General features: G+C 40.8%; 1 long non-coding RNA gene across 1 annotated transcript; it reads right to left on the bottom strand.

The window, feature by feature from the left end:
• Positions 1-33,596: 33,596 nt before the first annotated feature.
• LOC124723231 lies at positions 33,597-96,287 on the bottom strand. Its single transcript, XR_007006550.1, has 4 exons — positions 96,208-96,287; positions 91,607-91,704; positions 34,249-34,295; positions 33,597-33,892 (listed from the first exon to the last, which is right to left on the bottom strand). It is a non-coding gene; the product is annotated as an uncharacterized LOC124723231 (long non-coding RNA).
• Positions 96,288-144,179: the final 47,892 nt, after the last annotated feature.

Raw genomic sequence — 144,179 nt, 5'->3', positions numbered from 1 at the left:
CCTTTGTATTTATAGTTGAGCACTTCACCACTTATCCATCAAGTCAAACTATTTGTGTTTATAGCTCACATATTATAACTTTACAGAACAAAGAGATTTTTCCACAGTATTCTAATTTAGTAGTTTTGCATTAATCATCAGACCATTACCCTTAATGATTGCATGTATGTTAGTTAGCAGTCCTATAAAACATGTGCTAAAAGCAAAAGTTTGAGACCAAGATGCTCAACTGAATGATTCCTTAGGATGTCCTGCCCATTATCATCAAGTTTGATCGATACTGTAAGCTCAAATAAAGATGAAGAAGTTGAAAAGTTGTTCCTCTTTCGCCCAGTGTTTGTTACCTTGACCCAGTTACCATGATCTTTTTCTCCCTTCAACCAACCTTGTACAAATTTGGCCTGTTCTAATTCAGTCTGAACAACACAAACCTTTGCATCATTTGAGCATTGCCCTTTTGATAGTAATTAATTTTGATATTACAAAGGATACACCAACAGCTGATCTCAAGATGGCATTCAATGTCTATGAATGTGAACACTGTTAACAGGACTGCCATTTATAATGACTGCAAACTGAATGTGGAAAATCTTTAATGTGTTGCTACTAAAGGAGAATAAGACGGCAAGTTCTCAGTCTGTTCCAAAGATGGTATTGGTACCATGTAATTTAGTTTTTGTTATGTTGATACATCTTTTTCATAAATATATCACAATGTGAACTTCATTAGAGAAGTAATTTTGCCTTTGTAGATTGTGTATACCTTTCAAATTGGTTAACAAGTATACTACATCATGATGAAAGTCTAGAATTTTGTTTGCACAATTTATCACCAGATAAATTCATAAAACATTGCTGAAACCTTATAAGAAATCTGCTACTTTACTTTCAATGTTTGAGAAGTAGGCAGCTGAATTCAAGAATGGCTGTACTTCTCTGGAAGATGACCCACAGGATAGACATCCAAAAACTGTAACCACTAATAAAAATCTCAAGAAGTATGTGACATGATACTTGACACTGATGTTTGAATACATCATGCCATGGATGTGATATATGGGTGCCACATTTCTTCAGCACTGACCAAGGGGAAAAGGAAAAACAGTTAATCTTCTATACTGTAACTGCTTTGAAAAGAATCAAACTGTTATTGTAACCAGATTTACTACTGGTGATGAGATACGAAAAGCACGACTTCATGCCAGAAACAAAACACCATTTAAACAAATGTGTAAATGCCAGTTGATTTACTTTATAAATCGCGAAATAGAATTCGCCTAACAAAAAAGGTGAGCTTTTTGTGGCATTCAAAAGAGTGTCCGCTTATTGATTACTCTGTAAACAACAAAATTTAAACTGGCATATACTACACAAGTCGTCTGGATCAACTGGATGAAGAACTACATGACAGTGGGCATGTCTTGTAGAAGATAAAGCTTATCTTTCAACATGGCACTCTACTCTCTTCCAAACATACTTTGGCAATAGTAAATTGGGAGATTTTAAGTACGAATTGTTTAGCCAACTTTTGAGAGCAGAGCGTGGCTGCAAGTAGGGAATATTTAATTTTAACTGATTTATTCACTGAAGAAACATCAAGAACACGCTATATATGAAACACATAACAACATACAAAAGTATTCACTCAGAGTAGAACACGTCAAAGGCTATTTATCATCACAGATTAATATACGTCAATGAGATCACAAGGAGTTCGATACAGAACTGCTATTCCTTCACCCCACCTCAATTCTGTATGAAGCTAGTCTGCAACGTTATGTATTCCCAACATTTTTTATAGGCACAACGATTTTGCAAAAATGTCAGCTAACTTATTTTCTGACAGATTATGCTTGGCATCTATTTTCCTTTTGAGACATAAGTTTTTAACAAACTGATACTTAACATCTATATGTTTTAATCTTTCATAGTCCCACTTCCAAAAGGGAGACACTAAAATACTGATTATCTTAATAAAGTATAAGTTTTCCAACTCAAAACGGTTCCATCCCTCCTGCTATCTATATTAATTCCCAAGAACAGTTTCAAATCCCCCAAATCTTACATTTCGAATTTGCTTCTTAAAGCTAATTTCAATTTTTCAGTTTCATCTTTTCATAAACTAAAATGATAAAGTCATCCACATACATTGTTCAGTCATATTAATGTGAGGACCTGTCAGAAGCCTGAATAACCACACTTTGCAGTGTGGATAACTGCAAGATATGCAGAAAGAGAGTCGATGAGATTATGGAATGTATTGACAAGGGTGTGGAGTCATGCTGTCTCCAGTGCCTTGGCCAGCTGTGCTAAGAATCTCAGTTGACGATACATGGTGCGATCAGTCTAATCAAGGTGGTCCCACAGATTCTCCATTGTGTTTGGTGGCTGGAGGAGTACAGTGAACTCATCCTGGTGCTCTTCAAATCATGGAAATATGGTATGAGCTGTGTGACATATTGCATTTTCCTGCTGGTAGATGTCATCGTGCCAAAGAAAAACACACGGTCCCCAGGGATAGATACGTACTCATGTTGATACACTGTGCCTTCCGCAATGATGAGATCACCCAGGGAATTTCATGAAAACGTTCCCCAGACCTTAACTCTCCCTCTACCAGTCTGGACTCTCCCGCCAACTGTTGCAGTGTGATCGCTTTCAGTCTGATAAAGCATAAAACGTGACTCATCTGCATGCTGCCGTAGTTCAAGTGTACTGTGCATGCCATTGCGCCATGCACAGTATATCTGAACCTCAGCAGCATGCAAACAGTTTACAAACTTAGCCATCAGGGTAGGTGGTGGCCTCTTAAATTTATGTGTTGTAATTTCTGCACCTCTGTAAAATTATGATAGTATTTTGAAACTTGGTACAACTTCATTATTTTATATACTAAATGTACTTCTGTCATCTTGGCTTAATAGCTTATTAACAAATGTTATTCAGTCTAACGCTTTCAACAAATTTTATGTACAAAAATTTATTTTTTCTTAATAATTCAAAAAGTAAATTAGGTAACTTCGTGAAAGCTTGTACCATAAGTTTTTATTATAAACAGCATCTAAATCTGGTGGTAGAAATCTCTAACTTTAATAATATTGTCACGTAGAAGAAGGTGTAATTAGATGAAAGACGAACAGTAACTTCACTTAACGAAGGTTTATTCAGCACTTGCACATACAATATCACAGAGCGAACTGCCTCCGGCCAGAACACATACGATATATATACAGTTACAGAACATTCGAGTACAATGATTCCTGACATTTGTGGATACTTCTAGAATGTACTCGAACCGAATATATAAATTAAAATTTTACAGTCAAGGTGAACTTTGAACTCACAACCCTCCATGCTAGTACCATAACCACTATACCACGGTGACTGTGCTATTCCGCTTTTTCTGCGACATTGCTCCCTTCTTAAGAGAACAGCGCCTCAGTGTTACGTCGTCCAAGTCCGGGAACGAGTCATCTGTCCTGCATACTTAGAACTTACTGTGCCGCTACGCTCTTCGTCACATTTCTACTTGTTGCATATCGCTGGAGCTTCGAATTTACCGTGGGTTGCAGGCTCCTTATAGGGCTTCATTCGAATGAAGTGGACCGTATCCCTGATCTTTCGTCGTCTTGTGTCGGGGTCGAAATCTTCAACTTCATAAGTAACATAAGACAACTGTCTCAGAACCTTATAAGGTCCAAAGTAGCGCATAAGGAGTTTCTCAGAGAGACCAACCTTCTGAACAGGAGTGAAGATCCAGACGAGGTCAACAGGCTGGTAGACAACAGGGAGGTTGCTCGCGTCATACCTTCGGCTATCGTTTTCTTGAGCCTGCAGCGTGTCGAGTCGAGCTAACTGCCGAGCTTCCTCAGCTCTGATTAACACATGGCCGATGTAGTCGTCGTCCACGTCATCAGGATGTAACGGCAACACAGTGTCCATAGTCGTAGTCTCCCCACGCCCATGCACCAGGAAAAATGATGTGGTGTCTTGTTTGGCGTTGTTGTAGGCAAACGTCACGAAAGGTAGCAACTCATCCGAGTTGCTCTGCTCAACACTGACGAACATGTCGCCCAAGGTCTTATTAAGGCGTTCAGTAAGCCTATTAGTTTGCGGATGGTAGGCAGTCGTCATGTGATGAGTATTAGTAATGTTGCACCGACGGTTTATCTCTGTCGCAAGATTCGACTGAAAAACTTTCCCACGAACCGTAATTAACGACCTGGGGGCGCCGTGTTTTAATACAATGTCTTCCACTATGAATCTGACTACCTGGAATGTTTCGGCTGTTTTCACGGCTTTTGTAATGGCATAACGTGTCAGATAATCAGTGCAAATAATAATCATCTATTGCCACTAGCAGACGTTGGAAATCGTCCGAGGAGGTCAATCCCATCACACTGGAAAAGCGTTTCGGCTGGTGGAATTGGTATGAGTCGGCCAGGTGGTTTCTGAGGAACTGCTTTTCTCCTCTGGCACCCTCGCTAGTGCGACACATAGTGACACTCCTAAATAAACCTGGCCAGAAAAATCTCTTGCGGATCCTATCGTATGTCTTAATAAATCCTAAATATCCGGCCTCAGGTGTGTCATGGAATTTTTGTAGAACATCTAAGCGCATGTGTTTAGGAACCACTGATAGCCACCTCTTTCCAAACGGATCAAAATTTTTCTTGCAAAGTAATCCATTAACTACCTTAAATTGTCCTTTCACATCCTCTGACCGATTTAACGCAAATATAATTTGAGATATCTTGGCGTCCTCCTGTTCAGCAGAGAGATCCTGGAGTGCAGCGAGACCGTCACTATCTTCGTCAAAGTCTTGATGGTCTTGCACAGGGTTTTTTGAGAGACAGTCGGCATCTTGGTGTTCTCTTCCACTTCGGTACACTATGGTAATGTTATACTCTTGAAGACGTAGTGCACACTTGGTGAGTCGTCCTGTTGGATCCTTGAGACCTGTCAGCCAAGAATGTGAGTAATGGTCTGTAACAACTGTGAATGGCCTTCCATAGAGATACCGTCGAAATCTCCACATGGCCCAGATCACAGCAAGACATTCCCTTTCTTTAGTTGAGTAATTTCTCTTGGCTTCTGTAAGTGTCCTAGAAGCATAGGCTATAACCTTCTCTTTTCCATCTGAAATTTGCACCAGAACGGCATCGATCCCATACCCACCGGCATCTGTGTGTAGTTCTGTAGGTGCTCTCTCTTCGTACTGAACTAGTACAGGGCCAGTCGTTACAGCTTTTCGCAGCACATCGAAAGAATCTTGTTGAGCACCACCCCAGATAAATTTTGCAACAGCTTTTAACAACTCTTGGAGTGGCCTGGCCTTGATACAAAAGTCTTTGATAATATGACGGTAATAAGAACATAATCCGAGGAAGCTTCTCACGTCTCTAATGCTTTTAGGAATAGAAAATTTCGTTATAAATCTCACCTTTTCTGTGACTGGCCGCGCACCTTCGATGGCACAAGGTGTCCAAGTGTTTTGATTTCTTTTGCTCCGAACAGACACTTTCTTGATTTAAGTTTCAGTCCGCCTTGTTGGAGACACTTAAGAACGGCCCTCAGTCTTTTTATGTGTTAATCATATGTATCTGAGAACACTATAATGTCATCTAAATAACAAAGACACACCGTCCACTTCAGATGCCTTAGAAGATTATCCATCATAGGCCCTCAGGGGTGATGAATGCAGTTTTCTCACTATCAGCCCCCATCAACTTCGATTTGCCAGTATCCCGAGTACATGTCCATGATTGAGAAAAACTTAGCCCCCTTTCAGACAATCTAGTGTATCGTCAATTCGTGGAAGAGGATAAACGTCCTTTTTAGTTATCTTATTGAGCTTCCTGTAATCAACACAAAAGGGCCAACTGCCATCCTTCTTCCTGAAGAGAACCACTGGTGATGACCGTGGGCTCTGCGAAGGCTGAATGATGTCATTCTTCATAATTTTCTCTATCTCGTCGCGAATTATTCGACATTACGTTGCTGACACACGATATGCTCTCTGCCTTATTGGTTGATGGTCTCCAATGCTAATCCTGTGCTTCACCATCAATTTGTCTAATTTGCTCTTCACCTGTGGACTGAAGCATTGAGAGAACTCTTTAAGAATGGCAAGTAGCTTCTTCTGTTGTTCCTTAGTGAGATCTGGTGATAGTCGAGGTAGAAGATCTTGTCTCGTAATGGTAGCGCTAATTTCCCCCACAGACTCGAAATGGGAGGTTTCTATGATGCTCAGCCGTTCTGCAATTCACGTCTCAGCGTTTGCTATGCACATGCAGCTTGGAAGGATCTGTGGTTCTTGGTGACAGTTACCTATCCACAATTCACCGAATCCGTTCTTAAACGAAACGACAGAGGCTGGGGTGACCAAGTTATTCTTCAGTGCTATGCTTCTCTTACATTCCACTACAGGATCCATGGGTTGATTCATGCTATGACACATGACAGTTACCTTTCTAGCGCTGACTGCTGGAATGATCACTTTATCCAGCACACATAGTCTCCACACTCAGGAATGCGCATCTTCCTGTCCACAGTATCTGTCTCGCCTAGCATAATCTTCAAGCGACCACAATCTATAATTGTTCTGCGATAATATGCACTACTAAACTTTGGAAAAATAGAATAATTCAAAAAGTAAAGAGGTAGCTTCCTGAAAACTTCTACTGTGGTTGTTATGACAAACTGAACCTAACTCCAGAAGTAGAATGCTCTAAGTTTAATATTACGTAGTTCTTAAATTTTGAAGAAAGTGGAATAGCTAAAAAAGTAAGAGGTAGCTTCCTGAAAAGGTATACCACATGCTCTTTTCCTTACGACAGAGATCATATCAATGTGTAAGAGCTGCAGTGAGACCTGCCAAATCGACCTACCCAACACTTCTATTTCCAAACCTGGCACAGTACCCCATAAGAGACTGGGTCACCTGTGAAAATAGCCATGTCATATACAAGGTCTTCTGAAATCGTTGTACAGCTCATTATATTGGTATGACCATCAAGTAGCTGTCTGCCAGGATGAATGGCCACCACCAAACTGTGGCCAAGGGTGAAGTTGACCACACTGTGGCACAATATGGAACTGAATATAAAATGCTTGATTTCAATAGCTGCTTCACAACCCAGGCCATGTAGGTCCTCACGTCCACCACCAGCGTTTCTGAACCATACAGATTGGAGTTATCCTTACAACGCTTTCTCTGCTCCCAAAATCACCCTGGCCTCAACCTACGGTAATATAGCATCTCTGCATGAGTCGTCCACAGTTTCTGCCCCCTCTGTTCTATCCCCTACTCCCAATTCACGTCCCCTCACCCTCACTGGCCGCCACTCTCTGTCACTGCATCCACTACTCTTTTCCCCTTCTTTGTTCCTCTCCTTTGCTGCTCCCCATTTTCCCCCTCCCTCCCACACATCCTCCTAATGCTGGGCCTGACAGCCTTGTCATGACACATAGTTCCTGCATGCTCTGCTAGGCAGTCCTGACTCCTTTAATACCCCACCTGTACTTTGTTACCCCTCCCCCTTACCTGCTCCACTCTGGATTTCTGCTTCCACTCGATTTGATACAGTTGCATTGTGGCTGGAGAGGCCAGAGACAGGAATCATGGGTGCATGAGTGTACTTCATTGTGTGAATGTCTGTGTGTTTTTCTTTTTCCATCTCAAGAAGGCTTTGCCTGAAAGCTCAATGTAACAGTCTTTCTGATGTGTCTGTCTGCAACTCAACATGTCATCTTTATGGTGAGTAACAATCTATCCTTTTCATGATATTGTTGATATACCAACTTAGACTTTCCATTGTTTGATTATGTTTTGTTAAAATAGACTTTTCTTGTAATGTTGCAGTGATAAGTTGTAATTCATTAAATAGCGTTCTGAATTAGTTTATTAAACACAACAGTAAGCATAATCATCGAATATATATTCTTTTACATTATCTAAAACAGTCTGACAATGTTTATGTAGTTTACCAATACCACATCTATAGAAAGATAGTATGAACTGTATTTTCGTCTGGAAAGGAATTTTCTTGGTGGTTGTTCGATAAGGAGTGGGAATGGTAAATATCTGAGTGCATAAGATCAGAAGAACATGTGTGTAAGAGATGACTCTTGGAATCGCTTTGTTTGTGCAATCAACAAAGTGATTATTGTGTAATAACAGCACATGATGTAGTTTTGTCGAATGTTGTCGTACATAGCGACCGAATGGTGTCTTACTTGTTGGCAAAAAATACCAGCTGCAGTGGACACAATCCTGGGAAGGAGATCATAGCGCACAACACACATTTTGAACTATCAGATATAAAATATTTTGTTCACACTAGCCTTTGCTCGAATACATATCTTTTATCTGGGCTCAGCCGTTAATTTATTCTTAAGAAATTAATTTCTTCTTAACAAATTAATATAAATGCATCATAATTCATCACCAGTAACAAAGTTGCATAGGAATGCTCAGTGAGCAAACTGATGATGTTCAAGAAATATGCAATAGTATTCACCACTTTAGTTTTAATTGCCTTGAATTAGAGCATGTAGTTTCCTAAACTAGATTTCTGAATGTTGCCTGTTGATTGAAAATCTTGCATGGCAGTTAAAAATTGTCACAGTTCATCATATTTATCAGGTATTGATACTTACTGAATGTTGAAAATCATTCCTACCAGAACGATTTTTCTCGAAACTTGAAAATCCTTTTCTGACGTGTTTAGCCGGAAAGCACTGGCTCCACAGTCAGTACAAAGGATTCGAGGGACCACCCCTATCTTCACCCCTCTATTAAACTAAAAGCGAAACATATGTCACATAAATTAGACTTTTTTCCACTTCGACTCTATTTTACGACACTTAAACAACGTTAAACAGATTCAAGTACGCAAAATCCAACATTTTACTGAAAGATACATACTAGAACTTCAAACTAGATAGTGGCGGTCACGCCACGGTCACCTGGTCGGACAGCTCTTGATGTGAGGCAGTGGGTGGCGTGTGGCTGGTAGCCAGTGGCGGCAGTATGGCGAGGAAACACTCGAGCATAAGCTGTTCTGATGTTGATGCAGCCATGAGCTGTTTTGAGTAATTGTTTCCGGAAGTTTTTGCTATTACTGTCGTTTTACAAAGCTAGGCTTTTTATCTTTGAGATAACATCAGACTGCAAACTTTATCAGACAACCGAAATGCTGTTTAAAAAATAAGGTGAAGTGTGCACTCAAACTCGTGACTTTGTGTCTACATTGCATGGTGTTCATCACCAGGCCACAAGATGATAAAGGAGATAACACTTTCTCTAGCACTTTCACATCCATTGGCATTGCCAGATAATGCATAAAACCAGACTTAGAATTCTGAGGGACAGCTGGTTTTATTGGCTGTCTTAAGTGAACGACTCAGACATAGTCTCTCTGGTGGCTGGCAGTAAGGTTCAATGTCTTAAGACTTTGCATATTTAATTGAAGTGTCAGTGTGTTGTCCAGGCCAGCATAGCTACCAATCAACCAAATCTTGCCTACACCTTCTAAATGAAATCCCTTTGTCTACCTTGTAATATTGCTAACGTTTTCCTTTCCTCTTTTTGCCTAAATAACTCTTCACTAATTTTCAAAAAATGGTTCAAATGGCTCTGAGCACTATGCGACTTAACTTCTGAGGTCATCAGTCGCCTAGAACTTAGAACTAATTAAACCTAACTAACCTAAGGACATCACACACATCCATGCCTGAGGCAGGATTCGAACCTGCGACTGCAGCGGTCACGCGGTTCCAGACTGAAGCGCCTTTAACCGCACGGCCACACCGGCCGGCACTAATTTTCAGTTCTCATCTTATTTTAGTTACTTCCAGTAATGTTACAGAAGTTCAAAACTTATTCTTCATCTTTTATTTCTTTATAATTTTGAATGCCCTTTCTACCTCTCTATTATTGTTTTATAAATCGCCCCCCATAAATACTCTTGAAAGAGCATCAACAATGACACTATCCTTTCTTTGAATGTATTTAATGACATAGTCAAACTGTTACAGACATACAATCTATGTACTTTTTACATTGTCGTACAATGTACATTTCGTAAGTAACATAATACTTTGTGATTAGAGTAAACAATTACTTTGTGAGCCAGAAGAACTTTTTAAGACTTGTTTACCGTCCAAGAGGTTGCTAGGAGTTCTTTTTCAGTTAATGTGCTACATTTCTCATGTTTTTACAACAACCTGCTTGCAGATGGTATGGATCTCTCTTCGGTTTCCCCCTATTTCCTTTCCTAAAATAAATGTTCACTAGCCCAGTATTACAGCCATCTGTCGTAATACAAAATGGGCGAGACATATCTGGTCTGTACAAAATCTGACTTTAGCACAGTTTCACCATATATAACAAACATTTGGTAATTCTTACAAAAAGAGTCAGAAGTGTTGTGCAGCTGTTTTAATGATGACGTCGCCTGCTAACATCAGAAATTAACCCTTTTTTTGCTGTATTAACTTTTTTTTATAGTAATGGACTTCATGTTTTTGTTTCTTCTTAATATATGTTTTATTACTGTATTTTGTTTTCGTTGAAAATTGCGATGTTACATGACGATCTGGATTTTTTTCCTTTGACTGTTCTTCAACAAGCCAGGTCAGATGCCAGAAAGCGAAAAATTGTTTAGATTTTACAATAACAGTACAGAGCTGGCACCCACACTGTGTATAAACAAGAAAATAAGTTTATGAATCAATTTTCATTAAATAACATTTTAATTGAAAACATTAGCGCCAATAAAGAGAACAACACAGTTGTTTATGACGTTATTAGTTACATAAGAAAAAACATAAAAAGTGGGCATTATTTATTCCCTTATAAATATTTTTGATGTGTTTGTAGGTATATATTTTCTCTGGCAAACAAATGTTGATGTTTTGAAAAGGTGTTTCACTTCATATCGGTTTTCCACACAAAATCGATCAAGAACATACATTACATATTTTGCTTTGGCCATTAGTAAATTTCATTACTGTTAATTCTTCAATTCCGACTGTGCACTCTGACTTTTCGAATCATGGATGGTATCTCATAACCTCACTCTCATCATTCGGTACTAGGCAAGGCAAAATTATGTGACCTGATGTGATGGACAATGTGAATCCACCCAGATGATGTGACAAAATGTGACAGCCATTGTGAACTGACATTTAATAGTCCTGCTGGTTGTTACACCGATAGTACCAATAAAGTACCCAAAGACAGAAAGAAGTAAGCAGAAGAAAAATTTCTGAGAGTCAGAAGCTGTAGATTGACTGTATAACAGTCGTCTTTTATAGAAAAATGACATGAGGCAATTTGCGTGACAAATGAAGTCTTTTCTCTCCTAATACATAAATTAATAACAAACCTGGACCTTATAAGCTCCTCTGTGCTCTTACACTGATTATGACTAAAACTGGAAGACATGATCTGCAGACAATAGCAAAAGTCCCATCTGTGTGGTATACAAAATCTTACACCACACAGCAAATGGGTATTAATGGCCTAATATGAGAGATAATTTTATACTTTTCAGCATTAATGATGGTGTTGTTTGAATATTTCCACTGAATATGACAACACTACTCTGAGACCATTGGGGTGTTTCCATAAAATACAACCTATAAACAGAAAGTGTGGACTAATATTTTCTGCTATTGAAGTACTGTCACTTTATGGACATTATAAACAACACAAACATCAGAGTGAGAAGAAACCAGGTTGGCATTTTCTACTCCAATGTAATTGTCAAGAGTGGAGTTTTCAGTTTGCCTCAGACTGTTCTAGCCCAATAGAGATAGCTCAGAAAAAAGGGTTTCGTTATACAAGTTGGAGTACTACAGATTTTTCAAGTATGTTATATGTATTAGCCCTCTCATGAAAAATCGAAGTTTTAGACCTTCTCCTCTTTGTGCATTCTCCGCCATCTCGAAAAAAATCCGCTAAGAAATGGCACGTTTTTCAAATTTTTCTAAGTAACACTCTTGCAGTGCATTTGAGGTAAAATATGCAATTATCAATAAAGAGTGTTAAATTTTCTACAAGTTTAATATATAACATATTAGAAATCTCAGAACAGCTATAGAGATATGATGCAGTGAAAATGCACAAAAATGTCAAGAAATCGCAATAAGTTAGATATTTCAGTTGTTCCCCTTAATAACTTCCTCTAGTGCAGTTTTGTGCACGACGTGTTATATGCATTGCAGCTCAGGAATTAATTTCCTTCCACATTCATACAAAATATTTGTGATTGCGTGCTGAGAAATGTTGCATTAGTAGTTTTATTAAAAGTGGACTCAAAAGTGAAAATATCATCCTCAGTCAAACATAGTATTCATGAATCTAACACAGTCTTTAAGAGAGTATGTATGCAATATGTATGTGTAGTTCGTGAGATTCATGTAATGTCTAGGAATAACTACTCCTGAGAAAGAAAAACACAAATTTTCAATACTTTTACATATACTTATATTTCAACAAAATACAGTTTAAAATTATTTCTCAAATTTTATTTTAATGATATACACAATAGTTTAAGTTAAGAATTCATGAATTTTTTGTATAAATGTGGTTGATTTGTATAATTCATCACTTCGATCAATAGGCAGTGGATCACCTAACTCATCCTATTCCATGTTGAATACAACATCTAGTGCATTACTGTATGATTCTAATCTACAATGAATGAGTACAATGGAGCATCAAAGTCCTGCTTTTTTGCAACTGCATATATTGGCACAAGTCTTTTGGAATTGGTATGAAAACATGTTCAGCGGTGCCTGTGGACCTGGTTCTTTATTCATTGGCTCTGGTGTTAGATCACCAGCATCCTTCTTCCAGCCCCAATTGAGAGCATCCTTTTTCACCCCCCCCCCTCCCCAGTCTATGTTTGAACTTGACAGGAAAGTTCTGTATGCATGATATTGAACTGCATGCATTGATGGAGGTAGGTGTGCTGAATCGAATTTGATGAGTGTAGCAGCTTTAGAAAAGTGAAGATATCACAACTCTATAACAGTGTTCGACACACCTCCATATAGTGCCACAAGGAAATTTTCAGTTGCTTCCATGATCTTCTCTTTTTATGCAGCTGGATGTTTGAAGATAGTAACATTTTTACTGTGGGAAGCATCAGTCTCAAGTGTGGTACAAAATTCAGTTTTTCCGTATTCAGACATGGCAGAGGTGGTATCACCACCACTTATCACATGGAGAATTAGGATGTTTTACACAGTGTCTTTACATTCAAAGGTTGTGTTAGAGTGCAGTGTAACTCCTATGTTAGCCTTTCAAAATTTACAAAAGAATACATTGTCTGGCACTAAAGCCATAATCAAAGTAATAAAAGATCAATGTCTTCTCTAATAACAACAACAAAATTGTGTTCGATAGACACAAAAATGGCTATTTTCACAGATAGCGCATCTGCATGTTCTATTACCAGCTTGATGACTATTAATTAATTTTAATTAACCAAAACATCGATTTAAATGATAGAATAACTACAAAATATACCTATACTTCACTTTATGGCCTAGATGCTTTCTGTAAAACTTTGTCATGAACCAAAAAGCTGTATAGCACATCAACAATTTTGATACAATTTCATATAAATGTAATTGGATCTGCTCCAATACATCTACATCTACAACTACATCCATACTCCGCAAGCCACCTGACTGTGTGTGGCGGAGGGTACCCTGAGTACCTCTATCGGTTCTCCCTTCTATTCCAGTCTCGTATTGTTCGTGGAAAGAAGGATTGTCGGTATGCTACTGTGTGGGCTCTAATCTCTCTGATTTTATCCTCATGGTCTATTTGCAAGATATACGTAGGAGGGAGCAATATACTGCTTGACTCTTCGGTGAAGGTATGTTCTCAAAACTTTAACAAAAGCCCCTACCGAGCTACTGAGCGTCTCTCCTGCAGAGTCTTCCACTGGAGTTTATCTATCATCTCCGTAACGCTTTCGCGATTACTAAATAATCCTCTAACGAAGCGCGCTGCTGTCTGTTGGATCTTCTCTCTTTCTTCTATCAAGCCTATCTGGTACGGATCCCACACTGCTGAGCAGTATTCAAGCAGTGGGCGAACAAGCGTACTGTAACTCACTTCCTTTGTTTTCGGATTGCATTTCCTTAGGATTCTCCCAATGAATCTCAGTCTGGCATCTGCTTTACCGACGATCAACTATATATGATCATTCCATTTTAAATCACTCCTCATGTGTACTCCCAGATAATTTATGGAATTAACTGCTTCCAGTTGCTGACCTGCTATTTTGTAGCTAAATGATAAGGGATCTATCTTTCTATGTATTCGCAGCACATTACACTTGTCTACATTGAGATCAATTGCCATTCCCTGCACCATGCGTCAATTCGCTGCAGATCCTCCTGCATTTCAGTACAATTTTCCATTGTTACAACCTCTCGATACACCACAGCATCATCTGCAAAGAGCCTCAGTGAACTTCCGATGTCATCCACAAGGTCATTTATGTATATTGTGAATAGCAACGGTCCTATGACACTCCCCTGCGGCACACCTGAAATCACTCTTACTTCGGAAGTCTTCTCTCCGTTGAGGAACTCTTCAATCCAATCACACAATTGGTCTGATAGTCCATATGCTCTTACTTTGTTCATTAAACGACTGTGGGGAACTGTATCGAACACCTTGCGGGAGTCAAGAAACACCGCATCTACCTGTGAACCCGTGTCTATGGCCCCCTGAGTCTCGTGGCTGAATAGCGCTAGCTGGGTTTCACACGGCCGTCTTTTTCGAAACCCATGCTGATTCCTACAGAGTAGATTTCTAGTCTCCAGAAAAGTCATTATACTCGAACATAATACGTGTTCCAAAATTCTACAACTGATCGACGTTAGAGATATAGGTCTATAGTTCTGCACATCTGTTCGACGTCCCTTCTTGAAAACGGGGATGACCTGTGCCCTTTTCCAATCCTTTGGAACGCTACGCTCTTCTAGAGACCTACGGTACACCGCTGCAATAAGGGGGGCAAGTTCCTTCGCATACTCTGTGTAAAATCGAACTGGTATCCCATTCAGGTCCAGCGGCCTTTCCTCTTTTAAGCGATTTTAATTGTTTCTCTATCCCTCTGTCGTCTATTTCGAAATCTACCATTTTGTCATCTGTGCGACAATCTAGAGAAGGAACTACAGTGCAGTCTTCCTCTGTGAAACAGCTTTGGAAAAAGACATTTAGTATTTCGGCCTTCAGTCTGTCATCCTCTGTTTCAGTACCATTTTGGTCACAGAGTGTCTGGACATTTTGTTTTGATCCACCTACCGCTTTGACATAAGACCAAAATTTCTTAGGATTTTCTGCCAAGTCAGTACATAGAATTTTACTTTCGAATTCATTGAGCGCCTCTCGCATAGCCCTCCTCACACTACATTTCGCTTCATGTAATTTTTGTTTGTCTGCAAGGCTTTAGCTATGTTTAATGTTTATGTTTGCTGTGAAGTTCCGTTTGCTTACGCAGCAGTTTCCTAACTCGGTTGTTGTACCATGGTGGCTCTTTTCCATCTCTTACGATCTTGCTTGGCACATACTCATCTAACGCATATTGTATGATGGTTCTGAACTTTGTCCACTGATCCTCAACACTATCTGTGCTTGAGGCAAAACTTTTGTGTTGAGCCATCAGGTACTCTGTAATCTGCTTTTTGTCACTTTTGCTAAACAGAAAAATCTTCCTACCTTTTTTAATATTTCTATTTATGGCTGAAATCATTGATGCCGTAACTGCTTTATGATCGCTGATTCTCTGTTCTGTGTTAACTGTTTCAAATAGTTCGGGTCTGTTTGTCACCAGAAGGTCTAATGTGTTATCGCCACGAGTCGGTTCTCTGTTTAACTGCTCAAGGTAGTTTTCAGATAAAGCACTTAAAAAAATTTCACTGGATTCTTTTTCCCTGCCACCCGTTATGAATGTTTGAGTCTCCCAGTCTATATCCGGCAAATTAAAATCTCCACCCAGAACTATAACATAGTGGGGAAAACTACACGAAATATTTTCCAAATTATCCTCCAGGTACTCAGCCACAACAGCTGCTGAGCCAGGGGGCCTATAGAGACATCCAATTACCATGCCTGAGCCTGCTTTAACCATGACCTTCAACCAAATTATTTCACATTTCGTATCTCTGTCAATTTCCTTCGATTTTATAAAATTTTATAATCTTTAGTTTCTAAAGCATTCCATTATTTTTACTTTTTGATAAAAATGCTTACATAAAAATGAAAGTACTAAATAATGTAATAATAAAAAGATATCAAAAATTAAATATATTAATTAAAAACCAAATGAAATCATATGCACTTACTTTTATGTAAAATAAAAGTGTTAGAAACTGTTTTAATGTAATGGCGAACATTAACACAAAGAACCATACTCAACTGTATCCTGCCATTTTCACTCTTTGCTTTTGTGAATTGACCAAGTGTGAAATATTGGTGCAAAACTGTCTACTTCACCTTACTTTCTATCTCGTTTAGTAGCGTTTTGTAACTGGTAATGGTTGAATTTACTCCATGACACACTTTAGTGCTTTGTGATTCATTGGAATTTCAACAAGAATGTTCATTCTCTGTTCAGAATAAGAAAGCTCATTCGACAAGTTCTTTGTAGTTTACTGTTGGCACACAGCAGGCACTGTCTCTGGTTCTTCATCATGTGCTCATGCTGTTTCTAATTGCATGAGTTTCTCTTTTAATAGAGGTTCTTTGTCAGCATCTAGAAAGTAAATCAAATCACCTTCTTCAAACTTCTCAATACCAAGATAGCTTCCTAAGTTTACTACGTCTCGTCGTATTTTGGAAACAGAATTAACTTAAGGTTCATTAGTTTATATGCATTTTGGTCAGGTTTTTCCCAAACTTTATTGTGGTTAATTTTAATTCCTTCCACTATTCGCTAAACTTGTTTACAGCATCTCTAACATATTTCCTCCAAAACAGTTTTATTGAAGATTCACCATCAATGTTGTGCATAAGTTTACAAAGTCGTGTGTAAATAGCAAGACTTAAAATTGACTATTGCACCATGATCCATTGGCTGGAGCAGCGCTGTTGTATTTTTGGGAAAATACTCAATCTCAACATCAAATGAGAAATACGTCAACTTGAAAGAATCATTTATTGACATAAGACTAACAGTCTTGATTTTGCCATGGGCTTCGTCAATATATCTGCTAACTGTTCTTTAGCTGAAATATGTTGAATGCCTAATTCTCCTTCCAATACCTTAGGTCAGATGAAAAAATATTTCGCCTTTATATGTTTTGTGCGATGATGGAATTTAACAGCTTCTGTTGCAGCTCCCATTTCTGCTTCGGTTGTAGGTGTGGCAGCCATTGCTTGTCTTTGGCTGAGACAGGAGAAAGCTCAGCCTGCATGTGTAATAAGTACATCAGATATCAATTGCCCAGTTTTGGTGCACCCTCCAAAGTCCGCATCACTAAAACGATCTAATATGTCACTGCATAAATTTGGTCCATAGTAGTGCCTAGGTCACATATGCCTGCTACATAGCACAGTACTTGCTTTACACAGAGGTGACAAGTAATTGGATAACGATATGCAAATATAGAAATGGCGGTAGTATCTCCTACAGAAAGTATAAAAGAGCAATGCATTGGCGGATCTGTCATCTGTACTACTCAGGTGATTTATGTGAAAAGCTTCCGACGCAACTATGGCCATATGACAGTAATTAAAGTGACAATGAATGTGGAATAGTACTTGCACCTAGATACATAGGCCATTCCATTCCGGAAATCGTTAGCGAATTCAATATTCTGAGATCCAGAGTCTCAGGGGTACGCTGAAAATACCAAATTTAGGGCATTACCTCTCACCAAGGACAACACAGTTGTTTATGGCCTTCACTTAACCACTTAGAGCAGTGGCGTTTGCGTAGAGTTGTCAGTGCTGACAGACAAGCAACACTGCATGAAATAACCGCAGAAATCAATGTGGGACGTACAACGAACGTGTCCGTTAGCCCAATCTGGAGAAATGTGGTGTTAATGGGCTATGGCAGCCGACCCTGATGGCAGGAAAACTGTGGCTTGGTCAGATGAGTCCGAGTTCAGGTTTTAAGAACTAATGCTAGGATTCGAGTGTGGCGCAGACCTCATGAAGCCATGGACCCAAGTTGTCAACGAGACACTGTGCAAGCTGGTGGTGGCTCCATAACGGTGTGTGCTATATTTACATGAATGGACTGGGTACTCTGGTCCAATTGAACCGATCATTGACTGGAAATGGTTATTTTCAGCTACTTGGAGCTCATCTGCAGCCTTACATGGACCTTATGTTCCCAAACAACGAGGGAATTTTTATGGATGACAATGCACCATGTCATCAGACTATACTTGCTCGCAATTAGTTTGAAGGGCATTCTGGGCAGTTCAAGCAAATAGCTTGGCCCACCAATCGCCCAACATGAATCTCATAAAACATTTGTGAGAGGTCTGTTCATTCACAAAATTCTGCACTGGTAACACTTCCGCAGTTATGGATGACTATAGAGGCAGTATGACTCACTATTGCTGCAGGGGACTTCCAACGACTTGTTGAGCACATGCCATGTCTAGCTGCTGCACTGCTTAGCTGGGCAAAAGGAGGTCTGACAAGGTATCAAGAGGTATCCCATGGGTTTTCTCACCCAAGTGTAGTCTTACTACATATTCTGTTGATGCCAAGACAAAAGTTTAAGACAGGAATCTCACCCTGTTAAGCCTGGTCAGGTCTCATCCCAAGCGTCAGGTACATCAGTGCTCCAACTGCTTTTCAATAGGGAAAGTCGCACTTCTCTGCAGTCTGCTTGCAATTTATCTGTTTCCTTTACAACTGGTGTTGAGATACGTTTACATTCTTGAAAACTGAAATGCTCCAGAATCTTCTTTGCATAGGCTTGCTGACTTATCTTGACTGCACTGTCATCAAAGCATTTTATCTCTGAGGAAATACAATGCTCAGTGATCTTTAATTCAACGTCCAACTCACTAAAAAAATTTCTGGCATCTGTTGATCACTTATCATAACTAACCCATTGTCTACATAAAGAGCGACTAATAGTTTCTTGTCACCTTCTGTAATATGTAAGCCAAGATCTGGATCACTTGCTTTGAAACCTGATGAAAAGAGAAATGCTCCAAAACGCTTACCCCAACATACTGGAGACTGTTTAAGTCCATACAAATTTCGCTTTAATTTGCGAACTCTCTCTGTGCCATCATTGTATCCTTCTAGCTGTTGCATAAGTATTACTTCTTCTAGTTCTCTGTTCAACAACGCTGCAGACACATCAAACTGTATGAAATGTGTCTTCTCAGCACAGCAATTATCATTGAACGAATAGTGCTCAGCTTAGCTACTGGGCTGAAGAGTTCACCCTAGTCAACACAATAACACTGATGAAACTCTTTGACGATAAGTCTTGCTTTATATTTTTAAATACTTCAATCAAGATTAGTCCTAACATGAGCATCCCACTTACATACAGAGTCCGCCAGAAAAATGTATACACACTTTAAGGAACGAAAAGTATTACTTATGTGTTTATTTTAGGTTTAATAATTGATCACACATGTTGTACAACCTTCAGTTTAGCGCATGGTTACTTTAAATGTTCGAAATATTCACCGTTGGCGGCTATACACATAACACAATGACGAGCGGTCACCGTAACTGTGTCAATCAACATTACACTGGAGATCGCTGCACATGTCACTGTAATCGCCTGGCGAAGTTCCTCCAGCGTGCGTGGCATACGTCGATAGACATTATCTTTCACAGTTCGCCACAAGTAAAAGTCCATAGTTGTTTGATCTGGCGACTGTGGAGGAAATTCAATGGGTCCTCTTCGTCCAATCCATTGCTCCAGAAAATTGTCAGCCAAGAAAGCTTGTATGGCTAGGTGGTAGTGTGGTGGCACCCCATCTTGTTTGTAGAAGAGCTCTTCATCAGCTCCATAAAGCGCACGTATACCTGGTAAGTGTCCTACTAAGCCCCTAGATGGTAGTCCACAACACACATGAACCCCTGGTTGATTGGCCGCTTTATCCACGTAAACATGCGGAATTTCTGGTGCACAGTACACACTGTTATGCTGATTCACGGTTCCATTGAGTTTAAATTGTGCCTCATCACTCCGCACTACCTTCGTCACAAATTGTTCGTCATCAGTTACCATTTGCTGATACCATTCGCAAAATTTCATTCGGTGAAAAGGATCATCATCATTAATCGGATGCAGTAATCATGGAAAGTAAACTTTCCGCTTTGCTGCTTCCAGAATTCTTCGTACACTTCTACTGCTAACCCCTACTTCACATGCACATCGCATAACAAATTTCTGTGAAGAAGTAACAAACGTTTCCAACATGACAGCCGACGAAGCAGGACTTGTAGCTATACGCTGTCTTCCTGACCTTCCTTTGTGAACATCACAAATCGTTCCATGCAATTCAAACTTGTCAATGACAGATTTAATTTTCAGGTGGGTTGCCGGTTCTGTCTCAGAGTCCTGCCTTTACTGACGTTCAACAGCATTATCAAACTTGAAAAAGCACTTCACAATACATTTTTGTTGCTGGGATGTCAAGTGTGCTCCAGCCATCTTGCTTTCTCAATACCAAGATGAAAGTACTAACATTTGTTGAGCCAATGACCATACTACAACACACTCGAAAATCAAATCGAACGTCAATATCGATATCTCGATAGAGCCTGACAAAGTGTGTATACATTTTTCTGGCTGACTCTATAGTATAGCTCATGCTCCTTTTGGTAGAGTATTCAGTTCCCATGTCTGAATCTTTTGTAGTGACTCAGTTTCTTTTTCCATAGTTTGCTTCCTGTGAACACTTTGTGCTCTATTTACATGTTCTTGGTATGACTCTGGTTCTTCATTTGCTTCATTACTCTTCTCTTCAGTGTGCGTTACAAAGTAATTGAGCCATGAAGATTTTACTATCGTAGAATGATTTCGCAGCAGTTGATCGTGTTGGATAAAGAGTTCCTCTTCTCTGGTATCAGCACTGTCCTCTTGAGTCTCTACTTTTCCAGACTCTTCTTTGGTGGAATTTGTCCACCTTCTTCTTCAGCTGCGTACTTTCCTTGATTACTTTTCTCAAAATACTGAAACAGTGATCTGACTCGATCTTCACAATTTGCTGGCCTTTCATGGATGATTGCATCTCCACTGAGAATGACTTTGTTTTCTTCCTTCACCGCAATTCTGTAATGCTCATCTGCATCATACCCCATCAGATAACCATCGACAGTTTCAATGTCCACTTTATGTCTTCTTTGGATCAGAATTTGGGTATAGCATTTAGAGCCTATTATATGTGAATGTTTTATCTTATGCTTCTTACGCAATGACAACCCAAAAGGACTTATTCCTTCCATATATGATTTTGCAGTTTGATTTAGAATGTAGACTGATGCTTCAACTAATTCTGCCTGCATGGCTGCTGAGTAATTAACTTCTTATTTGAGTACCTGAAGGTTATTGTCATTTCAGCTATAGTCCACATCCCACTCCCACTTCCACCATGTGTTGTGGTGTATAGAGAGCTGTCAGCCTCTGAATAACACTTGATGCATTCAGTATGTCCTGAACTCCATTGCTGTCGAATTATCCGACCATGATCAAAAGATACATAGACATCAGCTCATATCAGTTCATCTGGCTTGGTTCTTTTCTCTTTTCCTCTATCTGACCAAATGGCAAGTGACGTGGTTTGCCAAAAATGCATGGCTCACAAAATGCCTTTTCCAAGGGGCGTTTAGGCTCATTTTCCTTTCTAACATTCCTTTGATATAGGGTTCATCCTGATTTCCCCATCTCTCATGGAACAGCTGCAGCGATGAAGTCTCTTCAGTAGCATTTACTACAGCAATTTCCTTGGGCAAAGTTGGTTGAATGTCTGCCTTGTACAAGGTTACAAAGGGCTCTCAGGTTCCATGCTACACTACTTTGTCATCAATTATAAGCCAAAACTCCCTTGTTAGTGACTTAAACTCACTGTTAAGATTCTGATTCTGAGCATCTAATTCTGAAAAACAAGTTTCTAGATAGCTGTGGAACATACCACACAAACAACAGAATCGTATTCTACCCATCAGTCAGAAACTACAATTAAATATTGCCTTTTCCCACTTCCATTAGCGTTTCTTTTCCTGCTGTCTTTACATCACACAAACTGTCAAATTGTGGAAAGTCTATAAAATACTGTGAGCAATTCGTTACACACCTTATAGCTCCACTGTCAACCCACCATGTTGCTGAACCTGCTCCAACTCAATAGGGCTCTTCATAGACAGACAACAGCACAGCACTAGCAGACATCACTGTACCACTGATACCACACTACCCAATGACAAACGAGTCATTTCAGCAAGCTGTCGTGTCGTCACACATCTGTCATTTTCGATGATTTGATAAATGGTCTCCTTATTCAAATCACTCACTGCCGTCGATGGTCTAGTGCATCGTGGATTGTCCAGTAGAGAGAAATCACCTTCTTTAAACCTCTGCAACCATCGCTGGATACTGCTGCGATCCCCTGTGTCCTCCCCATAAACAGGGAGCAACTTCCTGTGTATCGATGTGGCAGAATCATCGCCGATCTTGAAGAGGAACTCCATCACCGACCGTTCTCACAACCTGACATCTACTTCACGGCCCATTATGGCTCACCTGTAAATAAAAGAAAATACTTTTATACACCAAGTCATAGATAAATTTTCCAAGTATGTTCACAAAAAAATTTCATTCTCTTCCTGCAAAAAATAAACAAATTAGAAATGACTGTGCAAAACTTTTTTAACGCCCTTTGTATCTCCATGTTCACCCAGTTCATTCAATACAGTATAAACACGATTTGCATGCCAGTCTTACTATGAATTGGCCTCCAGTGTCATTTGAAATTGTACAAACGCTAATTTGATTGATAAGACACATTGTAATTGTGACATACGATGTGGCTGATGCCACAGAAAGCCTATAAGTGTTTTAATGAGGTCTTTTATGAACTTCATCTAAATGAAGAGAGAGTTACAGTATCTAAAATGATTCTGTAAGTGTTTAAGGTGGACAACTGAGCTGAATCATCCTGAGTCACTTCAATTTTTATGTCTATAGGCTCATAATGTATTAACCAATACAATATTTGTTGCAATGATTTTAAATCTAGACAACATTAGAAGAAGAATACTAGCAACAAATAATAAAATGGCCAGATTGATTCTTATAAAGAAACGTATGTCAAATAATACCTAAAGCTGAGTTACCTAGTTAATGAAGGAAGCAAGATTAGAGTTTAATATCCTGTCAGCAACACTGTCATTGGAGATGGAGCAGAAGTTCAGATTGGTTAAGGATAGGCTAGAAAACTGCACATCGCCTTTCAAAGGAAGCATCCTAGCATTTGCCCTAAGAAATTTAGGGAAATCATGAAAAACCTTAATCCTTGTGGCTGAACATGGATTTGAACCATCATCCCCCTGAATGCGAGTCGAGTGTACTAGCCAAAAAGTATCCATTCAATATGCAAGTTCACCTCTATTTGTCAGACTGTTGATTTCTAGTTCATTAATTCGTGAGTAACATATAATAAAGATGTCTTGTTATATTTTGTTTTACTACTGCTTTGTATTTTCTAGAACAACTGTGCTATATATCTGCCTTCTGAATCACAATAATAGATTGTGAATTGCATTACATAACTCCTGCAGAATATAAGCCGTTTTTTATTTTTTATTTACCTGTATATCAGAGACGCCATTTTTAGAAAGTGTTTCTAAATTTTTATTTCAGGTTGGAATCTCACTGAGATCAGTTGCAATGAAAGGGAAACACTACTGCTGAACAAGGACTTAGCACATATTAAAAGTCAACATGCCTCACAACATCAAACTGATTCACTGGTAGCACATTCAGTATCAACTACAGATGGGGCTCCTCTAACTACTACTAATAGGAATGATGCAGCCGTTGTTCTTAATAAAATTATTCACAATAGTATGGTGTCTCCAGCACCTCACAATAAAAGTAATCAGAAAAAAAAATTTGATAAGAATATTACTGTGTGTAGTATTAACAAAAAATTGGTGGAACATAATTCTATTATAGTGAGTGCTGATAAAGGTAAAGTAGCTGTCATTTTTAAAGAAGATGTCTCTAATGCTAAGGTACAGGAGATCTTTGCTGAGAATGGAATATCCACATGGATTTGATCCTACACCTAAGAATGTGCCATGTTTGAATAAACATCTGGAAACCACTAAAGTTTTCCTCAAGGTTTTTAATAAACCTACTCTCATCTCTATAAACCCTTCTGCATCTAAACTAGAGATAATTTTCCCATCTGTCTGATTGTGAATGCATGTAATGGTGTTGGTTACGAGTCAGAAAGACTGTTGGCTGTGTATATTACTACATACTTCCAGCATCCATTTCAGACCACAATCTGAAATAGAGAGCACTTAACTTCTGAAATTTCACAGATAAATATACCAAAAGACACCAGCATGAAGTCGATTGATGTTCAAATGGTTCAAATGGCTCTGAGCACTATGGGACTCAACTGCTGAGGTCATTAGTCCCCTAGAACTTAGAACTAGTTAAACCTAACTAACCTAAGGACATCACAAACATCCATGCCCGAGGCAGGATTCGAACCTGCGACCGTAGCGGTCTTGCGGTTCCAGACTGCAGCGCCTTTAACCGCATGGCCACTTCGGCCGGCGTTCGATTGATGTCAGGAATCTGTATTCGAACATACCTACAAAACGTGTTCAGGTGTCGATTGATGTCAGGAATCTGTACTAGAACATACCTACAAAACGTGTTCAGGAAATTGTACAAAGGAATTTATGGACATTTAGTGGACGTCCAGAAGATGAGCTTGAAGAGGTTTTACAGCTCTTAGACATTGTTTTGAAATTCAATTATGTTGAGTTTGGAGATTGTACGCACACACAGGAGAGTGGACTTGCAATGGGTTTCCCTTTGTCTGTTTTGCCAATATCTACATGGCACACTTCGAGCATCGATATGTTCACCAATCCCCAGAGCACAATGATAGGAGTATTTTATGACTGCGATATGTAGATGATGTATTTATGCTATACCAAGGTTCAAACAATGATTGTAACCAGTTTGTAAATCGTCTGAACTCTCTGTAGGATGAAATTCAATTTTCAGCAGAACATAGTGTAAATAACTCCATGCCGTATGTGAACCTGCGTGTAACTGTGGAAGGTGCTACTTTCTGTTTTGATGTTTTTCGGAAGCCTACTACTACTACTAGCACGACTATTCATCCATCATCAAATCATCCCATGGAGTACAAAACGTCAGCTTACAGGGCACTGTTATACCGATTTCATAGCATACCGCTTAAAAAGGGACAGCTTCATCGAGAATACCGCGCTATTCAGTATACTGTATAGCGCCATCGGTTACAATAGCGTATTGTGGAGAACATCAATAAAGAAGTCCTGAGTAAGAGAAAGTCCACTCGCTTTCTCATTTTGGCAAACACTACTAGTCCGACCACAACATTAATTCCATTTGATCAAAACTATACTGTGTTGTATCGTATTGGTCTTCTTTGATCATTTTTGTGCAAGGTACAAAAAGATATGTGACAAGTCATTTGTGAAGGGATATGAAGGATCATATCTTTTAATGACATTCCGGCTACATATTTTTCTGTTATATAATATGCAACATTTTACAGTTTCAGTAAATAATGTCGGAAAAACCAGTTCATGTTAACATCAGACTTACAAAAGAAGGAACAGAACTAAATGATCCATATGAAATATGTGACATTTTTATCAGTACTACGTAGATATAGTGATTGGGTTGGTAAAAAAACATCAAAATAGTAAATAACATAAAACGCTCCAAAAAGATAACAGGCTGATTATTCCTAACACCTACAGATGAATCAGAAATCATAAATATAATTAGATCCTTAAAAAATAAAAATTCAGAGGGACTGGATTGCATGCCTCCAAAAATAATTAAATATATTAGTAAACACTTAACAAAGCCTCTCACATTTCTTATAAGTCTAACACTAGAGGAAGAAATATTTACAAATTGCCTAAAGAAAAGCACTCTAAATGCATATACATATTTCGCAAACCACCTTACGCTACACGGCGGAGGGTACCTTGTACTACTACCAGTCATTTCCTCGCAGATACAAAGAGGGAAAAACGACTGTCTAGAAGCCTCCGTACGACTCGTAATTTCTCGCATCTTATCTTCATCGCCCTAAACACGAAATTTACGTTGGCGGCAGTAGAATCGTTCTGCAGGGGACCTCAAATGCAGGTTCTTTAAATCTGCGTAATAGTTCCTTACAGAAAGAGCATCATCTTCCAGCCAGGAATTCCCATTTGAATTCACGAAGCATCTCCGTAATACTAGTGTGCCGACTGAATCTACCGGTAACAGATCTAACAAAACACCTCTGAATTGCTTCGATGTCTTCTTTTAATCCGACCTGGTGGGTAGCCCAAACACTTGATCAGTACTCAAGAATGGGTGGCACTAGCGTTCAATACGCCGTCTCCTTTCCCAAAATTCTCCCAATAAAAGGAAGACGGGCATTCACCTTCCCTACTACCAATCTGACGTGCTTATGCCATTTCATATCGCTTTTCATCATTGTGCCTAGATATTTAATCGAGGTGAAACGTTACAGGGCTATTTCCCCTACTCATGTGTAGTATCTTAGATTTTTCTACTTTTAAAGGAAGCTGTCATTCATCAAAACAACTAGAAATTTTGTCCAAGTTATGTTGTATATTCCTACAGCCACTCAACGAGGACACGTTCCCTTACACCACAGCGTCACCAGATAACAGCCGTAAATTGCTACTAATCCTGTCCGTCATGTTGTTTACGTGTATAGAAAATAAAAGCAGTCTTATCATGCTTACCTGGGGCTTTCCTCACAATACCCTTGTTTATGACAAAAAATGGCTATAGAGGACCACCTGGGAACCAAAACCGTGTATTCGGACCTTCATCAACATTCTGCAGCAGGGCACCGTGTCAAATGCTTTCTGGAAATCTAGGAATATGAAGCTGCCTGTTGCTCTCCAACCATGGTTTGTAGGATGCTTTCTTTCTAAATCGATGCTGATTTGTGGATAGAAGCCTTTCTGTCTCTAGGAAATTTATTATATTCGAACTCTAGAATGTGTTCAAGAATTCTGCACCAAACCGATATTAAGGAAATTGGCCTGTAATTATGCAGGTCGGTTGCTTTACAATTCTTATATACAGGAGTCACCTGCATTTTTTCCATTAGCATAGGATTTTTAGCTGGGCGAGAGATTCGCGATAGATGCAAGCTAACAAGGGATCCTCCCCATCGCACCCCCGTCAGATTTAGCTATAAGTTGGCACAGTGGATAGGCCTTGAAAAACTGAACACAGATCAGTCGAGAAGACAGGAAGAAGTTGTGTGGAACTATGAAAAAAATAAGCAAAATATACAAACTGAGTAGTCCATGCGCAGGATATGCAACATCAAGGAGAGTATGAGCTCAGGAGCGCTGTGGTCCCGCGGTTAGCCAGAGCAGCTGCGGAGCAGGAGGTCCTTGGTTCAAGTCTTCCCTCGAGTGAAAAGTTTACTTACTTTATTTTCGCAAAGTTATGATCTGTCCGTTAGTTTATTGACGTCTCTGTTCACTGTAATAAGTTTAGTGTCTGTGTTTTGCGACCGCACCGCAAAACCTTGCGATTAGTAGACGAAAGGACGTACCTCTCCAATGGGAACTAAAAACATTTGATCGCAAGGTCATAGGTCAACCGATTCCTCCACAGGAAAACACGTCTGATACATTCTATATTACACTGGTGACGGCATGTGCGTCACATGACAGGAATATGTTGTCGACCCACCTAAATTGTACACTTGGAAACTGGGTAAAAAGATTCTTCTACCTTGCCCGATTTAGGTTTTCTTGTGGATGTGAAAATTACCCCCAAAAAAGTGATGAAAACATAAGAGTAACTCACATAAACTGCAATAAATGAATGCAGCAGTTTCACAGTCGCACAGTTTTCCCTGTGCTCTGTCAAAACATATGTTTTTAACGTTTTCAAATTTCTCCGTGTGTAGACTGTCAAATCCTGCACATGTCCAAGCAAATCTGAACATATCCTGGAATTTTGGAGAGCGAAGTTTATGTGTGAGTGCCTGAACTTTGATAATTGTCCGAAAATAAAAAATTAAACTTTTCACTCGAGGGAAGACTTGAACCAAGGACCTCTCTTTCCGCAGCTGCTCACTCTAACCACGGGACCACGGTGCTCCTGAGTACAGAAAACCGTGGATCTTGCGTATCCTGCTCATGGACTACTCAGTTTGTATATTTTTCTTATTTTTATCATAGTTCCACACAACTTCTTCCTGTTTTCTCGATTGACCTGTGTTCAGTTTTTCAAGGCCTATCCAATGTGCCAACTTATAACTAAATCTGAGGGGGGTGCGATGGGGAGGTTCCCTTGTAAGTAACGGCCGGGTGCCGCAGAGTATCCGGACCTGGCTATTATTTTTCAGATATTTCAGTTGCTTCTCTATGCCACCGATGCCAGTTTCTATGTCCTCCGTGCGTGCGTCTTTACTACAACCAAACGATGGTTTCTTAAAAGTAAAACTTAAAGCTCCAGCATTCCTTTTGCTGTCTTCTATTGCCACCACAGATTGGTCGACGAGTGACTGGATAGAAGCCTTCGACCAGCTTAGTGATTTGACGAATGAGCTGATTTTTTTCGGGTTCTCGGCAAGATCTTTTGCTAAGGTATGACGGTGGAAGTTGTACGCTTCGCGCATTGCTCTTCTTACGGACATTCGCGAGCTCTTTTTTGAACTGAGAATGCAAGAATCTCTGTTTCCTCACCGCTTTCCAACTTTGATTATTAAACTGCCAAAGGTTCTTGCCATCCCTAATCCACTTACCTGTCACATACGTCTCCAAAGTGCGATTTACAATCAATCTGAACTTTGTCCATAATCCTTCTCTGTCCGCCATACAGGAGCTAAATGATGTTCATTCATTGGCCATGTGTGCTTATCTGGTTCTTGTAGGATATGCACTCTTCTGACCCTCTTGATCATTTATTAACTTTAGTAATCATCGTCGCTATGATAACATCATCATCAATAATCACTGTTACTATACTGACACTGTCGAGAAGGTCAGGTCTGTTTGTAGCTACAGGGTTTTAAATATTTCCGTTGGGTGTGGGTTGTCTAGCTAGCTGTACAAGGGAGTTTTTGGAAATCGTGTTCAGGAGTGCTTCACGAGACTGTCTATCGATACCACCTGCAGTGAACCAATAGATGCTTCAGTCTGTTATCGGTAGCTTTAAGTCACTTCCTACTATTATTGCATGATCTGCGTATATCTACGATACTGATCGTAGACCTCTCTTGATTGATTCTAAAACTGTCACAACGGAATCGGGTGACCGGTAAAAACATCCAACACCTGGTCAAATCACGCAATATGCAAATTTGTGGGGCATTTGCATGTGTTAATGTTAGACTGAATGGGAAAGTGAGGGGGCACACTCGTCGTCAACCTTCCAGTGTACCACATCTCAATACCACATAGGAGGATCACCCTATTGTACACCACTGTAACACCTCACATTTGCGCCTGTCATCCAGGCAAAAGTAATGGACTCCTTTCTCGCACCATTGCTGGGAGAGTAGTAGGAGCAGGACTAGGGAATTACCGCCCCGTACGTAAGCTGCCATTAAAACCACAAGACCAACGGCTGAATTTGGTGTGGTCCCGTGACCAGGACCCACGAACTGCTGATAAATGTCGTCATAATGTGTTCAGTGATGAATTTCGGTGTTGCATTAACCCAGGTAACCACCATTCCAATGTTTTAGAGAGACACAGCAATGTCACTCCTGGTGTCGAGGTGTAGGGAGCCATCAGGTATGACTTCAGGTCACAACTTGTAGTGCCTGTGACTGTTCAGTCGGTTTAACCATATAACACAGTCACCCTGCGTCCTCATGTGTTACCTTTTAAGCAACAGTATAGTGGTCGCATTTTTCCACAGGACAATACTTATCCACACATGGTACATGTCTCTATGAATTTCTACGTGTCTGAGGTACTTTCATGGCCAGCAAACACCACTACATCTGTATCCAATAGAAAGAGTATGGGACCAGTTCGGGGAAGTCTACCCCAGCCCATTGCCAGTAATCAGTATATCAATCACTAGTTACGACAGTTGCAGGCCAGTTTACCTCAGAAGAGGATACAACGTCTTTATGCACCCTTCCCAATCGAATCAATGCATGAATCTAGGCCAGAAGGAGCGCAAAGTCATACTGATAAGTGGAATAATACTGCCAAGTTTTTTATAAGTCTTACTCGATTTTGTAAGTTAGTAATTTTTTTGCCAGGTAGTGAATTTTATGAGTGGTTCTATTACAGATTTCTTGAAGGCACTGGTACATGTGTCTGTTGTCATGGTGCTGTGATAATAAACTGTGGTAGGCGTCCTGGAAGATGAAATCAAGTAGCATCTCATTCACTGGTTTTTCAATCATTCACTTATGGAGTGAGACAAGAATGATTGCTTAAATGCCTCTGTGCATGTATTTATTAGGCAAATCTTATCTTTGTGGTCTCTATGAGAGTGATACGTGGAGGGCTAAAGAAAATATTTAGATTCTTCACCTAATATTCGTTCCTGAAACTTCATAAGAATGCTTTCTCTGGATAATTGATGTCGCTCTACAAGAGACTGCTAATTCAGGTTTTTCGTAATTTTGGTGGCCCTCTTCCACAATTCAAAAAAACCTGTGACAATTCGTGCTAGCCTTCTTTGTATATGTTCAGTACTGCCATTAGTAATATCTGGTATGGATCACACACTTTTGAGCAGTACTGTAAAAGGGGATTCACAAGAGTCTTGTATGCAGTCTGTTTTGTAGACACCTTCATTAATTGTTTTTGGAACATGCTGCTTTACATTGTGGATTTGCTTCCTTTTCGATTTGAATGTTCTGTTTTCGGAGAGATACACTGTTTCATCACAGCCTCTATTCCATAGTATCCAGGTGTTAATGGAAATGATTCAATCTGTTGTTGTTATTGAATGTGTATCCGCAAATTGGACACAGTTTAATTCTTTCACAGCTCTTGGCCGTCTACTGCATCAAAGAAAATTTGGCGCTTCAATGGGCACATGCTTGAAAACTTGTGAGTCTTTCAACACTTCTCACTTAGCTACGAAATCCATTCTTGAACATTGTGGCTATAAAGAATTACGGTAGTTTTTTTTTCTCCCGACTTCTGACTAACTTATCGAGTTTAACGTCGATTACATACCATTGTGTACCTTGCAATTTTTGTCATAAAGAGGAAAAGCATCACAATATGCTTGCACACAGTACCAGCCGACTATTTTGATGAGATAATCAGATCGTATGTACTCTCAAAAGTGTTAAAACGCAATTGGATGTGTCACTTAGAAATATATTATTTTTATCATACATTCCATTTATTATTAGAATCTTTAGGGACAAAGGCAGGAACATGATAAACACAGCTAATCATTATTTTATTTTAGTCTGTCAATCCTTCTCATTTTTAAAACAACACAATGCATCTTGAACGTAACTATTACAGTGATTTTACACCTGATGATCTTATAAGGTTATTGCTACTGAAAGGACGGTAACATTTATTTACTTGTATTACTGCTAACAAATTTTTATTTTGTTTCAAGGCATTGGTCAACCATGTACAAACGAAAGAAATTGCTGTTCGTAGTTATACAGCAAAAATGTGTAGATATGTGAAGTTGGATGGATGTCGATTATATAATTTGGAAGTATACCATAACTTTTGACAAGGAAATTCGGAAGTCATCATATGGCTAAATGTCACCAAAAGGAAAAACATCTGTATCACATTCATATTTACACTATTTAGCACACAAATAAAACCACTAATATTTCTCCCTATTTATGGAGTCTTCTGTCACTTTGTGTTAGAAAAGTTCCATATTTACAGTTGAATAACAAGTAAACTGTTTTTGTTCTACTGTTTTTTGTTTATTTCTAACTATATTTCGGCCTATTTCTTGAAGATGGCCCAGTAAGCCGGAATTTAGATAGAAGTAAGTGAAAATCAGTAGAACAAAACACTTTATTTGTTATTTAATCTTAAATTTGTGCATATAGTTACAGATTAATAATGTACATGAGTCTAGTATTTGAATTAGTTAAGACGCTGGTGTTATGGATTTTTACTGCACCTAGCTCATATGAGTATTGCGGAAAAACACTGGATCTAACTTCCGATTTATTTCTGATTTAGTGAGAACCATACTGGATGACTATGCGTCTTTTGAGTAAAACACTAAGACAATTACAACAGCATACAGTGTATTTAGATAAGTTTTGAATGGAGCTTGTTAACTAAGAAGAGACGAATATTGAGCTGAGATGTCTATAATAAACATTTCAATTCCACCATCAACATCGAAACATATACAAAACAATGAATGACATTTTAAAAAATGATAAAAGTAATGTTCGTAGTGAACTACATCAAACGTTTCTCAATTCGCTTAAAACCGAATATCCCATGATATTCTGAAAATTTGACTTCGATGATTTCATCCACATTGCATTTTAAGTAAGTTAAACGATTTTATAATCCAGAAGTCCACCACATCGCGACCACAATGCAGAAATCATGTGAAAGTTCACAAAATTCCCCAACCCCTGCAGTTTCACGTTTATCTTTCGTCCAACAAATTCTGAACAACAACCATAAAATCTTAAATACCCCTAAAATTGTGGTAAATTCCACAATTTCATCTCCTACAATCAGTCCCGCACGATCTTTTGAAGAATGCGCAGCAAGCCAGGCTCCTTTTGCGACCGACTATTTGGAGTACACATTTCCAGATTGTCTTTTGATAAGACATGGAAGGTGTGCAGCTTTTCTTAAGTTTCTACCACGGTGTTATGAGATCATTTGGAATGAATATTATTTTCTACATGGTTGCTCTTATTTGATACACATGTATGTCAGACCTTGGGTAATCTTCTGAATCAACGAAAGCGTCGGTCAAACCAGCCATATTATTTGATAACACAGTATCTAAAGAAAGCACTGTAACTGATTTCCCATACACTCTTTCTCTGAAATCAGTTCACAGCACCTGATTGCGTGATACATCATTAGGTGTTTTCGTCACAGACAAAATAAAGACAACATTGTAATGACAATTAGCATTCTCACAGAACTAAAGTAGTGCAGAACGGTTTCAAAATGTAATCTTTTGGTCATAAAGAAAATAATATCTAACAGGTTATGGCTCCAGGCTGCATATAAATAGCTGCTAAGCTTTCGTTTTACCTGCAAAGTTTTGGTTTGTAAATAAAGCAACCAGCCACAAATACATTTAAAATACTTTATTTCAGTGCCACAACTGGTTCCGGGCTACCGTGACCATCTTCAGATGGCTAAGGTTTTCGATTAGATTAATGTTTTCTTCAGCAGTATGTCGTCCATTCCTGCAGTGTGTTCCAGAGGATAGCTCTTTGTCATGTTATGTATGTTTTTCTAGGACAATGCGTAAGCTGTTGTTGCAGTGTGTTAAAAATTCTCGTCGGTAATTCAATTTCTTTTCCTTGTTTTACAGCGCAGCTCCAGGATTTTATCCTGGATTGCAGACGGGAGGACGACGAGACCGGAACACAGTGAACTCTCCCTGTCGGGATCCAGCCTCCTGTGGAAAGCCTGCGAATAGAGCTGCCATGTGAGTATTAAAAAATTTCATTTTACTAGTAGTGTAATTTGTTTTTATATTGTTGGTTTATTTCTTATTTCATACTTGTACTTGTTATAGCTCACATGGTGAAAATGCAGCTCGAGCTGGTGTCAATGCTGGAGGCTGAAAAAAATACACCAGCCACATGCTGTGGAACAGCCTCCAGCAGTGAATACACAGCGCCAAAATTCGTGTAAGTATAGTAAAAAAAGAAATATCTATGTAGTAGTAGCTATGTAATTTAGAAAAATTAATGTTTCGTCTTGTTACAGCAACAATGCAAGATAGGTCAGACCTCCTAGACGGGCAGCTTGAGGCTATTTACCTACTGCAGCAACAGTCTCCAGCACCCAATGAGACAGCAGGGCAGTCCTGTAAGTAGAAAAAAAAGAATTCTAATTTTTGTTTGTTTGTTTGTGTCTGTAGTATAGAAGATTTTTTCTTCTTCTCTAACAAATCTGTATATGTATCTTTTTCTGTTGTTGTAGACGAGATGGAACAGAGGCACCATATCGTTTCTGATGAGAATGAAATACCTTAGTGGGTCAGGGAAATGGCCCTAGATGAGGAGCTACAAAGGCAGCGTGACGTGGCCCTTTTAGAGGATGAGTTTCCTGAAGGGGCTGCGCGACCTGATAATGTAGACCCGGAGTGTGAAGTTACACTCACTCTGCTTACAAATAGTTAGTGTTCTTTCTTTCTTTGCAGCAGCAGCAGCAGCAAACAATGTCTAGAACGTTGTTCTTAATTGTGTTTGTTGTTCTTACTCTCTCCTACAGAGGCTACATCTCCGCAATCGCAGCACACTGTGGCGGGGGTACCGGTGACGGCAAGCCTGTAACGTCAAGGCGGGGTCATGTGTGGCACGCTTCACCAACAAGGGCACCGCTAGTCGCTGCGCGAGAGGCCGCAACCGACACTGCAGACATCACAGACGCCACAGCACCACGTCCCTGGATCGAGAGTGGAGCTACCACCTCTCAGACTAGCAGGTCAGGCCTACAGCAGCAGCAGCATTGGGAGCCGTCGGCACAGCCAGGCTGTTCCCACTGGACTGACCCGATTGCGCCGCCTCATACTTCTTCTCAGCCTTGTCAGAATCATCACTGGCAATGAAAGATACATGTGCCTTGGTACACGCAACACAACAACAGGATGGACCTCAAAATCCTCTAACAGTAGTACTGTTAGTAATAGAGATGATCCTGTGGCTAGTGGCATTTCCCTCAACCGTCCTTTTAGTGAAGGCCATCAGGTCAGTGACACCATACTGCAGTTAAAATACTCGGTGATTGCAAACACCTTGCAGGAGTGAATCTCCTTCAACAGGATCAAGAATCCAGCAAGAGAGTACTGCGACCCTGTCGGGTTTCTAAGAGCATCCCTTCCTGTCATGGAAACGGAGCTCCTCATATTAGTCAGTGATCTGCAGTATCTCGACATTAAATGCAGTGTGGTCCTGTGCATCGAGCTGTCATCCCCCCCCCCCAACTCCCCCCCACTCCTCCCCCAGTTGATTCTGGTATTGAAAAGACAAGTGTTCATCATCTTTGGGGGGGGGGGGGGGAGGGAGTAATAACTTTAATAACTTGGAGCATGTCAATTACCAAGTTATCCGAGATGGAAGTATGAGGGTCAGCTAAAGCACTCTAGCTGAATACTACATCTGAACACCCATACACATGTCTGTGATCTGGTAAATGGAGGGTCCAGCTGTATCAAGCTTCCTAAGAATATAGCTAATAAGCAGTCATGTATTAATGGCTGAAATAGAAAGGATCGGGCTTGTTTTGCATCGTCATTTAGATTTTAGGGATCATCCTGAGCATCCCGGTACACACCATATAGATGATAATATTCATGTGTGTTATAACTCTGGTGGTTCCTATCAATATCCAGGGCACAACTAAATCAAAGGTGTAGAATACCGGAATATTGGTTCATGTTTATGGCCTGGGGAAGAAAAGCAAGTCCGATAAACAGGACATTCATATAGTCGTCGGCCCCTTCCATTTCTTAAAATTTGCCAGTGAGTGTAAGATGCATCTAAACACGCTCTTCTTCTCCAGTGAGAAAAGTAAGGAGTTAGGCACTTATCATTACATTTGGATCCGCCCAACTGAGTAAGTGTAAGTGTAAAAAGCATATTTGCTCAAGGTGCCTCAATGCCTTTTCCTCGGACAAGTTAATAGAAGCGCATCTAATAGACTGCACTTCCAAGGACCCAGTACGTGTTATTATGTCTACTGAAGAAAACAAATTCATAAAGTTTAGAAATGCTCACTACCAGGAGCGGTGCCCATTTGTAGTGTATGCCGACTTTGAATGCCTCCTCGCTCCTCTGACCCGTTGCGAAGGTGATCCTGCGACCTCACATACCACCTTTACAGAAAAACACGTACCATATGCAGCAGCGTACCAAGTTGTATCGTCCTGTGATTCGAGTCTTAACCGCTACAAATCTTATGACGGAGGTAAACCTGTGATCTGGCTGCTCACTGAGCGAAAAATTTTCATGAGATGTTTATAGGCTTCACAGCGACAATGTCCCGATGATCAGATGGAAGGAGAATGGATATTTGTACAATAATTCGATTGACTATAATATTGGTGGGCTGCCGTTAAATAGAAAAGCGCAAACTCCTCGTAGGGACCACTGTCAACTTGCGGGGAAATTCCGTGTTATTATGTCTACTGTGCAATATGAAGTACCAGCTACCAAGGCACATGCCCGTTTTTTTCCATGATTTAAGTGGGTATGACGCTTACTTTCTTGTTAAGCACTTGGCTGATTCCGTTTGGGAGAAAAATAGGATCCGTGTACTACTTGGGAGCGTCGAGAAATACATTTAATTCTTGAAACGAATGTCGCCAAGTATTACACTCCGCTTACTTGACACGCTACGTTTTATGCAGGCGCCACTCCAGAAACTCGTTGAAACTCTACCCTGGGGGAACGCGCATATCATTCGAGCTGCATTTCCCGACGAGGAAAAATTTCAACTTGTGACTAGGAAGGGTGTTTTCCCATATGAGTATCTGGACAGCTTGGCAAAACTCAACGAAACCAGGCTATTCGACATAACTGTATTCTCCAACAACCGTACAAGCGATGCCGTAACTGATGCAGAGTATGAACATGCTGTGAATTTCTGGCAGGAATTCAACATCCCCATTTTAGAACAGTAAGCACGGCTTTACATTGACACAGACATGTGCTTGCTCGAGGATGTTTTCCAGAAATTCAGGATTCTATGTATGACCACGTATTCTCTGGTTCAAATGGCTCTGAGCACTATGAGACTTAACATCTGAGGTCATCAGTTCCCTAGAACTTAGAACTACTTAAACCTAACTAACCTAAGGACATCACACACATCCATGCCCGAGGCAAGATTCGAACCTGCGACCGCAGCGGTCGCGCGGTTCCAGACTGAAGCGCCTACAACCGCTCGGCCACCCCGGCCGGCCGTATTCTCTGGATCCCACCTCTAATAACATGGCACCTGGCTTGTCTTTGCACGCAATGCTCAAGAAACGAAGTGGAGCATCGAATTATTGACCGATGTTGACATGCTTCTTTTCTTTGAGCAAGGGATACATGGGGGACTTTGCCAATGTGTCCATAGGTTTGTGAAGGCAAATAACCAACGAATGAGTGACACGTTCAATGCATCCCTTGATTCAAGTTACATAATGTACTTGGATGTAAATAACCTATACGGGCACGCCATGCAAAAATCACTGCCGATTGGTGAGTTTCAACTGGTGCCTGAAGATGAATACAAGGGATTAGGTAGAAAAATCATGGAGTGTATGGCAGCTGATTCTGATGTAGGGTATGTGGTTGAGGCAGAACTCACAAACCTTATTAGTTCGCAAGATGCAGATTTGCTGCTGCGTCCGAGCAACTAGTTCTGCAAGGAGACTCCACCCCAAAACTGCTGACAATGCTGGGTAATAAGCAGAGATACATTATTCACTATCGTAATCTCCAGCAGTGTCTCAGCTTGGGGATTCAGCTGGTTAGAATCATCCAGGCTATTTCCTTCAAGCAGTCCCCTGGTTGAAGTAGTATACTGATTTGGATACCAGACTGACAGCTTCCGCTACGTTTGGCTTTGAGAAAGATTTTTTATAAATTAATGAATAATTCGATTTTCGGCAAAACAATGGAAAATTTGAGGGAACAAGGTGAAATTTTTGTTAGAACCGAATGGGATGGGCTTTATGGCGCAATAAAATGTGTCTCAAGACCAAATTTTGAGTTCAATAAGAACTTGGTTGCTGTGGAGATGGCGAAGACTGTAGCAGAGTTTACGAAACTTATTTATGTGGGGATGTGCATACTAGACCTATCCAAACTCCACATGTGCGACTTTCATTATGAGTTTGCGAAAACTCATTTCGCATATCCTAAATGACTTTATATGGCTACAAAAAGCCTCATTGTTGGATGGAGACCTGCGATCCATATGAAGTAATGAGGTAATACAGTAATGAATTCGACACTTTGTCACATACAGCTGATGATACTTATGATACTGTTCCACAGAACAATAAGGTTATCGGCCTTATGAAAGAGGAGATGACTGGATTGCAGATTGTGGAGTGTGTAGGCTGCAATAAAAAATATATGTATATCACACATTGGAAGGTGCGACCCAGAGGTGGGCTAAGTGTGTGCGCCATATGGCATTGACAGCCCTCTCTATTGAAAATTATTTGTGGTGCCTGTACAGCGGTGTTCGTGGTGCTGCACTGTGGCCGTCGCATGTGGTACGGCAAACTAGTATTCGATCGAGAGGACACAAGGTGTGTACTGTGCTACAGTCTAAAATCGACCTGTCACCTCATGTCAATGAAAAAGACATTTGCGATGATCGGTTTGAAACTCTCACGTAAAACACTACTCACTTGTAGAGAGAGAAGGGGTGGGAAGACCCTGAGTGAGAGGAAGAGAATGAGTGAGAGAGAAAAAAAATTGTTCATATGGCTCTGAGCACTATGGGACCTCTAAGGTCATCAGTCCCCTAGAACTTAGAACTATTTAAACCTAACTAACCTAAGGACATCACACACATCCATGCCCGAGGCAGGATTCGAACCTGCGACCGCAGCGGTCGCGCGGTTCCAGACTGAAGCGCCTACAACCGCTCGGCCACCCCGGCCGGCCGTATTCTCTGGATCCCACCCCTAATAACATGGCACCTGGCTTGTCTTTGCACGCAATGCTCAAGAAACGAAGTGGAGCATCGAATTGTTGACCGATGTTGACATGCTTCTTTTCTTTGAGCAAGGGATACATGGGGGACTTTGCCAATGTGTCCATAGGTTGCTTTTGAAGTTGCTCGTTGATATTTTATAAAGTTTTAGTTTTCAGTGACTTATTTTAAAGTTTATTTGTGTTAATATTTTCTGTAAAAGTAACTTATTAGTGGATTTTCATTCATCTCAGTCTTTCTTTCTGTGTTATTTCTGTGTTATTGATTCGAGTAGTCTGTTATTCGTGAGTGTGCTTACATCGTTCATCCAAGTCTCACGCCTCAGCAGTGTGTTTACATTTCGCGACGTGCGGTTGCAGCTGTAGCGGTTATAAAGCTCCGTACTGTCAAAGTTGTTTGTGCACTGTATTCGAATATTAAATTTAGTAGTTTTCAGTCGTTCATCCAAATATTAGCAGTGTGTTTAAATTTCGTGACTAACGGTTTAATAAGCTTTTGGAAACGTTCGCTTACTGTGTTCTTTAGAGTTTTCTATGCGCTAAAGTCATTTATTAAATTTCGTGCTGTAGTTTTCAGCTGACGTTTCGTAATGTTTCTAGTGAAATACTTCATTAAAATTTTCATTCGCTGTTTTAACTTCGTTGAGTGTTCCAGTGGCCGCTTGAATTTTTGGTTTTAGCTAATAAATTGTGTAAAGGTTTGTTGGTATTGGCATTTGTTGCGGTTTAGTAGTAGTAATAAAAGTTGTTGTTTTGTTAAAAGAGAGAGAATCTGGAGACCACTATTGTTAGTTCTGTATATAGTTCTACTGGTGTAATTGAACTTAGGTAACGTAGACGTTTAGTTTTTTTTCAGTAACTGTAAAATTTTACCATGAGTGAGAAGTGTGGACTTTGTCGTGGGTTTGAGAGTGGTGGGTTACAGTGTGGGATTTCTTCAAACTATTTTCATTGGGAGATTGCAGTGGAGAAGCCAGTGGGCATTCTAGCGAGATACTCTCCTGGGAATGCAGAATCTGTAGTAGAAATAAGTTTATACAGGAGTAGAAACGTAAGATCTGTTCCCTCAGGTGCAGTTACAACGCGCAAAGGAGGGACTAGATAGGATTAGGAGAGTGAAGGGTGCTGGGGAATGGGAACTGGCAGTTGGCAAGAAGGCAGCTAAGAGGAGAAGGTATTCAGACAGTTGTACTTTGATTATGTGCAACAGATTTGACCAACTGTCAGAGTTGAGTGGAGAGGAGCCTCTTGTAGCTCTAGGTGTAGGAAACATGCAGCAGTCCTCAGCAGTTAGGAGCCTAAGTCAGTTGCAAAGACGGTTCTGCTGCTAGGCAGTTCGCACGGTATAGGTGTGGGCCAGCAGTTGCAGGAAGTGTTGCGGAGTGAACACCAGGTCACCAACATTGTGAAGCCTAGTGCAGGGTTGGTTCAGGTGGCTGACAGCATAGGGGAGTTATGTAGGAATTTTGCGAAAGAAGATCATGTAGTGATTACAGGTGGAGCAGGGAATAGTCTTGATAGGGACTGGTAATGATAGCTACTCAAACTTATCAGAAGGGGAGGCTGACAAAGCTTGTAAGTTGACAGTGTAGTGGGTGGTGGTGGGATCACTCATACAAAAATTCCTGTAGTAGTTGGTGTTAGACCTGCACCATTTTTAAATTGAAGTCAGCTGATAGGTATACCAGCTTAAAGGAAGTCCCTCAACCTAAGGAATCGCCTTCAGAGGAGGTCAGGTATCCAAGTAGAGAAGAAATTAGTATATTTCATCAAAATATAAGAGGTATTAGAGACAAAATTAGTGAACTGCTTAGAGATGTTGACTCTGACATTATTGGTATATCGGAGCACTACAGATTAGCTGGCTATTTTTCAATGAGTTCCTTGTGGAGTGGGGGAGTGGCCATATATGTAAAAACAGTATTTCATTTCATTCCATAGATGTATCATGGCATTGCACTGAATAGATATTTTAATGTTGTGCAGGGGCAGCTGAATTTAGTGAAACTCAACTTCAATTTTTATTGTTTATAGGTCCCCTAACTCTGAACTCAGAGCATTTCTGTTCAAGCTAGGGAGGGTTCTTGGTTCACTTTATAGGAAGTACCAAAAATTAGTTATATGTGGTGACTTTAGTATTAATTTTGTATATGATTTTGCAAGAAAAAGGATGCTGGTAGATATCCTAAACTCACATGATCTGATGTAGAGTGTGTTTTTTCCAACTATGGTGCAGGCGAACTGTAGAACAGCCATAGATAATATTTTTATTCATTCTTCATTACTAGATGGGCATTCTGTTAGTAAAAGGGTGAACAGCCTTTCAGGCCAAGATGCACAAATTTTAACACTAAAAGACTTTTGTACTCAAACAAATATCACACATAATTACCTACTATGTAGGAAACATAATCCAACGACAATGGAGAATTTTTTAAATCTCGTTAAGGAAAAAAAGTAGCAGGACGCTTATAGTATCGATGACAAAGATGACAAATATAATGCTTTCCTTAACACATTTCTCATGCTCTTTGAGAGTTGCTTTACATTAGAACGATCTAAACGGGGTACTAGCAGTAAAAAGGCAGCCTGGGTAGCTGACTGGTGGGACAAGAATATCGTGCAGAACAAATCAGCAATTATATCAAAAAATGTTAGAAGTAGTTACAGTCAAGCTACAGTAGCCCATTACCAACAGTATCGTAACGTGCTCAAAAATATTATTGGGGAGTCAAAGGATACGTGGTACACAAATAGAATACCTAATACACAGGATAAAATTAAAACCATATGGTTAGTTGTGAATGAAGTGTCTGGTCAGCAGCACAAGGTCGAGACAAAGTCAATTTGTAGTAAAAATATTTCTGTTACTGATAAGTCAGATGTATGTGCGATATTTAACAGTCATTTTTGAGCATTGCTGGTGAATTAAATAAAAACTTAATTCTTACAGGGAATAATATAACTCTCTTTGAAAATGCCTTTCCCAGACTGATGTCTGAAATACTGCTGTGTGATACTGACACGGAGGGAGATTGAGTCAATAATTAAATCACTGAAGACTAAGGACTCTCATGGATATTATGGAGTGCCTAGCAGACTATTAAAGTACTGTGCTGCACATGTTAGTCCTTTACTTAGCCATATTTGTATTTTTTCCCTTAAGAATGGTCAGTTTCCTGAACGAATATTCAGTAGTAAAGCTGCTTTATAAAAAGAGAGAAAGGGATAATGTAGACAATTTTAGACTTATTTCTATGCCATCCGTGTTTCCTAAAGTTATTCGAAAGGCTATGTATGTAAGGATAATTTATCATTTTATATCACATAATTTGCTATCAAATGTACAGTTCGGTTTTAGAAGTCGTTTAACAACTGAAAATGCTGTATTCTCTCTGTGAGGCACTGGATGAATTAAACAAAAGGTTTCGAACGCTAGGCATAGTTTTTGACTTAACTAACTTAGTCCTTTACTTAGCCATAGTTGTATTTTTTCCCTTAAGAATGGTCAGTTTCCTGAACGAATATTCAGTAGTAAAGCTATTCAGTAGTAAAGCTGCTTTATAAAAAGGGAGAAAGGGATAATGTAGACAATTTTAGACTTATTTCTGTGCCATCCGTGTTTCCTAAAGTACAAAGTTTTGTGTTGATCACAAAATATTGCTCCAGAAGTTGGACCATTACAGAATACGCGGAGTAGCTCACAATTGGTTCACCTCTTCCTTTAGCAACAGGCAGCAGAAGGTATTATTCACAATGTTGATAATGGCTGTGATGCGGGGTCTGAGTGGGGTATGGCCAAATGGGGAGTGCCCCAGGGATCAGTGTTGGGGCCACTCCTGTTCCTTATTTATAGAAATGATATGCCCTCCAGTATTATGGGTAATTCTAAAATATTTCTGTTTGCTGATGACACTAGCTTGGTAGTAAAATGATGTTGTGTGCAACATTGGCTCTGTTTCAAATAGTTCAGTTCATGACATAAGTTCATGGCTTGCAGAAAATAAACTAACGCTAAATCACGGTAAGACTCATTTTTTACAGTTTCTAACACACAATTCAACAAAGTGTGATGTTTTAATTTCACAGAATGGGCATATGATTAGTGAAACGGAACAGTTCAAATTTCTAGGTTTTCAGATAGATAGTAAACTGTCGTGGAAAGCCCACATTCAGGACCTTGTTGAAAGACTTAATGCTGCCATTTTTACTATTCGAACAGTCTCTGTAGTAAGTGATCGTTCAACACAAAAATTAGTCTACTTTGCTTATTTTATTCGCTTATTTCGTATGGCGTTATGTTTTGGAGTAACTCTCCCCATTATAAAAGATATTTCTGGCTCAGAAACGAGCAGTTTGGCCAGTAAGTGGTGTAAGCTCATGAACCTCTTGCCGACCCATATCCACTAGCCTGGGTATTTTGACATTGGCCTCTCAATCTATACATTCTTCGCTGTCATTTTTTCTTACCAATATCAGCTTATTCCCAATAATTAGCAGTTTTCACTCTGTGTGTTAATACTCAGCAGAAGCTCAGTTTGTATTTGGATCGCATTTCCTTAACTCTTGTGCAGAAAGGTGTGCAGTATACTGCTGCATCCATTTTCAATAAGCTACCACAAGAGTTCAAAAATCTAAGCAGTAATCGACGTGCTTTCAAATTGAAAGTGAAGGGTTTCCTCATGGGTTACTCCTTCTACTCTGCTGAGGAGTTCCTTGAAAAATTAAGCTGCTTCTTATGTTACATGGTTGAACTTCATTTACTTAAACTTATGGCTTGACTTTTTTGGGTTCATAAATATTTTATTTATCTCTTGTAACTTTTATGTTGTAATTTCATGTACTGACATGTTCCTTGACCATGGAGATTTGCTCCTCAGTTTGGTCCTACGGAACTAGACATGTAAATAAATCATAAATAAATTGATTTTTAAGTGAAAATATCTATACAGCTCACAGGCCATCAAAATTATTGTAAAAACCTTTGCTGTTGGAGCTGTGGAAATTATTCGTAATAATAAAAAAGTATCTCCTTCTTAGTATTTAGCATAGCTTTATATATCTGGAAAAATTGTAAACATTTTCGTCCAGTGCTACTGAAAAAAAAGTCCAAAATGATCCCAACCTGTGTTACTGTTGTAGCATGTAGATTAAAAGCATCTCTGCATTGGAACAGCAGTGTCAAATTGTATCCCAAGAACTATACCGTACCTCAAGAACTGCACTGTACCTCAAGAACTGAATTGTAATCTCAAGAATTGAGTTGTAATCTTAAGAACTATATTTTATTTGTGTGAACCGAATAAACGAAAAAAAGTCGTTACTATACGTCTTTGTTTTTGTTATTTACTAAAAAACTATCCCCTGTTGCATTGTGTGTATACATAAAGTATGTGCATGATACAAATGACATTAGTTTTTCTGAAGATGAGTGCTGTTAAGGAGATGAAGTTTAAGATGATAGATGACAAAATATGTAGAATGGTTGCATGGAATTACACGTATTATACAGCACGAATTGGCTTATGGGAGCAGGAGGCACATAACCACATTCCCTTCCAAAGACATGTAGCAAACATGTCTAAAATTATATCTCCTGCGCTTGAAGAAAACCACAGATGTAATATCTGGACGAAAGTGTATACTATCAAAGTGGGAACAGGGTGTGGCGAAATCATACACATATTATGAGGTAAAAATTCATTTGTTTCTGATCCAACTTAAAAGTAATGTTACGTTTTCGTAAGCAAACACAGCAACACTATTGTCACAGATTTTCTTCTTGAGTCGATGGAGAGCAGGACACCCATAGAATTCCAGGTCTTGAATAGCAGCAAACTTGAAGATTCGACACATCCATGCGATCTTCTCCTTCACGTAGATGATGGTCGAATAATCCAAGCGACATCACAATATCTTTATAGCGTATGCCAGGATCATTCCAGTGATTTCCATGGTAGAAATGTGTTAACCAATTTGCACTCTTCCGTGTTTTAGCGCACTTAAGATACTTGAAAGACCGCAGTGATGAAATGTTTGCTGAGAACGTCTCTATTATTCCGGCATCTTCCGTGTGTGCTACGAATGCATCATCTTTAAATATGAGCTATCTACGCTCATCATCATAGAAACCCTGAGCGACTGCAATGATGTTGACACCATGCGATACCACTGTGGAATGCTCCTGGTATGGTGCAGCACCTGTTCCTTTCTACAGCTCGTTGCACAACACTGGTGAGCAGGCAGCAGTTAATCACATTCATGTAGAACTAGAGCATACGCTGCAGTGTGTTCCATGAAATTTGCTGAAAATTCAAATTCATTTCTTACATCAATAGGTCCGGACTTAATTATCTCATTCTGTTTTCAGCATTCTGTTACGATGATAGTTCCTTGAATTCCCGTGGACTGAGTAGACACCCCCTCCTTCTTCTTCAGCACTTTCATAGTAAGAAGCAGGGAACCTCACATACATGTCATATGCTAGACTGTATACATTTTCATCGCACTGCAGACGTAAATTGTCACATGGGTAGAATTCTGAATCCAGAGAGACTCTGGCATTAGTTAACTTGCAGTTGTTAAATACAGTGGACTCATTTGCTATATTCTCTCTTCTATCAGTCTGAAATGCTAGGATGATGAATCGGGGCTTCTCCCGTTTAGAATTGGTTTTAATAGCCCATGTTTGTCTGCTTGTAGCCGGTAGAACTGCGTACTTGAAAACCTCCCTAGAGCGGAATGTTGGTGATAGAAATGTACAGGAATTCACAACTTTTAAAAACTTCAAACGCTCGTCGTCTGATGCACTGATTGAGGCATTTTTCGTATTATCTTGCTGACTGTGATCATATTCTTCTCTTGAGCTACTTGACTGTATGAGTTATTATCTGTAGCACTCCGTACCAAAATGAGTTCCTGTTTAGCATTCATAATAATCTGCTTCATGTCCCCTATGTAGCCCACAAGCATTTTTATAGGTATGCATGCAGTAAATCGTTTGTACTAACGGTCTATGCACCATCCTGTATTCTGTAAACCATTCAAATCCGTGGATGATGCAGGGACGTATGTTTTAAGGGTTGATGTTATGCCAACATTGCGTGTACGGTCGAACTCAGACCCACTGAGATCATAGCGTATCTCTTGAAACAGCAATGCTAAAGCGTTACGTGTAAGGTTGGATCCCCCTGTAGCGCTGCCGTCGGTATTTTTGGCGCTGGATGATAATGCTAATTTCATCATTCTTCTTAAATGTGGTTGAAGCGTAAGATTAATGCCAGAAGTATTCCTGACGTGTAATTCGCTCATCACGCTCTACTGGACTTGTACTGAGTGAGAACGTCATTGTGAGATTTCAAGCCAACTGATTTAAGAAACTCGTAGTTCGCACGTGTTATCACTTTGCGTTTCAGCAGCGAAGTGACGCGATGTGGATTGCGTGCACTGGTTTTACACTGCACGCCCATCCTACCTTAGATATAATCTTACAATTATTTCTTCAGCGCGAAAGTCAGAAAGTTGATTATTCTGGTCCTCAATACGCAACTCCAAATAGTCCAATGTCTGAACTGTCAGTGGAAGGTATATTGCATTGGTGGGAGACTCAACAATCTTATACCCTGTTGCAACTGAGGGGAAAAAAATCTGTAAATAGTATGAATCAGACAGCTGTAGAGCTATGAGTTCGTCGCAGTGTTACACTCTACTCGGATTGTGCTGACAGCTAGCATGTCCACAGTCTGAGCTGACTTGTAAAATTTACTAAGATCCTTCTTCAAAACATGTCCTTTTGTGTAACCCAGTAGGAGCCCTGCTCAACCTTTCTGGTTAAAGTCAGTCGTTGCATTCAGTCCTTATTTCAGATTTAAGTGTACTGAAATTTGCACGTAGCTCAATACCTTTACCAGACTGTTTCAAGATTTCATTTCAATCGTCGATATCGTATGCACCAGGTTATATTCCCACAATTTCTTTTTCACCATTAGTATCCAGATGCAGTTTATTGTTAGCCTCGGTGGTTTTTGGGATGCTATTGTACGTCTCCAGTCCAGTCAGTGCAATACTCCATTCACCAACGCTCAGATCAATTGGTGCGAAGTAATTTGCACGTAATACAGACCATCGTTCTTCTAAAGTCAAATGTACGACATTACATCTGAACCTCAACTGATGAAGAAATGTTTAATCTCTTCCTTATATATTCCTCTTCTTCTGTTTCACTGTAAATGTCAAGAGAAACATGATGCATAGGGGTCCGCAGAGGTGTGTTTTAAAGTCCTGACAGCGCCGAAAATTGTAGAACACACTTCTCCTGCGAGTGAAGTATCGTTGTAATTCTTCTGACGGTTGCAGGTCACACAATGGGTCGAAAAAATAGACAGTATTTGCATTTTTCATAACATATGACACCCTGTGGATGCCGGGACCTCCAGCAACATCTAAATCCACAATACCACATTCACCAGTTTTCTACATAGTCTGGTGATGTATCCCGCATAAGCACGCCTCGGAATCTTCGAATATTAATTTTTTTCTAACAAACTTAAGAAGATCAGAATTTGTGAGGGACCGATTTGGTAGGACTGCTAATAGGCCTTTTTTTTTAAATTTATGACTAGACCAAGCCCTCCCCTATACGGTTTAAAGTATAGTCCTTTCCCGATGGCTGCGGCTTCCTTCATGTGGTTATGTCTTCTTGTTTCTTCTAACTGCGCTTGGGAGTTTTTGCTGTAACTGATCCCCTTCTTCTTCCCACATCCTGCTCCAGAACATTTTTAGCAGCATACGTCGCTGCCAGCATACAGTTCTTCAAGCATCTTTGCTTCCCACTCTTCTTCGTCTTCTTCTTCTTCTTCTTCTTCTTCTTCTTCTTTAGTGCACAATGTGCAGCATTCATAACTCATTCATTCCTAAACGCAACTTAATTCTTCTACGCATGGTTTTATCAACTGTAAGTGCAGCAGTGCGTTTACCTATACCAGTATCCTTTCTTCTGCTTATCGCCTTAACCTTATCCTGCCTGCAGTGTGACGACTTTGGAGATTTTTATTTATAGAGTATGCAATGTCGAGCAGATTAATCCGCTTATCACCGCGTGCCAAGCGTTTTCGGAGCACTGTTCCAGGTCCGCGGTACTTATTTCCATAATGTGTAATTCCACTGGCAATTTGTCTAGAATACCACCACATCCTCTAATGTGTCTCTTAGCACATATGTTATGCTACTGCCGTGGTTGTGGATTGCGCACCCCATTATTTAACAAATTGTTGGCATCAATTCAACTATTTTGTGCTGCAGGAAAACCAAGTCATTTGACTAACGCTTTAAATCCCCGACGTCTTATACCTCTCTCCACGAGTAACACATTCGGATCCGAACTTTCCTGCAACTCTTCGGTGCAGAAGTAGCCTGCAGTTTTTTTCACCTTAACTGTCCTAGGATTCGCTCTTTGCACCTCTGAAACTGTAAATATCTCAGTTGACCAGTTTGGAGATATGATTTCTCAGATGCTGTCTTGTGTTTCGAGATACATACCAAATCACCTACATTAAATTTCTGTTTGCGTGGACCCAGCATTTTAATGCGATAGTACACCATATCCATGAGTCCACTATCATAAACATCAATTTATCGCATTTTTATTATGTTATGTTTGGTTCGATTATATCGTGCAATTATTTCTGGGAGGATAAGTGTCGATTTGTATGAGCCGCGAAGATTAAAACACATCCACATCTGGGCTTTTATTGCTCTGTTTAAACGTTCCACGATACTCACCTTCAGGTGAGTGAATGTTGAGTAGTGATGTATTCCATACCGCTGCGTCACTGTATTTACATACCTATTGTAAAACTCCCCACCGTGATCGGTTTAGAGGTTGTCTGGGCATCGATTTGTCCTTGTCTGCAACAAACGCTCAAACACATGACAACATTTCTCCACGTTTTTGTTTTAACAGGTAATGCTCATGAAAATTTGGAGTACGTATCAATAACCATTAAAACATATTTGAATCCATTATTCTCAAGCGAATATTCCATTATATCTACAAGATCAGTCTGACATAAGACATCCAGACCATTAATCATAACCTGCCTAGAAGGTATGTTCTGCGTGCTGGTTTGTACAGATCTTGAACTACTGTCTCCATACTTATTCGGTGATACCTCTCTCTCTAAGCTTGGAGATTATTGAAACAATCTCATTCGAATGAGTTGTATTACTTGCAGCAGCTGATGCCACGAGCAGACGTAGTCGATGTATTAGCTCGTTGGGATTGTCATAATATATATACTATGGGTTCCGATTTTTCGCTGCTTTATGCTCAGTGTCAATACCATCACCACTGCTACTGTTCTTGTTTTCACCATCAAGTATCGGATTTATAATGGTTTCATATTTCTTGTTGCTCTGCCTTTTTGCGATCTTCTGTACATCAGTCAAATGCACTATTTCACGGTCCATTTCCCTATCATTAACTGAAAATTTTTTCAGTTTTTTCATGGGTCTTAGGAAAATAAGATTCGTTAAGCCAGATGTTTTCTCAAACCACCTGTCACAAATGTGTATTGTGTCATCAGTTACATTTACAGGCTGTGTGCACAACATGTACGGCCTTCTCCTACTAACGTTGAATGTCCTATCTGGCCAGGGGCGTGACAGATAACGAATTCCTCAATGGCAACACCATCGTTATCATGTGGTTCTGTTTTCACTGAAAGCTGCCTGAGAGATTCAGTAACCAGCTTAAAGTTATCTCTTAGTGTTTGCTGTCGATCCATATGCCCTAACCTTAGCAAACATAATTTCTCTTGAACGGCTTACCGCGCCTGAATGACTTTCTACTTCGTTGCCATATCGGTGTATACGAATCTTGTCTATTAAAAACGCAGCCGTAAGCACGCATATCCGCTCTCCTATGCGCATACAGTACGCTATGTTCCAAAAATGTGTTTACAAATTTGATGAAGTATATTTTAGAAATGGGAATAGGTAGAAAAGTCCGGTTTACGACACAGTGTTCACACATACCTAAAGCTGATTTTTCTTATTTTCCCATGTTAGTTATTGACTGACTACCCTCCTGAAGTTGGCACAGTGTGTGGAATGGTTTGTACAGACCAGATCTGACACCCGCGTCCTGAGGAACCCCATTACATTTTTTTCTTCGGGTGGGACTTGCAAGAACTGTGAGCACGCATCAGAGCATCAATAGTACACTTTAATGAGGACATCGTAGGCAGCACACGGAACTGGAATATCGCTTAGAGAACATGTGTGCTACAGATCCGGCACGCATTTAAGGCGACCATCCGTCCCTGGTCCCCCCTTTTTCCGTGACAGTTACTATTTTTCTAGCTCTGTCTCGAAATTTTTCAAAAGTAATTCGGGACACCTATTTGTACCAAATTCAACATTATGAAGCGATTTATCCCGAAATGTATGTTCATTTCACCTGTATCAGTATGCTGTTACTGAAAATGCGTGTCCCTAAATGAATAATGTATGGATCAGTGACCAAACACACTTTGTTGTAGAAACTACAAAAGCATTGTTAGTGACTAGAGTGAATTATTGTGAAACTCGAGTTGAATGTTTTCATAAGGCTGTTGAACAATATAGACATGCCGAAGAAAATTTACAGCACTGATAAATTTTGTATATCTGCTCGCACTCCTGGGTCTTAGAAGGTACTAATAAAATGTAAATTAATGTACAAGTTAATGTGATAGTGTGCATTTGCTACGTTAAATTCAGACATTTTTTGTAATAGCAGTTTTTCAATGTGTCCTGAGTGTGGCTCAAGAAAAAACGGTCACCTTAACGCACTGAACTCTGTTAAACAGCTGCTAGAACCTTAGGTGTATATGAACATTATGCCGCAAACCGCGCTTTTATACCTATCCCCATTTCTGAAATATATGTGATCAAAGTTGTAAAGACAATTTTGGAACACACCATATTCTCTATATTCTCCTTACTTGTTTATTGAGACAATGAGAAGCCCCGCAATCGCATACACCGCGACGCTGCCCCGCCCGCCAGACAACTGAATGCCTTGAATGTCATTTCCCTTTACCTATTGAGTTGTATAAAACTGATTTCACTTACGTTCATTTTCCTTCCTGCAGATTAGTACTACGTCTGAATATGAAAGTCTCTATAATGCACTTTCAAAAATCCTTGTTACTGTCATGTATAATTTATATCTGTTGATGCGTAGGAGGCGCGCGACCATTGGCATTGTTGGCACTGAAACGCTCTCCACGGAACATTGTGGCTATCGGCCAAATTATCGTCTACGGACTGTTTGTGTCCGGGAAAATAATCAATACAATTTGAGCCACATGTTCGGGGTTTTTCGATGTTCTTGTTTGATGTCGGCAATTTAAGTGACGGCAGTCCTACCCGAGTGATACGTCACGTTAATTAGTTACCCGTTTACGGGACCTCGAACAATTTAATCTATAACAACATCTGCATAAGTTTTAAATGATGAAAAGAAAAATTAATCCATTTAGTTCATAATTACATGAACATGTATACCACTCCAGAATGAGATTTTCACTCTGCAGCGGAGTGTGTGCTGATACGAAACTTCCTGGCTGATTAATAGTGTGAGCCAGACCGAGACTCGAACTCGGGACTTTTGCCTTTCGCGGGCAAGTGCTCTACCAACTGAGCACGACTCACGACCCCTCCTCACTGCTTCAATTCTGCCAGTACCTCGTCTCCTATCTTCCATACTTCACAGAAGCTCTTCTGCGAACTTTCGCATACCCCTGAGATACGTCTTCATTTAGCACCACCCTCTGTCAGTATAATGTAGCACTGCTTTCGTTTAGCTAATTAGAGTATTGCACGCTGGTTTCACTCAGAAGAACGAATGGATAGCTCGGTCAGCTAAAACACTAAAGAGCAGTTTCAGTTAAATCATGCGTACGTGGTTCAACCAACAGAAAAACTCCTGACTGTTTTCACTTGAAAAGAAAGAATGAATAATTCAGTCAAGATGGAAAGCTACAACGGTGTCGAATCTATTCATTCGATTCCTCCCCCTGATTGTTTTTCTCGTCAGGTAAAACTACAACCGACTGACACTATTGTTTTCATGCGGTTGCTCCCACATACTAATTTCATTCAAAACAGTGAATGAGTGTCTGACCAACTCAACGATTTTTTTCATTTTTTTGCTCCCACAGGCTTGTATCCTCAAAAGAATGAACGAATAATTCAGCCATTACGTATAACTACAACGCAATGTGTATGTTGTTTTCCAGCAACCAAATCAATCGAGTGTTTTCATTCGGTTGTTCCTATCATTATCATCTTCAGTCGTTGCATACTGCTGTGTTCGATGGCCCAAATTTTCCTTGCATGGGTACAGGCAAAAACGAGCTCAGCAACGTATCTTCCTATTGCACTCGTTCATAAACCTGTTGATTTTGCATTGTTTTTCAGCCATTGCTGATGTGTCACTATTTGTTACGTGATAGTATTTTCCATAATAATTTTTTTGTAGTCATCAACGTCAGTAGCCATTTTTGTTGAACAGAACCGCAGTGGGCAGATTCAGGACGAAAATTAGTTGACAGATGAAAGTAGAAACTTTGAATTGTTGTTATGCTGCATCTCGCGAAATAAGCGGCCTTTAAGGATTATTGAAGAAAAACATAACCAGCCACAAATGTTTTTAAGATGCTTTATTTCAGTTCTATAACCAGTTTATAGTTAGCCTATATCTGCTACTGTGATAAACAAGATATCTGGTATGGGTGAAAATACAAGCACTTGCTGAAAAGTAATGCCTCTGAATTTTTTTATCTGAAACCTTTTAAAATATTTTAAACAAAACAAATGTTATTAACATTCTGAACCTTTCTCCTTCATGTCTACATATTGATTTCTCAACATAGTCACTACGGCGGCTAACACATTTGTCCCAACGAGAAACCAGTTTGTTGATACTGTCTCTGTAGAGCGCCCGAATCCCATCTCTTCTTGCACCAATTCATCACTATCAAAGTGAAGTCCTCGAACTGTTCTTTAAGTTTTGAAAACAGATGAAATCGCATGCGGCCAAGTCGGGACTGTATGGAGAATGATCGATGACAGTCAACCCAAGGCGTCGGATTGTTGTAGATGTAGCAGTACTCGTGTGTGGTCTGGCATTGTCATGCTGAAGCAGTGGTGCTCCATGTGTGGACGAACTCTTCGAATTCCAAACTCGGTTACAGAACGCTGTTTCTCACGCACTGGCATAGTTACACTACACACCGCCGTGTTGCACGCTACAATTCGGGTCCCTCTAACGGCAAGGGACAGAAAATATGTAGACATGAAGAACAAAGCTGTAGAATGTTCACAACTTTTGTTTCATTTAAAAATCTTCTGAAGTTTTCATCAGGTATTACTTTCCAGGACGTCCTTGTAATACATTAAGTAACATAGTAATATAGACACTGATGTTACAAATGACAACACAAGCAAATCTAAGTAAAGAGATATTCAATGTAGTTAGCAACAAAAAACAGCTGATAAGTGTTTCAAATTTAAAGTACTTCACGAAGTTGTATAATATGCTTCTAATAAATCAGGTGAAATTGATGTATTATTAGCTACTTAGTTGCCAAATATTTTTATTATGATACAGTATGGGCCAAAGCAAAATGAAATAATTATGTTCGTGCATACTCTAAAAGCGCGTAAAAATAGCACTTTATTGTAGAGGTATCCACAAAAGCGGCAGTGTAGCTGCGTATATTGATAATAATGTAATGGAATGCACTACAAATCCCATAACTAACTGTGCACAACTAGTGACGGAACCAGTGGTCATTGAAATACAGCTCACAGGAGGAAAACAGTCTTGTGCTGGACATATACCACTCACCAAGCTCAAAATTTGATGACTCCCTCCAAGAATTTGAGTTATTACAAGGAAGACATGAAGAATGCCTACAGCGTGATAATAAGGGAGAAAAAAACGAGTTATTATAAACATATAATTGGAGCTTCCTCAAATATCTCACAAAACTGTAAGGGCACACATAAACACAAGCAGGAAAGAGACAGAAGTACACGCTCGTGTTAACATTTTACTTATAAAGGACGGAACACAACTAAATGATCCATCTGAAGTATGTGAAACTGTCAGGCAGTACTAGTGGATGGGCCGGGTAAAAACCAAAACATCCAAATAGTGATATAATACCTGTTGGAAAAAAGTAAGAGAGTTGAATTCCTATCACTTACAGATGAGTCATAAGACAAAAATATAACTAGATACTTAGAAAACAGAAGTTGAGATGGGCTGGGTGGTATGTTTCCTACAATAATTAAGTATATTTCTAAATACCTAACAAAGCATCTCACGTTTTCCATTCAAATACTGAAGAGGGAATATATCCAAACGGTCTCAAGAAAAGAAAAGTATTTTTATATATAAATGGGGAGACAAAGGTAATTCTGGCAACCACAGACCTATTGCTATCACACCTGGACTGTCTACAATTATAGAAATAGCCATAAAGGATGGGATAGTAAATTTAAGAGAGAAACATAACGTAATAAATAAAGCACAGTATAGTTTCAGTAAAAGTCGATGCATAAAGACAGCAGCTGCAGACTTCACAGTGTGCATAGTAAGAGCACTGGAGAGACAGAAACACATTTGTAGTCGAAACTCATTCTGGAAACATTTGTAGTCGATTCATCGACCTATCAAAGGCTTTTGATTGTATTTGTCACAGACTTCTGTAATATAAATTAAACCAATAGGGCATAAGACCATAGCAAATGATATTATCAAATCATTTTTTGAAAATAGGTAACAATTTCTAGAGATGAAACATAAAAAGGGGCAACAGATTAGAAACTGTACTGTCAACACTCAAAGAGGTAAAACATGGTGTACCACCAGATTCGATTTCCGAGTTAATTAGCGGTGAAGATAGACAGTCAGACCATTGTGCGCCAAATTCTTGGGACCCACCAGAGACGGTGTCGCCAAACGTGTTCTTCATTTGGTTTCCTAAAATCGAAGAAAAGTGCGATACAAATATTGGACTTGGGACGCTAGTAAGGTTCGAACCTGACCCAGAGGCTGAGCGCTCTCTTTCGCTATCATCCATGCTACGAGAACAACTGACACTAATTGTATCTGGCGGGTCGCGTGCATTTGCATGCACAATTTCGCGATTAGCTAACTTCAATGTTAATTAATTTGGAAAGGCGCAATGCATCGAATTTTTTTCTTCACAATTATTTCTCAGCACAACCTACCCTGCAACATCCTTACAAGCTTCTCACACTGTTTGTGACTACCTTTATATCTAATTTTTCTGACGTGCCAGAAACTATAAATGAAACAATAATAATATACACTGACGCCGAATCTCTAGCAGTCACCAACGAAACTGCAAAAGACCCAGAAATGATGGGATGTTTTGAGATGGATAGGACATGCAATTATTTCCAGGGGTGCAACCTTTTTACAAATGGAAGCAAAACAGTTGTTATGAAATTACTAGCAAATACGGCAATCAAAGCAGACCATCTTGATATCAAGCTTGGGGTTCAAGTGTTCAGAATTTCACTGTAGGTAGTTTTCGTGTTTGATGGTGGACAATTTCGTGACATGGGAGACACATATAGACAAAAATCTTCTAAGAAATTAAGACAAATATTTTTCTCCTCAGAAAAATGTTACAAACTGTCAATCGTGACACTTTAATAAGAGTGTAGTATGGTCTAATTTATCCACACATTTCATATTGTACACCTGTTTGAGACAGTGCCGCTAATTTACACGTATGTATATTACTTAAACTGCAAGAGAAGGTTATTAGGTGTGTTGAAAACATATCACCAAGGGAGTCCTACAGAAATAAATTTAAAGACTTCCAAATACTGCCAGTGCCTGCTCTGTACATGTAAAGAACAATTATGTTCTTAAAAATAAACTGTACAACATTGCTGTACAAAACTACATATAATTACAGAACTATGTTTAAGAAGACTACCGCGCTATACAAGCAGTCTGAAGCTAAGTGACAAAGAACATGAAGTATCAGGATGTATATTTTATAACAAAGTGCTATGCTGTATCAAGATTCAGACAAAAAGTAAGACATCAGCTGGTGTCAACATTTTGTTACAGTGTAAGTAAAAAAATCCTCAGTAAGGGATTCTTCTACAAGTTCTATGTAAAATCTTGTAACAATGTGCTGGCTACTGTATGTACGAGGGTTGGAACTTTAATAGTGCCAACTATTTATTTACAGCTAGTACAAAATAAATACGTGTTTCAAAGTTTTACTGACCTTCAAAGTAGTCACCAGCATTGTGTATAACCTGTTGCCAGCGATGTGGAAGTCGTAAGATACTCTTAGCAGTGCCAGTTGTGTTGACAGATCGAGCGGCGCGGTCTATTGCCCGACGAATTTGTAGCAGTTCTGAAGCAAATGTCGTGAAGTGTTTCCTTCAGTTTAGAAATCGAGTTGAACTCACGAGGGCTTCAGTCAGGGGAGTGCAGTAGGCGGTACAGCATTTAGCAGCCCCATCAGCCAAACAAATCAGTAACCGCTTGCATTGTATGTGCTTGAGCATTGTCCTGCAAAATGATGGTCAGATCCTGCAGAAAGTATCATCACACCTGTGTCTATGCTGGTCGTAGGTTGTGTTTGAAAAATGAACAGCATAGACACAGAAGTGATGACACAGCTTCACTTCTCCCGGTATCTCGTCTCCTACCTTCCAAGCTTAATACAAGCTTTTCTACGAACCTTTCAGGACTAGCACTGCTGGAAGAAAAGATACTGCGGAGACATGGCTTAACCAAGCCTGGGGGATGTTTCCAGAATGAGATTCTAAGTCTGCAGCGGAACCCCCAGGCTGTGGCTAAGGCATGTCTCTGCAGTGTCCTTTCTTCCGGGAGTGCTAATTCTGCAAGGTTCGCAGAAGAGCTCCTGTGAAGTATGGAAGGTAGGAGACGAGGTACTGGAAGAATTGAAGCAGTGAGGAGGGGTCGTGAGTCGTGCTCATATCGTAGAGCACTTGCCCGCGAAAGGCAAAAGTCCCGAGTTCGAGTCTCGGTCTGGCTCACACTATTAATCAGCCAGGAAGTTTCGTATCAGCACACACTCCGCTGCAGAGTGAAAATCTCATTCTGGAGTGGTATACGTGTTCATTTAATTATGAACTGAATGGATTAATTTTTTCCTTTACATCAGTTAAGACTAATTCAGATACTGTTGTAGATTAAATTATTTGAGGTGCCATAAACGGGTAACTAAGTAGCCTGACGTATCACTGGGGTAGGACTGCCATCACTTAAATTGCCTACATCAGACAAAAACTTCGAAAACCACCGACATGTGGGTCAAATTGTATTGATTATTTTCCCGGCCACAAACAGTCCGTAGACGATAATTTGGCCGATGGCCACAATGTTCCGTTGAGACCGAGGATATGCGAGAGGAAATACCTCCTCGCTTCCAGTGGTAACAATGCCAACGGTCGCGCGCCTCCTACCTATCAGCAGATATAAAATACACATGACAGTAAAAAGGATATTTGAAAGCGCATTATAGAGACGTGGTACTAATCTGCAGGAAGGAAAATGAACATAAATGAAATCAGTTTTATACAGCTCAATAGGTAAAGGGAAATGACATTCAAGGCATTCAGTTGTCTGGCGGGCGGGGCAGCGTCGCGGTGTATGCGATTGCGGGGCTTCTCATTGTCTCAATAAACAAGTAAGGAGAATATAGAGAATATGGTGTGTCCCAAAATTGTCTTTACAACTTTGATCACATATATTTCAGAAATGGGGATAGGTATAAAAGCGCGGTTTGCGGCATAATGTTCATATACACCTAAGGTTCTAGCAGCTGTTTAACAGAGTTCAGTGCGTTAAGGTGACCGTTTTTTCTTGAGCCACACTCAGGACACATTGAAAAACTGCTATTACAAAAAATGTCTGAATTTAACGTAGCAAATGCACACTATCACATTTCATTTAAGGGCACGCATTTTCAGTAACAGCATACTGATACAGGTGAAATGAACATACATTTCGGGATAAATCGCTTCATAATGTTGAATCTGGTACAAATAGGTGTCCCGAATTACTTTTGAAAAAATTCGAGACAGAGCTAGAAAAATAGTAACTGTCACGAAAAAAGGGGGGACCAGGGACGGATGGTCGCCTTAAATGCGTGCCGGATCTGTAGCACACATGTTCTCTAAGCGATATTCCACTTCCATGTGCGGCCTAGGATGTCCGCATTAAAGTGTACTATTGATGCTCTGATGCGTGCTCACAGTTCTTGCAAGTCCCACCCGAAGAAAAAAATGTAATGGGGTTCCTCAGGACGCGGGTGTCAGATCTGGTCTGTGTGAACCAGTCCACACACTGTACCAACTTCTGGAGAGTGGTCTGTCAATAACTAACATGGGAAAACAAGAAAAAAACAGCTTTCGGTATGTGTGAACATTGTGCCGCAAACCGTACCTTTCTACCTATTCCCATTTCTAAAATGTACTTCATCAAAGTTGTAAAGACTTTTTGGAACATACCGTACTGTATGCGCATAGGAGAGCGGATATGCGTGTTCTCCGCTGCGTTTATAATAGACTAAAACGAAGAAACTATCTATAGTTGGTCTTTAATGAATTTTTATCTGTGGTTTATTACGATCTATTTTCAGTCAATCGAATTTCCACAGGCACGTTAACAGGTTCAGGTTCATCCTGGACAGTTTCATAAAAATCCCTCCAGCACGCCTCTGTACGCCCTCAAAACTAGGACATATCCAGGACAATCCGGACATATTGCAGCTCCAGGTGAGGGTGCAAAAATGAGCGCAGTGGTTCCCTTAAGGATATATGAAGAAGAGAAGAACCTTACCTCGTTTTAGCAACACTTTGCATTCCGTTTCATAGGCATGTGTAATGATGTCCACAAATGCAAAATCATATGAATATTCTGCCATTTAATTGTGTGGAATGTAACTATTTTGTACAGCAAACTACGTACCAGCTACATCCGCATGTCCCACGTTTTCAGTTTTACAGGTAGTGTCATAGCTATTAAAAATTCACAGGTATAAATTTTCAGGACTATCTCGTGGTGTTAGGGATCTGTACGGGGCTAGGAGAGATTATTTAATATTTATTAGCCGGCTTGAAAACCATCGTCTATTAAAAAGTTTTTCTATTTAAATACACTCCTGGAAATGGAAAAAAGAACACATTGACACCGGTGTGTCAGACCCACCATACTTGCCCCGGACACTGCGAGAGGGCTGTACAAGCAATGATCACACGCACGGCACAGCGGACACACCAGGAACCGCGGTGTTGGCCGTCGAATGGCGCTAGCTGCGCAGCATTTGTGCACCGCCGCCATCAGTGTCAGCCAGTTTGCCGTGGCATACGGAGCTCCATCGCAGTCTTTAACACTGGTAGCATGCCGCGACAGCGTGGACGTGAACCGTATGTGCAGTTGACGGACTTTGAGCGAGGGCGTATAGGGGGCATGCGGGAGGCCGGGTGGACGTACCGCTGAATTGCTCAACACGTGGGGCGTGAGGTCTCCACAGTACATCGATGTTGTCGCCAGTGGTCGGCGGAAGGTGCACGTGCCCGTCGACCTGGGACCGGACCGCAGCGACGCACGGATGCACGCCAAGACCGTAGGATCCTACGCAGTGCCGTAGGGGACCGCACCGCCACTTCCCAGCATATTAGGGACACTGTTGCTCCTGGGGTATCGGCGAGGACCATTCGCAACCGTCTCCATGAAGCTGGGCTACGGTCCCGCACACCGTTAGGCCGTCTTCCGCTCACGCCCCAACATCGTGCAGCCCGCCTCCAGTGGTGTCGCGACAGGCGTGAATGGGGGGACGAATGGAGACGTGTCGTCTTCAGCGATGAGAGTCGCTTCTGCCTTGGTGCCAATGATGGTCGTATGCGTGTTTGGCGCCGTGCAGGTGAGCGCCACAATCAGGACTGCATACGACCGAGGCACACAGGGCCAACACCCGGCATCATGGTGTGGAGAGCGATCTCCTACACTGGCCGTACACCACTGGTGATCGCCGAGGGGACACTGAATAGTGCACGGTACATCCAAACCGTCATCGAACCCATCGTTCTACCATTCCTAGACCGGCAAGGGAACTTGCTGTTCCAACAGGACAATGCACGTCCGCATGTATCCCGTGCCACCCAACGTGCTCTAGAAGGTGTAAGTCAACTACCCTGGCCAGCTAGGTCTCCGGATCTGTCCCCCATTGAGCATGTTTGGGACTGGATGAAGCGTCGTCTCACGCGGTCTGCACGTCCAGCACGAACGCTGGTCCAACTGAGGCGCCAGGTGGAAATGGCATGGCAAGCCGTTCCACAGGACTACATCCAGCATCTCTACGATCGTCTCCATGGGAGAATAGCAGCCTGCATTGCTGCGAAAGGTGGATATACACTGTACTAGTGCCGACGTTGTGCATGCTCTGTTGCCTGTGTCTATGTGCCTGTGGTTGTGTCAGTGTGATCATGTGATGTATCTGACCCCAGGAATGTGTCAATAAAGTTTCCCCTTCCTGGGACAATGAATTCACGGTGTTCTTATTTCAATTTCCAGGAGTGTAATTATATTATACTTTTTAGTCTTGTCTGTTTGAAACTTTTCAGTTGATTTCAAACATATTGGTGAGATTACAGCAGGACATGTGGTAAACTTCAGGCTTATTTCAGTTTCCCTTCAAATGAGTCAACTAGTATATTGCTTCCTCATAGTTCCATCTCGCGAGAAGACCGCGGATGTAAAAACTAGAGAGAATGGATCTGACAGGGAAGCTTAGCGACAATCGTTCTTAAGTGCGAAACATTCGAGACTGGAACAAGAAAACAGCAGTGGTACACCGGGTGCCTTCTCTTCGTCAACCACCAGAGAAGAAAGCGAGTTAATATTACATTGTCATCCAGTTCTGAGCTAAGTTGAAACTTTCAAGTCTATAGCTTATAGGAAAGTTAGATTAAAATCAGTTGCAAAATTTGTACCGAACAGACAGACCGACGGAAAAACAAAGTACCCGCCACCACACATCAGAATCGAAAGCGAGTTAATATTACAGTTTTGAGCTATGTACACAAAAGAGCCAAAGGAACTGGTACACCGGCCCAATATCGTGTAGCGTCCCCGCAAACACGCAGAAGTGCCGCAATACGACGTGGCATGGACTCGATTAATGTCTGAAGTAGTGCTGGAGGTAATGGACACCATGAATCTTGTAAGGCTGCCCATAAATTTGTAACAGTACGTGTGGGTGGAGACTGTTCTGAACAACACGTTGCAAGCCATCCCAGATATGCTCAAATAATATTCATGTCTGGGGAGTTTTGTGGTCAGCGGAAGTGTTTAAACCCAGAATAGTGTTCTTGGAACCACTCTCTAGCAATTCTGGACGTGTGGGGCGTTGCTTTGTCCTGCTAGAATTGCCCAAGTCCGTCGGAATGCACAATGGACATGTATGGATGCAGGTGATCAGGCAGGATGCTCACGGACGTGTCACCTGTCAGAGTCGTACGTACACGTATCAGGGGTCCCATATCACTCCAACTGCACATGCCCCGCACCATTACAGAGCCTCCACCAGCTTGAACAGTCCCCAGCTAACATGCAGGGTCCATGGATTAATGAGGTTGTCTCCATATCTGTACACGTTCATCCGCTCGATACAATTTGAAACGAGACTCGTCCGACACGGCAACATGTTTCCAGTCATCAACAGTCCAATGTCGGTGTTGACGGGCCCAAGCGAGGCCTAAAGCTTTGTGTCGTGCAATCATCAAGGAAACACGAGTGTGCATTTGACGCCGAAAGCCCATATCGACGATGTTTCGCTGAATGGTTCCCACGTTGACACTTGTTGATGGCCCAGCATTGAAATTTGCAGCAATTTGTGGAAGGGTTGCACTTCTCTCATGTTGAACGATTCTCTTCAGTCGTCGTTGGCCACGTTCTTGCAGGATCTTTTTCCGGCCGCAGTGATGTGGGAGATTTGATGTTTTACAGGATTCCTGATATTCACGATAAACGCGTGAAATGGTCGTACGGGAAAGTCCCCACTTCATCGCTAACTCGTAGATGTTGTGTCCCATCGATCGTGCGCCAACTATAACACCACGTTCGAACTCGCTTAAATCTTGATAACCTGCCATCTTCGCCGCAGTAACCGATCTAATAGCTGCGCCAGACACTTGTTGTCTTACATAGGCGTTGCCGACCGCAGCACAGTATTTTGACTGTTTACATATGGTTCAAATGGCTCCAAGCACTATGGGACTTAGGGACCGATGACCGTAGCAGTCTGGTCCCTTTAATCCCACAAACCAACCAACCAACTATGGGACTTAACATCTGCGGTCAGCAGTCTCCTAGACTTAGAACTACTTAAACCTAACTAACCTAAGGACATCACACACATCCATGCCCGAGGCAGGACTCGAACCGGCGATCGTAGCAGCAGCGCGGTTCCGGACTGAAGCACCTAGAACTGCTCGGCCACAGCGTCGGGCTCCTATTTACATATCTATGTATTTGAATACGCATGCCTATACCAGATTCTTTGGCGCTTCAGTGTAGAAACTTTCAAATCTCTAGCTTATCTGGAAACTAGTTTAAAATCAGTTCAAAATTTCTACCAAAAAATCACACAAAAAACCGACCTAATAAAAATGTGTAAAAAAGTGACCATTTATTCGTACACAAATTCACAGTGTAGCACCAGATATTAAACATTTAAAACCAACCAAAATCTGATATTTAATGCCACTAGTACGAAAATTTGCATTTCAGTAAGTAAATACATGCATTTTGAATTTACTTTGTTTTATCAAACATATTTTTATCCAAATCTTCTTGAAATAAAATACTTTATTTGTCTCCAAAAAAAGTTGTCAACCCTATTCATGTTTCCTGTATAACCGAAAAGGCTTAAAAACATGTAAATAAAATCTCTCAGACCCGATGAATGAGTGATAACATCATATAATTGCCGAAACCGACGGAGACTTCTTTCAGTCGGTTGTCTCACACTGTGAGTGAGTGTAACAATTCTTATACCTGTAACTGACATTGACGTAGAGAATAGTTTCATTCGGTTGTTTCATTCGAATGAAAAAACAGACTGAACGAAAAAAAGTCGACTGATCAGTTGATTGTTAAAAACAGTCTATTGTCCATCACTACATGTTGATCGAAGCCTTTTTTCATATTCATCGTGACATTAGCATACACATAACAATGATGCAAAAGTTTTTCGTGGATTTGATGGATGAAATGAAGAAGCACGAACAAATTTTTTTTCTGAATTAACTCTCAATGGCAGAATCTTATTCCCGCTAGGTAAAGAGTACGACAATTTTAAGTTTCCGTGAAATTTTATTCCGTCAGCAAACAGATTCTGATCATGTTGATTAAAAACTGCACGACTGAATTGCGTGACGTGGGAACAGTGGAATCAGCTGCTTTTATTGTAATCAGAGATCCCAAGAAGAAAAACTCACTTGAAATGAAAGAGAACAGTGAGAAATTAAAGAAGAATATTGAATGCACAAAATTAAAATTCCCATGTTATAAATGTGGACTGGTAGTCCATTTGACATCAGTGTCGTAGTGAAAGAGACAGATAAGACAATCAGTGACGGGCAGTCTGAGAATAATGTGGCATTTCTGTCTTATGCTTTGCGTCCCTACGTCAATAATTTTGTTGAATTTGACAGATGGTACTGTGAGAGGGTCGCCACATATCACGTCAGTGTGAATAGACAGTGGTTTGTGTCGTATACGATATTCGTCATACCTGAAAGGTTTTAGTTTAGGAACGAAGTTTATGCGGGCTGACTCATAGAAAAAGAGACGGGAAAATTCAAGTCTCATTTTAATTTAGCCTTAAAATGCTTAGTTCATTAAAAGAATATTTATTTGTTTTCTGTTTAAGCAGCTGACCAAAAGGTTTTTGCACATACCAAAAGCTTCAAACTTACAGAAACTAGAAACAGCGATGATGACAGTTATGTTAATCTGTGGTCTCTATATGTTTGAAATATATATCATTAAATCAGTTCTACCTCTTCAAGTGAATTTGGTCGGGTATACTGCAGATGTACCATGAAGAACTTGGCCATCAACACAAACAGCACGTGAAAAGCTTCTGAAGGCAGATGAACTTCAATGTGGATGGCTACAAAGAAGAATTCTGCGATGAATTTGCTGTTCAGAAAACGCGTCGATTGCCATTCAGACACAGAGTGAATCAACTAATAGTTACCGGCGAGTAAATCCGTGCCAACGCGAATTAACTTGTGTCGATGGAATCTCTAAAAAAGGCAGGATACTAAGTGTGTTTTCGAGATAGATTTAGCTAATTTCGTAGCATTTTATACCTAAAACAGAAGAGTGAAGTAAGCACCGTTGTGGCACGACTGTCGAATAAAGCCAAAGCAAACAGTTATATTAGCAAACAGCTCAGATTTGGTGGAGGAAGAGAGTACGATGACAAGAAAGATTCGAAATTACTGGCAGCCAGAGGCATAAAGCTTACTTACTCTACCCTGTATGCCGCAACAACATGCTGTTGCAGACTGGGAGTCGCACTGTTGTGGTGTTTGTACGTTTTATGTTGAACATGAGGTACGCTCCAAAGGAATTGTGGACAGAAGGATGTAATATTTCCACATAACTCTTAAATTTCAAGGAAAAGTCTATCGCTGAAAATAAACCTTCTTATGAGTTGTGCTATGGACTACCAGCGTGAAACTAGAATCACTGTCAAATAATTGGAACAGAATATTATATGCATGTGAATAAGTATCTTGACAACAAGGCAGATTGTCGCCATCTGGTTGAATACGTGAATGACAGAGACGATGTAAGGTATCGATTTCGTCTCAGAGGAACCTTGTTCTGTGTCATGATGTAAAACCTCAAGTTTTATGCTATATCAGCACCAAATTTACGGAAGAAGATTTGGATACGGCATCAAATTTTGGAAGAATTCAAGTATTCAACGAAAAGGAACGAGAAAAGAAGTAGCCGGAGTGAATGAACAGTGGATATTATGTGTATTTGTTTCCATCACCAAGGATGAGTACCGAAGTTTGTATCCTGAAGCCTTGCATTCTAGCAATAAAAATATGTTACTGAAATCCATTCATGAAGAGTTGAAGGCTTTGAAAAAGTTAATACGTACGTACTACTGGAGCGTTCAAGGGGTGTACAATTTTTGAAGGATCGATGGGATTTGTGTCATAAAATTTCAATAATTGGAATATTCGTTTCAAAAGTAGATAGCGGCGGAGACAAGGAATTGACTATTATGAAAATATCGATTCCTGTTACACTTTATGGCGTTGTTTCAATCCAACTGGCAGTGGCCGCTGCAATAAAAATTAAGCTCGAACAATGTGAGATAACAACAGCTTTTCTTAACGGTATCCTCAAAAGAAGCTATGTGTATGGACGAATCGTAGATTTTGAAGGTGATACTGGATGTGTATGTGTGCTGAAGAAAAGTCTTTGTGGTCTCAAACAGGCACTGTATTATTGGGGCAAATGGGTCTTAGATGTTGTGGTCATCAGTCTGTAGACCGGTTTGATACAGCTTCCTATGCTAGGCTGTCCTGTGTAAGTCACAAAATACTATAAATTATTGCTTTAAGAGCAAGAATGAATGAACAGTGGAGAGTATGTGTATATGTTTCCATCACCAAGGACAAGTACCCCAGTTTGTATCCTGAAGCAACCTCTAGCAATAAAAATCTGTTGCTGAAATCCATTCATGTTAGCCCGTCGACAAAATTTTTCTTGGACCGTGATCGTGTACTAGTGGACAGTAACTGAACTGTAATTCGTCACCTAAAGAATGCAACAGATATTCCAGCGGGAATCGAACCAACGGTATTACAGTTGAAAAGTAAAAGCTGTGGTCATGCCAGTCCAATTAGACAAGAGTAATTCCAAGCATAAACACTGCTAACAAACAAAACTAACTGCTGTATTAAACATTACTTGAATTAGAAATCTGTTTGGTGAATTGGACACGAAAACAACAGCACTCCCTACAATATAACAGCCAACAAACTATTCATGAGCAAGATTGATAAATGTTTAAAATGTATTCGCAACAAATTGTTACACACTAACATACACTGTCTGCTTTAGTCTGTGAAGGGTAGTGCCCATTACAATGTATCACTTAACAAACGGATAATATAGATAATTTGGGCATGAAGTGCTTTCAGTACTTCACTATGAAAGGACAGTAGTTTTGAAGCTGTTATTTTTAAAAATCCAGACACACTAGGAAAACTTCAGCAACAATAAGAGGAACCTATCTAGGTACATGACCGATTATAAATCAGCGTTCACGACATAAACTTAAAGATGGAATACTTATTATTAGAAAGTTCAGAAAATGACTGGTCCATGCTCATATGTGCAATACAAAACTTTATTTGTCCTGAAGGTGATCGTTTGATGATCCTCCGTGGCAAAAGAATAACGATATTTGGTGTGATCATGGCTCTGCTCTGTGAAATATCTTCTTGGAGTTTGAATTTGGCGATTCAGAAAAAATCAATCAATGCCATGATATAAATCCACATCTGAGGCATAATTATTCCACTCATGCTACAATTCTTGCCTCGGCAAGCACTCGGGACGTTAGCTTGTTGGATGATGGCCACAGACCGTGTCTGCGACCAAGGCTTCTCGAACTACTTCGCCCTAAACCACCTATCTTCACGCCTGCCTAAGTCGTTTTCTTATGGAAAGAACCCCTCCAGCTTTTAGATTCATGCAATCCTACACTCTGTAAGCGTGAACCATTTATATATACAATAATATAAGGATTGAACCTTGACGTGGCGAGAATCTAAGTACTCAGTGATCCAGACGACCAAAGCGGGACAGTCTACTTCTGATGGCTGGTCGCTTGCTAAGAGAAGAGAAAAAGACAGTTGGTCAGCAACGTGGGGGATGAGGTAAAGAACATCAACGGCTTCTGACGTGGATGAAGATATTAATCTCAACGGTAAAGAAAGGGGGATGAATCATTTTCTTCTGACAGTGATTCATCAACGGCAGTAAAGTCAGGGAGGATGGACCTAAGTAAGGCGTGTTCAGGGGAAGAGGCGAGCCACAAATCCACGTCGCGTCTGACTTGCACCAAGCGGCTATGTGGCCAGTGTCTGTCTGCATGTTGGTGGCGGGTGCAAAAATCTGTAGCGTCTATTACCAAAGTGATCGGCTACAACAGGTGTCTGTTTCCATATTGGGCGGCCTGTTAACACGCATCTGACGATCCTATCACAAATGTAACATCCCACGAAGTGCTTCACACCCCTTCCTAGATATGATGGTAAACACTCAATGGGAAAGTACTCCAGGACGTAAATAATCCTTCATTACTGAAGATAGTAATGCACCTAGGCAGTCGGGCTCTGGAGAGCTTTGAACATCATGTAAGGAAGAGAGTTTCCTAAAACTTCTTGCATAAGGACTAAAAAAATCTGCTTCAGACATTGAATACCAACGCTTCACTAAAGACCGGGAACATAAACAATTGACGGATGTGTTAAATAGAATAGACGCAACGTACTCATACTCCGGGAAACCAGATACGGAGATGAGTATGCATTTGAATCTGAGGGCTACGGTATTTATAAAGGGAAACCGATCATAAAGAATAAATAGAAAGTCACTATGCTTGGACCAGCTTTTAATGTCAAACAGAATCTAACAGAATCCATTACAAAATTTGTCCCCCCATCGGAGCGTTTAGATCAGCAACAGGGCTATACCATCATAAGTGCACATGCACACCAACGACAACAGACCAAAATCTAGAAAAAAATCGAACCATTTTTAGTACCACTAGAAAACAAAACTTCAAAAATACCAAAGCACAACATAAAACTATATGTAGGAGATTGCAATGCACAGACCGGAAGAGAAGTACAGTGTAATAGTAGGAAATTTACCTGCACACAAACGCACTAGGAAGAATGGACTAACTCTCATCAACTTTTGCAATTAGACTTGAAACTAATGCCAGCCTTTTTCAGAAAATCACCAAGGAGGAAAAAGACCTGGTCTTCACCTAAGCCGGCCGCGGTGGCCGTGCGGTTCAGGGCACTTCAGTCCGGAATCGCGTGACTGCTACGGTCGCAGGTTCGAATCCTGCCTCGGGCATGGATGTGTGTGATGTCCTTAGGTTAGTTTGGTTTAAGTAGTTCTAAGTTCTAGGGGACTGATAACCTCAGATGTTGAGTCCCATAGTGCTCAGAGCCATTTGAACCAATCTTCACCTAATATATAGTTAGGCTCATATCCACTGGATCATGTGGCAATAATGGCTCTGAACACTATGGGACTTAACTGCTACGGTCATCAGTCCCCTAGAACTTAGAACTACTTAAACCTAACTAACCTAAGGACAGCACACAACACCCAGCCATCACGAGGCAGAGAAAATCCCTGACCCCGCCGGGAATCGAACCCGGGAACCCGGGCGTGGGAAGCGAGAACGCTACCGCACGACCACGAGATGCGGGCTGTGGCAATAACCAAACAGAACTATAGAGAAATCAGGAATGTATGGGTCAGTGGAGGAATAGGCATATATTCGGACCAATTTTAGCAGATATCAAAGCCAAATTCCAACCTAAAAGAACGAAACCCCAAAATTAAAAAAGTCCATAGAAACGGTACAAACTTTCTGTCAGACAAGAAAAACGAATTCGTTAGTAAGCTTCACAAAAGGGAGATGGGAAATCGGGATGATATCAGAGAAGCAATGATAGAAACGCCGTAAGAACTAGAACAACCACCAGGGAGAAGTAAACATAAATAAGATATGTGACGAAGTGATAGAGTGTAAACTAACAACTTGAAGAAATGAAACTCCTGCAAAAGAAAACAGACATCAAAAATTATTCGAACAGAGAAATGGAAATATCAGAAAAACCAATTATACTAAATAGATACAACACTAGGGACTTCGACAAAGGTTTCGAAGAAGAAACAAAGGACACAAGCCGGTGAGCCTTTACATCAAAGATCCGCAGGCAAACTGATTGCCAACAACAAAGATAGCTGTGAGTTGCTAGCAAAATACTTCAAAAATCATCTAAACTGCGAGGAACCAACACAACGGCTAATTTTCAGACAGTCTGAAAAGGAAAACTCACCTTCAGAACCACCGTCACTGCAGCAAACTTAACAATTCATTGGCCAGTTAAAAAAGAACAGAGCGCCAGATGAAGGCAGGATATAAACAGAGATGTGGAAACTGCGAAGGAAACGGAGAACCTGAGCCATTTACGAGGATGTTAAAGATTTCTAGGAGATAGGAAGAATACCAGACGACTAGAAAGAAGCCATAATCCATCCGCTACGTAAGATTGGAGACAGGACAGAGACTAATAATTGCCGATACATATCTCTGCTTCCAGTCACCTACAAAATTATAGCTAAAGCTCTACTGAATAAGGTAGAAGACAAAGCAGAACATACAACTGGCGAGTACCAAGTGGAGTTTGGAAAAAATACATCGTGCCCAGAGGAAAATTTTAACTTGAAAACAATCTTCAGAATCATAACATCGAGGAACCTTAACACAGTTGTTACATTCATTGATTTGCTAAAAGCTTATGGTTCTATAGACAGATAGACAGTATCCCTAACGCTGGAAGAAGCAGATATCGACAAAACCAGCAGACAATTAGTCGAACAGACACTGACAGTCACAACTTCGAAAGTCAATTTCGTAAGAGAAGTTTCTGAACCGTTCAGAATTAACGCACGAGTTCGGCAGGGCGATGGACTCTCACTGGTTCTCTTCAGGCTGCTCTTACACAAGGACATGAGAGACTAGGATAGAGAATTGCAAGAGAAAACATCGAAGGAATCCATCCACGACAAGGAAGAGAAAAATTTGAGATGAAATGTCTCGCATAGCCGGCCGGAGTGGCCGAGCGGTTAAAGGTGCTACAGTCTGGAACCGCACGACCGCTACGGTCGCAGGTTCGAATCCTGCCTCGGGCATGGATGTGTGTGATGTCCTTAGGTTAGTTAGGTTTAAGTAGTTCTAAGTTCTAGGGGACTTATGACCACAGCAGTTGAGTCCCATAGTGCTCAGAGCCATTTGAACCATTTTTTTGTCTCGCATATGCTGAAGATATTGCAATATTTCTAACCACAGAACAGACGCAAAGATAATGATAGAAACACTTCACAACTGTGCATCTACAACCAGATTACAAATATCATTTGGAAAAACGGAATACATTGAACATAAACACAGCAGAGAAAATTTGTACAAACACGTAACAGACACATCAAAAGAGTGTATGTTTCGTTGGTTGTGATGATTCATCACCAAATTTGCCGATAGTACATGAGATACGAGACGATCAAAACATTACATCGTCAGAAAGTTCCAACGACACAGTACGATCATATTAATTCAATTTTACTGATGATTCTGAATTGACTGAATTGTAAGAAAGATGTACCTCAATTTAAAAAAATTTGCTTACAAATAGAAAATATGTACAAAACTGGCCCCGACGTCACACTCAACCTCTCTTCCACAGGTGTAGCACATCGTAAAACTGTATCCTTTTTCTTATGGATGGTCCAATGATTTCAGCAAGCTCATTTAGAAGTGGCAATGCCCATTCCATGAAAAACGAAAACCTTTTTGGGTAGTGTAGTAGTTTAGAATGGGAGGTATAAAACTTTCCTCGTTATAATCTACCACTGTATATTGGATGTAACCAATATTCTCCGCTTAGTAGTTTCTTAATTCTTTTCCTCCGTCGTCTTATAACTAGGGCAATAACAGCAGCTCTTCTCGACAATATTCTGTCCAAAAAACAGCCGCTCACTCCAGGTACACCTTAAATGTAAGACTGCACTGAGCGGAACTGCACTGCAGCAGCGAAGGGCGCAGCATGACGCGGCCAGATGATGTTTGTACGGGGTGTTCAAAAAGTCTCTCCTCAGTGGCGTATGATTGTTAGCCGCGCGTGCCGTATGATTGTTCGCCTGGGTGGGTTACTTCCCTTCAAGTGGACTCTCCCAACATTCCTCTGTTTCGTTTATCTCACCCAGCGTCAGTAGTATCGTTACGTGCTGACGTGAACGTTTAAGTTTAGTACCTTTGTTCGTTTGTTTCGTTTTAGTCACTGTTCAAATGCTAACCATTGAAGAACGTGTGTATTTAGTCGAACAAGTGTTCAAAGCTGGCTTAATATACACAGTTTCAGTTCGTTAAACATTTAATTCAGTTTTTTCGGAGACAAAACTACCACATCGCGATTTGATTAACAAATTTCGAAGTATGGGTTCAGTGACACATGCACTGAGAAGTGGTCGTCCTAGCGTTTCGTCTGAAGATAAACTACTCGATATTTGCGATAAAATGTCCATGAGTCCGAACAAGCCAGTAAGAAAACTCGCCCAGGAAATGGTGTTAGTGTCGGAACGGCCCACACAGCTGTAAGGAAAAAATTAGAACTTTTCCCATACAAAGTGACAGTCGTGCAAGAACTGAAAAATACTGAACATGGCAAGATACTGCATTATTGTCATTGGTTCAAAAATTTCGTTCAACAAAATGGAAGTGATATTCTTAATGAAACGTTTTTCACTGATGAGGCGTGGGTTCATTTATCCGGGTACATGAACTCGCAAAATTTTCATATGTGGAGTACTGCAAATACATTGTGTATTCATGAGGAACCACTTCATTTTGTGAAACTAGGAGTTTGGATTGCAATTTCTAGACGTCGGGTTGTGGATCCCATATTTCTCAACGAAACAATAAACCACAACGAAACTGCAGTGATATTCTGTACCCATTCATAGGAGAACTTGTGTTAAGTGAAATACTGAACGGTTATTTTCAACAAGATAGTGCAACCGCGCATACAGCTCGCGTTTCAATGTCACTGCTTGCTGATGTTTTGGTGATCGCATAATTTCACAGGGACTTTGGCCTCCACGATCGACTGACCTAACACCACCTGACTTTTTCTTCTGTGGTGCAGCGAAAGCAACTGTCTTTAAAAAATCCATCGATGAACTGAAAACTGCAATATTCACTTTCACTGCTTCTGTTACAGAAGAAATGTTACAGCTTGTGTTTGGAAACAGGATTAAACGAATTGAATTGTGTATTGAACAACAGGGGGGACACTTTCAACATTTAATGTGAAAATTTGTAAGTAAAAATGAATATTCAATAAATTAATAACTTGTGTTTCACTGAGTTTCATTTCGGTATATTCACTGTGGCATTCGGCACGCGCGGCTAACAATCATACGGCACTGCGGAGAGACTTTTTGAACACTCCGCATTACATTTTATAAGACTGAATGCACAACGCGACAGCGGGACCGCGTGGCGCAGCACTACGAGGCGAACTTGACCAACTGGCCAAATATGACGCGCCGTGCAGCGTCGAGTAGTTTCGTTGTCGCTGATGCAGTATAGCAAGTGTCACGACACTGCACGTCATTCAGATCGTAGGTCTTTTGACGTGCGAAACGAAAGTTTGTTTACCAAAATGACGTTAGACGAGAAAGAGTTATTTTTATGTATAAGCGGATATCCAGAGTTATATGACCTGCAAAATGAATAGTGTACGAAAGGCACCAGAAAAAGCAACGTTTGGAAAGAAATTGCCAAGGTAATGAGAGTAAACATAACGTACGAATACCTACCAATTACATTTTATTTTTATTTTGTGAAACGGACGATTAGGTCTTTGTTTCTTACGAGTACATGCTTATTACAACCTTTTTATTTTCTCTTCGACGACATCCCCTGTTCACCATGTCGTTTTGCCAGACCAAACTACCTTGTGAGAAATTGAAATAATACTTGAATCCATCCCGTATGTAGATAGTATTGTTTATGAGTTTGCCTCCTATATGAGGACTGTCTCGTAATTGTCTCTCTCCAGTCCCTTCACTGTCAAACAACACTGTATCTCGTCTGAGAAAATAGTGCAGGACACAAATGGCAAGAATCACATTCTCTGCGTGTTTCGGAGTGAGACTGGTCTTGCGATAGTAAATCCTGAATTTTTGAAGCGGTATTACAAAAACATTTTCTGAAACTCTTTGGGCTATGTTATGTTGGTAACAGTACAATTTTTCGATTGGTCATCTAACTTTGTTCCAGGATAAGGTCTCATCAAACAGATTTTTAATGGAAAAGCTTCGTGTCCAGGAATTACGTGAGACAGGCGAACTCTCGTTCCTGGCAATTCTTTTGGGCCTGGTACATTCAGGGTATTTTTTCCGGTTTTGTTGGTAAATCTGATCGTGAAAAGTTCCCCGCACCCCTATTGTTTCCAAGGCCACCAACACTCACGTATACAGTGTGTAACAAAAATGCACGGCACAAATTTCAGGACACACTCCTTACTCGTAGACGAAGAAATTATATTAAACGAGCGTGGGTCTGGAAACGCTTTGTTCGATGCTACAACTCATTTTCTCCAACTCATTAATCATGGGAAACACACAAGAACATAGGGAACATGCACTCTTGGTGGTGTCTAGTTACGTTCTGCACAGAGAGTGTCTTGTTTTCTGCGCGACGTACGTCATTACTTGTTTACAGATAACATTAACTGTTCCAGCGATCAATACGACCGTTGCAAGCACACGGGTTACTACGTAAGGTTAATCGCGGACTTAGCTTCTGCAATGGCAGTGTACTCAAACGCAGGGATGGCAGATGCCCACATTTGATGTATGGATTAGTTGACGGCAATGGCGCTCTTGCTCAACGTTTGTACCGGGAGAGATTTCCACGACGAAGGTGCCCCGACAGGAATACGTTTGATGCCATTGATCGTCGACTTACGGAACACGGGATGCTTAAGCCCGATACTCGCGACCGGGGCAGGCCTAGAAGGACGAGGACACCGCAACGGGGGCCGTCAATTCTTCATGCAGTTGACGATGACCCTAGTGTCAGTATAAGACATTGAATGTTGACCACATGACTGTCAGGCGAGTGTTACACGAGGACCAGCTGTATCCATACTATTTACAGCGTGTGTAGGCGCTATCAGCGGCTGATTTTTCTGCACAGGTACTCTTCTGCGAATGGTTTATTCAACAAAGTGTCAAACTTAGTTTTAGTGCATTGATGCTGTCCACAGATGAGGCGTCATCTCAACGAGATCAGAAAGTAGATTTTCACAGTCCGTATGTACGGGCAGACGTCAATCCTCAAGCAACTGTTGAAGCAAGTATTCAACAAAGATTTTCGGTCAGTGTTTGGGCCGGCATTTTTGGTGACAGGTAGGTTCTCGTTTTGTTCCACCCAAGCTCAACAGACAAAGTTAGAGAATGTTCTACCTGATACGTTAGCAAATGTGCCTTTAGCTGTGGAAAACATGTACTTCATGCATGATGGAGCATTTCCTCATTTTAGTCGTAATGTTCGCCGGCTTCTAAAAAACAAAATGGTTCAAATGGCTCTGAGCACTATGGGACTTAACTTCTGAGGTCATCAGTCCCCTAGAAGTTAGAACTACTTAGACCTAACTAACCTAAGGACATCACACACATCCATGCCCGAGGCAGGATTCGAACCTGCGACCGTAGCGGTCTCGTGGCTCCAGACTGTAGCGCCTAGGACCGCTCGGCCACTCCGGCCGGCTCTAAAAAACATTAGGTGACAGGTGGATAGGTAGAGAGGGACCAATTGCCTGGGCTCCACGCTCTCCGGAGCTAAACCCACTGGAATTTTATATTTGGGAGCGTTTGAAAGTTCTTGTGTATGTTCAGAGTGCCCGTGCTCATGTTATGAAAGACTGCGAAACCATACGCAATACTCGAGCGATACATCAGCGCATCCGAGATTCACTACGACGGCAGATTGATGCATGTAACAGTGCCCACGGAGGGTATACTGAACACCTTCTGTGAGAAAGAGATACATGTGGTATGCTGGTGCGATTTGTTCGTGTGTGTTTCCCATGATTAATGAGTTGGTGAAAATGAGTTGTAGCCGGGCGGAGTGGCCGAGCGGTTCTAGGCGCTACAGTCTGGAACCGCGTGACCGCTACGGTCGCAGGTTCGAATCCTGCCTCAGGCATGGATGTGTGTGATGTCCTTAGGTTAGTTAGGTTCAAGTAGTTCTAAGTTCTAGGGGACTGATGACCACAGCAGTTAAGTCCCATAGTGCTCAGAGCCATTTGCACCAATGAGTTATAACATGGAAAGAAAGCGTTTCCAGAGCCATGTTCATATAACATAATTTCTTGTTCTACGTGTGAGGAATGTGTCCTGCAGTTTGTTCAAAAATATGGCTCTGAGCACTATGGGACTTCACTTCTGAGGTCATCAGTCCCCTAGAACTTAGAACTACTTAAACCTAACTAACCTAAGGACAGCACACACATCCATGCCCGAGGCAGGATTCAAACCTGCGACCGAAGCGGTCGCGCGGCTCCAGACTGTAGTGCCTAGAACCGCTCGACCAACCCGGCCGGCCCTGCAGTTTGTGTCGTACATTTTTGTTACACCATGTATAAGTTTATAATGTTCTGCCTCACATAACAGAGAAATTATTATCACATCTTTGTCACTTTCGTGCGTTTTACTCTGAGTTGCCGAATGACTTACATATAAAATTTGTTACGTGTTGTTGCGCCGCTGCACTTGAAGTGCGGTATACTAAATAGAGCCTCGTTGATCTGCTGCGTGCACTTCCGCTCAGTGCGGTCTTACCTTTTACAACTAGCAATGGGACGACTGGTTGTCGACCAGTCTGCGCACCCACTACTAACCGGGCAATTTAATCATAACAGTATGCGGAGATGCAGTCCAATCCGATCACACATATGCAAAGACGTCCAATTATTGGAATAACATCAAAACGGCTTACAATTGTGCACAAATTCCTTCCAACTCATTCCTCATTCCCAGCGTGGAAACAGCATTCACAGTTGGGATTCCATTCCAGTTCAGATCATTGAAGGTGTATCCCAAAGTTATAATATAAAGAAACAAATTATGTTCGAATTTTGCAAATTTAAGGTTCAACTAATGTAGTTTTTCGATTGCTTCTGGTGAAACATCAAGAAACAGTTACTTTCACTTGTGATGCATAAAAATAGCTTACATTCCACACACCAAATGAAGGTGAGACCCTTACATCCTTGTCTCATCTCTGACAAGTGTATAGCGTTTGATGACCTAGACTGAACTGGTGGCCATTCTCTTCTGAGCTGCTCTCATTCTGTTCAGCAGGCCTCTTGTAGTGTACATATTTTGAGTAATGTTAAGTTTAAGTGCGTAATACTTCATTATATTCCTTCTTGCACATTTATTTTGGATGGAATCCTATCTGTATTCTAGACATGCAGCAGCTATGGTAAAGTCCACAAAATGATGTATTATTCTTACTGACCATTTTTTGGTTCCCCCTCTCGTTACATTCTTACCTACAGCCCTTTAACAACAATCTAATAAATTTACTCCGCCATAAAACAACAGTACTGGGCAACAGCGTTTGGCCTGGGGATGCACAGCCCTCTTCGACCACCGCTGAAACTGTAATTCAGGTCCAACACCATACGCAAACGAAGCAAAGAAGTTTGCTTTGTTGTCAAACCATTTTATAATAGGTATTTTATAATCATTCCTTACCACCTGATCAGAAGAACCCCTGCCTTACTTTCTCATATCAGAGTATCTTTTGCACTGAACATATATGGCAGACGATTTGACATCATTGTCCCTGTGAGTACAATACATACGCAGTTCAAAAGAGTTTTAACAGAGGCACAGACGCAAAAGTATCTGAGTATAGCAATAACCCTGGTGGCAAGGAATCTGATAAGTGCCGAGCAACTCACCCTCCTACAACCAGATTGTCTGGAATACGAACTTTTTCACGAGTTATTTCCTCTCCTTTTCTCTTATAAAGCATGAAATCAAGTAGTGAATCGTAGGGTGCAACCATTACAAAGGTGTTGATCCCGAGAGGATGCGACTTACCCTTCACACACGGACGGGTCTTGACATGACTGGTGAATGGGGACTATCTGGGCAAGCTTTCCTCACACTATCAATAACTATCTTTCCGCTTCATTTCATCTGAGATAGCATTACCATTCACCAATTTTAAGTTGTTTCTTAGCAGGTAAAAGCAATCTCTGGTGATGTCTGCTATTAAAGGATAGCGGGTTTGCCATTCCCAGCACATCCTCATTCTCGGGAAATCCAACAATGCAGCAACAATACTAACTCAGTAAAATTTCTGCATTTCCACTCCGCTGCAATTCAGTGACTTTCCATTAATAGCAACATCGCGCACATTCACGTTACATGTCATCTCATGAATCCAATAAAGACGGTGGAATACAGTGAGGTGACAAAAGCCTTGGCATACCTCCTAACATCGTGTCGGACCTCCTTTTACAACTCGACGCGTCATGGACTCAACAAGTCGTTGGAAGTCCCGTGCAGAAATATTGAGCCATGCTGCCTCTATAGTCGTCCATAATGGCGAAAGTGTTATCGGTGCACGATTTTGTGCACGAATTGACCTCTTGATATGTTCCGTAAATGTTCAATGGGATTCATGTTGGGCGATCTGGGTGGCCAAATCATTCGCTTGACTTGTCCACAATGTTCTTCAAACTAATCGCGAACAACTGTGGCCTGGTGACGTCAGACATTGCTATACATAAAATTTCCATCGTTGTTTGGGAACATGAAGCCCATGAATGGCTACAAATGATCTCCAAAGACGAACATAACCATTTCGCGTTAGTGATCGGTTCAGCTGGACCAGAGAATCCAGTCCATTCCATGTAAACACAGCTCACACTATTATGGATCCATCAACAGCTTGCAAAGTGTCTTGTTGACAACCTTGGTCCATGGCTTCATGGGGTCTGTGCCACACTCGAACCCTACCATCAGCTCTTACCAACTGAAATCTGGACTCATCTGACCAGGTCACGATTTTCAGTCGTCTAGGGTGCAATTAATACGGTCACGAAACCAGGAGAGGTGCTGCAGGTGATGTCGTGCTGTTAGCAAAGGCACTCGCATCAGTGGTCTGCTGCCATTGTCCAATAACGCCAAATTTCTCCTCACTATCTTAACGGATACGTTCGTCGTATGTCCATATTGATCCTGAGATTATTTCATGCAGTGTTGCTTGTCTGTTAGCACTGACAACTCAACGCAAACGCCGCTGCTCTCGGTCGTTAAGAGAAGGCCGTCAGCCACTGCATTGTGCATGGTGAGAGGTAACGCCTGAAATTTGGTATTCTCGGCACACACTTGCCACTGTGGATCTCGGAATATTGAATTCCCTAACGATTTCCGAAATGGAATGTCCCACGTGTCTAACTCCAATTACCATTCCGCGTTCAAAGGCTGTAAATTCCCGTCGTGCGGCCATAATCATGTCCGAAACCCTTTCACATGAATCACCTCAGTACAAATAACTGCTCTGCCCATTCAGTGCCCTTTTTTCCATTGTGTGTGCGATACTACTTACATTTGTACATGTTCATATCGCTATCCCATAACTTTTGTCACCTCACTGTATTCTGGCAAAAGTATTGAAATGGTGTCTTCACTTCAGGAACATTACCAGCAAGATGATCAGGCAGAGTTACTTGGATCCTGGATATTAGATAAGAACGCTATGATAAGACTATGAACTGATATCGCACATGTTTTTATGTAGGCCTATGCATTCTGCATTTGAGCATTAACCATAATTTTAATCAAGGTATTCGGATTTGTGTGTCCATCCTATGCTTCGTCGTATTTCATTCAGAAACACAGAATCATTTTCAGGCCGTTTTACGTCCGTGACATTTGGATCTATCACCTCCAATAGTTCCAGAATTTCATCTTCAGACAAGTTTGGAGGCAATTACAATTCAGTATGAATATAATCCCAAATTATAAAATTCATTCACAAAATTCATTCACTTATATGTCGAATTATATCCACATTGTCAACATAAACACACTTAAAATCTTAATGCCAAAAGCATGATATTTAGGTGTAAATAGTTAAATTTGCACCTATAACAAACGTATTTGCAGTAACAGAATCCCAGAATATCGCGGGTGATACCATGCAGACAGCTGTTCGTTAGTAATAATTATATCATTTTCAAACACTGGATTTCGCGTCATGTTGGTTCGAACACATTTTAGACCTGTATCTACATCTACGTCTATCTCTGCAAACCACCGTGAATTTCATGGTAGAGGGTAGGTACTATTGGAACATTATTGGCATTTCTTCTTGTTCCGTTCACGTATGGAGCGTTGGAAACAGGGTTGTTTGAATCGCCTCTGTGCGTGCTGTAATCATTCTAATATTATCCTCACGATCCCAATATGAGCGATATGTATGGGGTTGTGGTATATCCTTCGAGACTTCATTTAAAGCCGGTTACTGCAACTTTGTTAGTAGACTTTCTCGGGGTAGTTTAAGTCTGTCTTCAAGAGTTGAGTTTCTTCAGCATCTCTGTAAAAGTCTCCAACGAATCAAACAAATCTGTGGCCATTCGTGCTGCTCTTTCTGTATACGTTCAATATCCCCTGTTAGTCCTATTTGGTACGCCCCCACACACTTCAGTAATATTGTAGAACCGGTCGCACGAGTGGTTTTTAAGCTACCTCCTTTGTAGACTTAGTGCTCTTACCCAGTATTCTACCAATAATCCGAAGTCTATCACCTGCTTTAACCACGACTCAGCCTGTATCGTCGTTCCATTTCATATCCCTACAAAGTATTACACCCAGGCATTTGTATGAGTTGACCGATTCCAACAGTGACTCACTGATACTATGTTCATAGGATACTATGTTTTTTCGTTTTGTGAAGTGCACAGTTTTAAAATTTTGAATATTTAAAGCATATTGCCAATCTTTGCTACACTTTGAAATCTTATCAAGATCTGACAGAATATTTTTGCAGCTCCTTTCAGACAGTACTTCAGTAAAGATAAGTGCATCATCTGCAAAAAGCCTGAAGTTACAATTAATATTGTTTGCGAGTTCATTAACATACAACATGAACAGCAAGGGTCCCAGCACAGTTCCGTGGTGTACACCCGAAGCTACCTCCACATCCGACGATGACCCTCCATACAAGATAATATGCTGCGTCCTCCCTACCATAAAGATCTCAATCCAAATTAGTCACAAGTTTCATCTGATACTCCATATGATCGTACTTTTGACAATAAGCGTAGGTGTAGTACTGAGTCAAATGCTTTTCAAAAATCAAGAAGTTCTGCATTTACCTGACTGCCCTGATCCAAAGCTTTCAGTATGTCATGTGAGGTAAGTTTGAGTTGGGTTTCACATGGTCGATGTTTTCAGAGTCCATGCTGGTTGGCATGGAGGAGGTCATTCTGTTCAAGATATCGATTATTTATGTTTGAGCTCAGAATATGTCCTAAGATTATAGAACAAATCGATTTGAAGGACATTGGGCGGTAGTTTTGTGGACAGGTGTGACCTGTGCTTTTTTCTCCAAGAACTGGGCACGGTTTTTGGTTCCAGTGATCGACGATAGATTATAGTTGGAAGAGGGGAAAACTCCGCCGCAAATTCAGTATAGCATCTGGTATGGATTACATCGGCCCCTCGAGCTTTTAAAACAAGTTGAAAAAGTCGTAACAATTGATAAAGCTGTTTAATTTACCTTTGTTGTTCCAAATGTCGTTGCTGCATGAAATTCTCTACTTGTGAACCCGTTTATCATATGCTGCGATCGTTGAGAACGTGAAACGAGTGATAAACGAAAGCACGTAACGTACAGGATAGTTATTATTGCCGTTTTACCAGTTCTATGTCATTCATACGATACCAGCAGCCCAGGTCGCCCGCGACAGCGCACGAGCAAAGAAAACATACAGTCCTTCGGTAGCATACATGATACTGAAGGGTGCAGTACGGTATGGAGCGCGGGTAGAATAATTGTTTAAATGCACACTGTGTCTTGTCCTCACGATCCCTATGGGAGCGGTATGTAATGGGGTTGTACTATATTCCTAAAGTCATCATTTAAAGCCAGTTCTTGTGGCTCTGTCAGTAGACTTCCTCGGGATAGTTCCCATCAACCTTCAAGAGTCTGCCAGCTCAGTTGTTTCAACATATCTCTGATACTCTCCTACAGCTCAAACAAACCTGTGACAAATAAAAATACAAATACATTCGTGTTGCCCTTCTCTACATACAGTCAATATCCCCTGTGCGTTTAAAATTAGTTGCGACTTTTGACGTTTGTCTCGCCAGAAGTGACATGACGCCGTTTCCCAAGTAACACCAATGGCGAGCCAGCTTTCCCTACCACGCCGCCAGTAGTTCGGTTCATAAAGCACCCCTGTTGCTACGCCATGGATAAACAATACCACGCGATGTTGTAAAGTTATACCACTCGGTTGTGATGGATAAAGCGTCAACAATGCAGCGGAGGAAGGCGGCTATTTCTTCCTGGGTACAAAGAAATGTTCGATTGGATAAAGTTGAACCTAGCTTGCATCATGCGTAGTACTGTACAAGCTGAAAACTCCACGCTACCAGGTCGACGAACTGGCTAACACTAAAGGGCATAGTTTAACTGGCTTCCTCCGTATCATGCTCATTTAAATGCGACTGAATATATATGGGCCCAGGTGAAAAGTAATGTGGCAAAAAACAAGAAATGTACTCTCAGTGAGGTTGAACTGTTGACAAAAGAAGTCACTGCAAATGTTACATCACAAGACTGGTCTCAAGTTGTCGATCATACCAAAAAGGTAGTTGAGGAGGCATCGATTCATGAAGGACTACGTCACTACGTCGATTTTTGAGTAATACGTTACTTCTCTTATTGCTATGTTAACATCTGCTTCTTTTGCCAAAACACAGCAGAGTTTACAGATATTCTTTTAATTAACATTCTAATGCAGTTGAAATTGTAACAGAATCCTAAATCACTGTATTATAAAAATAAAATAAAAATAATGTGCAACTTCTTCGCTTATATTGTTGCAAAACCCACAGTAGTCTCGATTCACCGGCTGCTGATGGCCCTTAAAAGTTACATTATTTCATTTTAAAAAATCTGTATGAAACCTGGTAGTCAATGGGAGTCAGGATTCGGTTACGATTGTGACGGGGCCGTAATCAGTTACTACTGGTTGGCTTTTACAGTTACACACAATTTATTTTAAACCAGTAATTCCAGACTCAACAATAAATAAAAAAATACCACACGTTATTAATGAAGGAATAAACAACTATGTAAACAATAGTGTTTTCTGTGAGTTACAATTTAGCAAATCACCATCAAATACAGATACTGCAGATAACGTTTTAAAAGCAAGCCACTGTGATCTGGGCAGAAGGCCTTACACGCCAGGAATAGCAATAAATTAAGAATTGTTTAAAGCTCGCTGCAACTTAAAAATTACAGGTATTGAAATATTAAAGGCAAGTCGCCACAAACACAGCAGAAGGCATCAGACGCCTGGAATGGCAGTAAATAAGGTTTTATGGCTTACTGTTAAAATACAAATACCAAATTAGAATTTTAAGGCAAATGACCACAATCACGGCTGAAAGCCTTACACGCCAGGAACGGCAATAATATAAAAAATTTAGAAACCTGCTGTAAAATGACAAATACAATAGCAAAGGTTAATTAAAAAAAAACCAAGCAACTGATCACCAAACGGGTGAAATAAGATGATGGTAAACTTTATAACAAAACCCTCAACATCCACTTGCCCCCCTTCTAACAGCCGTGTACCGCAAGTCTCTAGAGGAACGGAAGGTTCCAAATGATTGGAAAAGAGCACAGGTAGTCCCAGTATTCAAGAAGGGTCGTCGCGCAGATGCGCAAAACTATAGACCTATATCTCTGACGTCGATCTGTTGTAGAATTTTAGAACATGTTTTTTGCTAGCTTATCATGTCGTTTTTGGAAACCCAGAATCTACGCTGTAGGAATCAACATGGATTCCGGAAACAGCGATCGTGTGAGACCCAACTCGCTTTATTTGTTCATGAGACCCAGAAAATATTAGATACAGGCTCCCAGGTAGATGCTATTTTCCTTGACTTCCGGAAGGCGTTCGATACAGTTCCGCACTGTCGCCTGATAAACCAAGTAAGAGCCTACGGAATATCAGACCAGCTGTGTGGCTGGATTGAAGAGTTTTTAGCAAACAGAACACAGCATGCTGTTATCAATGGAGAGACGTATACAGACGTTAAAGTAACCTCTGGCGTGCCACAGGGGAGTGTTATGGGACCATTGCTTTTCACAATATATATAAATGACCTAGTAGATAATGTCGGAAGTTCCATGCGGCTTTTCGCGGATGATGCTGTAGTATACAGAGAAGTTGCAGCATTAGAAAATTGTAGCGAAATGCAGGAAGATCTGCAGCGGATAGGCACTTGGTGCAGGGAGTGGCAACTGACCCTTAACATAGACAAATGTAATGTATTGCGAATACATAGAAAGAAGGATCATTTATTGTATGATTATATGATAGCGGAACAAACACTGGTAGCAGTTACTTCTGTAAAATATCTGGGAGTATGCGTGCGGAACGATTTGAAGTGGAATGATCATATAAAATTAATTGTTGGTAAGGCGGGTACCAGGTTGAGATTCATTGGGAAAGTCCTTAGAAAATGTAGCCCATCAACAAAGGAGGTGGCTTACAAAACACTCGTTCGACCTATACTTGAGTATTGCTCATCAGTGTGGGATCCGTACCAGATCGGGTTGACGGAGGAGATAGAGAAGATCCAAAGAAGAGCGGCGCGTTTCGTCACAGGGTTATTTGGTAACCGTGATAGCGTTACGGAGATGTTTAGCAAACTCAAGTGGCAGACTCTGCAAGAGAGGCGCTCTGCATCGCGGTGTAGCTTGCTCGCCACGTTTCGAGAGGGTGCGTTTCTGGATGACGTATCGAATATATTGCTTCCCCCTACTTATACCTCCCGAGGAGATCACGAATGTAAAATTAGAGCGGTTCGAACGCGCACGGAGGCTTTCAGACAGTCGTTCTTCCCGCGAACCATACACGACTGGAACAGAAAAGGGAGGTAATGACAGTGGCACGTAAAGTGTCCTCCGCCACACACCGTTGTGTGGCTTGCGGAGTAAAAATTTAGATGTAGATGTAGATGAACACTACACTCCTACATTTATCGCCGAAGGCGACCAGAACTATTAGCTAGACATATATAACCTTTAATGTAGGCATTACAAGGTATTGTAATAAGTAATACAATAATAAAACACATGGACCAGTTCTTTAAAGGGTACTGAGGCAGATTATACCTGCAGAAGGCGTGGACTGAAGGGGCGTTACACTGAACTACTGGCCATCAGACCTCCTTTTAGAACACACGTATCTTACAAGAACCAGGGGGCCACAGACGGTGCTCCAGGAATCGACCTCTGAGAAGGTCCGGGAACAAACACTTCTGCCAGCGATGAGATACGCAGCCAAGTGTTACATTCACTTCACAAGATGGTAACTCAGACTAGTGACAGTCTAACGAATGACTAATGATAATCTTGCTGAAGCTACCTGACGTCCGATAAACCAAATGCAACGATGGAACAATACGCCAAAGCCGGAACCGGCTGTCTGCACTACGTCCCCAGGATACTGTGTTTAGAACGCCTGGAACGAGAAAGGAATCACCACCATCAGAGTAGAAGAATCACAGTCCGCCCTAAATTCAAGAAAGCTGTCTAAAACTACACGCCTTACCGGACAGCAGCGGCAAGACGAGGAAACGTACACTGCCGTTACATACACTAACCCCCAGGGCAGATAACTGGGGCGTTAGAGGCCACCAGGCAAGAAAAATTACCGCTGGTTGAACTCAACAAATTGTAACAAGTTGAACGCAATAAACAGTAATAAGAAGTCGAGGAAAGCTAATCAGATCCGCCTTCCCCAAGCATTCCATTCGCTGCTCTTCGCCTCAGCGACACTACGAGCAGCAATACGAACCCAAGTCACTGGAGAATCGTGAGATATCACAATGGTGGAGGTTTCTCTACTTGGATTGAAATGCGCTCATCTTAAACCTTGCTGGATCCGGTTTACGACGAGGTCGTACACCCTCGTGAGCACAGCCCTTCCATCCAGCAGTCCATGTGTGCCGCCAGTTGTCCTGGCGTGTTCTGGCACTGCGCAGACCTGGCTCCTCTTGAGTCCCCAACCGAACTGGCCCACTCACACGACCCAGAAAAACAACGACGTCGCCCCAAAGATCGGGCAACAATTACTACATATCGATAACCGCCGCTGCTGCCACTAATGGACAGGCAACGCTTGCGAAACCGAGTGGCGCCAGTCAACACGAGAAGAAGACAAACAACTGCAACCATGCCAACTAAAGGATACTATCTGGCCTCCAACAGAGGGCGGAACCTACAAACAGCACCAACGCGAGCCGCAGCATGGCTCACTATAGTTGCTTCAATATCATGGCAGATATGGAATATTTGCGTGTTAATCATATGGCAAAACACTCTCCTCTTTGCGTGCCATCCTTTGCCAAAGTCTCGTTTCGTTATCTCAGACCATTTAAAAGATACGAGGGATTTGTGAATATTTCATACTGGCCTTTTCACTGGGCGTGCGTTCGTGATGGAGCCCTTTACAGACGAGGGTGAGTCAAATGAAAGCCTTAAATATTTTTTAAAAATATTATTTATTGTGCAGAAGTGGTACAAAGCTGTATCACTTTTCAACATAATCTCCCACACGCCCAATGAAAGTCCTCCAGCGCTTACAGAGTGCATAAAACCCTTCAGAAAAAATTCTTTTGGTAGTCCGCGCAACCACTCATGCACCGCATGGCGTACCTCTTCATCAGAACGGAAATTCTTACCTTCCATTGCGTGTTTGAGTGGTCAAAACATATGGAAATCACTTGGGGGCTAGGTCTGGTGAGTATGGTGGATGAGGAAGACACTCGAAATGGAGGTCTGTGATTGTTGTAACTGTTGTACGGGCAGTGTGGGGCTTTGGATTGTCATGTTGCAAAAGGACACCTGCTGACAGCAATCTGCGTCGCTTTGATTTGATTGCAGGCCGCAGATGTTTTTTTAGGAGATCTGTGTATGATGCACTGGTGACAGTGGTCCCTCTGGGCATGTAATGCTATAAAATGATGCCTTTTTCGCCCCAAAAGAGAGTCAGCATAGCCTTCCCTGCTGATGGTTTTGTTCGAAACTTCTTTGGTTTTGGTGATGAGGAATGGCGCCATTCCTTGCTCCCTCTCTTCGTTTCCGGTTGGTGGAAGTGAACCCAGGTTTCGTCCCCATTAACGATTCTTGCAAGGACGCCATCACCTTCTCGTTCAAAGCGCCGAAGAAGTTCTTCACAAGCATCAACACGTCGTTCTCTCATTTCAGGAGTCAGCTGCCGTGGCACCCATCTTGCAGACACTTTGTGAAACTGGAGCACATCATGCACAATGTGGTGTGCTGACCCATAACTAATCTGTAAACATGCTGCAATGTCATTCAGTGTCACTCGGCGGTTTTCCTTCATTATGGGTTCAACTGCTGCAATGTTCTGTCGAGTCAGAACTCATTGTGCCTGACCAGGACGAGGAGCATCTTCCATTGAAGTCACACCATTTGCGAACTTCCTACTCCATTTGTAGACTTGTTGCTGTGACAAACATGCATCACCGTACTGAACCTTCATTCGTCGATGAATTTCAATAGGTTTCACACCTTCACTACACAAAAACCGAATAGCAGAGCGCTGTTCTTCCCTAGTGAAAGTCACAAGTGGGGTGGCCATATTTATACTGATACTGCAACGGTATGTGTGCATCTGCACTATGCTGCCACCTACAGGACATTCTGCACGCTGTCTGTAGCACGCTAGCCAACTTACAGGATAACGGCGCGAAATTTCGATTTGTTATTAAAAAATTTAAGGTTTTCATTTGACTCGTCCTTGTACATTCCATTTTCTCGACATTGGAGACAGATAGCGATATCCTTCCAAGTTTAAAGATTAATTCAATATGTTATCTACATTTCATACACAGCAACTTATGATCTAACACACATCAAACGCAAATTCATAGCGACCTCTATTTTTCACCGCAATCTTTAAGAACATCTTGCAGTAGTTCACATTAATATCGAAATATCACAATAACTATGACCATTAACGAAATGATAGGCAATTCATCGTGAAGCTGACGAATGACGCTATAAGATGCGCGCGAATCAGAGTTTGTTACCCTACAGTTTCTTTAAAAGCGAGCTTGACAGGTTACGCACCGAGCAGGCCTGGCGTTATCGTCATTGCAAACTGTGCTTCCTTTCACTCGCTCCGTACTGAATCAAAAGTAGCAACTAATTTTCAACGCAGTAGTCTCATTTGGTACGGGTCCCACACATTAGAGTAACATTTTAGGATGGGTCGCAAGAGTGATTTGAAAGCAATCTCCTTGGTAGAATGATCGAATATCCCTAGTATTCTGCCAATAAACCAAATTCTGATACCTGCTTTACCCATGACTGAGCTTATGTGGTCGTTTCGTTTCATGCCCATACTAATTGTTACACCCAGCTACTTGTACCTGAAAAGTTTCAAAGTATGGGCTATAACACAACACACACAAAATGTATATGCAGCCAACGGATAACAGGAAGAAGTCACCGGCGGCACATTCAGTTGGAACGTAGAATTTGCATGTGCCATTTTCTGAACCATTTTTCTTCACTCGCACTCAAAGGAAGAACAGGAAGCCTCCTGATGTACAAAGAACGAACGAATCGCATCAGTTTGCAGCTACTTTTCGAACTCAGGAAGCTTTGTGACCCTTTCTCCGCTGACGTTTAACTTCTAGCGATCCTAAGCTACTGAAGATGCTGATAGATGTCTCTTTGTCTTTGTAACATGATCATTCGTAATGGTAACTGTTCTGACAGATGAATTAACCCTCTCAGACTCGAAATATTAAAAATTAGAATTTTTGAACTTTCTTTTTATTACAGTATAAGACGTACATTGGGACGGAACAATGTAAAAAAAGAAGTGTTACACACATTAATGGAACACATACACGGTGGTTTCAAATGGAATCATTGGACATGAAATGTCATAATTTTTGGTGGTAAGGTAAAATGCAGTTCCTTTCTGCAGATAGGCATAGGGCTACTTAACAGAGAGCACACTTTCATCTGATTCTGTGAGGTTCTAATGCATCATCTCCAGTTTCATTGCTGCGCTCAATCTCTGAGTAAACATCAGAAAAAATCCCTTCCAAATGGCACGTCAGAATTTCCTCTCCATTTGTTCTGCAGGAATACATCGTGTGAAACTGGAAATACAACAAGTTGTCACAGCTGGTCATGTTGCCCTTAAGGCCGCAGTTGTTTGAAAAGGACCAACCACAATAACTACGAAAATAAATCCATAAATTTAATTATTATCTCCATACTCAGAGTATAAATTTCAACAGGGCTTTTTTCTGTACCTTATCCATGCGCAAAACATGCCTTGTAGAAACAAATGCAATCAAAATTAGAAGACAAAGACAATCGTGCACCGCACACAAAAATGGCCGCTATGTTTGCTCATCTAACTGCTAAGATTTGAAACATGTGAAGTAGCTGCAGCTGCTAGAGAGCAGTACCTACTGGAGACGTAAAGGGCGACTAAGTTGTAGCTACTGTGCATATGCTACGAAATGAGAAAATCCTGCGTGGCTTCAAACAGAACCACATTGCTTGAAAGGGTTAAAGCAGCAGCTGCTCAGTATGTCTTCATTTGGAACTTTCATTGCAATTTTGAAAGCGAGTGCTGCCTGTTCGCCCACCTCCATAGCTAAGTGGTCAGCGTCTCTGAATGGCTTGCACGCGAGTGGCCTTCAGTTCCTGATAATTTCAGAGATTTCTTCTTGTTGGTAAGAATGGACAGGGGAGCATTCAACCTTGTGATGCCTCTTGGGGAGCTACGTGAATGAGAAGTAATGGCTCCAAGGTCTAGAAAACCAACAATAGTTGGGAAAGTGATGTGATAACCCCATGTCCCCCCAAGATGCATACGAAAGGCAGGTCCGCAGCTCGTGAACTAGTGACTAGCTTTGCTGCCTAGGGATCACAGGGTCCCAGGGTCGATTCTCGACTGGGTTGGGGATTTTCTCTGCCCAGGGGCTGGGTATTTGTGTTGTCATCATTATTCGTGACAGTGGCTAGATCGGAGTGTGTAAAAAAATTGGACTGTTTAAAAATTGGAACTTTGTACGGGCGCTGATGACCGCGCAGTTGAGCTCCCCACAAACCAATCATCATCATCCAAATGGCACCATGTTGCCGACAGTGACACAGTGGCTCGTCAGCATGATGAAGTCCTCCTCAAGACCCGATCACGGAATTTATTTTTTGTATTTTTATTATTGCTACCTTTTGTCAGTGCCAACTTGCCAACTACATTCTCATCACTTAAAGACCCATATGTATTTTATAAAAAGTGACAACAGCCTCCTGATTGGTAACCGACTATTGTTATTTCCCGAATGAATTTTCACTCTATTACGGAGCGTGTGCTGATTTGAAATTTTCGGGCAGACTAAACCTGTGTGTCAGACCGTGACTCGAACCCAGGACCTTTGCTTTTCGTGGAGAAATGCTGCACCGATTGACTTTAACGGACATGATTCAAAATCTGCCCCACAATTTAAGTAGGCAAGCTCGTAGCTTCTGGTGCAGTATGAAAATTCATTCTGGAAACAATTCCCTAGGCTGCAATATGCTTTCCAACAGGGGTGATGGTCCCACAAGGTACGCAGGAGAACTCTGTGAAGTTTGGGCTGTAGGAGAGAATGAAGTAGAAATAACGCTTTTACTAAGGGAATCGTGAGTCACACCTGGAGAATTCCGTCAGTATCTGTTGTAGTTCAATGGCTCAATGTGTAAGTGCTAAATTTAAATGCCAAGGGTCTGGAATTCGATCCCCCGCTGATGCTCGGATTTGTTTTTTACTTGTTGTTTCTATCACCTCTGAATTCGATCCCCCGCTGATGCTCGGATTTGTTTTTTACTTGTTGTTTCTATCACCTCTGGCAAAGATTTTTCATGTGGCAAGTCAGTTGCTTTATGGAGAAGAGTGGACGTAAAACTAAAGCGTGGTAAGTCATTTCTAAGGTTAGATGAGGACAAGACATATCACAGGAAATGATATTATCTTGGTTGAAGCAGACTTCATTCATTACGGTGCCTTCTTTAATAGTTCTTGCAGCATGTTGCTTTACAAACCTGGAATCAGTTCTTTTTTTCAATTTATAATTATTTTTTTAAAGATCAAAGTGTGTAATCCCAGAGTCTCTGTTTACATATTAATCTGACGTTGCTGTAAATGTTTAAGACTGCTTTCCTTAACAAGCTAGCATCGTCAAACTTGGTACACTTTCCTGCGATTTCCGTAATTAATACAAGTAGCTGCTTCGTACTTAAATAACAGTAAACGATATATCTCAGTGAGAAACAGATTCTTCAATGAAGGTTGTAGAAAAAAGACATACCACCGGAATTAGTTCTTGAACTGTACTTTTTCATAATTGTAATCGACGATTTGCCACATCATGGTCCCCATTATGTGATTTACGATGTAGATGATACGACAATAATTACCACCCAATAAGAGACATCAGTAATGTGACGCTGTTATTTGTCAGTTGGCAGAAAGGATGAATCACTATTTCGTTTACCAGCCCTGCCATGTCCACCTCATCTGCTACAAGCAACAATAAGATATATCAACTTTTGTTTGAAGTGAAAGTTTTCTGTGATAACTGAATACAAAACCATACGAAATTCCCATCCTGCATCGAACCATACGAAATTCCCATCCTGCATCGTACACAACATACCCACTTTCGCGCAACGAAATATGCCCAGTAAAATTAACTAGCTGACCGAAGAACGGCTCAACATCAGGAACTAAAATAGAATAAAATAAACATCCCCATAAAACACTGTTTAAAACCGTAGGTACTTCATTTTCATGTGTAGCTGTGGAAAGAAATGAAAATCACAAATATGTTGATGTTAACTTCAATGATAGTGTTCTGTATGACTGATTCCAAATTTGTGACGTTACTAGTGGCTGTTTTGCAGCTATTTTTGTAACTGTCATAATTTATCCCCACTACTGCACTTCCTTTTACAACCGTACAGAAGCAAATTGTTCACCATCCCACGTTGAATAACAATTGCACAACATTACAAAAATTTTTTCACTCGTGTACCATAAACAAAGAAAAATTGAATCTGTGCTTACTGACATTCATCTTGAATATCATGCCGCTGGTTACCTGGTACCGTTGTTTAATCTACTTTGCTGCTGCCATCCCATGTTGAAAATTTATATTCCTCTTCTTTCGCAGCTGCAGTTGGCTTCTTGTCAACATTACTGAAAAAAGAAACAAAAAAGAAAAAAAAGAAACAAAATGGAAACGGGACAGATGGAAAAAAGAAGTAAACCGTTTATTATTTCAAATGTAATTGCAATAATTGTTGATACATTTATCCCACTGGGAGCCACAATGCCTTTATGGAAAAATGTTTGCAGTTGCCTACAGACCCCAGGCATGCACCTCTTCATCCGAAGCAAACTGACGGCCACGAATGTCTTTCTTCAGGGCTTCAAAAATATGAGAATCGCATGGGGAGAGACAGGACTGTATAGAGGATGTGTAAAGACTTCCCAACCAAACTTCTGCAGCTTACTCTTGTACTACTCCCTTCTTAGTGCAAGTGAGATACGCGGTACCAAGAGCATTTAAGCCACAAATGAAATCAGAGTTGGTTCGAGAGGATCTTTCCACATAAATGACTTATCATTTGTGCGCCCTCTCTCTCCCTCACACTTTCAGCTGTGTCAGTTTTCGCTACTAACTGCAAAACGCAGTATATACAAATATCGCACGTGGGCACCCCTGGCTTCCCAAGCGGCCACTACAGTTGTGATATGTCCTCTACAGAAATCTTAAAAGTTGTGGCGCCTTTGGCTCCCCTCTCAGCTTGGCGCACCAAGCGGTGGCGTGTGTGTCTTATGCGTTAAACCGGCCCTGAATAAAGTACCCAATAGCAGGAGAATTTCGCCATAAGTACCGTGTTAAGACATTTGTCACTAGAATCACTTGTTGCTACAACGAAATGGTTCTGCTCCAACATGTTTATATGAAACCCAGATAAGACCCTCCATCTCTTGCGAAACTTTTGACATTTCATATTAACTCCAAGTTGACCTGGGCAAAAGAATATCAAGTGTAGCATACCTAACATGGAAGCAGAAAGACATAGTTGTTTCTGAATATCTAAGGTTGACATATCTTGGACTGTTCCAGTCTTACATTTGCTATGGACTGATATTATGGGGGTGATACATTGAGGGAAAAAAGGACACAAAAGAATTATGTTGGGCTCCAGGCCAGTTAATCACAGTAATATAGAGCTGATTATAAACAAAAATAAACTAAGAGACCCCAAACACGTGGTTAGTTCTCTCAACCATTATTTCTCTGATATAGCACAGCAGTTAATAAACACACACCTTGACAAACAGCCAGCCAGTCACTCAGATCAAAAAATTCACCCAAACACATTATTCGTGTATCCAGCAACTCCTGAGGAACTGTCAAGAATCCTAAAAGATTTACCTAATAAATATTCAGTGGGTGCTGATGAGATACCAGATGCTATTATCAAAGTTAGCGCAACATTTATCGTGGAACCAGTAACAGACATAGTAAATTCATCTCTTGAGTGTGGTGTGTTTCCAAATAATCTAAAAACTGCAAAAGTAACATCTTTGCATAAGAAGGTGCAAAAAGTGACATTGCGAATTATTGGCCAGTTTCAGTATTGTCAGGCTTCTGCAGAATTATGGAGAAAATGTTCCTTAGAAAATTAACAGTTTTCTTAGATAAATAGAGGCTGGTAAGTGACTCCCAACGTGGGTTCAGAGCTGGAAAGTCAACTCAGACAGCAAATTTTGCCTTCTTAAATGAAGTATTAAAAGCAGTGGATGATAAGCAACATATATCTGGGATACTTCTGGATCTAAGTAAAGCCTTCGATGATATTGCTCATGTCATTCTTTTTCGTAAATTAAGTAATTATGGAATTAGATGCCAGTCTGAAAAGTGACTTTAGCTGTACATCAGTAACTGTCAGCAGATTACAGAAATAAAACTCAAAGATAGTGTAACAGAAAAAATGTCTAGTTTTTACAGTGAAGAGGAGAAAAATTAAGTATGGAGTCCCACAAGTGTCAGTTCTGGGACCTGTCCTATTTCTGCTGTATAGTAAAATACGTAATAGTAAAATAGATAGTAAAATATGTAATGGAACCACTGTACTCTTTACAGATGACACTAATTCTAATTAAATCACAGAATGAGGAAAATCTGCAGGAGGCTGCAATATCAGTTATGCACACCTTAATGCACTGGTTCAGAATCAATAGGCTCATTATAAATTCTGAAAAAACTGTGGCAGTTACCTTTCACACCACACAAAACCTCCATCCTGCAAACCCTGTTTTCGCTATTGAAGAAAAAAATGTATTGACGGTCAGAGATACAAAATTTCTAGGCATTCATGTTCAGGCAGATCTAAAGTGGGAGGTGAACCTAAAAAATTTAACCCTTTGAGTCACACAAATACTTTTGGACTTGATATGCACTGAAATTTGATCTTATCCTTCTTTATTGCATTACTGGAGCACATGACAAATTTTTAAAAATTTTCTTCAATTTTTATAAAAAATATACATAGGTGGTTTCACTATGAAATCACTGTGATGCAAGGAGTTGTTCAAAGTCTTTCAAAAATCCACAAATTTTTAATTTTCAGTATTTTATTACACTAATGTTAGATTTTCTTTCATACAGATTTTTATAAACTTATATCCCAAAAAAAGTTTTGGGTTTAATGCAAAATTTCAAAGTACATTACATACAACACTTGTTTTCTACTTTTCATGATACTCCAAAAAAACAGCTTTTTTTATGTGTTAGGCACAATCCGATATCACATACTTTGCATAACCATCTGGTCCTATCAGGCTCCTTTTTTGAACTACAATTTGCACAGCGTTTCGATTTGCTATGAACAGGAATATGGGGTTCATTGGATTGTCTTTTATCCACAGAGACTTTCATTCTAAATGTCTTCTTAGATGATGATGATGACCGGGAAATTGCTTTCCTTTTCTGCCAGGAGAAATGCTGCCTTGCACAAACAGACCTACTACTTGTTTTCTAAAATCTTTTAATTTCAGTGGTGTTCCTCCACTTCTTATTTTATATATGACATAGGCATTCACAACAGAAATGGAAAAATATTGTGGGCCACCACTTCTTGCTATTCTTGTGTAATTCATAAGTTGATTTGAGCATGTCTGCTTTGTCAACATAACCCATTGAGGTATTGTAGTCACATATGACTTTCGGACATTTTATTGCTTCCTGAGAGCCGTCTTTCTTTCTTCAGTTCAATGTGGCTTCTTTGTTTGGATTATGGAAGTTTAAGAGAAACAGAACAGGTTTTTTGTCCACCCATTTAGTGCAGGTTACTCCCTCCCAGTTCCTCCACTCTGATTCCCCATGAGTATAACATTTATCAGATTTAAAATCTTTTGGTAAGTATTTCCTGTCACTTTTACTTGTGCAACAGGCCTATATTTCATCTGAACAGAAGGTGTCTGAACAATGGTACTGATGTAAAATAGTTGTCTACATAGATTTCATAACCCTGACCTACCAGTGGTCTTGTCAACTCTCCCACCTAGGTCCTTTTCTACCTGGGTTCAATTTTTTGCTGTGTAGATTTGAAACTCACAAATATACCCCGTTTCGTCCGCCCTTACTCACACTTTGTAACCCCTATTTATGTGTTTCTGTGGCGTATACGTTTTCACAAATGATCGCCCTTTGTACTTAATCATTGACTTGTCAATGCTTTGTTTCTTAGATGGCTTGTGACAATTTTTGTAGGTTGTGGAGAGAGAATTTAGCAATGGTCATAGTTTATATAGTTTGTCATAATCTGCTGATCCCCTCTGTGGTTGTTTTTCGTTGTAATTTACATGTAAATTAGGAAGGAGCCACACAAATCTATTTAATGGCATTCTTTGGGCAATGTCTTCATCCCACAATGCTGGGAAAGATGACCAGTAATCCCTAAACCTAGGTTGTGCTTTTATACCCATAAGTAAATGAATACCTAAAAACCTCATCTATATTTGTAGGGTGGGGATTGATGCCACCACCCTTTCGCATAGCATATAAATTTGTCTGACTCACTATTTCCTCTTATGTCTGATTCGTAAAAAGATCAGGGAAAAAGTCAACTGGGGAAGAAAGATTATCGAAATTGGGCAAAGGCCCAGTTTCCTCCACAAAATTTACATGATCATAATCACCGAACTCACGTACCCACTTTGGTTATGTAAAGTCTTGGGTGGAAGGAAGAAGTTCACTGACATCAGCTGGAGCTTCAGAAACTTCTTTCTCAGCTGCTAAAGAAGGTAGGGGCGTGAGGGCTTCCTGTCCAGGAACCTGAGTAATACCCTCCAGATTACCATCTTCATCCTCTTCGATTCTAATCGCTTGGGATATCCTCAAAGAAAAAAAAATAAAATAAAAAAAAAACATTGTAGACACTAGCCTCATCTAATTCTCCCAAGGTGTATCTTTTATCCATCTAAATAGAGGTAAATGTTAAATAATTTACTGCATTTGAGAATAGAAGTTTTGTATGGTAAAGGTATCATATTAGCATAGTGATTCCACAGCGAAACCACCAACATTTGTGCTTCTCATTGTTTCAAATAATGTGCTACATTCAAACTTTAGACATATTTTCAATCTAGAACATATGTCGTAGCGTGTATCAAAATTTTACTTACATTGAATAAAGTACAGCATCTGAATAACACATAACAATGTGTCTGAATCACAGTATGTCGCACTTGCACGGAAAACACGGATTCAATGCAGGTTCGCGCTCGCAGCGCGCTCTCTCAAGATTTGTTGAATTAGTTCATCGAAAATCCGCTAGAGTGCACCACAAACAAAGGTGAGACGGTTTCACAGTGAGTCACCTAACCCGGAAAGGGATACAATGGAGCAAAAAGTGGTTTCGCAGTGAAACCACTGTGACAAAGGGTTAAATAAGGGACTGAATTCACTAGCTTATGCTGTTAGGATCCTCACTCAGAATACTAGCTGCTCATCAGTGCTGACATTGTACCATTGTAGTATACAGTCGCTACTTATGTACGGAATAAATTCTACAAAAACATTGAAAACACAGAAAAAGATTATCAGGGTGATAAAAAACCTAAATACAAGGATTCCTGTAAAAACCTTTCTAAAACTCTCAAAATATTGCGGCTGCCTTGCTTGTGTATATACGACATACTGATTTTCACTAAAGGAAGCATCTTAAAAAAGGAAAATCTCTTTAAAAAAAAAAAAAATGTTCAAATGGCTCTGAGCACTATGGGACTTAACTCCTGAGGCCATCAGTCTCCTATAACTTAGAACTACTTAAACCTAACTAACCTATGGACATCAACACATCCATGCCCGAGGCAGGATTCGAACCTGTGACCATAGCTCTTCAGACACAACTATGATATACACTCATATGAAACTAGGCAGCAGATGAACCTACACATGAACACAGTAAATACAAACTTATTGTTAATGTATACGATCCCACTTCTGGTCACCAATGATAATGTATACGAGCAGGGAAGGGGGGAGAAAGTTGTTACATATGCCTCGTGATGACAGAGTGCAGGAGGTTGAGCGGTCAGGATTTGAGAGTGGGCATCCAGGGCTGCCGTAAATTGACAAAACAGGAAATTAGATACAATAAAGAGGATATATTTCAATGTACGGTGTACAAGGGGTTTGCCTAGGGTCAGAAGGTACCAGGTTTAGGTCAGTCTGTGAGGTCGAACAATTAATTGAAATGGGCAAGGGAAGGGGAAGCTCAAATGGTTCAAATGGCTCTAAGCATTATGGGACACAACATCTGAGGTCATCAGTCCCCTAGACTTAGAACTACTTAAACCTAACTAACCTAACGACAACACACACATCCATGCCCGAGGCATGCCTTCTAAAAAGACGTTTGTTCTACTTGAGGTCTGGATTACAAGATAGAGAGGCAACTGTGTTCCGCACCGCAGAACACTCCAGCATCCACACACATGACCTGTATCCAACGCATGCTACTGGCTAAAACGAATGGCGTGAATTCGCTTGCAGTTTCAACAGAGATCTCAGGGCGTCTCTTGTCAGCAGCTTTAACTGCACAAAACTGCCTCAGTTTTGCAAGACAGGCAACTTGTGTCACGTAGATACAGTGTAAGTTACTCTGGGAGAAAACTTGTAAAGATTTCACTGGGCCTTTGAAATAAATTTTTTTTAATCAAATCCCCTAAAATATTCCTTGACTGGCTGCCACCCTGTACATCCCTTCCCCCTTCCAGAGAAGTGGTATTGTTTACAAAACTGCGTCAGTCACTCCCGGGAGAGATGGTTTGCCCTAGTAGGGGCCTTAATACTATGGGAGGGATCTGTTACAATATTTCATTTAGTAGTGGGAGGGGGACTTACATGCAGTTAAGTTTATCAAATTTCATGAGTTAAGAAAATAGTAAAATATTAACTATTCAAATTACAATACAATATCTCCTGTAATACTTGTTGAAATCATCACTGTCCATATAATCAGATCTTAAAACACACAATGTTCAAATCACACCAGAAAGCTTCACAAAAGAGGAATAAACTATTTCGGTTTCTGTTAGGTTCAGCAAAAAGAAATTGTTATTAATCTGCTGTTGCAATTCAAACTCATTATCATAGGGAGTAGATGGTGGATGAACTGAATCAGCACCAATCTTTTAATGATTTACAGGCATTGATTGTATTATTTGGCAAATAATAATGTCATTGCTAGATAGTGGAACTAATACCAAAAATAAAATGCATCAACAACATGACAGAATACATAGTTCTAGGATAATCAAAGTATTTGGGGTAAAAAAAACCATGATAAATCAGCTTAATGCAGTCATTAATATCTGACCTGGGTGAGAACTGGACGAAGTACATTTTAAAACTGTGATAAATGTAAAATTGTGCTATATCCTCCACATATTAGTTACAGGTAATAGTTGCACAAAGTTTCACACACTAGAAAATATTAACACATTTCAGTAGAATGGAGGATGCAGTTAGCAAGCTGAAGGGATGATGTTCCATAAATCACACGAAAATCTTTAACCACATTAACTCATGTTAAAACACAATGTTTTCTTGTAAAATACTGGAATTATGGATGAATTCAGGGGATAACAAAGGCTACACATCAAACCCCATGAATATCTAATACCAAAAATGCTATCTTCGCAATTTAAAGTACCTTAAATCACTTCAGAGAGGAATCATCCCTCAAAACATTGCATACTGGAATACATACAAACACACATTTTGCTGTCGTTCTGATGTCAATGCTGGAGAATTTCTTTCATGCTTGTTTGTCAAACTGTCAAAGAAATCAGATTTAAGTCATTCAATGAACACAGTTTCATGAACACCGCCTTTGCAGTTGACAAAGGTGTTCATTCCTGTTGACCTCACATTTGTAGTTGGAGTTGCAGTGGTTGGATTAGTGAGCAAATGGTTTTTGATGTAGTAGAATGTGTCTTTGCAGGACTATTCACTGTTTATGAAATCAAAAAAGCTGATTCCGTTTGTAGATACTTATATTCTGCATGAAATAATCAGAAAGTCATGAATGTAGGATTCCTCTTGTGGTATTACCCTAACTGTGAGTGATGAAATTGTGTACAATAATATATAAATACAATTTATGCAGAAATTACACTTTGAAAGAGACACCAGTAACATAAGTGCAGTACAAACACAAAAAACAAAACATACCAGAAAGATAAAGATATAATTTTGCACCACAATGCACTTCGATCAGTTTACCTCATGGTTGCCATGTGTTAAACTGAATATAAAAGAATTTTTTGAAGGAGATATTCAGCAGCAAAACACAACTGGCAAAATTAAAATGGATGTTCTCAGCCACAGACTGGTAAAAGTAGCCCACTCATCCAGAGTCAGCTTCCTAAAAATCTTTAATAAATTACCATCAGTTTAGTCCATGCCTTGAGAATTGTTTCAAAGAAAATTTTATAGTTGTTTTGCTGAAAACCTATTTTATGATATAAGTGAATTTTTTGATGTACATAGTGTTAACAGGATAATATTAAAACTCAAAATGTGTGACTACATGTCTGCAGTTCTGTATGTTTTGAATTATGTTGTATACATGACCAATGGTGAGTAAAGGTTCTGATTCTGATAGGAGTCTGGTTTAAGGCAAATGCTTGGAAAGATCCTGTAAAAGGCCATAGCTTATTTCCTTCCCCATACTTCCCACTTCCCAGCTTGTGCTCCATCTTTAATGACCTGGGAGGACATTAAATACCATATTGCACTAATCTTCCTTCTTCAAATAAAATAACTTATTGTGTATAAGTTCATGTCACACAGAAAGAATGAAGGAACATAAATATAAACTTAAATGGACGACAAATTCTGCAAATGGACTCTGCTTTGCTGGGTCTGTACATTGATAGCAAATTAAACTGGTCCTGTCAGATCTTAGATTTCACAAAAAAGATTTTATTCTGAAACTTTTACCTTACACATGATACAATCATCTACAGCTACTTATTTTGGATATTTCCATGCATTGTTGTCGTATAGCATCATCTTTTTTTTTTGGGGGGGGGGGGGGAAGTATATATAAAAAAATATATATATTGCTCAGAAGAGAGTGATTGCATTGTAGGTGGGGTTCATCACAGACACACTTGCAGAAATTTGTCAAGGAACTACACATTTTCACAATGATATTTCAGTAGATTTTGTCCCTTGTACGTTTCATTAATAAAAACTTGTCTCTTATTGAAACCAATGGCCATAATACACAACTTACATGCTAACCACACAAACTTCATGCATGTGCAGAAAGGTGTACATTACCTACACACAAACATTTTCAGTGCTCTACCTACCTACATCAAAAGTCTTGTTCTTGAATCACTAAAATCCAAGAGCAAATTTAATAAATACCTGTTGCAAAATTCACTCTACTCATTTAATGAATTTTTGCGTAAATGAGCATGCCTGTGTCTAGTTTTATTGTATAACTGGGATGTCCCATTATTGTGAGCATCAATATAAATTGCTTTTTGTCATGACAAGTATCATACTAGTTTTCAGGTATGAAGTTGTTACCAGTAAGAATATCTCATAGTGTATTAATTCTGATGTCTTTTGTACCTAATTTATTTTCATGTATTATGATGTAACAACAGCTGATATGAGTACTGTGATTAATCCATCATATTGTACCCTACTGTATCCATTATTGGAAAATTTATGTAAAAAAAAAATCATGATTGTAAATACCATAACAACATTGATTCACTCCATATTCTAGCAACTCTGATGCAATTGGGATCAGTGGAACTCATATTAAAATTAAACAAAAGAATAAAATCATGGATACTTTAACACTAATAAGTGCTTCTGGCAGCAAGAAACTTAAAGGATCCATTTAATATGTGAAGCACATGCATGACAACTTGCAAAACTCTTTCCAATCTTCTCATATTTTGCTACAAAATCCATTTTGAATATTACCGTTAAGCAGGACTGTAGCATCTTAAACAGACTGCAAAGATGTACATGAAGAGCTCACTGCTTGACTGTCACAGAGACATCTGTCTGTTGGTTTGATACTCCATGGCTCGAGTGGATGCTACCCCTAGACATCTGTTCACTAGTGTGCCATAGATGAACATTATAGCTTCAGTTATCCCAGTCGAAATGAGGAGCACTCTCACATCATTCCTTTCTGCTTAGAGAGCCCTTCCTATGTAGCTACTGTTATGTTATAATGCTTTTGTTACAGCGTAATTTGAATCCACTGAGTCATCCTTCACTTATCATATATATGTGTCCGCAAATTCCCTCACACTTGTGTTTTTTGCTGTTATAATCTAACAGCATGTTGCTGTTTCATGGATTTCATTGTCTTTTGCTGTAATCCATATTTTTTTTTATCTTTTTACAGTTTTGATACATTTCCACTTTTGATAACTTTCTCAAGTGCAGGTATGTACATTTTGAAATATTGGTACAGGTGAAATTGATTCTACATGCAGTTTTTGAGATCTCACAGAGTACCCTTTTTCTTCCTAAGATTTCATAATGTTGGCAGTGAGGAAAGAGCAGTGTGAGGAACAGCATTTATTCTCTTGCCCCCTCCCCCTCTTTTTTTTCTTTTCTTTTACAAAGCTTAATGCATTGCAATGGGGTCTAAATATTTCTAAAAGGAGTTAAATTTAACACTTCTGTCTACATGTGCACACACTGTATTTTCTAGTAGCTGAAATCCCTTCCTTCACTTGTTCCCCCTTTGTGGAAACTGATTATGGTTTGTACCACAATGAACCGATAATAATGATTACTATGCCATGTATCAATATTTCTAGCCTTAAATTCAAACATCTATGGATTTATTAATACAGTATCTGATTGATAGTGGTTTGTAAGTCTGCATGGGGAATTTACAGTTTTATGATAATTGTATGTTCTGAGTCCATCTTGAAGTTGATATTGAAGTCTTTACAGATTATTTCAGGCATTCAGAGCATTTCCCTGTTCTCTGAGGAGAGTACTCATGTTCCCATATGCACTTCTACATAAATAAATAATAGTTATTTTGGATTTGGTAACTGCAGTTGCAGATGCTACAAACAGCACATTCTGTAACCAGGTTTTTGGTGGATTATATGTGGCATTTATTGAAATTTTTCTAACAAATATGTTTCCACAAAAACAAATATTTTTGTACAGAAATACCATGTCAAACCAAAATTAAAAAGTTTTGTGGGAGGTTAGTCTGTTGTTTTACCAGTGCTCACTAAAGCATGTTAGAGATTAAAGATGTTGATGACATGTCTGAAATTTGACAGTTTGCTTGGGATTGGCACATTTACACTCCTGGAAATTGAAATAAGAACACCGTGAATTCATTGTCCCAGGAAGGGGAAACTTTATTGACACATTCCTAGGGTCAGATACATCACATGATCACACTGACAGATCCACAGGCACATAGACACAGGCAACAGAGCATGCACAATGTCGGCACTAGTACAGTGTATATCCACCTTTCGCAGCAATGCAGGCTGCTATTCTCCCATGGAGACGATCGTAGAGATGCTGGATGTAGTCCTGTGGAACGGCTTGCCATGCCATTTCCACCTGGCGCCTCAGTTGGACCAGCGTTCGTGATGGACGTGCAGACCGCGTGAGACGACGCTTCATCCAGTCCCAAATATGCTCAATGGGGGACAGATCCGGAGATCTTGCTGGCCAGGGTAGTTGACTTACACCTTCTAGAGCACGTTGGGTGGCACGAGATACATGCGGACGTGCATTGTCCTGTTGGAACAGCAAGTTCCCTTGCCGGTCTAGGAATGGTAGAACGATGGGTTCGATGACGGTTTGGATGTACCGTGCACTATTCAGTGTCCCCTCGACGATCACCAGTGGTGTACAGCCAGTGTAGGAGATCGCTCCCCACACCATGATGCCGGGTGTTGGCCCTGTGTGCCTCGGTCGTATGCAGTCCTGATTGTGGCGCTCACCTGCACGGCGCCAAACACGCATACGACCATCATTGGCACCTAAGCAGAAGCGACTCTCATCGCTGAAGACGACACGTCTCCATTCGTCCCTCCATTCACACCTGTCGCGACACCACTGGAGGCGGGCTGCACGATGTTGGGGCGTGAGCGGAAGACGGCCTAACGGTGTGCGGGACCGTAGCCCAGCTTCATGGAGACGGTTGCGAATGGTCCTCGCCGATACCCCAGGAGCAACAGTGTCCCTAATTTGCTGGGAAGTGGCGGTGCGGTCCCCTACGGCACTGCGTAGGATCCTACGGTCTTGGCGTGCATCCGTGCGTCGCTGCGGTCCGGTCCCAGGTCGACGGGCACGTGCACCTTCCGCCGACCACTGGCGACAACATCGATGTACTGTGGAGACCTCACGCCCCACGTGTTGAGCAATTCGGCGGTACGTCCACCCGGCCTCCCGCATGCCCACTATACGCCCTCGCTCAAAGTCCGTCAACTGCACATACGGTTCACGTCCACGCTGTCGCGGCATGCTACCAGTGTTAAAGACTGCGATGGAGCTCCGTATGCCACGGCAAACTGGCTGACACTGACGGCGGCGGTGCACAAATGCTGCGCAGCTAGCGCCATTCGACGGCCAACACCGCGGTTCCTGGTGTGTCCGCTGTGCCGTGCGTGTGATCATTGCTTGTACAGCCCTCTCGCAGTGTCCGGAGCACGTATGGTGGGTCTGACACACCGGTGTCAATGTGTTCTTTTTTCCATTTCCAGGAGTGTATTTAGAATATGTTAGTCAAAACTTTCTTTTAGAGCTCACTTTCAAAATTCCAAGGGTGTATATATTGCTTCCAGTAGCAATAGGCAGGGGTTGGCAACCAATCTCCCCCCCCCCCCCCCCCCCCCCCCTACTCTCCTTGCCGCAGATGAAACATTATGATCTTCACAAACTGAATTTGCATCCTGCCATGCTGTACAAACAAATGTGTCAATACACTATCAATTCTAAGAAAGCCAGGACTTGTAATGGATACTAACTGATAATAAGTGTACCCAGAGCCAACTGTCATAACATTTCAACACTATTTAACTGCTCTGTATTATTTTCCACTAAAAGTGTAAGATAGATCTGTATTCTAAAAGTGTCCAGTAGGTCTCTAACTTCAGTTAGTGAGGTTTTTTTTTTGCATGTGAAAATCTACTAAAATCTGACAAGAGAGAGTATTTTTGTGTGTCTGAATACTATTTGCCTGACACCTAAATAATAGGTATACATATCACGCAAACTATTCTTTCTCATTCAAGACCATTGTTGGTAGTATGTACCTTTTATAAAGTGGTAACATTAATGCATTTGGTGATTAATAAACACAACTTCTCAATAGTTTAGAGTTTTATTTGGTAAGAAATTTTCCTTTGCTTTCTCCACTCCTCTGCATTGCATGAAACTAATGTATCAGTGCCATCCTACCAGTAATCTAATTCTCTGTAGCTTTAGGGGATGAGGAGAACTAACAGTTGTCACAGATTCAGTATTTAAAACAAAATTAAAGGCATTTCTAATGCAATGCTGTTTTTCATCTTATTTTTCTTTCTCAGAATATTTTACATGGTTATTTGACATGACCAGTATTACTCATGGAACTTGTGCTGCAGCAACAAATTTACAATTACAATACAAAAAGAAGCTCTAAATGCCTTTGAATTGCTTACACTCTCTGTATGAACAAAATTTAATAAAAATATTTTAAATGATATGATTTCATATCTATGTGTGGAGGAAGAGACTAATTTGCTATACTGTACTCATTACAGAATATTCCCTTTAATCTTTTTTTTTTTTTCAAATTTTCTCTGTGATGATTAGTAGTGTGTGTTGAAAAACAGGTACCGCAAATGAATTTATGATCATCTGTCTAATATGCACTAGAGTTCTTATTTTGCACTTACTGGAGCATGTTCGTAAATTATTTTTAAATAATCACTGAATTACACACTAAGCAAAACTCCAAAATAAATGTGACATATACATAAATTTTTCAGGTCCACCAATTTTCACTAGTAGGTGTAATTTTCATGGAAATTTGTAAAAATACCATAACATCAGTGTAATGTAAATCTTTCTTATCTTTCATTTTTATTTTACCTTTTACATGGTGTCTATACAATGCTGCTGGCCATTAAAATTGTGCTGCCAGGAATGATAACAAAAAATGAAATTTAACTTATTATGTAGATACAGCAGATTATGAAGGATATTGATCAAAAAATTGAACCTTATTTGGGGATATACAAAGTGCAAAACATAAACAGATTTGTCACCTCTGGCAGCAACAACAGTTCTAACCTTGGAGGCCACTACATGAAACTGAGCTTGGCTGACAGATACACATACATTACCTCTGCTTTAACTGTGTCAGAGTTTATCAGTCATACTGGATGGCAGTTGGTGGCATACCAGTCTCTTGGCAAACATTAACCAGAAGTTTTCAATGGGTGAGAGATCTGAAGAACATTCTGGCCAGGGCAGTATTCTAGCACTCTTTGCACTGAGGTAGATCAGGTCAGTATGGGAAGTATGCAGTCTTTCATTACCTTGTTGAAATATAATGTCATGGAGATCTCAAAGATAAGGTACAGCCACTAGTTTTAACACATCAAAAATGTAACATCTGTTGTCCAAATTACTGGCTATGTTAGCATGTTGTGTACCCAATGGCACCTCATACCAGGTGCTTGACATGTATGAGAATGATCAATGGAGTCTGGCAATGTTTGTTCTCCTTGGACTCTCCACACACATATACATCCATATTGTGTATGAATACATAGGACTTGTCTGAAAAGATGATGTAGTGTCACACCAGTGTCCAGTGTGGTAGGTGGTGCACCACTGTTGGTGCACCTCTCTCTGTTGCCATGTCAAGTTAAGTTGCAACAATGGTCACTAAAGTGACAGGATGTGGTGCTCTAGACATCATCACACTGTCCATATGGATACTTGTCTTGCTCCCAACAAGTATGTGAGAGAGCTATTCCATCCTGCACAACTCAGTGAACAATATTTCTGTCCTCTTAGCCACTAGTCGCATAGGGCCATTAATATCCTGCATGGCCCTCCTGAACCCATCAATTTCATATTCACAAGATGGTCATGGGATCTCAGCCTATGTGAGCAGCTATGTTATGGAATGACAAACTGCAATCTTGATAGACCATGATCCTGCAACTGTCAAATTCTGACATGCTTCTTACAGGAGGCTTAACACTATCTGCTTACATACAACCAACATTCAAATGCTATTTCTAAAACAGAAGCTCACTGAATAATGTGTCCTTTCATACAGAATTTAGATGGTATTATTTCTATTCACTTCATTCGGTTAAATTGAAAAGCTAATCATTTGAATATCCAAGCATGTCACATTGTTTGTACCATTTTTACATATGTTGCATTCTGCCTTCAGTGTGTAGCAGTTTTAATGGCTAACACTGTATGTAAATGTAAAAATAAAGTCAGTTGAAAATTTGACACAAAGTTATTTTTATAAGATTTCTTTAAATTGCGAAATACGAGGGCAGTGTACTTCACATTGAGAATGAAATATTTTTGAGGAACATACTTTATATGTAGTAATGCATATAATACAAAACTGAATGATTTTGGTGAACAATGCTATGGAATCAACTTCTTTCAAATTGCTTACACTGGTATTAAAAGAAAATCTGGACATTTATGTGCTATATAACACATGGCTATTGAAAGATAAATCTATTTATTGGTAACTATCAACAAAATATCTTGATTGGGCTTCATAATATGCCAAGATTATTCTTGTGATTGGAGAGATGTGAGAGTACACTTTAGTGAGATCTGTCTCAGTGGTAGCATGCCTTCTTGCTGGTTTTCAAGCCAGGCAGCTCTCAGCTAAAAAACACATTAAGTGTATCCCTGACCAGCCCAAGTCACTTATCATCCTTTACCATGTTACATTGTAGCAAGAGATGAGTCACTAAATATCAGTAAAAGAAACTTATCCCAGAGGAACAAACACCTCTTAGTACATATAATTTCAGAAGCATTAAGATGATAGCTCTGACCTAAAAATCCAGCTAAGAAAATAGGAAACCTGAAAAGAAGCCATATATTAATAAGAAGTTGTAGAATGAGAGATTAAAGATATATAAACTGGAATGTAATGGCCCAGTCGCATTAATGTGACCACTGCCTATGTTCAATGTCAGCATGCAATAACCACTCACAGATGACAGGTGGCCTCACTAGCAGTGGAGGGCATATAAAGCATGGCAGAGGGACATGGAAAACAGTGCAGTCATTGCTGTAATGCAGAAATGGAGCCATTTATCTGATATCCAAAAGGGCATGATTGTTGGCTTTCAAGACAAGGGTGGAAGCTTTTCCAAATGGATTAAGTTTGTTAACTGTTTGTATTCCACCTGGTTAAAGTATACCATGCATAGCAAAACTGTGGTATCCAAAAATGGTGTGGAGGCAACTATGGTGCACCACAGGCCATAGATGGCTGGGGTGAACAATGGCTGCAGAGATGTGTATGGGTGAATAGAGATGTGACTGTTGAGCAAATGACTGCCCAGAACCAATAGGCTACCAACAGTATTTCCACAATGACAGTGCAGCAAACATTTCTGCATATGAGTCTCTGCTGCAGGTGCCTTGTTCATGCACCCTTGCTTACTGCTGTTCAGTTGCATTAAAGGCAGGAAGTTGCATGCCAGTACCACAACTCAAGGCCCACTGAGTGGTGTCAAGTTACCTTTTCAGATGAAGCGTGTTTTATGCTTCATCAGACAGATGGCTAACACCCTGCAGCAATCAGTGGAAGAGCACGGGACAGAGAAGGGAGTGTCTGATCTGGGGGATGTTTTTGTGGCATTCCCTGGGTGACCTCATCATTCTGAAATGCACAAAGGATCAACACAAGTATGCATCTGCCCTTAGGGACCATGTCCACTCCTATATGCAGTATGTTTTTCCTGATCACAATGGCATCTATCAGCAGAACAATGCAGTGTGTCACACAGCTCGTAGTGTACATGTATCATTCGGAGAGCACCAAGATGAGTTTACCAAACAACAATGTGTGGGCACCTGCTGCGATTTGATTGAAATGGAAAATGTGGACAATTCTTTTCTGGAAACTAGCATTATAAGTGATGAGAGTTTGTGTTATCAATAAAAACCTATCACAAAATGATAGAGCTGAATGGGCCTTGAGGAGTTTTCCAAGACTGGAGAAGGTGCGTATGTGATGCCTGAATTCTCCCAAAAGAATTTCCTGGTGATTTCATATAATTGTATGAATGTTCTGTGCATTGTGCACAAGTGAAGAGAGATTATGTAGAACACCTGATAGATTTAAACCACCACCTTAACTTTTCTCTATTTTTTATTAAGCCAATCTCGAAACTTTTTGGACTGGTCAGGTAGATTGTTCATATTTTACATAGAAAATCTTACAAAGATCCAATGTTACCATTTTGTAGCCCTAATTTCTTTTACCTAAAAATGTATACTATTTCTGAGAAAATATGTTATTTAATGACATGTCTCAAAAGTAAGATTTTGATTTCTAGAATATGTTGGTGGGCTTTAATGTGGAAAGTGATGCCTCCAAATCTTTTATGTGAAAATTCTTAAACCTTTTTAAATAAAACAAATGTTATTAACATTATACATCTTTATTCTTCATGCCTACATGTTTGCAGCCCTCTGCTGTTAGAGGACTCAGAGTTGTAGAATGTAACATGGTGGTGTGTAATGTAAACATGTTGGTGCCTGAGAAATAGCATGCTGTTGTGGAGTTTCAAATTGGAAGAGCTCATCCACACATGGAGCACATAGTCCTACAGCATGACAATGCCAGACACACACAAGCACTGCAACATGTGCAACAATCTGATGCCTTTGGTTCACTGTTATTGATCATCCTCCACGCATTCACGACTTGGCCCCCTCTGATTTTCATCTGTTTCCAAAACTTCAAGAACACCTTCAGGACTTCACTTTGACAGTGATGAAGCAGTACAAACAGAGGCGAGGTTGTGGCTCTGTCAACAAAGTCAAATATTCTACAGGGACAGTACCAACAAACTGATCTCTAGCTGGGAGAAATGTGTTCGTCTACAAGGTCACTATGTTGAGAAATAAATATGTAGACATAAATAATAAAGCTGTAGAAAGTTCATGTCATTCGTTTTGTTTGAAAAGCTTTAAGAGTTTTCACATAAAAAAATTGGAGGCATTAGTTTACAGCAGGTGGGAGGGGAGAGGGGGGAATTTTTGTGCCAAAATAACTACAAATGGAAACAGATCGCAATATGAATGCCATTTAAAGAATACACAGACAGAAATGAATGAAAATAACATCATTTCTAAATGTGTACAAGTATTGTATTCCTGTCCTTTATTTAATTAATCTGTATACCACTCTTTCATCAAAGCTTTCCTTGGTGAGTCTTTAAATAGGCACCATGGACAGTGCCACCATCTGGCAGTACTAAACCACATGTTAGACAAGTTGATATCAGTAAGTCGTTGTTGAGCATTCATTGAGTCATGTTCCAATAGTCACTGTCAGGATTTTATGTTAAACCACAACTGAATTCAGTCATATTCCATTAGTCTCTGCTATTTGTGGAAAGTAGATGAAGAAGTGACATTTTTTGCCACTCAAAAATAGATTAGACTTTATGGGGATTATGTATCTAATTAACATAATTTTATGAAGATTAATGAAACATGAAAACTGCAAGCTATTGAGCATATTTGTGGGTGTGAAAAAAATGATTGTGACATAAATATCGTCAATCTCAATTGTTTATTCAGAATTTTACCAGCATCTCTATTCCCCAATTGAAACACAGAGAAGACACTATACACGGTACTACCAAGCAGTAATGTTAGAAACTGCAAGTAAAACTGGTGGATAATGTGTATGATAGTGCAAAAATGACAACAAGAGAAATAACCTGATATCGTGAAGGTACATAAGGTACATAATTAATAAGGTGAGTGTACAAAATCTTTAAGCTATCTGGCCCCATTCATTACTAACAATCGATAAAACTATACATTTCCTCATGATGCTTAAATACCATCTGACAAACCTTTGCATTTTGAATAAGCTCTATAGGTCATTTGAATATCACCTTCATGGCTCATTCTCACAGCTTGTGTATGCACTGTAAAATTTTTATCATTTTTTTTTGTTACATTTATGTAGACTATGTTTCCATATAATGGTAGAGAGTGTAATATACAAAAGATGACAAAAATGTTACTACTGATTGTGAGCAGGATAATAGCTGTCAAGGTGAAACACACTGTACTTGGAGTCAAATTTTGTTTCTTTCAGTGGATACTAACACAAATTCTTTACAGACAAATGGAAAAACTGGTAGAAGCCGACCTCGGGGAAGATCAGTTTGAATTCCATAGAAATGTTGGAACACGTGAGGCAATACTGACCCTACAACTTATCATAGAAAGTAGATTAAGGAAAGGCAAACCTAAGTTTCTAGCATTTGTAGACTTAGAGAAAGTTTTTGACAATGTTGACTGGAATACTCTCTTTCAAATTCTGAAGGTGGCAGGGGTAAAATACAGGGAGCGAAAGGCTATTTACAATTTGTACAGAAACCAGATGGCAGTTACTTGAGTCGAGGGGCATGAAATGGAAACAGTGGTTGGGAAGGGAGTGAGACAGGGTTGTAGCCTATCCCCGATGTTATTCAATCTGTATATTGAGCAAGCGGTGAAGGAAACAAGAGAAAAATTTGGAGTAGGAATTAAAATCCATGGGGAAGAAATAAAAACTTTGAGGTTCGCCAATGCATTGTAAGTCTGTCAGAGACAGCAATGGACCTGCAAGTGCAGCTGAACTGAATGGACAGTGTCTTGAAAGGAGGATATAAGATGAATTGTGAGATGTGGAGCATCAGGACAGGATCATCCAATACACAATCCAGACATACAGTCAAAATTTATGTAATGAGTTCATCGTTCAAGCCAATAATGTCTCATCTCACTGTGTTTACATTGTGAACATCTTCCTCCAGAAGATAGGGGTGAACCTAATGGAATAGCCTACTGTAACTGCTAACATAAACCTAATTGTGTATGTTTTGGGCCAGTTGAAACTTACAACGTGTCAATGCAGAAACCTTCCTCACATACTGGATGGTATCAGGACGTCAGCTCTCAGATAGTGAGAAAGGTTTGAGCACTTAGCGGATGGTACACCAAAGAGGATAACAGCATGTTAAAAAGCATGGGACAGAGCAACATGATTTTGAATGTTACCTAGAGCAGATGTTGATTGCACAGATGTGCACCTTCAAAATGATGTCTTTTGGTTTCACGAGGTTTATTCTTTCATTCTCTACTCCCCTTGAATCTAACCCCACATAAGTTCGCAGATATGTGGGTATTACAAAACTTTTTTTTCAGCAGTTTATGTAAAGGGCGATAAAGGTCAAGATGCAAATGCTGTTAAAGCACTTTTGAAGTATAACTCAGATGTCTTTCTCTTAAAATGGTCATATACAGTTACTTAGTACTGTTTGTGCAGTTCAAAGAGTCCACAACAAAAGCTGTTTGCCTACTTACTATCATAGCTACTTCATAACATGATGGACATTCAATAAGTAATGAAAAACATTTTTCTCCCAGTCAATTTCAGTTGAAAAAATGCAGAATTTGTTGTGGGACATCATGGAATAATCCCACTTCAGTCCCTATAGTTTCATGAAGTTTGATAGGAGGGGGCATTATATGTAGCCTTCAAAATGGCATCTGTAATGGAGGTGTGTTCCAAGTAGAGAGCTGTCATTGAGTTTATTTTGGCAGAAAACCAGAGCATTTCAGATATTCATAGGTGCTTCCAGAATGTCTATGGAGACCTGGCAGTGAACAAAAGCAAGGTGTCTGTTAACATTGGACCGTTCATTCACCCTACAGCTCAGATCTCACATCTTCGGATTTCCATCTGTTTGAGCCAATGAAGGATATACTCCACAGGAAGCAGTACATTGATGATGGGGAGGTTATTGATGCAGCAAGGTGTTGGTTCCAACATAAACCAGTAGAGTGATATCATGCAGGCATATAGGTCCTTGCAGTAAGTTGACATAAGGCCGTCACATGGAACAAAGATTATGTTGAAAAATAGGATTTTGTAGGCAAAAGAGTAGGCAGTGATATGGTGTATTGGTATCCTGAATGAACCAACCTGTTTTGAGAAAAAAGTGTTGTATTACTTATTGGATGCCCCTTATAAAGTAACGCATAATGAATTGACACATTTCCACTTATAGATTGATACTCACATCTCAGAGGAATAAGTTCACTTTTCTTAAGCTGTACCATATCTACACTCCTGGAAATGGAAAAAAGAACACATTGACACCGGTGTGTCAGACCCACCATACTTGCTGCGGACACTGCGAGAGGGCTGTACAAGCAATGATCACACGCACCGCACAGCGGACACACCAGGAACCGCGGTGTTGGCCGTCGAATGGCGCTAGCTGCGCAGCACTTGTGCACCGCCGCCGTCAGTGTCAGCCAGTTTGCCGTGGCATACGGAGCTCCATCGCAGTCTTTAACACTGGTAGCACGCCGCGACAGCGTGGACGTGAACCGTATGTGCAGTTGACGGACTTTGAGCGAGGGCGTATAGTGGGCATGCGGGAGGCCGGGTGGACGTACCGCCGAATTGCTCAACACGTGGGGCGTGAGGTCTCCACAGTACATCGATGTTGTCGCCAGTGGTCGGCGGAAGGTGCACGTGCCCATCGACCTGGGACCGGACCGCAGCGACGCACGGATGCACGCCAAGACTGTAGGATCCTACGCAGTGCCGTAGGGGACCGCACCGCCACTTCCCAGCATATTAGGGACACTGTTGCTCCTGGGGTATCGGCGAGGACCATTCGCAACCGTCTCCATGAAGCTGGGCTAAGGTCCCGCACACCGTTAGGCCGTCTTCCGCTCACGCCCCAACATCGTGCAGCCCGCCTCCAGTGGTGTCGCGACAGGCGTGAATGGAGGGACGAATGGAGACGTGTCGTCTTCAGCGATGAGAGTCGCTTCTGCCTTGGTGCCAATGATGGTCGTATGCGTGTTTGGCGCCGTGCAGGTGAGCGCCACAATCAGGACTGCATACGACCGAGGCACACAGGCCCAACACCCGGCATCATGGTGTGGGGAGCGATCTCCTACACTGGCCGTACACCACTGGTGATCGTCGAGGGGACACTGAATAGTGCACGGTACATCCAAACCGTCATCGAACCCATCGTTCTACCATTCCTAGACCGGCAAGGGAACTTGCTGTTCCAACAGGACAATGCACGTCCGCATGTATCCCGTGCCACCCAACGTGCTCTAGAAGGTGTAAGTCAACTACCCTGGCCAGCAAGATCTCCGGATCTGTCCCCCATTGAGCATGTTTGGGACTGGATGAAGCGTCGTCTCACGCGGTCTGCACGTCCAGCACGAACGCTGGTCCAACTGAGGCGCCAGGTGGAAATGGCATGGCAAGCCGTTCCACAGGACTACATCCAGCATCTCTACGATCGTCTCCATGGGAGAATAGCAGCCTGCACTGCTGCGAAAGGTGGATACACACTGTACTAGTGCCGACATTGTGCATGCTCTGTTGCCTGTGTCTATGTGCCTGTGGTTCTGTCAGTGTGATCATGTGATGTATCTGACCCCAGGAATGTGTCAATAAAGTTTCCCCTTCCTGGGACAATGAATTCACGGTGTTCTTATTTCAATTTCCAGGAGTGTATATCTTCCAAGATCCCACACATAGTATAGGTAACTAAATGAATCATCACTTAGAAATCCTTGTTCTTTGCCATTCTCTTTCTGATGTAGTCCCTTGATGGAGATCTTGTAGCACTTCTAAATTCTTTTGGAGAGGCAAGCAGTCTGCATATGTGGTTATAAATGGAAATGTGGGTAGCTCCTCTACTTTAAATAAAGCCTGGGATGCCATTATGTTAACAATCACACAGTTAAATGTAAGTCATTTGAAAATTGTGAAAAATTGAGATCATGACTTGCACAGAGATCAGTTCTGGATAGTATGCTAATACCAGTTGACTAGCTTGCTGTGCAACAAAAGTCTTTGGTACACTTTGTATAAATTTGAAGCTATGAATATGTGGTCAGTAGAATAATTACTGTCATTTGTTTCCCGATGTAAATAGTTTACTGCCTACTGATAGGATAGTAGCAAAGTTTTAATAATGCTTAGGCTCTCCCAGCATTTAATATTCTCAAGGCGGCTTTTAATAATTAATATTTAATAAATTAAATCTCTTAGCATCACATCTAAATGTTAATGGATCCTGAGTGTTCACAATCTCCAAGCAGGATTCACTCTCCCACTTACTCATCATCCTTCACACTACTGACTTACTGCAGTGTCATATAGCACATCCATTATGGCCATCTGTGTTCCTATTCTGGGAACTGCTCCTTACTTACCACTGTAGCTCTCTACATTGTTGCTTAATAAAGTGAGTTTTGGTTTTAATGGTAGGGTCCCAATATAATGTTAAAATGGTGAAATAAAATTAAGTTCCGAATAAGAGGAATGTCACAATCTTCATCCAGTACATCATGTCATCCGCATACAATATGTACTTTTCTTCTCCTCAATAAATGGTTCAAATGGCTCTGAGCACTATGGGACTTAACTTCTGAGGTCATCAGTCCCCTAGAACTTAGAACTAGTTAAACCTAACTAACCTAAAGACATCAGACACATCAATGCCCGAGGCAGGATTCGAACCTGCGACGGTAGAGGTTGCGAGGTTCCAGACTGAAGCACCTAGAACTGCTCGGCCACTTTTTCCTCAACACCTATATCATTTGCAAACAGGTTAACCAGTAATGGCTCCACCAGCAAATTCTATCACATTCCATTTTTAATGGCTTTAACTTGATACTAGTATGTGTTCCTTATTGATATGTATTGTCCCTTGTCACTTATGTATGATGGTATCCAGTCCTCTGTTTGTCCAAAAAATTCCAAAGCATCACAGCTCTGGAATTAGTAGGACAGACACCACTCTGCGATCCAAATAAAACTGCAAAACTTATCAGCATATCTGTGAATATTGTGCAGTGGCTTTACTTTTAGAGACTGGCAGCCCATGAAAGAGAGAGAAATTTTGTATTTCTGAGAAATGATGAGAAAACATAAATAATCTTAAAATGTAGAGTTCAACAAATACAGATAGTGTAGTCATGCAGCTTAAGTTCTTGGGAATTCACATATAAAACAGAATATGATGACTCTAGAAAAACTGAGGGTTTATTGTGTGGTAAAACCATCATAATATGGGTATCAAGCTTCCAAGTGAGTTCATTGTTTGACTTTGTTGACATCTCGTTTAGTTTCTGAGCTACAGTTGAAAGGTTATAGAATGTCTACAGAGTAGATACAGTTATCCAATCTCAAAAAAGAATGTTTTTCCAAAATTGTACTGTTAATTTCTTTAATGTTAAAGAATGGAGGAAAAGGTATATTACTTTGTGGGTAATTTGGACACCTCAGTTACACTACAGGTGTATGTTTCTAACTGTTGGTTTCCTGGCTCCCATTTCTATTTTGTTTTGCATTTGGTGTACTTCTCTCTGATCTGAAATTGCTAAAAAGGTGTATGGATGGATTAATTTAGATTATTAATGAGGCATTTCATTCAAAAATGTGGAAGGTACGATCAAAGACTGGCCCTTTCTTTCATTTTTTTAAAAGAAGGACAGTCCAAATATTCACTTGTGATGGTTTGATTACTTTTATGAGGCCACATTAATAGTTGTTGAGAGACTAAAACTACCTGTGGGATACAGTATGGTACAATCATTTGAGAAAGAAGACATATGAAGTATAAAGCCTTCTGGAAATAAAAATAGAAACAGACAAGAAAAGCAAGAAAGAGGTTGAAACTACAACATGGAGCAAGAAGAGAATGAAAGCTAGCAGTCTGCTACTCAACTGGGTAGTTTTAGTTCACAAACATCATCCTGAGATAAAGTAAAGCACCATTCATTCTTTAAAACTTTTCTCATTTAATATGTCTACAGAATTAGTCCTATGATAAATTTTTTTCCAATGCTTACATCAGCTTGTAATTTCAGAGGATATCCACTTATATTAGCCTACAACTTACACTAGGGTCTGTGCAGAAGACTGGAAACTTGAAACTATGATTTTAATCATTGTAAAAATAATACAAAAAGTGATTTATAAACTAAATTTGTTATAGAGGACTGTTCACAAGAACTGATCTCATGAGTCTAGCAAATGACCTACTAGTATATTATAGCTATATATCCTAATGACAATAAATGCAAAATGTTGACTAATTATTATGTTATCAAGACAACCATGAAAATTATTACAGGATTAACTTTTCATGGTTAAATAAATCATTTGCAAACTGATTATTTACTCAGGTCTCTGTTTTTATTATTGATGTATGCCTATGTCCTCCTGAAGAAAGTTGCATGGCATTATAAACATTTTTTTTTTTTTATTTTGGAGGGAAAACAATGAGAATACATCCTAAACTTACTGTGCAAAAACTGCATCTAATGTAAAATTATGAACAATAGTGGAGAAAACTGTTATGATGAGAGCTGGACATATTGAGTCTACAGTGTTCTGAATGATTCTACCATTTCAGAAGTGGTCATCAATTTACTGAAAATTATTCTCAACCAGGAAGGCTTCTGTGCTTAATTACAGGGGCACACTTTTGGAAAATCAAGGATCTGGACCATATCAATGATCATTTAACTGTCAAACAATTTACATCATGAAATTTTGCCTGAAGGACTGACTGAACATGAACTGAATTGCAGTGAAGATTGTTCCTCGTATGATGACCAAAGAGAAAAATGGATACAAAGTAAATATTATATGGAACCCCTTGAACAAACTGGCAATGGCTAAACATTCAATCAAAGCATCCTTATAGGAGTGTTGACTTTCTGCCTACAACATTGAGACAGAAGTCCAGTTATCATAGTCAGTTGACGTACAATCTACAAAGTGAAGAAAGCATGACAGTCTTGAATCAAAGTCAAAGTGACACTCATCTTTTCCTGTATTTCAGCTGACTTGTGCATTTTGAATTTTTGCCTCAAAATCAAATAGTTAACACGATTACATGCAAGTATTTAGAAATGGTTACAGGAAGATACAGTATTCACAAAAGAGATAACTTTTGTGATGAGACAGTCGATGGTTCCTTCATCATGATAGTGCACTTACAAATTCAGCTTTGTCAGTTTATTAGTTTTGTACCAAAAAACCATATGATTATTCTCCCCAGGCATCCTACATTCCAACCCTAGCTCCATGTGACTTTATTAATTTCCAGAATCAAAACCAATGCAGAAAAGATGCCATTTTAACACCATTGATGACATTACTGGGAATTCAACAAGATATTTGTAATATTATCTGCTTTTAGTTTGTGGGGACTTCACTAGCAATAATGGCAGTAGGGGAGACAAGAGTCTCTGACCAGTGCAGAAGTGACCATGAGTGGAATATCTTGAGAAGAATGTAGTGGACCTTGGGCTTTATGACTATCTGGACATGTATTGAGTTGTACTGCTTTAAATAATAAAGAGCATTTTATCCACAACTGTGCTGTTTTTAGTTATTGGCTTTATCCTTTCCTGGGCCAAAAATGACAAGTGCCTTGTAAGGCGTCTTCTCTATGATTCGGTTGGAGAAAAAGTAGATGTTGGTAATGATTTTTGGAAAAACTCAGGTGATGCTGTCAATACAAATTTATTTTCATTCCTACAACTACACTGATCAGCATGTAGTTTACTATGTTCAATAATCTTCATAATAGCAGGTCAGTAATTTTGATAGACCCTATTGGGTCTAACTAAGTAACAGAATTGGTGATTTACAATGCTTATTCCAACTCTATTCTAAAAGTTTAATGATATCTGCCTGACCATGTCACTAACTATGAATGTTTGTTACTGAATTCTTAGTGACAACTAGAGGCAGTTATCATAACAAGACTCTGTGCTGACTGAACAGTCATACTTCAACTGTAATAGATGACTCCAAGTGGGAAGTGTATCATCTCTTTCATATTTTTGATCATTGATGTTCTTCTGGGTTTTAGCACCTTATTCTGTTAATGTTCAGATATTTTTGCTCTTGGAATTGTGATTGCAGTAAAGGCATATAATGATATTTAGAGTAATTGCCTGAAGCTCACCATTGCACAAAACATCCCTACAGTGGTGACCCCAATTGGAGTGAAAAATGTCAACACTACTGGACAACAGAGGGATAGAATGGGAGGACAATGTCAACTGGCTACCTCCACACTTCAAAGCCACTACAGGTACTGATTCTACACAACACAAGCAACAGCATCTACTACAACCAACAAAACAAGGCAGGACAGTGCAACACATGAAATTACTAATGTTCTTGATGTTCAGACTAGAAATTTGGTTCTAACATGCAGAAGGCATTTTTTGTCAGCACAAAATTGATAATGACACCATGCAATTCCATTGTGTTGTGGCACACCTAAATGAATCACAAATAATTCTCATCAAAGAGGTTTTGCCTTCCCCCAACTACAAGGAATAAGAAACTTTGTCCCCTCTTTGGAGCTCAGGCTGCAGAGGTTAATGGCAGATGACTGTTTAGGCCATAAATCAGCATGTCAACTTCTACGTGAACTTCTCTCACTAGCAGTCCAAGATTTAATACCAGAGCAATCACTACACATGTGTGGCTTTGCAGTGACTCATTATTACACATGTGTGGCTTTGCAATGACTCATTATTACACATGTGTGGCTTTGCAATGACTCACTCTGTCCTCCACTTACACCACCTTACAGGGGTCCATTTCCAGGTGTGCAAAGTGGCCGCCACATCTTCAACTTACAGTGCAGTGATATGGAGCAAATGTTCTCCATTGAATTTCTTAAACTGACACTCCTGCAAATGGATGAGACAAACATGACTACCAGTCCTCATCCTCACCACACTAAAATCCATCCACCAGTTCGTGCATGGCCGATGATGACAACAGCAACCCAGGAAGTGGATGCTAGCTGTAGCTGCTGGAAGTACCAACCTTGAAAACTCATGCAGTGCAAGGGTAAAATACCAGTTCCCCTGACATTCCCGGGATGCTAGATTTAAAAAGAGAAGGGGATTGGGAGGGGGAGGTGGGGGTGACTTGGCGATCGTACAATCAACTTCAACAAATGACTTCAACTGAAGAGTGTGTCATCTTTTTTATGCTTTTGATCTTTGTGTTCTTCTGTATTTTGTCTTTCTCTGTTAACATTCTGATTTTGTGCTCTTGTAATTGGGGTTGCAAAAAAGGTGTATGGCGCTATCCAGGGTGTTTTCCTCAAGCTCCCCATAGCACCAAGCTTTCCTACAACTCAATGAATGATCAATGGAGACTATCTGTGACACTTTATACACTGCCTATTTAAAGACTCATGCAAGAAACTGTTTACAAATTGTTGAAATTCATTTCAGTTATGTGTTAAACCATAATACAGAAGACAGTAATGTTAGGCAGTACTTAAACACAATTAGTAGTGAAGTTATTTTGACTACCTTCTTGCTATGCATCCTGTAAGTGGCATTAACACTGGGTTACACTTTTATATGCAGATTTTTAGGTGCACAAATTTCTCCTGTGTTTTGTCATAATCCCTTCCAAGATTATTCTAGAAACCCAAATAACATTTGTTTTCTCAGCAATAGCACACATTTTTAGATATAGAAAATTCAGGGCCAAAGAACTGAAATAAAAGAGGAGTTCAGTGTTTCTTAGGACATCTTGAATGACACTATTTCCTAAACTACAAAATTTTTAAAATAGAGAAAATGCTCTTTATATAGATGAAAAATGGGGTTTTGAACTGAAGTATATCAATCCTGAAACAAACGCTTTTACATGAACATGGATTTAGGACATCTTACATGTTGAACATTTCCTTAAGCAAAATATTTCTGTACATGATATTTGTATCATAGTAGCCAACCAAATACAAATTAAATTCTGAACAATAAGGATTAAAAAATACTCTCATAAAATAATTTTTACATTTTAGGTATTAATCCATACTGTCTGTGGACTAAGTGAAAGAAAAATAACTATTATGGTAGGTGCAATATCAGAGAAAGGAGCAGTTCCACCTTACCACATTTCCCAGTAAGGGACACTTTCTGAAACTGTGTGGCAAACTGAAAATGCTACTGAGACAAATGTATGAATGGTAGAGGGGGGTACTTTGAAAGAGTCAAGAATTAAATACCAGTAAGGTGATAAAACTCCTAAAAATCAAGTTTGTTCACTTACTGAACAGACCTTGTAAATTGGGTATGCCATGTTCTCAAACTGTAAAAAGATTCAGCTCATCTACTGTTGTGTCACATGTAAGTGTATTAACTGGAGATTAAGAACAGTGTCCAATCAAATACTTAGAGAATATGCATTCTCTTCTGTTATATGGATCTGTCTTTTGTGAAACCAGTGCACGAGGGGGAAAAAAACTTCATTGACCTGAAGTGAGCAATCTGCATTGTATAATGTGTCAAGAACAAGATTATGTTTTCATAGTTAGAAATCTTAATAACAACATTTTAGCATAACAGACAAGTCATAAAAATTTAGTGACTTATCAGCTTCCTCTCCATAATGTATCCAGTATTCAGTAAAATTATCAACAGCAAAGAACAAACATTACATTTTAACAGCAAAAAACAAACATTACATTTTAGTTGTCCAAAGGAAGAATCTGGCAGAAGCAGTGCATATAGCACAATGGAATATTTTGAGGTTTTCATTGAAATTATAGAATGGAGGAATGAGTATGAATCATTACTTTGTGAGGTTCATAAATTTTAATAAAGCTCATGACTCAGTTTCTACACAATATGTACAGTAACCTTTGATGCCCAAGATATTAATTTAACCTGTGTTATAATGTTGGAAAATGTATGCATCAGTACTGCAGCTTATAGCAGACTTCTTCACAATATTGGGAATTTCAGGCCCTGGGAAGGAAGTGACACAATAGGAGGGCCATGCTGCTTGCCAATTGTTTCAAATCATTATCAAATGGTCTACCTTGCAGCAACCCCACACATAGTATCTATGGAGAGGAAATCACATTGAATATTAGAATCAAGGTAACACTACCAACTCATGCACTGAACAGAAACTGGTGACGAAGAAGAGTGATGCTGAGAACCCGAATGATGCTGTGCATGTGGGTCTACAATGGTGTGACAGACTCAAACCCACCATGCCTGATGTCGGCAAAGGCTGGAAGCTCTGTAATTTCACTGGGGTAAAAATTGTCAATGTTTTCAACACACAGTGGCTCATCAGAAGGAAAGGCTGCATGGCTCACCCTGTAGGGTACTGAGGGCTGTTTCCCATGCATGTCTAACTTTGTCACCTGACAATTTTTAGTTAGTACATCCTCTGCTGCTGCTGTAAGTTCATGTGATTCTGCAATCTTAGAAGCTTTGGCTAAAGAAGTGTTGAACAATGCTAATGCCCCAGTCCCCTGGAGCTTAGGGTTGGGAATTAATGAGATGACCATGTCCCTAATTAGCAAGTTTGCATACAAGGTAGCATATTAGAGACACTCAAGCTGATGCTTGCACAAGAGACCTAGCAGGTCAGCACTTCATGCTGCATACAACTGCCCAGGGAGCTTGTGATGTTGGTTAAACTGTAATCATGCTGCCCGCAAGAAACTGTCATAGGTACTTCAAGTCAACTTTCTAATTCTGCACAACTTCACACATATGGGCAGTATCACAGCAGCCATATCAACTGGAGTGATGGCACCCCTTACTTGTCAGTGGAGCAAGAACTGGCATGGGTAATTCTCTCATGTTTCTGTAGACTTGTGAAGGCTGGATTGCCACCAGAGCAGTGCATGTAGGGAGCAATTCCACATTCTGTTTGAGCAGTTCCTGCATCTGCTCCTGCTGCAGCGTTTTAGCTGCACCTGGAGGCTCAACTACTCCTGCCAGCATTGCCAAAATGCTGGCCACAATTTAACACCATGAAAAAAGTGTCACATGCATAAGAATGTCCTTTGTTACTTCTTTTGTACCTACATAAATATGGCAATACTGCAATACTATTACTGTTGGCAAAAAACATTTCTATACTAGCTGTTGGCCACTCAACTACAAGCACAGACAGCTGAATGTGGGAAGATCAAATAAAACTTGACATGTTTGTCAATCTACAGACAAGCAGAGAGTTCGACCACTGCATAGAGATGAGCATAGAGCAAACACAGTGTGACCATCATGAGCAATAGAGTAACTAAGCACACAGAAAACAGAGTGTACAGCAAGGAAAAGGCCATGCCTGAGCAATTGATGTCCATGTAAGAACTGCTGGGCTAGGCCTACTGCTGCTGGCAGGTAAACCTCTGTGTCAGTGGCTCTGCCCACAGAACACCTCACAAATGTGCTTCATGCAGCATTCTGCTGTGATAGTTGTGGCTGCACATTTGGAACTATTTTGATATCTTCTGGCAGGGACACTGAAATATGCATCTGTTTTTTTGATCATGTATCTATTGGTAAACAGTATATATTATTATTCAGTAAATTATCATGTTTTTCTAGCATGTCAAAGCCAACTGTAAAACTTGTTTTTAAATCACTAATGGCATCAGCAGCAGGTAAATGCTAAAAGATGTATGAATATATATACAGAAACATACACAGCATCTTATAACAAAAAAACACATTATGCAAATAAAACTGCCAAGTTGTAAAAGGACTATATTTGGCCATGTAGGACTTACATGATGCAGCATGAGAATTACATTTCTTCTGTGCAATGTCAAAGATAAAAATAGAGAGGCGCAATCTAAAACCATATCTAAAGAATCTTTGTCAGCAGCAAACACATATAATGGATCAAGACAGATGGAAAGAGAGCGAGTGCTTTTTACCATTTCATCCTTCAGTGCCTTTTGTCATTTTTATAGTGAGTGGTCTTCACTGCATTCTGGCAATAGATTCTTGCATCTGAAACTTTCAAGAACAGGTCATAATATTCACCTGTTATTGTCAGCCTTTTCTTAAGAGCAGCACTGTGACAATGCAGCAGTTAAGGTTCAGGACTTCCATTCAGGATACTGGGGTTCAAATTTCCTCCCAGCCACCCAGATTTAGATTTTCTGTGTGTTACCTAAATAGTTTAAAGCAAATACTGAAATTTTCCTTTGAAAAGCCTGTCCAATCTGAGCTTGTGTTTTGTGTCTAATGATCTTATCATTTAAGGGACATCCAATGCTAATCTTCTTTTCCGTTTACAGAGAAATATTTGAACTCATTCTATTGTTTATCATTAGTCTGCTGTGTTCAGAATCATTGTCTGTACAGGGTTATGGTTTCCAGTTCATAATATAGTACAAGATATTTATTTACTACAAAATAATAAACAGGTTGATTGGTGTATTCCTTTGTTAATTTACATTATGCTCTTCTGAAAAGAAGAGTATTTTCCATAATTAGTTGAAACCATTCATCAATTTCTGATAGACAGTCCCTCTTTTGGTTCTTAATTTGTAGATAAAACTTTCTGATTATTCTATTTTACTTTAACAATGTTTTATTCCCCCATTATCATTGGATTTTTTCCCTCTTCAGTTATTTTATTAGCTATGCAATTTTTTGTTACAGTATTGATTTCTTTTAATTTTTCACTTTTATTGTTAATAAGATTTATCAGCTCCATTTTTGCTACAGTTTAGTTTCAGTTTTGAAATAATTAGAATGATGAGATTATTAATTATAGTAAGTAATTTTGTGCTCAATGTTAGTGATCACACGCTTTACAACTCTTGTTATATAATTTATTATTTGTACTGTACTCTGGAATTTGAATCTAGACTGTTAGTCAGTGTGACCACTGTTCCTTTCTGTAACAAGTACCTCTTCTGAATGACTTTTCTATCAACACATATGCATATACCCTTTTTTCCCTCATTCTCATATTTACCGTGATGAAGGAATTTCAGAAGATTGCTGTAACTGGAGACTGAACAGTACTTTTAAATTTGTGTATATTCTGACATTGCTGCTGTTTGTTCCATTCACAAAACTGACTAGCAGATATTATTCTTTCATTGTGAATATTCGTAGCAGACTAGGAGAAATGTAGGAGGAAAACTGGTAGAAAATTGTTTTATCTTGCTCTCTTTTGCCATGTTAGGGAAAACAATACATGGTAATTGTTGTGGTTGGAGAGCCAACACCGTGTTACTAGAGGAAGCCGAAAGGCACGCGTTTTAGCTCACGCAGGCTGGCGTGAGGTCTGGAACAGGTCAAGGAAATTAGAATTTAGAAAAAACGGACGTAGCTGGTGGAATACTTAACTTTAATCCATTAATGGTGAACGTCGCTCTGGACGTTACATGATTCACAGTATCAATAGTAACTGGTAATGGCGCCTTGCTAGGTCGTAGCAAATGACGTAGCCGAGGGCTATGCTAACTATCGTCTCGGCAAATGAGAGCGTATTTCGTCAGTGAACCATCGCTAGCAAAGTCGGTTGTACAACTGGGCGAGTGCTAGGAAGTCTCTCTAGACCTGCCGTGTGGCGGCGCTCGGTCTGCAATCACTGATAGTGGCGACACGCGGGTCCGACGTATACTAACGGACTGCGGCCGATTTAAAGGCTACCACCTAGCAAGTGTGCTGTCTGGCGGTGACACCACAGTAATCTCACTTGGAATCTGCACAGAAAAGCACTTCATATCAGAACTGACTTGATGTACATTACCTCTTTATGCAGCACTAAAAGAGAGTATTTCTTGAAACTGGTTTTTTCCGCAGTTTTCATCAAAATATTATGGATTTGCACTCAGGCAGCAATAAATAATACTTCGCCCAGAAAACTGACAGATATTTTTGCATAAACTAACCACTGCTTTTCTGAATATATTTTCATCTGTCTGATAGATCCTCATGTTGGGCACCTCCCAGTGGACATGGAAGGATGCAAGAGCAACTGAATTTCTGTAGTAACCAAAACTTTCATTTGATGAATCATTTCAATACAAATAAGGTTCAGGGCATATACTGGTTGCTCATAAATTTCCATTACACATACACACACTCCTTCTACTACTCTTAAGTTCACTATACAATACTCTGCAAACATGTAGTCACTCACTTTGAACCACAAAGCAATGCCACATGAATGAGTTCCATGATGCGAGATGAAATATCTGCGATTACTCCAGGCAGCTTTCAGGCTGAGGACACTGTCAACAAATTGATGTAAAAAGCACAATGCAGGTTAAGTGATAGACATGTGTTATCATGTGTTCATCGTCAGATGTTGTAAGTGCTCCATCCCATGAACTGGTAAAACAGAGTTTCACTCATTTTGGTGAAATGATGTAGTTTCAGAAGTGAACTCCTACTCAAAATTTTACCCACTGTGTCCCCACTACTAGTCATAATAGTGAGTGATGATAAACATGTCCAACAACGTAGGAAAAGATAGATTGCTACTTACTATAAAGAAGACATGTTAAGTTGCAGACAGGCACAATTAAATGACACTTACATAAAGCTTTTGGCCACAACAATCATCAGCAAAAGAGAAACACACCATTCATCTCTTTTGCAGATGAAAGGTGTGGCTGAAAGCTTTATGTAAGTGTCTTTTAATTGTGCCTGTCTACAACGTTATGTGTCGTCTTTGCTCTAAGTAGCAATCTATTTTTTCCTACATTATTGATATTCATACCTGGAGTTTTCATTGTGTGATTTAGTCTCTTTATTCATTCATTCGTACATCATGTTCTGTGTACCCCAAACCATTGAAGACTCTTCAGAGATATATAATGACACAAGGTATACAGTAGCAGCTGGTGTAAACTTCATCTTTATCTTGTACTAATATTTTTGGCTGAGACTAACAATAGTCCGTGTGTGTGACAACAATTACATAAATCAATGACATCTGATGTCCTTATGTTATATTAGTTGCAGAGGGTGTCTCTCCTAGGTGTCACCACATGTGGTAAAAACCTCTTTTTACGCTTTTCAGCAGCCCAACCCAAGTGTAAAATGTAGGAAAGTGTAAAATATTGGAAACACAAGAAGCAAAAATGAATACATTACTCTTGCTGTCATGCCCTTTATATTGTTCAAAAAATTAAGTTAAAAACTTAAATTTTGCCTATTTAAAGATTCTGAAATGATTAATTGTTTCTGTTTCTCTCTAACAGCAATTAGCTCTACCTGTCTCTCCACTGTATACAAAGCACCATACACATTATCATCACCTGTTGACAATTAGGAGGTAGAAACACTAACTTAAAATCACTGAGCTGCAGACAGTTGGAATGTTCTGAACATCTTTCAAGTAGCAGCATTCCTTTCCTATTTTTTGCCCTCATTTTACCATTCAGTACATGCATTGTGGATGTGAAGCTGGAACGATTTCTCACAGTCGTGTTCGGGGTGGAAGCGGAAAATCCTTGGTCCTTCGACAATTATAATCGCGATCCAACATCCCAATTTACACGTTGTAGAACCATCACTTTTTCTTCCACAGAAATAAATTGCTATCTTTTGCACTCATTGCAGCCGTAGGCACTTACTTATTCAAGTTACTGCAGAACGTGACTTTTACAGTAGTGTCTGTTTGCTTATTATTACCTGGACAGCACTATTTTTTCGAGATCGTTGTACGAATTGCAGCCCTCTTGTTGCCTTCAAAGAAGCAGTCTCTATATGGAAAAGGTGGAATACAAATTTTACCGACTACTTTTAGTGAAATTTAACCTAAAGGCGCATTTTGTTTCAGAATTCTTACACTCCTGGAAATGGAAAAAAGAACACATTGACACCGGTGTGTCAGACCCACCATACTTGCTCCGAACACTGCGAGAGGGCTGTACAAGCAATGATCACACGCACGGCACAGCGGACACACCAGGAACCGCGGTGTTGGCCGTCGAATGGCGCTAGCTGCGCAGCACTTGTGCACCGCCGCCGTCAGTGTCAGCCAGTTTGCCGTGGCATACGGAGCTCCATCGCAGTCTTTAACACTGGTAGCACGCCGCGACAGCGTGGACGTGAACCGTATGTGCAGTTGACGGACTTTGAGCGAGGGCGTATAGTGGGCATGCGGGAGGCCGGGTGGACGTACCGCCGAATTGCTCAACACGTGGGGCGTGAGGTCTCCACAGTACATCGATGTTGTCGCCAGTGGTCGGCGGAAGGTGCACGTGCCCGTCGACCTGGGACCGGACCGCAGCGACGCACGGATGCACGCCAAGACCGTAGGATCCTACGCAGTGCCGTAGGGGACCGCACCGCCACTTCCCAGCATATTAGGGACACTGTTGCTCCTGGGGTATCGGCGAGGACCATTCGCAACCGTCTCCATGAAGCTGGGCTACGGTCCCGCACACCGTTAGGCCGTCTTCCGCTCACGCCCCAACATCGTGCAGCCCGCCTCCAGTGGTGTCGCGACAGGCGTGAATGGAGGGACGAATGGAGACGTGTCGTCTTCAGCGATGAGAGTCGCTTCTGCCTTGGTGCCAATGATGGTCGTATGCGTGTTTGGCGCCGTGCAGGTGAGCGCCACAATCAGGACTGCATACGACCAAGGCACACAGGCCCAACACCCGGCATCATGGTGTGGGGAGCGATCTCCTACACTGGCCGTACACCACTGGTGATCGTCGAGGGGACACTGAATAGTGCACGGTACATCCAAACCGTCATCGAACCCATCGTTCTACCATTCCTAGACCGGCAAGGGAACTTGCTGTTCCAACAGGACAATGCACGTCCGCATGTATCCCGTGCCACCCAACGTGCTCTAGAAGGTGTAAGTCAACTACCCTGGCCAGCAAGATCTCCGGATCTGTCCCCCATTGAGCATGTTTGGGACTGGATGAAGCGTCGTCTCACGCGGTCTGCACGTCCAGCACGAACGCTGGTCCAACTGAGGCGCCAGGTGGAAATGGCATGGCAAGCCGTTCCACAGGACTACATCCAGCATCTCTACGATCGTCTCCATGGGAGAATAGCAGCCTGCATTGCTGCGAAAGGTGGATATACACTGTACTAGTGCCGACATTGTGCATGCTCTGTTGCCTGTGTCTATGTGCCTGTGGTTCTGTCAGTGTGATCATGTGATGTATCTGACCCCAGGAATGTGTCAATAAAGTTTCTCCTTCCTGGGACAATGAATTCACGGTGTTCTTATTTCAATTTCCAGGAGTGTATTTTAATATGCAGAATTCGTTTTTATTTTTTAGAGACTTCTTGGCTAGTTCTTTACGTAGCTTTAATTTAATTTCACAGACATTTATAGAAATAGATACCGCTTTGGAAGGCGGCCGTCTTTATAAAGGTCTGGCCTGGCAGAAACCTGTCTCGCGGCTGTTGGCGGTGGCTTTCAGAGGCGAGGGAAGCCATCCGGGAAGCGGTTGCCGCAGAGCGGCTGTTAGCGGTACACAAGGAAAATGAGTTTCCGAATCTCTTGCTATAAGAAATTCTGTACGTAAATGAAGCACAGTTACGTCAACTCTTGGAGTTAGCTTTGCTGCCAGAAAATGGTTTAAAAAATTAAAAACCACTTCTTTCGGTTTTGTACATTTTCTTCATTATAAAATACTTCTCATTCGATTCAGAGGAAACTAACGGTACAAAAAGTTGATTTTTACACATTTTATAGTCTCACATTATAGATTGAAGATGAAGTGTCTCTTTTGTCGATATTGGTCATAGTTACTGTGATAGCCTACCAATTTTCCAAGTACTATGTAGCATAAATTTCGAAGGGTTTGTAGTGAAAAATGTGGTCGTTTCTTCGTTTCAGGTGATACGTTTTGCGAACTAAATGTAGCTAACATATCGAAATGGTTTTTGAAGTTGGAACGAAAGCCACATTTCACTACAGTATGGAGAAAATAGAAGTTACGGTACTTCATTTGTGCGCGCCGGCTCTGAGCGTGCAGCCTGAGGATGCAACGGGCACGTACCGTAGCCTGCAGCTCAGTCGGGAACATTTTCATGGAAATACACGTACTTTTTCAAATGAGTGACCGCGAATTATTATTGTACATACCGCTAGAAGAAAATGGTGAGGAACAAGACATTTTACACTAACAGTTGAATAATGTAAAAGTTGAAACACATCCTATCTTAGAGGCAACGCTTGACAACAATTTCGTTAACGAAACTTATCAGTCGTCATTTATTAAACGAAGACAAAGTTCTGTGAGTTCTTCATGTTAAATATTTCCCAGTTTAATTGTTTCCTACATCTGGTCAAAGAAGCTTTTGAAAAGAATTCATCAAACAGATATCTGGATCCAGCAGCACCTGACACTAAGTTAGCCGTAACACTAAAGTGAGAAAAGTCAAAATACGTTGAAGACTACAGAAGTTTTTTATAACTTATTCTGTTGTAAATGGCGTTTTTCCACATACGGCACCTGACAAACACAACAAAAGCAGAACAGTCGCATTTCCACTTCAGGAAGAATATTCTACCGTTTTCAAGACAGTAAAGCAAGTTTGCATTAAAATTTGGTAGGTTTTGCACAACTACACAAGAAATTATCTGAACTGTGTCAACAAGTATCAAGCTGAGCCTGTCGTAGCCACAGAGAGAGTATCTCATAAAGCAGTTAACTACAGAGCAAGGTGCGTTGCATTTTCAGTAAAGAGCAGTTTCGTAGACTACTACAGTATTACATTTGAATGAATGTGTGCCTTTAATGGAAAGAGAACCAAGCGACAACTGTATCCAAGATCTAATTTCTTTTCTTGTGTACGAAGACATATTTCTATATCTACATCTATACGCAGCAAACCGCTGTGAAGTGCGTGGCAGTGGGTATATCCTATTACACCAGTTATTATAGCTTTTCCCCGTTCCATTCACATATGGAGCACGGGAAGAATGACTGTTAAAACGCCTCTGTGCCCACTGTAATTAGTCTAACTTTGTCCACATGATCCATATGGGAGTTGTACGCAGGGGGCTGTAGTATGTTCCTAGAGTCATCCGCTAAAGCTGGTTCTTGCAACTTTGTAAGTAGGCTTGCTCGGAATAGTTTACGTCTTCCAGTCCAGTGCTTTCAACATCTCAGCCACACTCTCCCGTGGGACAAACAAACCTTTGACTATTCGTGCTGCACTTCCCTGTTTACGTTCAGTATCCCCTGTTAGTCCTGTTTGGTATGGGTCCCACACACTTGAACAACATTCTAGTATGGGTCAGATGAGTGATTTGCAAACAGTCTCCTTGTTGACTGAGTGCATTTCCCCAGTGTTCTCCTAATAAACCGAAGTCCGATATCTGCCTTGCCCCACCCATGACTGTGCCTATGTGATCAGTTTTAACGAGTAGTAGTAGAAGTATTAGTAGTTTATTCATCCAGAGACAATGCACATCGCATGGATTTCGTAAAAAAAAACATATTATATATATACATAAAGGGTGAACAATGCTCTACACAATACAAATGTGCATAGTAAACTACACAACATCAGACCGCATTGTAATAGCATGTAGAACTTCGATTAATTACATTAAAACACGAGAAAGACTTTTTACATGGAATACACAGTTGATATTTAGATATAACACATAAAATTCTAATACTTTAGTAGATAAACTCTTTACTGACTGCAAATGTTAGGCATACAGTTCTCATTAGATAGGAGGTATTTCTTTAAATTGTATCATAAAACATGTGTATGGAATAACATCTACGGTTGTGTGTTAGAAAAAAGCATGGAAATGATTCGTTTTGAGATCTGAGCATTTGAGACTAGGCAGTTAATTTTCGTTTCAATGAGACAATAATTGGCTCATATGCAGATCGAATTTATACGTGTCGCTTTGCGTTTTGATCACATGGTTACTTACATACTTGGTGTGATATCTTTCAGACGCTTTAAGATGTTATACGCACTAACTGATTTCCAGTATTTAATACTGTACCGCACTTCATTTTTCTAACATATTGCATGCGTGAAAATTAAACTTTTTGCAAACATATTTACCAGTTTGAACCAGTTTAGCAGTATGTCCGGGCATGCTTCGGCCTTCTTCAAAATGTTCTTACCCTCTGCCGTCTGCATCGTACAAGAAGTTATGCTTCCTCACCGGTTCAATCGCTTTTCCTGTCTCCATCATTTCCACTGCGTGCACTGCACGCTCACCGATACGACAGATTTGCCTGCTTCAGCTGCTGGCTCAGCCTTCAGTGTGAGAACACGGCAAAAAATGAGCTTGCAGGCGTTCACAGCTGCCGACCGCGGCGGCGAATCTGCAGTTAGAGTCAGATTGGCCCTGTACGTGGCTGATGGTCGGTCGCCGCTTCAGCAAGACCGCTCTTTGTGTGGCCGACACGATGTAAACAGACGCATTCCAGCGACGCGACCTGCCCGCGGCAGCTCAGACCGCGTACTGTGTGGCCAGGCCTTAATGGATTTCACGATTCGGTATTATTTCCGCTTGAATTGCGCTAATCCGTACTAGGCGCGCAGTCTGAGGTTGGCACGACCCAATGTCAGACGTAAAAGTTCCTCTTCAAGATGCTTCGTAACATGACTACAAATTCCGCCCTCTTCCTCATCCAGGATGTCCTTGAACCAAGTAGACTTCCGTGTCGGCATCAGGCTGTAGATTTCGTGCCTATTGTTTTTTGTTTACGAACACTGCCAACTTTAATGTTACAAGTTTAATTTCCTGTAATTTTATGATTATCAATAATAAATCTCACATCAGAACACGAATAACTATTTAACGTGGTTTCACGAAAGATTTTGCTTCTGTGTTTTATTTAAAGTACTGGACATGATGAGCACAAAGAAGCAAACGCGCGCGTGTGTGTGTGTGTGTGTGTTAGCGTTGAGCTACTGCCTTGGTGATAATCACACAAACAGAGGCCGCGTGCTGACATGCACCAATGAACGCGCGTTTCCATCTTCGTTCTGATCGTGTCCAATGGTGTAAATAAAACACAGAAGCAAAAGTCTTTCATGGAACGGCCAGTCACATTAATGTGACCATCGCCCATGCTCGACGTGAACGTGCAGTAACCCCTCACAGACGGCACGTGGCAGCACTAGCAGTGGAGGGTTGTGTTGTGCTCTTCAGTCCTGAGACTGGTTTGATGCAGCTCTCCATGCTACTCTATCCTGTGCAAGCTTCTTCATCTCCCAGTATCTACTGCAACCTACATCCTTCTGAATCTGCTTAGTGTATTCATCTCTTGGTCTCCCTCTACGATTTTTACCCTCCACGCTGCCCTCCAATACTAAATTGGTGATCCCTCGATGTCTCAGAACATGTCCTACCAACCGATCCCTTCTTCTAGTCAAGTTGTGCCACAAGCTCCTCTTCTCCCCAATTCTGTTCAGTACCTCCTCATTAGTTATGTGATCTACCCATCTAATTCTTCTGTAGCACCACATTTCGAAAGCTTCTATTCTCTTCTTGTCTAAACTATTTATCGTTTCCATACATGGCTACACTCCATACAAATACTTTCAGAAACGACTTCCTGACATTTAAATCTATACTCGATGTTAACAAATTTTTCTTCCTCAGAAACGCTTTCCTAGCCATTGCCATTCTACATTTTATATTCTCTCTACTTCAACCATCATCAGTTATTTTGCTCCCCAAATAGCAAAACTCCATGGAAGCACCAGTGACATTAATGTGACCAACGCCCATGCTCGATGTGAACGTGCAGTAACCCCTCACACACGGCACGTGGCAGCACTAGCAGTGGAGGGTATACAAAGTGTTTTGGGGAGACGCGGAAAACAGTGCAGTTCAAATGGCTCTGAGCACTACGGGACTAAACTGCTGAGGTCATCAGTCCCCTAGAACTAAGAACTACTTTAACCTAACTAACCTAAGGACATCACACACATCCATGCCCGAGGTAGGATTCGAACGTGCGACCGTAGCGGTATCGCGGTTTCAGACTGTAGCTCCTAGAACCGCTCGGCCACTCCGGCCGGCCAACAACAGTGCAGTCATTGTCGTGATGCGGAAAGGAGCGATTTATGTGACGCCTAAAAGGACATGATCGTTGGCTTTCGGACCACGCTTGGAAACACTTTAGAATCGGCTAGTTTGTAAACTATTTTCGTGTCGCCGTGGTTAAAGGATACCGTGCATGGCAAAATGGCGAATCCAAAACCGGCGCTGAGCAACAGTGGCGCACTGCAAGTCATAGATGGCAGTGGTGGACGACGGCTGCGGAGATGTGTACGGGCGAATAGACGTGCAACTGTTGAGCAAATGACTACCCAGAACCAAGGGTCTACCAATAGTGTCCCGTCAACGATTGTTCAACGAATGTTGATGCATATGGGTCCGCAGCAGATACCTGGTTAACGCACCCATGCTGACTGCTGTTCATCGGCGACGAAGGCTGGAACTTGCATGCCAGTACTGCAACTGGAGCTCCACTGAGAGGCGACAGGTAGTCTTTTCAAAAGAATCACGTTTTATGTTCCATCGGACTGATGGTCGTTGGAGTGTACGGCGTGAAAGGTCTGAAAGCAAATACCCTGCAGCAATCGTCGGAAGGGTCCGAGTTGGAGGCATGCCCTAAGTCGTCTCGTCATTCTGGAAGTCACAGTGCGTCGACACAAGTCTGCGTCTATCTTTGGGGATCGTGTCCATCCCTACATACAGTTTACTTTTTCTCGGCTCGATGGCATCTACCAGCAGGACAGTGCCGCGTGACACAGCTCGCGGTGTACGTGAGTGATTCGGAGAGCACCAGGACGAGTTTACCATACTCCCCTGGCCACCAAACTCCACAGATTGAAACCCGATAGAGAATCTGTGGGTCAATCTCAATTCGATTGCTCGCGTCATGGATCCTCAACTGAGAAACCTAGCACAACTGGCCATGACACTGAAGTTGTCATGGCTCTACATCCCTGTTGGTACTTCGAGAACCTCACTGACTCTCTTCCCTCACGTCTCATTGCGATTAACGGTGCAAAAGGTGGCTATTCAGGCTTTCGACAGTTGTTCACATTAAACTGACTGGACGGTGTATTATGCACCTTATTTTGATTTTGTTTCGGTATAATTACTGGTTTAAGCAAAAGTCATTAAACATACATGCGTATTTTGTCTAAAAACCGGATATTATGGATAGAAACGGATGTCATTTCTTCTTAAAGCATAAAAAACATTTCACACGTGTTGTTGAGAAATCGTCAGAAAACAAAATGCTCGTTCTGTCTTTTTTCACTGTGGAAGCAGTGAGCTAAATGAAGCGCAGCCGGCCAGAGTGGCCGAGCGGTTCTAGGCGCTACAGTCTGGAACCGCGCGACCACTACGGTCGCAGGTTCGAATCCTGACTCGGGCATGGATGTGTGTGATGTCCTTAGGTTAGTTAGGTTTAAGTAGTTCTAAGTTCTAGGGGACTGATGACCTCAGATGTTAAGTCCTTTAGTGCTTAGAGCCATTTGAACCATTTTTGAGCTTATTGGCGTTTTTATGTCAGTACGATGGTTATTCTGTTACATGACGTTGTATGCAAATGTGGTGTCTGTTTTCCCACTTTTCAGTGCTTTAGGTGTTCAGAGTATCTCATTTTAAAATTTATGTTTGTTCTTCAAACGTACACTAATAAGTCACTGAGATTAATTGACTTACGTCTGTTTAGCTGAATCTAATTGAAGATGTTCACAGTGTTTGTTTTAATGTTACTTTTCAGTGTCATCACGAATCATCACGAGTATTTGTGCATAAGAACGTGTCTTTCTCTTTTTATACCATATGATAGTAAAACACGTGTGGTAGTTCCAGTAGCTTAGCAAAGAGCCTACAGTTCGCCACGTTCTTTTCGACACAGATACAGCTCATTCACATGCATTCGGAATCTTTCAATAGCAAAAGTCGCAATGCAACCCTCGTCGCCAAGCATAGAGGAGTCGTGGTATCCATCGCAACCTAGTAGGTTAAAATCTAACCTGCTTCACAAATAGATTAGATTCTAACATAATCTTCTTGACACCCGCCAAGAGGTGGCGAAGGAAGTCGGACGCTCCGTGACCAAGTTGTCGGCCGACGTTGTCGGCCGACCTCTGGCGATTGCGCCTGATGGTCGTCTTATAGAAAATTATTGTGTTGTTCTATACATGGGATAACTGAAAAGCATGAAATTCTAACAAAATGGTGACGTGTTGAAACAAATGTCATTTTCTTTGCCCAAGACTTCGAGACAAAAGCGTGTACCGAAACTAGACTTTCGAAGCTATCGCTAAACGGCTACGTACGCTGATAGAGAATTCAATTTAGGATGCCGGCGTCAAACTACCATCAAAATCGTAGGCACCGTTCTCAATTTATGTTTCCCGCCAGACTGAAAAATACAGTTTCGAGAAATACGCGTTTAAAATTTTTGGTTAAATTTAACATAGCTTTCGTCAGCGATCCATGGACCACACAGCAATTCTTCTAGATCTAAAAAGGGGTTCTCCTCCATCTTCTTCGTAACCATTTGGTCTTGTGACATTCTTTGGCAGTTTCTGCCATCGGTTTCTCTGTTTCCTCGATACGCTTTTCTTCCGCTTTTGTGCAGAAGTAGTAACGGGCTGGCGAGATCTCAAAGTTCGAGCACGTTCATAACTTTCACTAGGTCTGTTAGGCCGTCGTTGAAATTGCATGCTGCCATACTGGCCACGATGTCGACTATCTTTATCCATCTGTGATTGGTTTTCGGTGACACTTTTTCATAAATCGCACTGTAACTCGAAAACGCAGTCTCTGGCGAACTTGGGATGAACACAACAATAACGTAGATATCCTATAAAATATGTTAAGAAAAAAAATTTTTTTTGAAATTTTCAGAGTACTACCCCATTAAGCGGAACGGAGTGGGTTGTCTAGCTTACATTATCATCGACTTTTCCATGTTTTCGTATCGCAGCAGATCAGCTCGGAGCGTGGTTAATAAAGGAAGGAGAGCATATCAAGAAAAAGGGAAGTAAACGAAAAGCTAATCGGTGGCGAATATAAAATCACAGAGCCTCAAACGAATAATTAAGGTTCAGTTTTAGACGGTGTGGATGACGATCGAAAAACGTTAATGTTGTTTAGTACTCGCTGTCCAGTGAAATTTACATTCATGCTAAAGGATCAAATGGCACTTCGCACATTTATTGCCATAGGTGTGTATTTAACAAACAAGCGACTTGTGTTGACGAGAACGCCTTCCTAAACTTGCTCTGGTGATGTGTATGTAAGAGAGTTAAGGTCGGACGGAACTACAGGAGGTGAAAGTTTTTTGGATCTTGCTCCGACGTTGCATTGTATTGCACTGGGGACCTAGAAACGACGGAGAGGCTTCGTCCCCGCCGTAGACCTCAGCGGTACACAACCCCTAAACAGGCTACAACAATCCACTCACCCTACCGACGCCCTACTCTTTGGGGGAAGGGGCGCCAGTGCCTCCCCCTCCCCCCCCCCCCTCCCTCCCCCCACTCGACGGTCACGGACAACACCGGACGAGTGTAACCCCAAATGTTTGCGTGGTAGAGTAATTATGGTGCACGCGTACGTGGAGACAGTGTTTGCACAGCAATCGCCGATGTAGTGTAACTGATGCCAACGAGCGCATGTGGGTTGTGTTGGGGAGACGTATTGTAGCACGTCCACATGATTCAACGACCATCAAATAGTTGTCATCTGCGCTGATGGAGGAATGTATTGCCCTAGCACACGAACTCCTTCCCAACCTTGTGGCCAGCATGGGAGCACGTTGCAGAGCATGCACTGCTGTCCTTGGTGATCACATAGCCCCTAAAAAACCACGTCCCGCCTTTTGTAATCACAAATCGCGGTGACTTCAGAGTAACTATTGTCTCTGAACAAAAATTTCATTTCTGTTCTTCTAATTGTGTATTTCTTTACGTTATCTTCTGTATTATACTGAGTTTCTTCTATGTACAGTCCAAGTTTCAACGAGCTTTGTTACCTGGCAGCAAGTTACTTTTGTCCTTCAGTTTTACCCACCAGTGTATTGTCTAACATGTGCTGTCTCCTATTTTGTTGCTGGAACCTCAGACCCCGTGTTTTGTTTACGATCCAGTTTCCAGGTGAGCCAAACACGGGCAGTAACACTGGAAAGAGAATTAATTGTTGAGACGATTTACGTCTCCTGGTATCCACGAGACGCCTTTAAAAGATGTGTCTTTTAATACTAGTCACAGTGCCAATATTATCGGTGCATTGTATGATTTTTCACGATTGAATTGTTCCTGCCGGCCGCTGTGGACAAGCGGTTCTAGGCGCTCCAGTATGGAACCGCGCTACCGCTACGGTCGCAGGTTCTAATCCTACCTCGGGCATGGATGTGTGTGATGTCCTTAGGTTAGTTAGATTTAAGTAGTTCTAAGTTCTAGGGGACTGATGACCTCAGATGTTAAGTCCCACAGTGCTCAGAGCCATTTGAACCATTTGAATTGTTCCTGCTGTATGTTAAACACAGTGCTACGAAATGTTTTTAATGCATAGTATATATATCTAAATTGTTCACAAGTTCATATTCTTTTAGTTGTGGCGAAAACCTTTGTAACTTAAGCAAAGATTAATGCCCTTGTCTGTGGTCTTGGCACAACATTGGAACAATCCAATGATACTCCCAGGAATTTTAATTGGAGAAATCACTTACACTGCAGGTACTGTTGCTGTGGTAGATGATGGTAGTGGAACAAGAGCGGTGTGGCCCCAAATCCAAGATGGCGGCGATGATATCATCCAAGGTGGCGGCCTGTAGACTTGGCAACAGCTCATTACATCACCCAAGATGGCGGCTGTGGCGTCATATAAGATGGTGGATATTGGCGGGAAGATAGGTCAATTGGGCTACCTCCACTAACCTAAATCATCCGACCGCCGCCTCTTCCTAGGAAATGGCAGGGAGAGTACTCGGCCTGTGCTGGACATAAGTCTTTATTTTGCATTCAGTCATTATTTAAACAATTTGAGGCACTACCACCATCCAGTGCGTTCACCACGAGGTCCAGAGTCCAACTCTCCTAGTACACAGTACTGCCACCAGAGGGCACTGTCATCCATTCTGTGATGTAATCCAAGATGGCGGTCTGGGGTGGGGGAAAATGGCGGGAAACAGTGTGTTCGCCATTAGGTCTGGAGTCCAACTGGCCTAGTACACAATACTGCCACCAGAGGGCGCTGTCATCCCTCCCGTGATGTAGCCAAAGATGGCAGTCTGGGGTGGGGGAAATGGTGGGAAAAGGACTCAGCCTGAGCTGAACCTAAGTCTTTATTTTGATGGCAGTCTTTATTTAAACAATATGAGGCAGTGCAGCCATCCAGTGTGTCCACGACGAGTTCTGGAGATGAACTGACCTAGTACAGTGCTACCAGAGGGTGCTGTCGTCCCTCCAGTGATGTAATCCAGGATGGTGGTCTGGAGGGGGAAATGGTGTGAAAATGACTCAACCAGCGCTGGGCTTCTGGAGAGAGGAAGGAGTGTACTTTATTTATTTATTTATTTTGGAACAATTTATTTAGGGACAAATTTGAGATAGTATATTTATCATATTGATACAAAACACTCACACATGCTTGGGGTCACAATACACTGTCTGCAGACCTGGAAACTACTCATAAATAATGCGATACACTGATATTTAGACACGCAGACAACTCGTAAATTACCGAAATAATGCACTACAGACATGCAAACTACTCCTAAATAATTCAGTACATTGAAGTGTAGACACGAAAACAAGTCCAAAATTATCAAAATAATGCATTTAAAACGCTCAGCATACAAGCTTAATACTCGTAAACTCTCCAAATAACGCATAGCAAAGCTTACACACCTGCTCAAAAAAAAAATGCAACAGACATGCCAACAACATAAGCACACACCACCCACCACCCCCTGTCCACTGGACCACAAAGGACGCTACCACACTCACTCCCAAAAATATGGATGCAATGACAGGCCCCCCGAAGTTACAACCCCCACTGTCAGCTGCCAAGCCAAGCCACGCACAATTGCCCATTAGGGTCCCGCAAGCATGAGGTGCCGGCATCCCTTTCATACTTGAGACCTGAGAAATTCCTGTGAAAAATACGTGTTCACCTAGGCACCATTGCTGACATGATGACACATAGCTGTGGTCTGGGTCTAGCGCCAAGAGAGATGTTTGAATAGCAGCTAAAAGGTTCACAATGGTACACTGATGTCAAAGAACTCCAAGGTTTCTCACACCGGTCCCATTCATGAAACGCCTCTCGGCACATGTGTTAACCATTGCTGATGTCACAGATCATGCTATAGAAATCTATTCGACTACTTTCTCTCCGTCGCGATCCTAATGGGACATGCAAGACACATCTAGCTGTGGATGTGTGGCTGATGCATCGCTGCAAAACGTGGGGTAATAGGCGTGAATTGGCCCTGAGGGATGTGGATCTGTTGTACCTGCTTGTAGTTGGGAGAAGCACCACAATGCAGTAGCAAGATCCTTGTCCTTTCACCAGTTCCCATACTGTCTGTTATACTATGTTGTGTTGCAGCAGCAGGCTTTGTTTCTGTTGAATGATCGAAACACAGTTCTGTCACAGCAACTCAGCTTCACCAGTTTCTACATGGATTGCAGAAGGTGGTAGGTATAGCTTTCTTTGACTTCTACTCAGTTGCAGCTTATATCGGAACATCCGCAACGCTGCAGGGACGGTAGCTCAGAGTCTGAGGGATAGTTGTAAGATGCATAGGGGCTGCCTAAAACCATGTTGTAATTTTATTGTAGGTGATAGTTTCGAGAAAGATGGCTCAATGCCGAGATATGAGAGTGCCAGAAATATGATTCACTAGTGGCTGTAATCATTAAAAGTCTTCTCCATAGGATGCAACACATGTATGTGGTTGAATGGAAAGACTTGATTCAAAATCATAGACATCAATTCTACCGAATGCATAGCACAAGAGATCTGAAAAGCTAGTGTACATTTCTTATGACCTCAATCATCACACCATCTACTACTGTTTGTGATCCTTCACAATCAATCATCGCCTATAACTCAGTGGATATATTGCAGAACCTCTGACATGGAATCAAGACAGAATGCGTTTCAAATACTGGAGAAATATCAAGTGGCAGTGGGGTGAGGTAGTTGCAAATATTGGCTTCATACCACGCTCCTTAGCTGAGTCACTTTCAAAATTCGGTAATTTTATTACGAGTGTGTACCGTCGGCGACGTGTAACTGCACTGCTGGTGTGATAATATACACTCCAGCGATCACCGTCTATATTCAGTGTTACGGTATTTGTCTGGAAAAACCATGTCATACGCAGGTAATGCAATACATGGACTTATAAAGTCGGTATAGCTTTGAACATGGATACTTGTGTGCACCTGTAGAACCAAAACCATTTGTGATGGTAATATGGTTGTGCTTTTTTAACATATAGCGGTTTGTAAGACGATTACGCGTCTCTTTCTAAGACACAGTTGTAGCACTCGCAAGAAAAACGTATGGTATGTGTCCACCCATCGTTGGTTTTAGGTCAGTATTATTTCGTATCCCCAGCAATCGGTTATTGACAAAGTATTATACTTAGTAGTAGGGGGTGTGTGATAGGTTTGCCTTGAGCTTCAGGCTTATAAAGTATGTGTTTGTGTTCTGACATGTGCAAAGGAAATGACTATGTCCAGTCGTAAGGAAAGTATGGATTTCACATGGAGTACTGTGATAGTAAAGGGAGGAGTATGTCAAGTCATAAGAATGGTACCGATTTTTCTATTTCCAGAGCCACAAGCGTCAGCAGGGTGTATTTTCCGATGCTTCTCTCATTGTCGAATGTTGTTCAACTGAAACTGCAATCGTAATATTTAGTTGTAAGTACAGGGATAAAATATATATGAGGCTGGTTTTTTTCCTAGGACGATTCTGTCTGTGTGTGCTTCGCCTGCAGTGCCAGTGACCTGTGGCGGGAGTGAATCACGTTTCCCATTAACTGTAGAAGCCTTACGAATCCAGAGGCCTGTTGGAGTGTAGGAATGTAGCTGACTTAACCGTGTTGTCCTCTAGATGGCCGAATGGCGAACTTACATGTGTTGGATAGCTTTCGTGATCACGTGGAAATTTGAGAAGGTTCAATATGGACGTGTGTTTGCGCTGGACCATTATTCGCTCCCATGCAAATTGTCCGGTTGACTGCTACTGCACATTTCGCGCCTTTATTTAGTTGAGGGAACATGGATTGTGGTGTGTGCATCTAGCAGGTGGGAGACACGTTTGCTGGTTCTCTAGATATGAGAAAGACCTTATTTGACTTTGTAAATTATAGGAGTGATTTGGAATCGTCTACATCATCGACATATGTATTCATGAGTGGAAATATCAATTTCCTCTACTTTTTTCGAGTTCTCACGTAAAGGTCTTCGCAGATGGGGTAAGTTTATGTTACTCAGTGGTTTACAGCACGCTCCACCTTACTCAAGTTTTGGGTTTGTAGAGAAATAATTTCCAGTCTATATCTTCAGAATTATGTTGCGCGAGCGATTGGTAGGATACTGCTGTGTGCTTGATATCGAGAAGTACCGCGAAAATGGTATAATATTATGGAAAACCATGGGAAAATACATGTGTTCTTGTAATCCCAGAGTCTGTAGTGGGTGTAGGAAAGCAAACAAGCAAGCAGGTCCGGTCCAGAAACAGTAACGCATTTGTGCTGAGGGGAAACGAGTCCGAATTTGTAGAACAGTTCTGAAAGTGACTTTGGTCCGCTGAGTGCGCTCTGGTCATGCATCAGCCGTGGATGACTTGTAACCATTGGCTGCGGGAAAATATCTAGCGCTGCGAGGAGTATATGCGGTGCAGTCTGTCTTCGCAGTGTATGTACAGGTGTCTGGTGGTTGATAGCAATACAAATGATGTAAAAGGGGCGATTTTTGTATGGTGCAGGATACGAATTGTATATTTACTACATCGACATGGTAGGCGGAGATATATTGCTGGGTTGGAGATTGGTTTCAGGCTCTAATATTCAAGCTCCTGTCCTCAGTGGCAGAGCAGTGTAATTGTGTAAGTGTCTTTCCATGTTTGACGATCTGTAGGCTACTTTGCAATGTTTAATTGTCAGTGCAATATGGTGATCTGTCCAAAATAGCTTTTTGTTGCTGAAAGTCTTGTCTGCAGAAAGAAGAAAAGAAAGGCAGATGGTGCTTCCACACCAACAGCATCAGTAATTCGGTGGGTAAATTCAATAAGAACCAATCATAATGCTCCATTCATTTCACAAGATATCATTTGTGCCAGGACATAGTAGCCTCTACATACTGGTGAGAACATTTGCGTTTCAGAGATGTTTCTTGAAAGCAAGACTTAACAATTTCCAGGAAGGGTAACACGTGATGGACGGGGTGTCACGTTAGGACCATTACAAGGAATGGATTCGGCATTATTCTGCACTATTTTCGTAAACAGGTTCTGTTAGGACAAGAATTTCCATGCAGACAAGCTGAGGCATCATAAAAGCTCCTACAAAAGCGACATTAACTATTTCTGGGACGCTATACAATTTCGGTGAGGTCGACATGGTTCTTATTTTAAGCAGCCATGTGACGTCAGTATAATGTCAAGAACCTTTTAGATGGTGAGTAGCCACGCGGACGTTTCGCAGTGATGTGTCAGCCACACGTGCATGGCTAGATGTGTCTCTCATGTCCTGTTAGGATCGCGACAGAGAGAAAGCAGTCGAATAGCTTTCTATAGTGCGTTCTGTGACGTCAGCAATTGTAAACACACGTGACCAGAGGCGTTTCATGAATGGGACTGGTGTGAGAAACCTTGGAGTTCTTTGACATCAGTATAACATTGTGAACCTTTTAGCTGCTATTCAAACATCTCTCTTGGCGCTAGACCCAGACCACAGCTATGTGCCATCATGTCAGCAATGGTGCCTAGGTGAACACGTATTTTTCACAGGAATTTCTCAGGTCTCAAGTATGAAAGGGATGCCGGCACCTCATGCTTGCGGGACCCTAATGGGCAATTGTGCGTGGCTTGGCTTGGCAGCTGACAGTTGGGGTCGTAACTTCGGGGGGCCTGTCATTGCATCCATATTTTTGGGAGTGAGTGTGGTAGCGTCCTTTGTGGTCCAGTGGACAGGGGGTGGTGGGTGGTGTGTGCTTATGTTGTTGGCATGTCTGTTGCATTTTTTTTTGAGCAGGTGTGTAAGCTTTGCTATGCGTTATTTGGAGAGTTTACGAGTATTAAGCTTGTATGCTGAGCGTTTTAAATGCATTATTTTGATAATTTTGGACTTGTTTTCGTGTCTACACTTCAATGTACTGAATTATTTAGGAGTAGTTTGCATGTCTGTAGTGCATTATTTCGGTAATTTACGAGTTGTCTGCGTGTCTAAATATCAGTGTATCGCATTATTTATGAGTAGTTTCCAGGTCTGCAGACAGTGTATTGTCACTCCAAGCATGTCAGGGTGAATGTTTTGGATCAGTATGATAAATATGCTATCTCAAATCTGTCCCTAAATAAATTGTTCCAAAATAAATAAATAAATAAAGTACACTCCTTCCTCTCTCCAGAAGCCCAGCGCTGGTTGAGTCACTTTCACACCATTTCCCCCTCCAGACCACCATCTTGGATTACATGACTGGAGGGACGACAGCACCCGCCGGTAGCAGTGTACTAGGTCAGTTCGTCTCCAGAACTCGTCGTGGACACACTGGATGGCTGCACTGCCTCATATTGTTTAAATAGAGACTGCCTTCAAAATAAAGACTTAGGTTCAGCTCAGGCTGAGTCCTTTTCCCACCATTTCCCCCACCCCAGACTGCCATCTTTGACTACGTCGCGGGAGGGATGACAGCGCCCTCTGGTGGCAGTACTATGTACTAGGCCAGATGGACCCCAGCCCTCGTGGTGAACACACTGTTTCCCGCCATTTTCCCCCACCCCAGACCGCCATATTGGACT

Source organism: Schistocerca piceifrons, chromosome X (assembly GCF_021461385.2).
Source record: "Schistocerca piceifrons isolate TAMUIC-IGC-003096 chromosome X, iqSchPice1.1, whole genome shotgun sequence".
NCBI lineage: Eukaryota > Metazoa > Arthropoda > Insecta > Orthoptera > Acrididae > Schistocerca > Schistocerca piceifrons.
This window is presented reverse-complemented; position numbering and strand designations above follow the sequence as displayed.